Below are 144179 nucleotides of genomic sequence, written 5' to 3' on the forward strand. Positions count from 1 at the left end.
ACGTCGACAATCAGTGAGCAGACTGGTGAGACTTAGCGTCTTGGAGACGAAAAAAATATTGATAAGGAATTTCACAAATCAAAGGAGAACAAATCGTCATATTTTGTGAAATGTATAAAAACATAGAAGTATATTTTGCAAATTGTTACGTATTAATTGTCAACGAAGACATTTTTTTTTTTCATATGCCAGTCACCAATTGTAAAGAAATAGGGTTCAGGGTACACGGTGTGGTTTGCATATGCAAAATGTGATAAACTTTATGATGCTATTCTATAGATAAAGTTATCAAATTATAAAAGAATGATATAACCTATTTATACATATGTTTAGATATAGATAAAATGGACACTGAAAGATATACATATGAATAACAAGGTGCCTGAATAGTGTGCATGTATATTTGATTCTTCTTTTGAGTAGGTAACTTATTTTCAACAAGTTACTAACTGTTGATTGCAATATGTAATAATTGTAATCAAAATGAGGAAGCTAATGTTAGGAAATGGGGAATAAGCCGAATTTTCAAATTGTTGGATTTTTTAAATGCCAAAGTACAGAAAACTTTTTGAGTTTTGAAGAAGAATCTGCTGAAGAAAACTTTTAATAAGGCAATAAGTAATGCCCGGTCTACATGATTGCAGTTTATGGATCAAGAACCGAAGCAAAATGGGGTCAACAGGTGTTGCGAAGTTTGGAAGTAAAATTGGGAAAAAGTTGTATGTGGGACCCATATAATCCGACTTTTGTATTTCAGTTTATGAGTAAAAAATACACAGCTGATATTTTGCATAATAGCCTGATATTGAAACAAGCAATTTATAGCCAAATGCACGATTTTATATTATAATTATTATTGAGCGTTTTGAAAAGGAAATCTCAGCTTCTGAATACTCAAGTAAGTGAAATATTTCATTTATTTCACACAGTAATATAATAAGACCAACGGGACAATAAACTATATTACAAACAAGTTATCAATAGTTGAGTAAAATGTGCTAATAAGGAAATTCAGCTTTTATCTATATTTGGTACCTAAAATTTCTATAGACTAAATGTCCATCTAGTGCCAAAATTTGGAAAGTTTGTTTAGTAAATTACCTTGAATGTTACCACTAATACCCAGACTTTATTATTGGAAAAAAAATAAAATAATGGGCCTATATTGTAAGGTTCTAGATTTTTGCTGACTTCCTTATACAAATATAAATAAATGGCAATACTTACAGCTTCATCAATAACCGCATTGACGACGGGTTGATCTTGCAAAGCATAGGCAGCAGCTTTGGTGAAAATGGACATAAAACCAATTTTAATGCCATATTTCTTTTGGAAAGCTTCCAAATTTGCTTTACGGAATTCCATAGCACCACTAAAGAAAATAAAATGAGAGAAATATAAGAAATATATAAAAATCGATAGGTATTTTGAATGGAGTATTTTGAAACGGTGTCATCTTTGCCGATTCTACACATAAAAAAATATCACCAAAATATTTCCAACTAAAGAGTTAATTGAAGCTGATAACTTTTTCAATAAAAGAATTAATTGATACAATTAATTTTAATAAAAAAAATTATTGATAGAATCGAGTTTTTAATCAAAATAAAAACACAAAGTCAATCAAGAAATTGATTGAAAATAGTTACGTTTTAATTTAAAAAAAATAATCCATATTTTAATCAAACTAAGAACACAAAGTTAGTAAAGAAAATGTGAGATTTTTTTTAATTAATTGTTCCAATTAAGAATTTAATTAAAAAATAAATAGATGTCGATGACAAAATTCAACTTATTCAATTTTGATTTAATTAAAAAGTTTAACTAATTAATTAATTGATCTATTAAAAAAACTGATTGTGTTTTCCAATCGGCATCAATTAAAATTTTGATTGAATCAATTAAATGATTAATTTATATTACAATCAATTAAACAACAAACAATTTAATAGAATCAATAAAAAATTATTTGAATTTTTCAAATTAAATCAATTAATTTTTTAATCACATATATTTGTATGACCAATTAAAACTGTGATATTATCATTTCCGTGATTGAAGACATTTCACTGAAAGAATTAATTGAAAAACTCACCTCATGTCGATTTCATTGAATGTGGTCAACATGGCGTTAACATTTTGAGCCTCCTTCAAACGTGCAGCAATCTTTTGACGCATACGATTCATTTTGACACGTTGTTCTGTACGTGTACCAGTGATTTGACGCGAATAATCAGCTGGTGGTACTTTCACTTGGGGTGCTGGTGTGGGACGTATGCTAGCAACTGGAATTTGACCAGCTGGTGGTGGTCTGACTGGTGGTGGAGGAGTAGGACGTGGTGGTGGTGGAGCTGCAGCTGCGGCTGGTTTAGGTGCAGCTGGTTTTGGTTGTGATGGAGGTGGGGGTGGTGGTGGAGGAGCAGCAGCAGCTGGTTTAGGAGCTTCGGCAGCTGGAGCAGAGGCGGCAGCAGCACCACCTTCTGCCTTCTCCAATTCAAACAAGGGTTGACCGGCTTTAACGGTGTCACCATCGCTTACAAGAATTTTACGCACAATACCACCAAAAGGAGCTGGTACACCAACGGTAGTCTTGTCGGTTTCAATTTCCATGACGTTTTGATCGGCCTTAACATAGTCACCAACTTTTACTGTGAATCTGTAAAGATGTGGGGCGAAGAAAAAAAAAGAAATTCGAAATTAGAATGTTGCATTTTAATTAAAAGGCAGCGATTTTCCTATCAATAAACAACCAAAATTACAATATGTAAAGCGTGAAAAAAAGAAATTATATGAAGAAACGTTTTCTATTTTACTGTTTAATTTTCTATGGCGCGTTAACCAAACCCCTCTTTTGCTTAAATTCTTATCGATAGCCTTATCTAGTTTTTTTATTACTTTTGCCATACACCTACTACTGTGAACTATAAACAAAACTGCCACGAATTATTATAAATCATAATTAAAGATTAGAGGGTATTTTATGAATAATCTAAACTATGACATGGTTGCAGATTTTTTGCAAAAAAAAAGCATATCAAAAGCGTTCAAAGCGAATGAGTGTAAATGATAAAAAAAAACACTACAACAATGTATGTTTTAAGATCGTCAATGTGAGTATGTAGATACCATAGTGAAGATAACGATAAAATGTAAACTGGTAATAGTATCAAATACGCAATAAACAAAGGAGGTTAAAGATTGTAATTTAATAGTTGGTGGAAAGAGAATGTATGTAAGGTTATGGGTATAATTTGAAATTCCTCTAGCGACAACTTTGTTAACCATATGATTTGCATGGCTATATTTTCTACAATATTTCTTTTATCGGGATAAACGAAATTATATCCGATATAAGAATATGGGAAATAATTTTCTACCCTTAAGAAAAACAACAAAATCTGTCTTTGTATTAGGCGTTTATCTTTATGTAATGAAAAATTTAAAAATTTAATGAAAATTGTTAAATGTTTAATAGGTGATAACTATCAATTATAATTATATGACAAATTTTAAAAATTCGATCAAAATCTAGTCATGTCCGATTGAGAAAAATGGTTAATCCAATATCATCTTTGGCCCTTCAAATTATTTGACTTTGTCGTTTGCATCAAAACATATTTGTCAATAGTCCATCATTTTCATTTGAGTGAATTGAGTGGCATTTATTGATTGATATTCATTATAACATAAAGCTTATGACAATTTAGATAATATTAACAAATGAAAAAAGTTTTATTTATACACTTCAAATATTATAATCATATTCTACAATTGCTATTTACTTTTGTTCTATATTTACTTTTTATAATGGAGAGAATTTAGTTTTTTAATGTTTTTAAAATTCGAAGCGGTAAGGTTAAATATTATTATATAGTAGAACAAAAACGACGTGAAAAAGGAATCAAATGAAAAATTCATTGAAAAAAACATTGATTTTTAAAAATTAAATTATTTAAAATTAATTAATTAATTTTATAAATTAATAATATATAGTAATTGATTTTAATTTTTTTTCTGATTTTTCGGTCAGGGTTTTTGTTTACTTGAGGACTATAGTTTTTTCAGTTTTTTTAGGTTAGGTTTTCCTCCCTGTAGCCGAGTCCGAATGGCGTTTACCATTACGATTAAATTACTTAGAGAAACTTTGGAACACTCTAAAATGTCACCAGCATTACTGAGGTAAATCAACGCTGAAAAAAATTTTGGTGGTCGGTCGAAAAATGGACTGAACCCACGATCATTTTTATACTAGGTGGGCATGCTAATGATTCTACCACGGTAGCTCCCGTAGGTCATATATAATATTCACAATCTATATTTCGAGAAAATCGGATGCCTAAACAGTAACATTTAAAAGCTTTTGTTAGCATAGAGGGAATCACTTAGTTTTGAATGTTGAAGCAGAAACTATTAAGAAAACAAGAGAACGAAACTGTCAAGCGAAACTGCGTCAGTCAGTAGGTGGAATCATGAGGAAAATTTCTCTAATATCATGCAGTTTTTGTCGACGCTTCTCTCAAATATCATACAGTTCGCGTCGGCGTCACCCAGTTCAGTTCTATGCCGGCTTAATGAAACGTAAGAAAAATATGATTTAGAACCTACTTTGTAATAACAAATGTTCTTTTATATAAATCTTTTCATTCTATTAAATTTTTTGGCAGACAATTTAAAATTATAACTGCCGATGCCTTAATAAAGAATTTATCAAAACAGCGCTTCGACCACAACGTCGGTTATACCTAAGCTGCAGGCATTGTGCGACATCTATACGGTTGACATTTGTTGTTTTTGTAGAAGAGAAATTTTCGTCCCCTTGTTTTCTTAATACTCTCTGGTTGAAGGTGTCGAGTTCGATAAATAGCAAGGTTTCACTGGCAAACATTTAAAAGCTATATTAACATCAACAAAAGTTGTAAAATATATATCCGCTTCTCCTTTCACTAAGTAATAACAATAATTGGTATGATTCGAATACCATAAACTGGGATGATAACAGACTCCTACGATGTGAAGCAAATTCGTGCATAAACAGAAAATAATTCACGAAAATTTTTCCAATTAGCATTTTAAATGTGTTTTAAAAAAATATTCAATTAAAAATTTAATTGGTTCAACAAATTTTTTAATTGAAACAAAAATCAATCACAAAAATTAATAGTGTCAATTAATTTTTTAATTGACATTAAATTAATGTTTTAGTTGCATCAATTAATTGTTTAATTGATACTGATTGATACTACCATTTCTTTAAATGAAGACATTTCAATTTAAAAATTAATTGGATCAATTAATTTCGTGATTGAATCAGAAAAAATTTTTTTGTGTGTAATGAATATCATCTCATAAATATGACACAAAAATTCAAACAAAGACTTCGATTTATTTGAGAGTTAAATCAGACTATGGACCTAAATAGACTGTAAGCTAATAGTGAGCACATGGCTTAATATAAAAAGGGCTAACTCGATGTTTTATTACTATACAAGGAAAGGGAGAACTTGAATAAAATTCTTAAAATTTTAGAGACAATAAAAAGTAAATACAATTTTTTTGTAGAAAAAATTTTTATGGAGCTATCGATATGTAAATATTATAATAAAAATCTTTGAAATCGGATTATTTTTATTACAAGCTCTAAAGAATTGATATGCTGGAGTCGTTGAATATAGGGAGACCATACCTAATAATTAATTCGAGAAAAGTCGAATGAAAGTAGTTCATCATAGACGCTCATGAAGCAACATATATGCTTCCCTCAAATTTTTTTTGTTATTAGAAGCAAGGTATAACAATTTCTTGGAACTTTATAACTAAATACTGTCCGATGGACCTAAGATAAGAATATGTACAAAAATTGTAAGCCACCAAACTGTCTACATATGTTAATACAGCTATTTTCGAAGATTAGCCTAAGATTAATTAGTGGATGGATATACAAAGCTTGACTATCACAATGACTTAGGATTAGTTTGCCTTCCACAGAACCTGGGTTACATATAATATTTTAATTTTTTTCATATAAGGAAATATAAGAGTATATATCTGGCATTGAAAATTTAGTGATTGAAAAAATGTTGAAAAATGTTATTTTTAAAGTGAACCACTATTCACTTTCAAAATAAAAACTTCTAAATTGAAAAAATCTAATAAGTTATTGAAACGATTCAATTTTTCCTAAATTTCAATAATTTAAAGTCAAGGAGATTTGAAAGTTCAGTACAGAAGAGAAATTCTATAAGATCAATTTACATTTGTTTGTATATAGGCATTTTTTTATTTTAATGCTGGCATTTAAATTTTTGTTTAGAATTAAGCCAGATTTCGTTTTTCAAATATTTCTCTTTACGTACAACGACATTTCAATTGTATTTGCAAAACCCGCATTTGTTAAAAAAAAAAAAAAAAAAAAAAAAACAATAACAATACAAAACCTGGCAAAGCTTTTAACTTGTTAAAGTAATGACCTATTTAAAAAAAAAAAGACCTTGACAATCGTAAAAATATAGACAAGCCCAATACATCCACAAAAATATTGTGGAGACTCACAACTAAATTAAATTTTTTTTTAAAAAATAATTCACACTTACTTCACATCACCCTCAGAAACGGAATCAGCAAATGGTGGTACCTTTACAGTTTCCATTTGCCATAAGTTAACACTAGTATGGAAACATTGGCTGGCAACCAGGGGTCTGCAATGAAGAAAATAAACATAAATTGGCATTAAAACAACGGAAATGCAAGCAGCGCCGAGCTCACAAGTGACATCACACTAACCTGCAGGCACTGACAGTGGCTTGTGTTTCACTCATACCCATCTGGGACAAGAGTTGAGCTTGTCTGGAAGCTAACCTGGCATACTGACGCACTGCATTGGCAGTATTAACCTGTAAAATGAGATAAAGGCATCATGCCACATATAGAAGAAGAAGCTTAAATGCTTGCTATTATTTTGTAATGACGAAGATATGACAAAAGAACCAAGAAACTAACACACAAAAAATCTGTTGATTGCACAACACTTTTAGACCAATGGTTTTACATTGGGTCCAAAAATTCACACACCAATTTCTATTCCAGAGATGCGGAAGTAGTGCATGAAACATCTCACATCACGTGAATGATTCATAATTGCTTTCACAAGAGCACCACAGAAAACACTAAGAGTCGTGTATCCACTTCACATAAGATTTTCTTCAGTATTTTTTCGTTTTTCAAATTACATAATAATTTTGCCCGTGAAATGGTTTATGACAGTCACTTCTACTACACTATATTTTAAGGTGTGAACTTTAAAGTGTGTCAACCGGAATGTATATTCACGTTCCCCTTCTCCATGCGAATATTTTTTATTGCACTTTACGTACTCCATTAAGACTTACTTCTTGGCTGCGAGCCGCTTGCATGCCCAAATTGAGAACATTACGCGGAAGGCGCCGCGATGTTAACGATATAATACCGGACATTTTTAAGCGTTTTATTCGTTCGTTTTTCGCAAAATTGGAATTAAATTGCAATTAATCCGATCACTCTTGTCAAACTTAATTTTCTAATGAGTTAAATTTCGGGATCTAACACTCTATACTTGGTCTTCTCCACGGACCACTGACATGCGACCCATCAGCACCTGAATTCAGTTCTTCTAGTGAATGACAAGTTGACTACGATTATACTTTACTATCGATTAACATAGATTGCAATCGATTAGTAATCGATAACCATTGATATTTTTAAATCGAAACATCATTGCCGACATTTAACATAGGCTTCGTTCGAGTACCCAATAATTTTAGATAATTATCACAAATTTTTACTGGTTGTCGTTTATTCCAAAAAGAGAGCCAGAGAGAGAGAACAAATAGATATTTGGGAAATTAAGAAAGACATTTGAGAAAGAGTTAGCACATAATTTCCAGTTGTTTTTAGTCGAAAAGGCCGGTAGGCAACTGTAGCGTAAATTTCCACTACTCATAAGAAATGCTATATTTGCTAACGAAAATTCCATGACGCGTTATTATCGATCTTTACATTTTGCTCCCATAAGAAATACATTGCAAAACTGTGTTATTGGCATATAAACTAATGGCGATTTCTTTTCTTGTAAAAGATGCTCACTTTTTTGCATTTTGCCCGGAAAATGTACTGTTTAGGTTCTTTTCTAAAAAAGTGCGAAAAGGCTTCGAATTCTGTTGTGAAAATAGCGCCACGCATAGAGGCAAATTACGGGCATTTTCAGCACTGCCAACAAACGAGAGTGCTGCGATTGCCCTGTTTCCTTCTTTGAATTCTTTTCTGCCCGCTGAAATGATAGCATTTTTTTGGGTTGCTGGTAACATTTTAAAAATGCGCATTCTGTACAGACAAAATGAAGCCAAAGCACTTTTTTCAGAAAAGAAAACACCATAAATTTTCGCTAGAGGTGCATACCGTGCTTAAAGAAATAAAACGTGAAAGCGCAGTGGCAATTAGAAATGTAGTAAAAATATGAATATGTTCACTGTTTTAATTGATTTAAAAGCTGTACATTGCTTCATGATAAATTGATACTGGAGCAAAGAGAATAAACTCCATTTTTACTCTCTTGCAAGTTTTTGCTGAATTACGCAAACAAACTCATAAGCATGAAAATATCTAAATTTCTATTTTCATAAAGCCCTGTGTACCTCCACCCATAAAAAATACATTCACACTTTTTCTATCGAAAATTCGACCATTGATTTTTATTTTCCCTATCATGGTTGCATTATTGCATGCAATTTAAGAAATTCTTGTGCATTTGGTATAAATGGAATGGAAAGAAAAAATACTGAGCAAAACAAAAATAAGTAACACAAACCTCAAACGAGACAAATAGCAAGTTTTCGTCCGGGATTTGAATCTTTATCTTATGGACAGGATCTAACGTGGGCTAAGGCAAACCAAAAGACAAACGTGAGGACTTTTAAACAATTTTTAATCGCGCGATTATTTAAAAAAAAATATTCTGTCCAAGGGTCTTTATAAAGCTTGTTTTATCGAATTCGAAATTTTATAGGGTTTAATGCGCTTTACAGACTATCAGTTATTCCGGACGACAGTGCTCGTGTCGAACATATCCCATATATTGTGCACATTATAATTTATAAGCGCATTATGCGCTTTACAGACTATCAGTTATTCCGGACGGAATGTCGGTGTTTGTAAAGAATCTTACAATGTGTCGGATCGATGCGACTTGTCGGCGATGACTAAATAATCGGTAAATGTGTTATCGATCCAATAAACATGCAGCAGTATCGATTACGCCTTCGGACTTAACTTATAATGTGCACAAAATATGGGATATGTTCGACACGAGCACTGTCGTCCGGAATAACTGATAATCTGTAAAGCGCATAAGACCACAGTGGCCACAGTTGGTAGAATTCTACCAAAAATTGTAGTTTTTCCTGTTCGGTAGATTGGTAGAATTCTTGATGGTTTGGAATATATTCCTCTCCAACTGATGCGCTTTACAGACTATCAGTTATTCCGGACGGAATGTCGGTGTTTGTAAAGAATCTTACAGTGTGTCGGATCGATACGACTTGTCGGCGATGACTAAATAATCGGTAAATGTGTTATCGATCCCATAAACATGCAGCAGTATCGATTATGCCTTCGGACTTAACTTATAATGTGCACAATATATGGGATATGTTCGACACGAGCACTGTCGTCCGGAATAACTGATAGTCTGTAAATCGCATAAGAGGTACATGCATTTTCAATACAACAAAAAATTTGACAAGATTTTCTGCAGAAATAAAATTTTGACAAAATTTTCTATAGAAATAAAATTTTGACAAAATTTTCTACAGAAATAAAATTTTGACAAAATTTTCTACAGAAATAAAATTTGACAAAATTTGTTTAAATTCAATATCTTTAACATTTTTAATTTTCTTGTTAGGTCATACTACCAAAATCCCATAGTAAGTTCTCTTTTTTTCTTCGTATAAGTGCAATTTTTTCGTGTTGGCGCAAGCTTAAATCATTAAAACATTTAAAATTCCACACAATTACAATCCAAAAATTATTTATACAGAGTTTTTTACATTTGGTAGAATTTTCTTCAAATTTTGGTAAATAATATTTGGCGCTAGTGGCAACCGTGTTTAAGGTTGAATTACACACCATGCGTCAATCCGTGCGTTGATGGAAGGGTTCATTTTTTCCTGTTCGCGGCAGACTATTCGAGCTTTTGATTTCAAAGTGAACCCAATAAACACAGGATGAGCGTTTTTCAAATGCAACACCTTTTCAGTTTGAGGGTAAATATCATTTTCAACATAAATCCAACTTGACTTGAAACAGCTCATCTTCAATGCATCTTCAAATTGTTTGCGAATTACAACCAATTTGGCAAAATGTTGACGAAAACTTTGAAAATGTGTTGAAGATAATTGGAGAAAACTTTGACAAAACACTACCCTGTAATGCAACGAAAAAACCACATGGTTTTCAATACTACTTTGGACAACAAAGTTCGTGGAAGAAATAAAAAAATGTGGAAACTTTTTAATAATCAATTGAAATTGCTTATAATAATTTGGTAAGTAAAACTAAAACACGAAATGAAAACTTTAAGGAAGTCACTAAAATCAAATCTCTTTGCAGACAACTAAAATATTTGGATGCTGATTCTTGGACACATTAAGAGGCTGGCCGATGAAAAATGATAGTGGCTTATCGAGAAGAGAAAGTTTCCATAAATCAAAGTGCAACCAAAAAAACTTGGTATTTATGCTTTTCCATATCAACAACTACTGGATGATAATTCGCATCACATCGATAGTTTAATTTACATCGCATCATCGGTTTATTTTGTTATTTTGTGAATTGAAATTGCTGGAAATTTATTCCAATTATCTGGTCATCAAGTTCCTAAGATTGCCAGTATTTTAATAACAACAATTTTGTAACACCAACGTTCTTGAGGAAATCACGAAGTATGTGGTCAGTTGGAAGAAATACAAATTGGTAAGTCAAAATAAAAAGTGAAATGAAAACATAATGGAAATCACAAAACTCGATTGTTTTGCAGAAAACTAAAATCATTGGATGGTATATTCTTGGAAGATGTTGGCCGATGAAAAACCGATGAAGGGAACAACAAATAAAAGTTTTCAGAAAACTTACAAAGTGCAACCAATTAAAACAAAGTGCAACAATTCCTATATCAAGAACTTCTGGATGAAAATGTGCACTACATCAATTTACATCCCGTCATCAGTTTGATATTTTGTGATTTCCTCTTGCTGGAATCTATTCTAACACACAAGCCAGCAAGTTCCTCGATAGTAATTATTTCAAATTGCCAGCATATTAATTAGTAGTTATTTGACACCAACATTATGGAATTATACATGTAAAAATGTTTAAGATATTTAAAGTTGTATTCATAGTTTTATTTATTAATACGTTTAATAAGATAATTACATTTTGATTGGTTTTATATTATTATTTTTATATATTATTAATGTTATTTTTAAGATTATTATATTTGTTAATGAAAAAAATAATAAAATTTACAAAATCTCTAGAATTTAGTATTGACTTTCAGTTAGAACTAGGATTGAATTTCATACAAATTGTGGTTTGAAAGTATTAGCAACAATGCTAATTTTTTATTTTTATCACATTGAAAACGGTTTGAGAAATTATTGAGTAGCGATGCATTTCAATTTGAGGATTACAATTGAGAAATTATTGCTATTGTGTTGAATTTTACTGTTGAGGGTAATGTCTGTTTTTTGTTGAGAACGCGATTTTCTCAACAATTTCTCAACTTGAATATTACCCTAATCCTTTGAAAAAATGTTTGAAAAATTATTGAATTTTAGTATTTTTCAAACGTTTGTGTTTATTGGGAAATTTCATATATTTACCGACATTACCACTCATTTTTCATCAACTTTTATTTCAGTCTGAATCACCCTGTAGTTTGTTGTGAACCATGTTATCGGATAATGACAACGTTGTCAAATGCAATTGCTATCATCTGTTATTGGCATTACTTGCTAGTTATATTACGAAACGCGCTTTTTTAAGAAATTTCTTAAAAATGTTAAATAAGTTTATTTAAAGCAAAAATTGCATAAGCCACTGAAAAGTAATAGCCAAATACGAACGTAAATTATGTCGGCTCAATATCAACGATTTTTGAAAGTACTGGAAAAGTGGCCGGCAGACAAATCTAAAGTCGGCAGGTAAATAATAAACATGGAGAGAAGAGAATACCAGCCCACACGCACTATACACTAATCGTTGCATCCATGAAAACATACTACCACTAACATCATTCAATCGCAACCCATAATCAATTTCTTTAGTAATACTTACACATCTATTGATAGGAAGCAGGTTGGTCAAGATTTGAAGTTGTATCTAAACACAATATTCGTGGGGTATACTAATACTAGGCTTTGCACTAGACTGCCACAATCCTATAAGAATGCAGTGAGTGCGTTTACTCTGTTTAGTTTGCCTTGTGCGTTCATCGCTGTCCGTTTGTATTTTTGAAAGTGCATTTAATTTTCCGTTTTTGGAAACCATGTCTTCGAAATACGCTTATCAATTAATTGAGGAGGAGTACATCCTAGGTACAGAAGAAGTGTAAGTTTTATTCTTACTTCATTTTGCAACGAGAATGCTAAATAAGTTAAAATTAATACTTCGATACAATATTGCTCGAAAGATTTATGACATTTTCTCAACTATGTGCGTGGGTTAGCTTCTTGTGCAGGGTTCAAATTTCAATTGCATTCACGTGGAAGTAAAATGTATAGGATTACCAAAAATCTTATAGAAAACTTCATTGTATTTTTGCCAAATAATTTAAATATTACATTTGGAAAATATTTATAACGAATTTGAACAAGTTTTCGATTTTTTGTCCCATGTGATTTTATTGTTTATCCTTTGTACAGTTATGAAAAAACTATTGCATGCGGCAATATTCGTCTTCTACGGCATTTGGAGAACTAAGTCATCAGGTTTAGCTATAGGTATATTTAGGTTTTTATACCACATACCTGATTCCACATGCGAATTCTCCCTGTTGCAAGTGCTAGAAGCTAAAACGCCAATATTTTCATCATCTATATGAGCCTGAATTTCGGGCCGCCTCTATACATAACCTAACCTATATATAGTCCGTATATGCGTCATCTAAGAACCTTCCCAAATAGACTAATTACTTAGCTTTATATTTCGAGCACTTAAAAGACTCAATAAGCCTATATAACTTAAATACTATCATTTAAATTAGTGCTACCGTCTTAATAAGGGGTCTATTGGGAGCCACCATGGTGAAATTGTTGGTATGTCCGCCTTGTATAGGAAAAGTCTTGGGTTCAGTTTCGATTGAACACCATAAAGTTTTTCAGCGGTGTTTTTACCTTTTCAGGCATTTCTCATTGTGTTATAGCTTCTCAAAGTGGGTTTACCACCATATGAGTCCATCGAGCTCGTCTAAAGATAGGAGATCATTAAGCTAAACATGGATTAGGGAAACATTCAATAATAACAGAGAAGTTCACCCCTGTGGTATCACAATGGATACCTAACCCGACCTAAGGGACCTAGGTATAACCGATTGCTTGAAATCTGTTTTTAATATACACAGAAAAAAATCATGAAAATTTTTCCAATTAAAGTCTTAAAAAATATTCAGTTGAAAATATAATTGATTCAACAAATTTTTTAATTGAAACAAAAAGCAATCACAAAAATCAATAGTATCAATTAATTTTTTAATTGGATCAATTAAATTTTTAATTGACTTTCAATTAATTTTTTAATTGATACTATCATTTCTGTGATTGAAGACATTTCAATTAAAAAATAATTCGATAAATTAATTTCTTGATTGAAGACAAAAAATATTTTTTGCGTGTATGCAAATTTAGACCTCTGAACTTATTAACCAACACACATCCCCATCTCAATTCAAAGTCGTTTTTTTATTTTTCGTTTAAAAGTCGATTAATCGCATTTGGTTCGATGTTGGCCATTGTCAAAAATCAAATTTACTTGATTTTTACAACAAAAAAGTAAATAAAAAACAAATCGTTAAAAAATGGTATGAAAAAGAATTAGAATCTATTTTCTTATATCATATGGTCATGTCCACCCTACTTCAGCAATTTTGCACTTGCTTTAATAGCCTAAAGTCTTAAGGCTATTGTCCTGTTCTTGTATATCGAACGAAATCCCTGTCAAAAGAAAATCAGTCACTCGAATTTGAAACAATTTGGAGTTTTTCTCCGTTTGAAACTTTGTTTGACCTGAGAGTGGTGCAAATTTGGCGAAGGAGCAATGAATTTAACATGGGCTTTTCATAGGACGGATGTCCACCAATGCAACAGCTGTAGCACTGAATTTGCATGACATCTTAAGGTGTGATCCGAATTCAGTGTTTTGGATGTGAATTAAAACAATTGGTGATATTTTGCCAAATAAATAATTTTTATATCTGTTTTTATGATTTTAAAATTATTCCATTTTAATTATTCTCCCTCTGTTTTTAACCTACTTGAAATAAAAGCATTAAAATTACCAGAGAAAAATATGAAAAACTTGAGTTATAAACCAGTATATACGGGCGTAAGTTCGGCCAGGCCGAATCTTATGTACGCTCCACCATGGATTGCGTAGAAACTTCTACGAAAGACTGTCATCCACAATCGAATTATTTGGGTTGTGGTATCTTAAAACTTCTTAACATCGTTTTCTAAATTGTGAGTTAGTCCATAAATGGTATATATTAGACAAAAAAGGTATGTATTGGTAAGTCTACAAATAAAATTCGAATCGATATGGACTTTTGCACGGTACGTAGAGAGCCAGAATTGAAATATGGGGGTCGTTTATATGGGGGTTATATACAATTATGAACTTGATATGGACCAATTTCTGTGCGATTGGGTTATCTTGGGTTTATCTGAGGGCTATATATAACTATAGACCGATATGGACTCAGCTAGGCATGGTTGTTAGCGGCCATATACTAACACAATGTACCAAATTTCAATTGACTCGGATGAAATTTGCTCCTCCAAGAGCAAATCTCGGGATCGGTTCATATGGGGGCTATATATGATTATGGACTGATATGGACCACTTTTGGCATGGTTGTTAAATATCATATACTACCACCACGTACCAAATTTCAACCAGATCGGATGAATTTTGCTTCTCAAAAAGGCACCAGAGTTCAAATCTGGTGATCGGTTTATATGGGAGCTATATATAACTATGGACTGATATAAACCAATTCCGGCATGGTTGTTGGGTACCATATACTAACATCACGTAACAAATTTCTACCGAATCGGATGGATTTTGCTCTTCCAAGGGGCTCCGGAGGTCACATCTGGTGATCGGTTTATATGGGGGCTATATATAATTATGGACCGATGTGGATCAATTTTTGCATGGTCATTAGAGACCATATAATAACACCATGTACCAAATTTCAGCCGGATCGGATGAAATTTGCTTCTCTTAGGGGCTCCGCAAGCCAAATCGGGGGATCGGTTTATATGGGGGCTATATATAATTATTGACCGATGTGGACCAATTGTTGCATAGTTGTTTGAGACCATATACTAACACCATGTACCAAATTTCAGCCGGATCGGATGAAATTTGCTTCTCTTAGAGGATTCGTAAGCCAAATTTGGGGGTCCGTTTATATGGGGGCTATACGTAAAAGTGGACCGATATGACCCATTGGCAATACCATCCGACCTACATCAATAACAACTACTTGTGCCAAATTTCAATAGCTTGTTTCGTTCGGAAGTTAGCGTGATTCCAACAGACGGACGAACGGAATTTCACCACGACCCAGAATATATATATTTCGATGTGTTTGTAATGACAAAGTTAATATACCCCCATCCTATGGTGGAGGGTATAAAAATTGAATTAAAAAGTTTTTCTGTGTAGTTCAAAAAAGAACATCTTTGGGAGTACATTTTTGCAATCGCTTTTAAAGTTTTGCCTTTACTTACTATTTTTTTGCTGAGTACTTAACCTAGGAAAACTGACATTTCTGAAAGAGATCAATAGACGGACACTTCCAAAAAAATGTAGCTATAGATTATTAGCCATATTAAATTGCCCATTGAGGAAGACCACCTATCTTCGTCTCATAATTTATTCTTGAACAATGAAACTTGTGTTAGTGTTAAATCTAGAAAATATTCTCTATTAATACAAAGGATTTCAATTTCATTCTCCCAATCTGCTTTCGATTAAAACTTAAAAGCTAACATCCTGTCACATTAATTCAAATAACCAAATCACCCTTTATCCACACGATCCACCCTATCAACCTTTAACAAAGTGCTTGTGCATCTCCATAAAGTGAAGTTTTCTATATGCAAAAACCAAAAATTATTTATTTTATTTTCGCCAGGGATCTTGGTGAACAGATACGTAAACATATTGCTAATAGTCTAGCGAATCCAGCAGCTTTAACTACAGAGACAACCGCTAAAATCACAAAACAAATCGATTCTATTGAACGTTTGGCCAATAATACATACGGTCGAAAATACCAAAGAATCTACGATTCCACTGCAACGGGTCTATCAGCACAGCAGTGCAATCAAGTATTATCATCTGAATTTTTGCAATACTTGAACGAAGGTAGAGGAAAGTAAGAAGAGAAGTAAAGTAGAAAAATAAAAATAAAGCTAGCGAAAATGTGGAGAAGACAACAACAATGGATGAGAAACTTTTGTACGGTGACATCAGGAAGATCAATGAAACCAGCTCATATACCTGTACTATGCCAAGAAGCCATAAAATTCTTAAAACCTATGAAACAAGAAACCTTCATCGATATGACATTTGGAGCTGGAGGCCACACAAAAGAAATATTGGATTGCCATGAAGATATTAAAGTGTATGCTTTAGATCGTGATCCTGAAGCTCATGAACTTGCCAAAACTATGAGTTCTCAATATGGAGAACGTTTAGTGCCTTTGTTGGGAAAATTCTCTGATTTGCCTCGTCTACTTGCTGAGCATAATGTACAACAAAACTCTGTAGATGGTATTCTATTCGATTTTGGTTGTTCTTCGATGCAATTTGATGAAGCCGAAAGAGGTTTTTCCATATCCAAAAATGGTCCACTCGATATGCGTATGGATCGTGGAATGCAAAATTCGGAACAGATTACAGCAGCAGATGTCTTGCAGAGAGCAGAAGAAGCAGATTTGGTGAAAATTTTACGTGTATATGGTGAAGAGAAATCTGCCAAGAAAATTGCTCGAGCCATTGTTGAAGCCAGATCGGCATTGTATAAAATCGAAACAACCAAACAATTGGCAGATTTAGTAGCTTCTTGCCTAAGTGATACACCCCACCGTTTGGATAAAATGCAACGTCCTTCCCATGTCGCCACAAAAACATTTCAAGCTCTACGAATTTTTGTTAATAATGAATTAAATGAAATCAATTATGGTATGATTTTAGCTAATGCTTATTTAAAGCCAGAAGGGCGTTTAGTGGCCATTACTTTTCATTCACTCGAAGACACCATAGTAAAACGTCATTTAAATGGCAACGTTATAGAAGGTTTGGCAAATCCTGTTCCTCTTAAGTATTGTGGTTATGATGTTACTCATGACAAGGAGTTGGTTGAATCATTTGTATCATCCAATTGGAAGCAATTACATAAACATGTACTTGTACCAAGCGAACAAGAGGTGGCCCGTAACAGTCGTAGTCGATCGGCTAAATTAAGAGCTGCCATAAAATTGAAGTAGTTTATATGCTAGTTTTATTGAGATCCAACATCTGGATATGTTGTAATTTTACTAAGTGCGAAAAGCAAATTGTGTTAATAAACTATAAATGAAATTTAAAAAGAAAGAAATTTTGAGTTTTTATGTGTTTTCATTTTAGAAATAATTTTATATCCCACTAGCGTAACCCGGCCCGCTTCGCTGCGCCTTCCGAAGCATATTTGTAGGGGCATATCCTTCGAAAAAGCTGAAAACAAATTCGAAAAGATTTGAATTCTTTCATACAAATCGGAAAACTTGCCTTTTCGTTTATACATCGAAATACGGCGAATATGCAGATGTACGGTCCGTCTCAAAAAACGTCGTGGAGAGGGTTAGAGAGGGGAAAAGATGACACCCTTTTCACCATTTTTTTTAATTATGTTCTGTAATCAAGTAGTTGGACAATCTTCTACATTTCCTGTGAATATTAAGGGTGATTTGTCAAGGAAAGGTATCCTTCCCCTCAACATATAGGAAAATTAGGCATTATATTTCAACAACATACAAAGAATGACTGTTTTTCGTTCCTATAAATCGGAAAAAGCAAAAGTATTTAAAAAATTTACCACATTTGTTAAAATGTTTGACACGGAGAACATGCCTTTCCCGAACATATACCGCAAAATGATGCACCATCTACGTTACTTAACTTAAAAAAGTCTGGCAGAAACATGAGCAAAAATCATAAAATTATGTACCGAGTTCCCATTTACGGACAACCCTCTACTTTCATTTTTCAAAAAATCGGACAAAAAAATCTCCGCACCTTCGCTTCACCCGACCAGATCTCGGAAAATCACGTACCCTATATTAATTTCACAAATTACCCAACGGTCCCTATAAATTCGAAGTAAATTGACGAAATTTATTTCACTATTCCCCTTCCAAAAGCACATATCGAAAAATCATGTACCCTGTATTAACCCTCTAATGCCCAATCCCTCCTTTAGGCGGGCTTCGTAAAATCAGTAAGATTTTAGTAAAACCCACCTTAAGACAACAAAAATGGGTAAAATAAAAAGAAAACTTAGTAAAATCTGTTCAAGAGGCTTTGCAGCATATACTGAATTTTACCGCATAAATTTTTCTTCTTTCGTTTTCTTGCTTTTGTGTCGTTAACATTGAATATTTTATAAGCTGGCAAAAAATTGGGACATTAGAGGGTTAATTTAATCACCTCCTCCCTCGTTCCCTGTAAATTTGAAGTAGGATAGGTTATGTGGCAGCCCGATGTATCAGGCTCACTTAGACTATTCAGTCCATTGTGATACCACAGTGGTGAACTTCTCTCTTATCGCTGAGTGCTGCCCGATTCCATGTTAAGCTCAATGACAAGGAACCTCCTTTTTATAGCCGAGTCCGAACGGCGTTCCACATTCCAGTGAAACCACTTAGAGAAGCTTTGAAACAAATGTCACCAGCATTACTGAGGTGGGATAATCCACCGCTGAAAATTTTTTTTGGTGTTCGGCCGTAGCAGGAATCGAACCCACGACCTTGTGTATGCAAAGCGGGCATGCTAACCATTGCACCACGGTGGCTCCCAAAAAATTTCAAGTAGATCGGAGGTTTGCTCTACTTTTTATATAAACGTCACTTTCTCCGATAAAATATCGACAAACGCAGAAGTGGATAGTACCCTTAATATTCCCTGAAAATGCAAAACAAAAAAAAATCTAGAAACTTTCCTTCAAGTGTGGGGCAGTTTATAGATTCGTAAATTTCAAGAAAATTTGAGAATTTTAGTTTTTCTCAGTTTTAAAGGAGGTTCCCACTCCCCGACCCAATGTCGAAAAGTGATGTAGTGTATCTTGTGTAGACGTCCCAGAAAATGTAAAGCAAATTATAAGCAAAATTTTCAAAGAGTAGGACAAGGGGAGTCCTCCCTTCTCGTCCAAATATCACAAAATCAGGTATCCAATATTAATTTCATAGCCTCTACCCACGTCCTCTGTAAATTTCAAGTACAGTAATCCCTCGATTTACGTCGTCTCGGTTTACGTTGTTTCGATTTACGTCGTCAAATTTTTTGTTCCATCAAACTACGATTTACGCCGTCGATTTTTTTGCCCACTTTATCAGAAACGCCTTCCATACGTAAAATAAGTACCAAAGATGATGACATCAAAACATATTTTTTTCTGAAATTCTTACCGAAATTGCTGAATTACCTTTATTTTTAAGTTTTTTTTATTATGTACACGCACATACATACATAAATGGACTTACACTGAAAAAAAAGCATACTCGGTTCCAAAGATTTTGTCTTTACTTTAAAAAATTTGGTATTGATTCCGAGCCAAAGAAGCGAAGCATACAAGTAAGGACACTTTTAAGACGCAATTCTCTTTTAAATTTAGGTTTTGTGTACTTGCTTCTAGGAAGCAAATTTTAATTTTTCGCTTTCTCAGCTTTTTTTCTTCATATGCTATCAATGTCCTTTAAAAACGAGTTAACGGCAAATTAGGACTCGACTTCCAGTAGAAATTATGCTATGTTTGAAGTAAAAAACTTCTTTAAAATACAGTTTTGAAAAACATGTCCTGTATTTGAACGATTTTTTGCTTTGTAGTCAAGATGCAAAAAGACAACAAATTTAAAGACAATTTCAATAAATTTAAAGAATTTTTCTGAATTATTAAAGTCAAGTTGACCTTAGCCTATAAATTTTATCTTTCATGTTAAGATAACCATTTTTAAGTCAAATCACTTAATTATAAGGACAATACGACTTCATTGAAAAGTTTATCGACTTTTGGACAAGGAAAATAACTTTATTTTAGAGAAATGCGTCTTCTATGCTAAGCAAAATTTGTATTCGTATTTTAAAGACATGAAATCTTTGACCTCACGACAATATTTTTTTCAGTGTAGGAGTAAGTAAGCAGTTGTTAATTCGGTTTACGTCGTTTCAACTAACATAACGTCGTCAAATTCCGGAACCAATCATGACGTAAATCGAGGGATTACTGTAAATCGGAAAAGTGTAATTGTTTCTCTGTATGTACATAAGAAGAAACGGATGTCTCCCTACGACCTTTTATTTTTCCCCGACCAAATATTGAAAAATCAGGAACCTAAAGGGTGATACGGTCAAAATTTGGTCAATATAAACGTATAAACGTATTTCTTTCAATTTTGCATTTAAAAACCTGAACACTCCTCATTTTGAAGGTGTGTGTGTGTAGAATGTCGCTCCTATTTTGATTTTGGAATTCACACTTCAGTTGTCAAAATGCAAGCAAGAAGAGCAGCGTATCAAAATTTTGCTCGCGCATCGGGAAAATCCGAGCTAATCGCACGCAAAGCTGGCAAAATCGCTAAAAGTTGTCAAATCAACCGTTACAAATGTAATTAAAGTGTTTGGGGAGCGTTTGCCGACAGCCAGGAAGTCTGGATCGGGGGGACATCGAAAACCGGAAGCCGCTGAGACGACAAAGAGAGTTGCCGGTAGTTTCAAGCGAAACCCTAACCTCTCTCTCTGAGATGCCGCAAATAAGCTTGGCGTATCGTCTACAACCGTGCATCGAGCCAAAAAACGAGCCGGACTATCGACTTACAAGAAGGTAGTGACTCCAAATCGCGATGATAAACAAAATACGACGGCCAAAGCGTGATCACGGAGGCTGTACACGACGATGCTGACGAAGTTTGACTGCGTGGTAATGGACGACGAAACCTACGTCAAAGCCGACTACAAGCAGCTTCCGGGACAGGAATTTTATACGGCAAAAGGAAGGGGAAAGGTAGCAGATATTTTCAAGCACATAAAACTGCCAAAGTTCGCAAAGAAATATCTGGTTTGGCAAGCCATCTGTACCTGTGGCTTGAAAAGCAGCATTTTCATAGCTTCCGGGACTGTCAACCAAGAAATTTACGTGAAAGAGTGTTTGAATAAACGTCTGCTGCCTTTCCTGAAGAAACACGGTTGTTCCGTACTGTTTTGGCCGGATTTCGCATCTTGCCATTACGGTCAAAAGGCCATGGAGTGGTACGCCGCCAACAACGTGCAGGTGGTTCCCAAGGACAAGAACCCTCCCAACACGCCAGAGCTCCGCCCAATTGAGAAATACTGGGCTATTGTCAAGCGGAACCTAAAGAAGACCAAAAAAACTGCTAAGGACGAGCAGCAGTTCAAGGCAAACTGGCTTTCTGCGGCGAAGAAGGTGGCCAAGGTGGCTGTACAAAATCTGATGGCAGGTGTCAAGCGTGAGGCCCGGCAAATCGGATTTGGAAAAGCGAAAGCCTAACTGAATATTTTTCCTGAATTTTATACTAATTGAACTTGAAAAATAAATTTAATTTGATTTTTTAAATAAACGATTTCACCGATTTACACGCGTTTTCCCTTGACCAAATTTTGACCGTATCACCCTTTAATATAATTTTCATAACATCACCCAGTTTTTCCGTAAAATGTCAGTCGGAGAATTTTAGTTTTGTTTTCACTGTACTTTAAAAAAAAGTCGGGCAAAGGGGAGGTCCCCCTCCCCGACCAAATATCGAAGAATAAAGTAGCCGTTCTTTGTCTAGACCCCCTCTTCAATCTTCCCTGAAAATTTCAAGCAAATCGGATATCTGTTCCAATTTTCGAAAATTCTGAAAAAGGGGGGGGGGGTCCCCCTCCTAGGCAAAAATACGAACACATCAGTTAACCCATATTAATTTCATAACCTCACCGCATGTTCTCTGTAAATCTCAATCTTAGTTTATTCACTGTACTTAAAAAAAAAAGTCGGGCAAAGGGGAGGTCCCCGTCCCCGACCAAATATCGAAAAATAAAGTAGCCGTTCTTTGTCTAGACCCCCTCTTCAATCTTCCCTGAAAATTTCAAGCAAATCGGATATCTGTTCCAATCTTCAAAAATTCAGGCAAGGAGGGGGTTCCCCTCCCCTTCCAAATATGAACACATCAGTTAACCCATATTTTCATAAACTCACCGCATGTTCTCTGTAAATCTCAATCTTAGTTTATTCACTGTACTTAAAAAAAAGTCGGGCAAAGGGGAGGTCCCCCTCCCCGACCAAATATCGAAAAATAAAGTAGCCGTTCTTTGTCTAGACCCCCTCTTCAATCTTCCCTGAAAATTTCAAGTAAATCGGTCAACTTTAATCCTATTTTCAAAAAGTCGGACAAAGAGGAGGTGCTCCTTCCCCAATCAGATTTCAAAATATGAAATGTCGAAGCAGTTTTACAACAACCGTTTCTTCAGGTGTCGAAAAACGTTGACCACTCATCGAGAGCTTTATCTAACATCTTAACATCCCAGGTGTTACTAAAATTGTAAATGAATTCAACTCGTAAGCGTTTTATGTCCGTGGGCGGGAATTTTTTCGTGAGTGTATGTCTGCTGTAGTGTGTGGTATTTCAGCAAACAGTGACTGCTTTCCCTTTTTCAGCTGTTTTAGCAGACTTTTCGGCTGTCCCTACTAACAAATTTCTTTGGGTGTAGTTGTCGCCTATTCAGACAGTTTGCTTTTTATTTTACTATTCCAACTGATTTCTTTTAGTGTATTAGAAAAAAAGGAAATAACTACGGAATTTTGTAAAGTTTACTACCAAGTGAAAGAATGAAATGGTTAAGCTGACACAGTTTGTTATAATGAAGCTTTTGGTCGCTATTTCCTTAATAATTAAACAAACATTTTTGTATCGTATCAAATTTCTACAAAAAGCCAACGAAAACAAACAACTCCAGTATTTGATGATATACACTGTTAGAAAAGTTATATTTTCCAATTTTATACCAATACCGAAAAATATATATTCATCAAAAAAAAAGTGCTATAATCTTATTTAGGCACTCTGGAAGGGTTTATTGTCGGAAAAATTAAATTTGGAGAACATAAAGATCAAGAATTTATGATTTATTTATTAATATAACCACCAAGACTTCAAACATTATTTCATCTCTGGATTTTTGTTTTCCATAATCAGCAAACAAAATTGTATTGAAATATATGGTGTTAATGAAAGCATTTCTACACGCAAAAAAATAATTCTTTCCTCCCAAACGAAATTTTAGACAAACAAAGTTCGTTTCTCATTTGCTTTTCGCTGTAAGGAAGTGTATTTGGAAGAAAAGTATATACTTTTTGTGATAAACGTTTATTCTTTTCCAGGATGTAAAAACAATTTCATAAAGACAAACTCAAAAAAAAAAACATTGTTTTCTTGCTAATTGCATTTTCCCTCACATCTTTCTCATATCCACGAGGTTTTTTAGTTCTTAACACCTTTTCCTGTAATACCAACAATGTAGAAGAAATTATACGATTTTATAAATTTTTAAAATTTTTTTACCTTTCGCCTGGACGGAGAATCGAACCGCGGACCATGCACTTTGTAAGCCAACACACTACCCACTGAGCTATGTACCTGTTATGGTCATCAATAGATAAATATCCATATAAGTTATATTTATATTGCATAGCTTGCGGCGCCCACGAACCGAATAAACAAAGTTTATTTGACAGAAACAAACATTTAGTTTGGCACCATGGAGCAGTGGTTGCTACGTCCGACTTGCATGCCAAGGGTCGTGGGTTCGATCCCTGCTTCGACCAAAGTTTTTTTGGTTTTTTTTACATATATTCCAGATATGTTCGGAAGATTCCGAAAAAATGTTCAACATTACATTGTAGTATATTACATTTTGAACGGTAAAATGTGTTAAAGACGTAAAGTCAGAAAAGAACAGTGTTTGATATAAACGAAACGGAATGTGTTGTTGTTTCAAAAATAACTTTTTTTATTGAAAAAATAAAAATTTTGTAACAAACGATTTTTTTTGGTGATAAAAGTTTAAAATTTTAGAAGCAATTAAAAAAACTCTAACAAAAGAAAAACGTTTTCGGTACACGTTTTCCAAACGTTTTTTTTCTTTGCGTGTATTTGCATGGAACATCTCGTTTGAATATATTAGCCTATGCCAAATGTAATAATGCCTTTGAATGATACACTTTATGATATAAGATACGTCATTAGCTGTTTTCTTCTCAAGTCTTTTTTTATGTGTTGCAATAATTGAAAGCTATACAAATTTACCGCCAATTTTCAAAAAGCTCTCAATATTGACTTTCAATATTTGCATTGCTGTCATGCTGATATATTCTTCCATTTCATTTATAACACACATATTGAGTAGATAAAATATTTCATTTATTTCTATAAAATATATATTAAAAATGCGGTAAGTAAAACAATTGAATCAATGGATTTTGGGAGGTAATAAAATATATTTTAAAAGACTAAAAGTTTTTAATGCAAAATTTAAAAAGTCCGTCTGTTGAAATCACGCTAACTTCTGAACGAAACATACTATCGACTTGAAAGTAGGTATAAGTAGTTGTTATTAATGAGGTCCGATGATACTGCAAATGGACCATATTGGGCCATTTTTATACCCTCCACCATAGGATGGGGTTATATTAACTTTGTCATTCCGTTTGTAACACATCGAAATATTGCTCTAAGACCCCATAAAGTATATATATTCTGGGTCGTGGTGAAATTCTGAGTCGATCTGAGTATGTCCGTCCGTCCGTCTGTTGAAATCACGCTAACTTCCGAACTGAACAAGCTATCGACTTGAAACTTGGCACAAATAGTTGTTATTGATGTAGGTCGGATGGTATTGCAAATGGGCCATATCGGTCCACTTTTACGTATAGCCCCCATTTAAACGGACCCCCAAATTTGGCTTGCCGATCCTCTAAGAGAAGCAAATTTCATCCGATCCGTCTGAATTTTAGTACATGGTGTTGATATATGGTCTCTAAAAACCGTGCAAAAAGAGGTCCACATCGGTCCATAATCATATATAGCCCCCATATAAACCTATCCCCCGATTTGGCTTGCGAAGCCTCTAAGAAAAGCAAATTTCATCCGATCCGGCAGAAATTTTGTACATGGTGTTAGTATATGGTCTCTAACAACCATGCAGAAATTAGTCCACATCGGTTCATAATTATATATACACGGTTGAAAAAGACTGTTTTTCATATGTTTGGCTATAAACATTATATGTTTGGAACACAAATTTTTAAACACAATATTTTTGAGTGCAAGCATATAATGTTCATAAACTAGCATAACATGTTTGGGACATATATGTTAATATGTTAGAACATATTATGTTTGGGACATAAAATGTTTGTAAATATAATATGCTTGGATGCAAACATATATTAATTTAGAAATAGCCTATAAACATATATGTGTTTAGTAGCTTGGAGCGCTATTTAACAGGGAGCGATATTGAATTAAGTTGGTGGTTGTTGCTTGTTATTACAAAATTAACATTTTATTTTTCCTTTGGCAATTGATCAGCTACTTCTTTGATCTTTACAAACTGTGTGGTCCGCTGTTCGAATCCCCGTCCGGCAAAAGGTAAATTTAAAATAAAAAAAATCATAAAATTGAATAATTTCTTCTACAATGTTTGTATTGCAGAAAAGGTGCTAAGAACTAAAAAATCTCGTGGAAGTGAGAAAGATGTGGGGGAATATACAATTGGGCAGAAACAAAATTTTGAGCATTCAGGTCGAAAACCTATGTTGTTAGCACCTATATTACCTGTTTATTTTCATAATTCATTATGATTGTAAATATATAAATAAATAAATAAAATTTTGAGCACAATATTGTTTGGGAGAATTTTTTTAAGCATATAATATTTTTGGGTGCAAAATGCTTCCAAACATATTATATGTTCACATAATAACATATTGTTTTTTGGAAGACAACATTATTGAATTTGGATGCAAAAATACAAAATGTTTGGAACTTAGACTACCCAAACATATATTGTTTAGACCAATATGCTTTCAAACATATTATATATTGGAAGAGATCAAACATATAAATGTTTGGGCAATACCCAAAAATGTATATGCTTGAAGCAAAATATGTTTGGGAGTATATGTTACAGAAGCGATTTTTTGTGAGCGTGTAGCCCCCATATAAACCGACCCCCCGATGTGGTTTGCGGAGCCTCTAAGAGAATCAAATTTCATCCGATCCGGCTGAAATTTGGTACATGGTGTTGGTATATGGTCTCTAACAACCATGCAAAAATTGGTCCACATCGGTCCATAATTATATATAGCCCCCATATAAACCGATCACCAGATTTGACCTCCGGAGCCTCTTGGAAGACCAAAATTCATCTGATTCAGTTGAAATTTGGTACGTGGTGTCAATATATGGCCTCAAACACCAATGCAAAAATTGGTCGAAATCGGTCTATAATTATATATAGCCCCCATATAAACCGATCCCCAGATTAGACCTCCGGAGCCCCTTGGAAGAGCAAAATTTATCCGATTCGGTTGAAATTTGGTACGTGCACGCAAAGAAAAAAAAGGTTTGGAAAACGTGTACCGAAAACGTTTTTCTTTTGTTAGAGTTTTTTGAATTGCTTCGAAAATTCTAAACTTTTATCACCAAAAAAATTAGTTTGTTACAAAATTTTTATTTTTTCAATAAAAAAAGTTATTTTTGAAACAACAACACAGTCCATTTCGTTTATATCAAACACTGTTCTTTTCTGACTTTAGGTCTTTAATAAGACACATTTTACAGTTCAAAATGTAATATACTACAATGTAATGTTGAAAATTTTTTCGGAATCATAACTGGAATATATGTAAAAAAAACCAAAAAAAACTTTGGTCGAAGCAGGGATCGAACCCACGCCCTTTGACATGCAAGTCGGACGTAGCAACCACTGCTCCACGTTATCAAACAAAATGTTTGTTTCTGTTAAATAAACTATGTTTATTCGGTTCGTGGGCGCCGCAAGCTATGCTATATAAATATAACTTATATGGATATTTATCTATTGATGACCATAACAGGTACATAGCTCAGTGGTTAGTGTGTTGGCTTACAAAGTGCATGGTCCGCGATTCGATTCTCCGTCCAGGCGAAAGGTAACAAAAAAATTTAAAAATTTATAAAATCGTATAATTTCTTCTACATTGTTGGTATTACAGGAAAATGTGTTAAGAACTAAAAACCTCGTGTATGTGAGAAAGATGTGAGGGAGAATGCAATTAGCAAGAAAACATGGTTTTTTTGAGTTTATCTTTATGAAATTGTTTTTACATCCTGGAAAAGAATAAACGTTTATCGCAAAAAGTATATACTTTTCTTCCAAATACACTTCCTTACAGCGAAAATCAAATCAGAAACGAACTTTGTTTGTCTAAAATTTCGTTTGGGAGGAAAGAATTATTTTTTTGCGTGTGATGTTAGTATATGGTATTCAACAACCATGCAGGAATTGGTTCATATCAGTCCATAATTATATATACCCCCCATATAAACCGATCCCCAAATTTGCCTTTCGGAGAAGCAAAATTCATCCGATTTGGTCCGTGGTGGTAGTATTTGATATTTAACAACCATGCCAAAAGTGGTCCATATCAGTCCATAATCATATATAGCCCCATATATACCGATCCCGAGATTTGGTTTTGGAGCCACTTGGAGGAGCAAATTTCATCCGAGTCAGTTGAAATTTGGTACATTGTGCTAGTATATGGCCGTTAACAACCATGCCTAACAAGGTCCAAATCGGTCTATAGTTATATATAGCCCTCATATAAATCGATCCCCAATCACACAGAAATTGGTCCATATCAAGTTCATAATTGTATATAGCCCACATATAAGCGACCCCCATATTTCAATTCTGGCTCTCTACGTACCGTACAAAAGTCCATATCGATTCGTAATTATTTGTAGACTTACCTATACATACCTTTTTTGTCTAATATATACCATTTATGGACTAACTAACAATTTAGAAAACGATGTTAAGAAGTTGTAAGATACCACAACCCAATTGATTCGATTGTGGATGACAGTCTTCAGTTTCTACGCAATCCATGGTGGGGGGTACATAAGATTCGGCCTGGCCGAACTTACGGCCGTATATTGTTAATTATAGCCGATCCCCAGATTTGATTTTTGGAGCCTCCAGGAAAAATAAATTCCATTCGATGAGGTTGGAATTTGGTACGTGATGTTAATATACATATGTGTTCCATAATTCTTTATACACCCAGAAAAAAGTGAAAATTATATTAGAAAATTTTAACTAAAATATTTTAGTAATTGCAACATGACATCAAAGAAAGTAATAATTTGTGTCAAGTTCAAGAAAATTTATTACAAATATTTTTTTCTGTTGTTTAATAGAAATGCATATTTTGGAATTAAAAATTGTTAAAATATCTTTGCACTATATGGAGTTCTAGATAGACATAATTTAAGTAAAATTTACTCATTTAAAAAACTTATGAACTCAATTTAAGCAAACCTCAGTTATTTTAGGAAAATGTGAACTATTTTCATATTTAGTAAAATTGTGTACTTATTTTTGTATAATTTTTTTCTCATTTTTAGTTTTAATTAAAATAAGAATTTTGTCACATTTAACAAAATTGAAGTAAAATTAATAAATTTTCATGAACTAGTATAAAGTCAAATCGGCTATAAGAAAAGCGTGGTCTTTTTTCTGGGGATAGGTATGTAATGTCAGTGTATACCCTTTAACCATGCAAAAATCAGACCATATCGCTCCATAATTATATTAACCGACTTCCAGATTTGATTTCTTGAACCCTCTGAAGGAGGAGAATTTATCCGATTGAAAATTAGAAACTTGCTCCATATCGGTCTATAATAACCCCAGATTTGATTTCTTAAGCCTCATGGAGGAAAAAAAAATGTTTCACTCGAAGATCTCTTCAAATCAAATTTTTCTGCACAAAATAATATACAACCAAACACTTCCGTACCTATTTTAGAAACTCTTGTAAACTACAAGATCTAAAATGGGAAAGAAATTAATACCTCTTTCACATTGAAGGAGTAGTCTTTCTCTCTGCTCAATCATTCATTATTTGCATCATACAGTGGGCTATTTTAATTCATATTTGTAAAGAATTATGTACCTTATCTCATAAACTTACTGTTATCAAAATTATCAAAATTGGTAGCTAATACGCTATAATTCTTAATATATGTCCGTTTATTAGGCTATCTTACCATAGTTGGTAGGAGAATGTGCTGAAGCTTTTTGATTACCATGATTTAACAAAAATGGTAACTAATTTTCTTTTGGATATAAGAGTATATGAAGTATCTACTATGACACGAAATTTGTTGACACGATTCAGATAAGTCGTAAATGAAATTTAAACTAAATCTCGTGAATGAGGGTAAATGGGCCTAACAAAAATATAATTTTATCGAAGTTATATTCACGAAAAAAAACACGTTCACACACCCAGAGAAAGAATATGATCACCTCAAACATGTTTTAAGAGCAAAATGTTATTTTTGGGTAGTGACCATGTAACATGGTTTTCGCAACGATGTTATTTTCTGGGAAATAATGTATCTGATTTCGGCAAGCAGGTTATATTTGACGAGAAAATAACATTTTAGTGACAAACATGTTACATGGTCACCATACAAAAATAACATTTTGCTCTTGAAACATGTTTGAGGTGATCATATTCCTTCTCTACGTGCAAACCAATTCCCTCTCACGATAAAATGCATGTTTACGATAAAAATTCACTTTCACGATAAAAAAAAAATCACACTGACGAACAAATTCACGTTCACGATTAAATTCTTGGTTAGTTTTGGTATAGTGGGAGCCCGATATTTCAGGCTCACTTAGATTTTTCAGTCCTTTGTGATACCACAGTGGTGAACTTCTCTCCAACGTTGCCACAATGAATTTTTATTTTGGACCAACATTTCTCCAAAATTGGACCAAAATTCGTACCAGCGGACCATTTTTCCAAATTAAATTAATATCATTTAAAAGTTAAAATTTTTCCAAAATTTTACTTCGATAGAACACTTTGTAAAATTTTTATTTCTATTCATAGTTTTTATTTCTATTTATTTCTATAGAAAATTTTGTCAAAATTTCTTTTCTGTAGAACATTTTTTGAAATTTTTTTTTTATAGAAAATTTTATTAAAATTTTATTTCTATTGAAACATTTGTCAAAATTTTATTTCTATTGAAAATTTCGTCTCAATTCTACTTCTATACAAAATTTTGTCAAAATTTTATTTATATAGAAAATGTTGTAAAAATTTTGTTTTCTATAGAAAATTATGACAAAATTTTAGTTCTGTAGAAAATTTTGTTAAAATTTTTCTATAGAAAATTTTGTGAAAACTTTAACAGGTTGGCTGATAGGTCCCCAGTCTAACAAAGAAAAACACATTTTTTGTCAAAATTCGTTTTTATTATTCAACATAATTCCCTTCAAGAGCGATAGAACGATTATAACGCCCTTCCAATTTTTTGATACCATTTTGGTAGTACTCCTTCGGTTTTGCCTCAAACTAGGCCTCAGTTTCGGCGATCACCTCTTCATTGCAGCCAAATTTTTTCCCTGCGAGCATCCTTTTGAGGTCTGAGAACAAGAAAAAGTCGCTGGGGGCCGGATCTGGAGAATACGGTGGGTGGGGAAGCAATTCGAAGCCCAATTCATGAATTTTTGCCATCGTTCTCAATGACTTGTGGCACGGTGCGTTGTCTTGGTGGAACAACACTTTTTTCTTCTTCATATGGGGCCGTTTTGCCGCGATTCCGACCTTCAAACGCTCCAATAACGCCATATAATAGTCACTGTTGATTGTTTTTCCCTTCTCAAGATAATCGATAAAAATTATTCGGAGACGGTTCACCGGTCGCTGTCCACTCAGCCGACTGTCGATTGGACTCAGGAGTGTAGTGATGGAGCCATGTTTCATCCATTGTCACATATCGACGGATAAACTCGGGTGTATTACGAGTTAACAGCTGCAAACACCGCTCAGAATCATCAACACGTTATTGTTTTTGGTCAAATGTGAGCTCGCGCGGCACCGATTTTGCACAGAGCTTCCGCATATCCAAATATTGATGAATGATATGACCAACACGTTCCTTTGATATCTTTAAGGCATAGCAGAGGCCTCGATCAACTTCATTTTACGGTCATTCAAAATCATTTTGTGGATTTTTTTGATGTTTTCGTCGGTAACCACCTCTTTCGGGCGTCCACTGCGTTCACCGTCCTCCGTGCTCATTTCACCACGCTTGAATTTTGCATACCAATCAATTATTGTTGATTTCCCTGGGGCAGGGTCCGGAAACTCATTATCAAGCCAAGTTTTTGCTTCCACCGTATTTTTTCCCTTCAGAAAACAGTATTTTATCAAAACACGAAATTCCTTTTTTTCCATTTTTTCACAATAACAAAAGTTGCTTCACAAAAGACGCTCTATCTCACAAACTAATTGACGTACAGACGTCAAATTTTGACACGAATCATTTGAAGGTTGGTAAAAATACTATGCATTTAATACTAGCGATGCCATATATGTGTCAGACCGGGGACTTATCAGCCAACCTGTTAGTTCATTAGAAAATTTACTTCTATAGAAAATGTCGTCAAAATTTTATTTCTATAGGAAATTTGTCAAAATTTTATTTCTATAGAAAACTTTGTTAAAATTTTAGTTCATTAGAAAATTACGAAAAATTACCGATTGACGAAAATGGGCCAAAATCAATCAAATTCCATTTGGTCCGACCATCGAACCAAATTTAAAAATGAATAATTTTATGGACAAATTTTGGTCCGATAGGACCAAAATGGCAATCCTGCTTCTCTCTTGTAACAGAGGGACCTAGTTCCACATTGCGGCGAAATCACTTAGAAACACTCAGAAATATCACCAGCATTACTTAGCGGATAATCCGCGATATTCATTCGAACATTTTTGCGAATCACGAATATTGTCGTGAGTTAGGAAAATTTTCGTAAGTCACGAAAATTGTCATGTCCTGAAATATTTCGGGAATTGTGCCTGAGAGTTTAAACGTTGTTCGTACGTTAGGTTAGGTTAGGTTATGTTAGGTTAGGTTAGGTGGCAGCTCGATGTATCAGGCTCACTTAGACTATTCAGTCCATTGTGATACCACACATTGGTGAACTTCTCTCTTATCACTGAGCGCTGCCCGATTCCATGTTAAGTTCAATGACAAGGGACCTCCTTTTTATAGCCGATTCCGAACGGTGTTCCACATTGCAGTGACACCACTTAGAGAAGCTTTGAAACCCTCAGAAATGTCACCAGCATTACTGAGGTGGGATAATCCACCGCTGAAAAACTTGTTGGTGTTCGGTCGAAGCAGGAATCGAACCCACGACCTTGTGTAGGCAAGGCGGGCATGCTAACCATTGCACCACGGTTAGCATACCCTTTTCACACTCACGTACGGACGTGAATCTCTACCCACAGGCCGTGCGTGAATAAAAATATTTCTTCGTGAATGTGCGCGAATGAAATTCCAGTGACCAAACCCTTCCATCAGTTTGGTCACTGTAATTTGACTGCATGTATCCCCCCATACTAAAATACATCAATTCCCTATTTTTCTTCAAACTTATAATGAAAAAGCAGAATTTCGTGTTGTCTATGGCTCCAAAATTATCCATGTTTTGGCAAGCGAGATTATTCATATTCTTATTCCCGAGATTTATTATTGTTTGAGTTCCCATGCTATATATGCGGATATATTTTTAATTTGCCCACAAACAATTGTAGGCACTCCAATGTACATACCTCCCTAACTTTTTGACCCCAACAAATACAAAAATATATTGATAATCTTTTTGCATGAATTTTGTGATACCTCGAGCGATATCACAAATACAAGCAATCAAATCAAGAGCCGAATTAAATCTATGAGTATGTGATAGGCAAATTGCGAAGATTGGAAAATTCAAATCAATTTTCATTCGTATTAGCTACAGTGTAGACGTGAGTTGAATTCTCGTTGCAATAAGAATTTCTAAAAAAATTTACTTCCATTATAAAAATTTATTCCATTTTTATTAATTTTTTTTATTAAATATTAACAGTGATTTTGAGCCAAAACCTGCCGAAAATATGTCTGTGGCAAAATTAATATCCGGTACTCAAGTGGCTAAGTGAGTGTTTTCGAATTAAGAAAAAAGAAAAATAGCAAAATATAAATATATAATTTTTTTATTAATTAGCGAAATTCGTGAAACTCTTAAGCGTAAGGTATATGATCTACAAAAGGATTTACCAAACTTTGCTCCCGGTCTATGTATCGTTCAAGTTGGTGGACGTGAGGATTCCAATGTCTATATTCGTATGAAAATTAAAGCGGCCAAGGAAATTGGTATCGCTGCTCAACATGTCCAATTACCAAGAACTATAACGGAAATTGAACTCTTGGATAAGGTAAGTAAAGCATCTATTATGCAATAAATTTAAAAATAGAGATTTTCGTTTAACATCTTTATGGAATAAAAAGCATTTTTTCTTTTATTACAAGAATAAACATTTTGAAAAAAAAAATTTTTGTTGATAAGTTTGAGAAACTCAAACATCTGTAAGAAAAGAACAAAACGTTTTTCAAACTTTTTTCTTTGCGTGTAAATATTCTAAAATTCTAAAGACAACTTTATCAAAATTCAATAAAAAATTTGAACAAAAAAAGTTTAACCATCTAAAAATTTTCAAATGGCTGTCAAACATATTCGTGTGCTAATCATTTTCTGGAGGATGACTTAATCCCCTCACCCGATTTAAGTTACGCTAATGTGGTTCTCCGTATTTTCTATTCATCACAGCTAATTTATCTTGGTACCATTCACAAAAACCATCTCCTTATTTTCATATCATATTTTGTTATTATGGTTTTGACCTCATAATATAATCGAAATCTTACCAGTTGTCTTTAGAATTTTAGAATATTTACACGCAAAGAAAAAAGTTTGAAAAACGTTTTGTTCTTTTCTTACAGATGTTTGAGTTTCTCAAACTTATCAAAAAAAAAATTTTTTTTTTTTAAATGTTTATTCTTGTAATAAAAGAAAAAATGCTTTTTATTCCATAAAGATGTTAACGTTTATAACAAAAAGTCTATACTTTTTTTCTAAACTAACTTCCGTCTCAAGTTTAAATATTCTAAAAATTTAAATTCATTAATGCAAACATTTAAATAGTTATTTTTATTATACAATTATTGTTATTATCGTGTGGAATATTTTGTTTGGTATTGAATAAAAATAATGCAATTCGAAATATGAGATAATAGTTTAAGAGCAAGAAAGCTTGGAATATTTTTAGTTGCTACGATGTTTTTACTTAAGATGATCACCTGATTGGTATTGCATCTATAGCTTGAAAAACTGAAGACCTTTAATTTGATTAGAAATTTGTTTATGGTGATAAGAAATGACTGTAGGTCATAGCATATTTGGCTTTAGTATTAACAATAAAATTTTCTAAATACAGACGTCAATGAAATCGTGTATTATTTACGACCGGTAGATGACATAATATAGGTTAGGTTTTCCAAAGAAAAAAAAGTAAACAAAAATGTTCAATATAAGTCCATAATTAGATATTGCCTCAAATTTTTGGCGAGCGATTCTGGATTGCCCAGACATTTTTCTATGGCCACTAGGCCCTCGTCCATGCTAGCCATCTTAAGGTTGATTATTTTTATATTCTCCACCATACACTGGAATAAATATTGACTTAATACGGAAGATTGTGCAAACTAAATTTTAGGAATTGAATGATTTACAGAATATTAAAGAATTTTTATACCCTCCACCATAGGATGGGGGTATATTAACTTTGTCATTCCGTTTGTAACACACCGAAATATTGCTCTTAGACCCCATAAAGTATATATATATATATATATATATATATATATATATATATATATATATATATATATATATATATATATATATATATATATATATATATATATATATATATATATATATATATATATATATATATATATATATATATATATATATATATATATATATATATATATATATATATATATATATATATATATATATATATATATATATATATATATATATATATATATATATATATATATATATATATATATATATATATATATATATATATATATATATATATATATATATATATATATATATATATATATATATATATATATATATATATATATATATATTCTGGGTCGTGGTGAAATTCTGAGTCGATCTGAGCATGTCCGTCCGTCTGTTGAAATCACGCTAACTTCCGAACGAAACAAGCTATCGATTTGAAACTTGGCACAACTAGTTGTTATTGATGTAGGTCGGATGGTATTGCAAATGGGCCATATCGGTCCACTTTTACGTATAGCACCCATATAAACGGACCCCCAAATTTGGCTTGCGATTGCTCTAAGAGAAGCAAATTTCATCCGATCCGGCTGAAATTTGGTACATGGTGTTAGTATATGGTCTCTAACAACCGTGCAAAAATTGGTCCATATCGGTCCACTCTTACGTATAGCCCCTATATAAACGGACCCCCAAATTTGGCTTGCGATCGCTCTAAGAGAAGCAAATTTCATCCGATCCGGCTGAAATTTGGTACATGGTGTTAGTATATGGTATCTAACAACCATGCAAAAATTGGTCCACATCGGTCCATAATTATATATAGCCCCCATATAAACCGATCCCCCGATTTGGCTTGCGGAGCCTCTAAGTAACGAAAATTTCATCCGATCCGGCTGAAATTTGGAACATGGTGTTAATATAAGGCCGCTAATATCCATGCCAAAATTGGTCCATATCGGTCTATAGTTATATATAGCCGATCCCCAATCACGCAAAAATTGGTCCACATCGGTTCATATTCATGGTTGCCACTCGAGCCAAAAATAATCTACCAAAATTTTATTTCTATAGAAAATGTCAAAATTTTATTTCTATAGAAAATTTTGTAAAAGTTTTATTTCTATAGAAAATTATGTAAAAATTTTATTTCTATAGAAAATTTTGTCAAAATTTTATTTCTATAGAAATTTTTTCCAAATTTTATTTCTATAGAAATTTTTTTCCAAATTTTACTTCTATAGAAAATGTTGTCAAAATTTTCCGAACGGCGTTCCACATTGCAGTGAAACCACTTAAAGAAGCTTTGAAGCACTCAGAAATGTCACCAGCATTACTGAGGTGGGATAATCCACCACTGAAAAACTTTTTGGTGTTCGGTCGAAGCAGGAGTCGAACTTACGACCTTGTGTATGCAAGGCGGGTATGCTAACCATTGCACCACGGTGGCTCCCTTATAGTAAAGAAAAACATTTTTGATTTAAAGAAAATGTCTTTAAATAATCGATATATTTAATATTTCGCTTCATACTTATTTTGAGAATTTTACATTTTAATTTATTTGGAATGAAGAAATCATTGTTATAACTTTATTAATCTATCAAATAAATAAAAATTTGATAAATGATGAAAATTTGCGATTTCGAATATCCGAACATGTGTTCTGCACTGAAAAAAAAGCATACCCGGTTCCAAAGATTTTGTCTTTACTTTAAAAAATTTGGTATTGATTCCGAGCCAAAGAAGCGGAGAATACAAGTAAGGATACTTTTAAGACACAATTCTCTTTTAAAATCGGGTTTTGTGTACTTGCTTCTAGGAATTTTAATTTTTCGCTTTTTCAGCTTTTTTTCTTCATATGCTATCAAAGTCCTTTAAAAACAAGTTAACGACGACTTTATTTTCCAAATTAAGGCTCGACTTCTAGTAGAAATTATCCCAGCAAAAATTAGGTAACCACATCTCATTACAATTGACATTACCAGGAGTAAAGCTGTCATTACACGTTGCATTACATTGCGGCGAGTTATAATGACTAACTTGTAATGACGAAAATAAATACTTTTCGGTAATTTTCGAATTGTTATTCTCAAATTTTATGCAGTTGTAGTTAACGAATTAATAAAATAGAATAAATGATGGTACCATTAGGTATAATTATTCACATAATCGAGCACTTACATAAAAAATCAAAAAGAATATGTAATGTAACGGTAATTCTGAAAATTTTTCCATTAAGAAATTTTTATCACAAACATTTCATAATAATTGTGTTTAATGACATTATCATATTATGTTTTAAATAAATGCTTTCTTATACCTCATTTACATTACATTTCCAAAATGCGCTTAAACTAAATTTCAAATGCCATTTGCCTTATAAAAAAGAGACTTAAAATCCACTTTTAGTAGATTTTGAACCTTATGTGAATTGGCTATTGGATATATTATAACGTAATTCACGAATCCAACTCCCTTAAACAACCTACATTTATTTCTATTTTATGTGTGAAATTAATTTGCAACTTATTTAGATTATTTATTAATTTTTTTGTTTATTTATACAATATTCGTTTCTATTCAAGTAGTTCTCCTATTACAGCATCACTCGCCATATTTTGATCCATTGTAATCGGCGATAGAAATCAATATTTTCGAGATTTGGTTGCCTGAGACAATAAGTGGCTATTTTGCAAGCTTTGGTGTATCTACGAATAAGTCATTACATATTAGGTGATTATATGCTTTAAATGCACTACTTATTTTATGGCCGAAAGTATGCCTGGGGAGAAGTACTTTCCTTCTAGGACATATGTATGTAAATGTAATTCGAAGGGATGCCAATTAATAAGTGGTTATTAATTTTTAAATAGGCTTACCTACAAGATTACCGGGTAATGAGAGTTTTTGCTGGGATGCTGTGTTTCAAGTACAAAACGTCTTTAAAATAAAGTGTTGAAAAACATGTCCTATATTTGAACGATTTTTTGCTTTGTAGTCAAGATGCAAAAAGACAACAAATTTAAAGACAATTTCATTAAATTTAAAGATTTTTTTTAAATTATTAAAGTCAAGTTGACCTTAGCCCAAACATTTTTTCTTCCATGTTATGATATCCATTTTTAATCCATTTTTAAATCAAATCACTTAATTATAAGGACAATACGACTTCATTGAAAAGTTTATCGACCTTTGGTCAAGGAAAAAAAAAAGAAATGCGTCTTCTATGCTAAACAAAATTTGCATTCGTATTTTAAAGACATGAAATCTTTGACCTCACGACAATATTTTTTTCAGTGTGGATCGTGCTGAAAATCTGAGTCGATCCAGCAATGTCCGCCACGCTAACTTCCGAACGAAACAAGTTATCGATTTGAAACTTTATAGTTCTATTGATGTACGCCGGATGGTATTTATTTCCATCGAAATTTTGAAATAGGTTTTCCAATAATTATGCAAAAATTGGTCCATATAGGTTCATAATTATACAGTGAAATCTCTGAGAAGTGGACACCCACGACCGCTTATATTTTGTCTACATGGGAGGTGTCCAGACGTTAATTTTAATATGTTAATATAACAAACGTCCCAGACAACTGTTCACTTTTGGGAGGTTTCACTGTATATATGCAGGTCCCATAAAAACCGGTACCCAATATTTGACCTCCGGAGCCTCTTTAAAGAGAAAATTTTATCCGATCCGGTTGAAATTCAGTACGCGGTGCCCTTCAACAATTATGCAAAAATTAGTCCATATGGGTTCATAATTATATATTGTCTCCATATAAACCGATCCCTAGGCTTCCGGAACCTCTTGGAGTATTAAATTTCATCCGATCCAATTGAAATTTAGTATATGCCCTCTAACAACCATGCGAAAATCGATACCGATCGGTCCATTATATATAGCCCCCATATAAAGCAATAATCAGATTTGGCTTGTGGAGCAAATTACATCCGATCCGGTTGAAATTTGGTACATGATGTTAGTATATGCTAGAGGTGTGCAAGTTAGTAATATTTTACTCACGTTCATGCACACTCACGACGGAAAAATCTTACTCACGCACGATATTGTTTGGTAGGTCTCACACTCACGAAAAGAAAACTTGTACTCACGCACGAAAATGTCGTGACTCACGAAAAATATCGTGACTGCCGTTACCTTGCTATCGGTATCTTATACTATGACCCAAGTATTTCGATTGGGGTCTTTAGTAGAACTTTGTACGCAATCCAAGATTGAGGGTACATAAAATTCGGCATAGCCGAATTTTCCGTCGTATTTACTTGTTGTTTTTGTCAGAGTTGAAGTATTGTTCAATGTACTCACCGGTGGACTATTTTATTTTTTTCTCCTTTTCAGATCAACAACCTGAACAATGATCCCAGTGTACATGGTATTATTGTCCAAATGCCATTGGATTCAGATACCAAAATTGATTCACACAAGGTAACCGATGCTGTTCATCCTGACAAAGATGTTGATGGTTTGCACACAATGAATGAGGGTCGCGTATCAATTGGTGATTTGGGCGGTTTTATGCCATGTACACCATGGGGTTGCATTGAACTGATCAAAAGATCTGGTATTCAAATGGCTGGAGCACGTGCCGTTGTATTGGGACGTAGTAAAATTGTTGGTACACCAGCTTCAGAACTTTTAAAATGGCATAATGCCACAGTGACAGTGTGCCATTCGAAGACCAAAAATGTCGATGAAGTAGTAAGTATTGCAAAATTTTGTTTTTGGGAGTAAATAAATATAATTCTATCCAATTGTTTTTTTGTATCATTAACAGTGTCGTACTGCTGATATTTTAGTAGTGGGTATTGGTGTTCCCGAAATGGTTAAGGGATCTTGGGTAAAACCCGGTGCTGTTGTCATTGATTGTGGCATCAATGTAAAGCAAGGTAAGTGGGAAAATAGTGCAAGTCCATTAGAATATATATTTTAAAAGTAATAGCATATTCTCTTGTTAAAAATCGGAAATTCTGGAAATAAGAAACAGTTTTTTGTAAAACGAAACGAAAGGGAAGGGAAGGGAAGAAATAATACTGACCTTGTAAGCTATCGTTGTAACGAATTTTTTAAGTGAATTAAAAATTAGAAAAATTGACCTCCTGAGTCAGGAGGGTGATAAAACCCGGTGAACCGGTTTATATTCTTACACGGATTGTCGGTTTTCGTGAAAATCCTTTTTTTGGTCGACCGATAGAATCTGTGTTTTCAAGACCGACTTTCGGTTTTTATATTTCCATTGTTAACTTGCTAATTTATGAAAATACTTCCAAAAAGGTACGACCTACATATGAATTCAAAATAAATTGTGTTCAACTTTTTCAAGACCTCAACAACTGACTTTCGGTTTTTATATTTACATTGTTAAAAATAATTCCAAAATGGTACGACCTACATTTAAATTTAAAAAAAATGTGTTCACCTTTTAATAAATTATCGAATTATTTTTTCCGTTGATTTTTGTGACAAAACCACTTATGCCTGACAAACCGATTTTGGAAAAAAAGTCGGGTTTTTCAAAACCGAGAAAACCCCGGGTTTTTTATTACTCTACTCCTCAACATAAATAAAGCTAACTGGAATGCAGGGTAACTGATAGGCAATGCAACCGGTATAACCGGTTTCTTCTAAAACCGCTTATGCCTGTTATTTATTTCAAAAAACACCGTCCATTGATTTTGGAAAAAACGTGCGGTTTTTCAAACCAGAGAAAACCCCGGTTTTTTGATAACTCTACTCCTCAACATAAATAAAGCTAACTGGGATACAGGATGGCTAATAGGCAATGCAACACAATAAAGTGCGATATATTTTTTTATTCTAATGTTCAAAAGCAAAAAAATGTTAGCTACCTTGGTACGAATAATGGCCTAAAAATGGACGAAAAAGCCATCAAACGCTGCACGAAAATGGCTCTGCGGTATTTTGGGCCATTCCCGGCGACGTATTGAGATACGATAATATTCACCATTTATTTTAACCCCAAGGTTGATGGATACGAGTGGAGATAGTCCATTCTCTTGGCGGTCCACACTTTTACTATCGGTGGCGCTTGTGTTCTGGTGGCCAATCGCAGGTGTAAATTTTCAACTGCTTAATTTGGAATGAATTCGAGGAGCTAACTGGCTGAATCGGAGGAGCTAACTGGATACTCTCGTGCAAACGAAGCAACTTCTTGGCTTCTTTCCAGTCTAACTTTTTTGTGCGGTGAGCTCTTGTATATTTTTGAACTTCAACGGCTTTAGTTCAAGTTCATTTTTCAAAGTATGTTGCATCGGTTTTCGCGATATGTTCAGGCCACGAGCATGTTTTCTATTTCTAATACTGTGGCGTGGATTTCGATCAAATGGGGGCAGCAGTTTTCAGATAATATCTGGTGTTTTTCATCCACTTTTTGGAAGCGATACAATACTACCAATACACGGTAACGAGTAATGGCTCGAAAAATAAGAGATTTGTTCACATATAAATACTGGAGGGCTCTAACTATAGCAACTTGGTGCCAAATTAATCACACTATGACCCTTTATTTACCTTGACCAAAACACACAAAAAGATTTTTTTCTGATTCAATCACGAAATTAATTGATCCAATTAATTTTTTAATTGAAATGTCTTCAATCACAGAAATGATAGTATAAATTAAAAAATTAATTGATAATATTAATTTTTGTGATTGATTTTTGTTTTAGTTAAAAAATTTGTTGAATCAATTAAATTTATAATTGAATATTTTTTAAAACTCAATTAAGACTTTAATTGGAAACATTTTCGTAAAATTTTTTTCTGTGAATAGAGGAACCAATACCACACTGCCTTTGCTAAAGCCATCAAGGTGAAGAAAAGAGTTAAGATCCGAAAAGAAAAAACAAACACTTCGTATCCCAATTCTCGTCAAGCAGATCAAGAGGCTTCAAGCTTCCCGAAGAGTCTGGTCTCGGATCAGAATACCTGTTATTGACGAGACAGTAAACTCCAAAAGGCGATACCAGTGCAGGACTGCCTACTGCAATCATTTGTTCAAGCACCAAAAACTACAAATTCCCCAAGCTGATGACAAAGGGGATCTATCTTTGTTCGCAGATCAGAAAATTTTAATTCAATTCAATTAATTTTTTCCCAAAAGTGAAAGCAACCCTATTCACGTTTTGCACTAATTGGGCGAATCAGGCTTCGATATTCACATGCTAGAACATTCCCTATCAGCGTTCCTACAATGAATTTTTATTTTGGACCAACATTTTTCCAAAGTTGGACCTTTAAAAGTTAAAATTTTTCCAAAATTATACTTCGATAGAAAATTTTATTTCTATAGAAAATTTTGTCAAAATTTTATTTCTATAGAAATTTTTTTTCAAAGTTTTATTATTAAGAAAAATTTGTCAACATTTTATTTCTATAGAAAAAGTTGTCAAAATTTTATTTCTATAGAAAAAATTGTCAAAATTTTATTTCTATAGAAAACTTTGTCAAAATTTTATTTCTATAGAAAATTTTGTCAACATTTTATTTCTATAGAAAATTTTGTCAAAATTTTATTCCTGTAGAAAATTTTGTCAATATTTTATTTCTATCGAAAATTTTGTCAAAATTTTATTTCTATAGAAAATTTTGTCAAAATTATATTTCTATCGAAAATTTTGTCAAAATTTTATTATTATAGAAAATTTCGTCAAAATTTTATTTCTATAGAAATTTTTGTCAAAATTATATTTCTATAGAAAATGTTGTCAAAATTTTATTTCTATAGAAATTTTTTTCTATAGAAAATTGTGTCAAAATTTTATTTCTATAGAAAATTTTGTCAAAGAAATTTTTCTTCTATACAAAATTTTGTCAAAAATTTATTTCTATAGAAAATTTTGTCAAAAATTTATTTCTATAGAAAATTTTATTTCTATAGAAAATTTTGGCACAATTTGATTTCTATAGAAAGTTTTGGCAAAATTTTATTTCTACAGAAGGTTTTGTTAAAATTGTATGTCTATTGAAAATTTTGAAAAATTACCGATTTGACGAAACTGGGCCAAAATCAACCAAATTCCATTTGGTCCGACCATCGGACCAAATTTAAAAAAAAAAAATTGGATCAATTTTGGTCCGATCGGACCAAAGTGGCAACCTTGTTCCCTATCCTAAAGGCATTTAGTTAAAGCCTTAACTGGGAAAGATGAATAGAATTTCCATGAATTTCATATAAGGTTTCAGGTCGTTCCAAATCGGCTATAAATAGGAGTTCCCTTATCAATGAATCGAATAGCTCGTATTAAAACGTTCGCTCTCCGTGGCACCACAATTAAATATGAAGTGAGCTTGGACCTAAGCCGATCAGCTCGATATATCAAGGAGCTTAAGATCCCAGGCTCTTAAGTGGGCATTTACCATATTCACTTGGACTAAATAGGTAAAAAGGATATCAATCCAGAGTTTTTCGAAATCCTAGAATCCCACAACATTGAGAGCAGAAATATAGGCATCAGCAGATAGCACTTCGGGGAAAGATAAGAATACGACAACGAACACTTTACGAGTCCTTGACGTAATGATTATGCTACCCCCTGCATCTAACTGTTTGGTAAAGAATGTATGAAAAAATAGTTTTTTGATGACCTTGCCCGAAGAAATTATCACATATTCACATTGATGCAACTTAGAGTTTACATGTTTACATTGAGATTAGGCTTAGATTAGACTTAAAACGAATCTATACAACCCAGAGAGTATAGAGGTTACACTGCACATTACACTATCTGTAATCTATGTTTTGAGTGAGCTAAGATCAATGCTATTACTTTCTTCCCATTTTTTTCTAACAAACATATTGATATGCCCCTTCTTATCAGCAACGCAAGTCCATAGCTATTGCCTACGCCAAAGATTTTGCTGATAACAGAGGTCGTTTACGAAAACACACACCTATCTATTCGTTAGTTGTTTTGAATGTCAATATTAAAATATTTTTTCTGTTTTCTAGATCCAACCAAAAAAAGTGGTACACGTTTAGTCGGTGATGTTGACTTCGAAGAAGCTAAATTAGTTGCTTCTGCTATTACTCCTGTACCTGGTAAGAACATTTTTTTTATTTATTTTATTTTTAAATTATTATATTATTTTAAATTTATTTGTTTTGTTATATTATTTTTTGAAAGATAAGATTAAATATTTTAAATTAATTTTTTTTATTAATTTTTAAAAAGATTAAAAAAATATAAAATTTAATTTTATTAGTCTTCGAAAAGTAATATAAATATTTAGCTGCTTCTGCTATTACTCCTGTACCTGGTAACATTAAATATTTTAAATTATTCGGATATTTTAAATTTAAATTTTTATTAATTTTAAAAGATAAGATGAAATATTTTAAAATAATTTTTTTATTAATTTTTAAAATGATCAAAAAATATAAAAAATAATTTTATTAATTTTTCCATTAGTCTTCGAAAAGTAATATAATTATCTCCTTCCCATTAGGTGGTGTTGGTCCTATGACCGTTGCTATGCTCATGGAGAACACTGTACGTTCGGCTTCAAGGGCTGCGGCCAATCTATTGAAAAAAGTATGGGATTTTGCCCCATTAGTGTTGAGGCCTGCTAGGCCAGTACCAAGGTAATATATTTTATGCATGTGGAATTGCCATAATTTTAAATGAATTTCCTTTCCAGTGATATTGCTATTGCTCGTTCCCAAATACCCAAAGATATTTCGATGTTGGCTAGTGAAATTGGTTTACTGGGTAATGAAGTTTCTCTGTATGGAAATAAGAAGGCAAAGATTTCATTAAATGCTATTGAACGTCTTAAACCCAGAGGTGATGGCGCTTATGTAGTTGTTGCTGGGTAAGTAGAACCAAAGTAACTTTGACACAGGTTCCAAAAAAATTTTGAAGGAAAATAGTTCCTCTTCCTAAATGATTTTTTTTATAAACAAATTTCCTTTATTTTCTTTGAGTATTTGTAAGCTCAAATAAAATTATTTTTAGAGTTTGTAGGGCTTGATCTTATGTTGTAATGAAACAAATAAAATCTCGATTTTTATATTGTTTTATTAAGAAGTTATTTCAATATTTCTAAAACCATTGTTGTCCGTCGTCAGGGAAATTCAAATTTGTTGCTCTAAAATCTTGGAAATTTTGTTTGTTTCAATTTTCTTTCGGAGAAAAGAAAAATTCTTTTGTTTTTGGGATAGTGATCTAGGAAAAATATTAAATCCCATTTGCTATCTCTTTTCAGTATTACTCCTACACCCCTTGGTGAGGGAAAAAGTACCACTCTAATTGGTCTGGTTCAAGCATTAACTGCCCACCGTAAACGTAATGCTGTGGCCACTTTGCGTCAGCCATCTCAAGGACCCACATTTGGTATCAAAGGTGGTGCTGCTGGCGGTGGTTATGCTCAAGTTATTCCCATGGAAGAATTTAATTTACATTTAACTGGAGATATTCATGCTGTAACGGCTGCAAACAATTTATTGGCTGCTCAATTGGACACACGTATTTTCCATGAAAAGACACAAAGCGATAAAGCCCTATACGATCGTCTTGTGCCTCGCGTTAAGGGCGAAAGAAAATTCTCGAAAATCCAATTGAGACGTTTACAAAAGTTGGGAATTACAAAAACCGATCCCGATGCTTTAACTCCAGAGGAATTTGGTAAATTTGCCCGTTTGGATATTGACCCCGACACCATTATGTGGGAACGAGTAGTTGATATTAACGATAGATATTTGAGACAAATTACCATTGGTCAATCGGCCACAGAGAAAGGATTTACCAGAACTGCTTCGTATTCAATTTCCGTGGCTAGTGAAATTATGGCTGTTTTGGCTTTGGCACAAAATTTGGATGACATGAAAAATAGATTAGCAAATATGGTTGTAGCTTTCGATCGCCAAGGTAATCCTGTAACTGCTGATGATTTGGGTGCTACGGGAGCTCTAACTGTTCTCCTCAAGGATGCTTTGGAACCTAATTTAATGCAAACTTTGGAGGGAACCCCGGTTCTAGTACATGCTGGTCCTTTTGCTAATATTGCCCATGGTTGTTCATCAATTGTAGCCGATGAAATTGCCTTGAAATTGGTTGGTGATGAAGGTTTTGTTTGTACTGAGGCTGGTTTCGGCTCTGACATTGGCATGGAAAAGTTCTGTAATATCAAATGTCGTTCGTCGGGACGTAAACCTAATGCTATGGTGTTGGTGGCCACTATTCGTGCTTTGAAAATGCATGGTGGTGGTGCTCCCGTGACTCCAGGCGCTCCTTTGAATAAACAATACACAGAGGAGAATTTGGAACTATTGGAGAAAGGTTTGCCCAACTTGTTGCAACATATTTCGAATGGTGCCTCATTTGGTTTGCCCGTAGTTGTGGCCATTAATGCTCATAGGTATGTATGGCTGCTATGGCTCACTAGAGTTTATTGTTAATTACTGAAAAATGTATGTATATTTAGTGCTGATACACCAGCAGAACATCAATTAGTTAAGTCCGCTTCCCTTAAAGCTGGTGCCTTTGCCGCTGTTGTCTGCTCGCATTGGAGTGATGGTGGTGCTGGTGCTACTGAATTAGCTGATGCTGTTATTAAGGCTTGTGCAAATTCCAAAAACTTCAAATTCCTCTATGGCAATGAAATGCCTCTGTTGGACAAAATGAATAAGATTGCCCAAACTATGTATGGTGCTGCAAAGGTCGAGTTGACACCAACTGCCCAACAAGCTTTGAACAAATTGACAAAAGCTGTAAGTGTGAAAAAAAATTTTGTTACTTAATAAATCGACTTTTCGATTTTTATCAATATTCAAGCTGTAATGTTCAAGTTCGACTAATCGATTTTTGATATTTTTGAAAATCCACATAAATCGACTTTTGATGTTGATCAAAATTTAATATTCGACTTTGGACCGATTTCAAAAGAAGTTGATTTTATAAATTTTGATTAGAAAGTCTACATTTTTAAATTTTAAGCCTGAAAAGTCGACTTTTCTAATTTTTTGAAAATCTACTTCAACTGTGGAGCCAACGGGGTGCAATGTTTAGCATGCCCGCCTTGCAAAAAGTTTTTCAGCGGTGGATTGTAATGCTGGTGACATTTCTGAGGGTTTCAAAGCTTCTCTAAGTGGTTTCACTGCAATGTGGAACGCCGTTCGGACTCGACTATAAAAAGGAGGTCCCTTGTCAGTGATAAGAGAGAAGTTCACCAATGTGGTATCACAATGGACTGAATAGTCTAAGTTAGCCTGATACATCGGGCTGCCACCTAACCTAACCTAATTGCGATTAAAATCCCTATTTTAGAGTTTTCAGCATTTCGAATTTTTCGATTAGTCGATTTTGGTCAACATCAAAAGTCGATTTGTGCGAAAATTTAAAATTTGATTAAAAAGCCTATTTTCAATCTATAACCATGAACTGCCCTAAATCCGACCAGACCGCATCTACTCGATATTAAATTATGACTATGGGCTTTCTGATTACTGAGATAAGATATGCCACCGCTAAAAATTTTTTGAAATTTGGCTGAAACTCGGATAGAATACATAGACACGGTTGTCACTCGTGCCAAAAATAATCTAACAAAATTTGAAGAAAATTTTACTATAAATCTACCAAGTTAAAAAAATCTTTTTTTTGAAGATTTTGATGAAATTTTTGTCAAAATGTTATTTCTATAGAAAATTTTGTCAAAATTTTATTTCTATAGAAAACTTTGTTAAAATTTTATTTCTACAGAAAATTTTGTCAAAATGTTATTTCTATAGAAAATTTTGTCAAAATGTTATTTCTATAGAAAATTTTGTCAAAACTTTATATCTATAGAAAATTTTATCAACATTTTATTTCTATAGAAAATTTTTTCAAAATTTTATATCTATAGAAAATTTTTTCAAAATTTTATATCTATAGAACATTTTGTCAAAATTTTATATCTATAGAACATTTTGTCAAAATTTTATATATATAGAAAATGTTGTCAAAATGTTATTTCTATAGAAAATTTTGTCAAAATGTTATTTCTATAGAAAATTTTGTCAAAATTTTATATCTATAGAAAATTTTATCAACATTTTATTTCTATAGAAAATTTTTTCAAAATTTTATATCTATAGAAAATTTTTTCAAAATTTTATATCTATAGAACATTTTGTCAAAATTTTATATCTATAGAACATTTGGTCAAAATTTTATATATATAGAAAATGTTGTCAAAATTTTATTTCTATAGAAAATTTTGTAAAAATTTTATTTCTATAGAAAATTTTGTCAAAATTTTATTTCCATAGAAAATTTTGTCAAAATTATATTTCTACGTAAAATTTTGTCAACATTATATTTCTATAGAAAATTTTGTCACAATTATATTTCTATAGAAAATTTTGTCAAACTGTTATTTCTATAGAAAATTTTGTCATAATTTTATTTCTATAGAAAATTTTGTCAAAATTTTATTTCTATAGAAAATTTTGTCAAATTTTATTTCTATAGAAAATTTTGTCAAAATTTTATTTCTATAGAAAATTGTGTCAAAATTTTATTTCTATAGAAAATTTTGTCAAAAATTTATTTCTATGGAAAATTTTGTAAAAATTGTATATCTATAGAAAATTTTATTTCTATAGAAAATATTGTCAAAATTTTATTTCTATAGAAAATTTTGTCAAGATTTTATTCCTATTTTGTCAAAATGATATTTCTATAGAAATTTTTGTCATAATTTTATTTCTATAGAAAATGTTGTCAAAATTTTATTTCTATAGAAAATTTTGTCAAAATTTTATTTCTATAGAAAATTGTGTCAAAATTTTATTTCTATAGAAAATTTTGGCAAAATTTCATTTCTATAAAGAATTTTGTCAAAATTTTATTTCTATAAAGAATTTCGTCAAAATTTTATTTCTATAAAGAATTTCGTCAAAATTTTATTTCTATAGAAAGTTTTCTCAACATTTTATTTCTATAAAGAATTTTGTCAAAATTTTATTTCCATAGATAATTTTGTCAAAATTTTATTTCTATAGAAAATTTTGTCAAAATTTTATTTCTATAGAAAAGTTTGTCAAAATTTTTTTTCTATAGAAAATTTTGTCAAAATTTTATTTCTATAGAAAATTTTGTCATAATTTTATTTCTATAGAAAATTTTGTCAAAATTTTATTTCTATAAAAAATTTTGTCAAAATTTTATTTTTATAGAAAATTTTATCAAAATTTTAATTCTATAGAAAATTTTGTCAAAATTTTATTTCTATAGAAAATTTTGTCAAAATTTTATTTCTATAGAAAATTTTGTCAAAATTTTATTTCTATAGAAAGTGTTGTCAAATTTGTATTTATATTTGTCGATATAAAATCGACTTTATATAACCAGATACGTAATTTTTTCGGTTTCTTACTCTCAATTTATATGTATATTTTTTCTGTTTTATTTATTCTCATTTCTTTATTCATTTGTAGGGTTTTGGAAACTTGCCAGTTTGCATGTCTAAGACATCAGCTTCATTCACCGGAGATGCCGCAATTAAGGGAGCTCCCAAAGGTTTCACCTTGACCGTTAACAATATGTATGTATCAGCTGGTGCTGGTTTTGTTGTAGCCATGTGTGGAGAAATTTCAAAGATGCCTGGTTTACCAACGCGTCCATCCATCTATGATATTGATCTAAATACCCAAACTGGAGAAATTGAAGGTCTCTTTTAGTTTGACATCAATTTCTTTTATAACCTAATGATTTTCTTAATGTATATGTAATGTTAGATATTTTTATTGTATGTAATTTTTTAAAGTTAATAATTGTATGTATATAAATTAAAAATATATATTTTTGACAATTGTTTTTATATAGCTAAAATCTTTCGACATTTTCTTTATTACAAACTTTGTCTTTGGTAAAGAAATCATTGTTAAGAATTTTATGATCAAAATTAGCTGATGGTTTTTCTTCTATATTTTTCATATTATTCATTTCGAATAAGGGATCATCATGAAGGCCATCGAATTCATCGTCATCATCAGAATCAGAGCTATGAAAACAAAAATTAGAAAAATTTCGATTCAGACTCAATTCCATTTACCTCGATTCCGTATCATAGACTCCTCCCCGCTGAACACCTAAAGTGTCATTTATTGGTTTTTTAAATATAGGATTAGAACCTTCAACAGAGAATATATTGGAGGCTGGACCAGCTATTCTATTTAGATTTGAAGCAATTGATCCAAATTCTGCAGGTTCAAAGGCTTTCAGTTGTCTTCTCAATGATCTTACTTTTATGATGTACAGCACTATCATTGTTAGCAAGGCTAAGGCCAGAACTGAACATAATCCCACAAGACTTGTCATTAACCAATTTCCAACTAATGGTGATTCTTTAATTGGATCCATATGGGGCAAATCGTTAAGTATGAGATTGTTAGATTGAAGAACATTCTGTATGCGTGAAATAAAAGCTAAATCATTTGATCTTCTTTTTATTTCAGATGAATCCACAGCCTCATTATTATGAATGAAATGAGCTCGAACTTCTGTAATAAAACCAGATATTGTATTAACAGCAGTTTGGCGGCGCACTGTTCCTTTGGATGCTTGAGTGTTGGTGACATCATCTATGGCATCTATATTGCAAATATCGTAGCCATATAATTCTTGAAATGTTTCACGTAGCTGAAAATATTGGAGAAAATGTTTTAGTAAAACCAGAAAGAACTGGAAAATATGGAGGTAAGTTTGGCTTTGCCGAAACTCACATACCCCAAACCAGAAATTTGAGGTGCTTATATATATATACCTAGACGAGAAATTGCAGACCATCTTATCCGATAATTTTTCTCATAGTATTGAAAGTCGAGTTTTTGCCAAGAGCAAAAGTAGATCCTTCAATTTTGACTAGCCTCAAAAGTGATTACAAGGTTAATGAAAATTCGAAAATCGCGAAATGTTCACTTTAGCTTTTGGATGTTTTGACAAAGAATTTATTGAATGAAATGTGATACAAAATGCTCGAGAAGTTCTATTGGGAGATTGACCTAGGGGCTAGAAAAATGTGAGTAATCGTAAAAGGAATTAAAAAAATCTCTTCTTCGACTTCATACAAATCCAATTCAAAATGCTGATCAGAAGTCTTTACTATCTGTATAGTAATATGAAGTTTGACTAATATGGACCCTGGATGGTGCACTTTTGAAGGGTCTTACAGTATATTTAATACTATACCTACGTCGCTGGGTACTATCTGTACGGAGTGTTACGATAGTTGGTTATAGCCTCATCAAATTTTAAAATTTGATGCTTAGTTCTTGAGCCATTGGAATTAGCCATTTTCATAGAATTCGTCTTAAAATTTGCCGCCATGATATCATTACTTAGTCTCAAGAGTATTGGAAATTCAATCAATGCAGAACATTGTCGTAAACGGCTGCCTCCGTAATTTCAGGCATATCGGTCTTTTATTTCTGTGTGCGGGAGTATCCGCAATTTCTAAAAAAAAAATTAAAAATTGCAATATTGACTCCATCCTTGTTTATGGAAGGCAGGTATAGTGGCAGCCCGATATTACAGGCTCACTTGGACTATTCAGTCCATTGTGATACCACAGTGGTGAACTTCTTTCTTATCACTGAGTGCTGCCCGATTCCATGTTAAGCTCAATGACAAGGGACCTCCTTTTTATAGCCGAGTCCAAACGGCGTTCCACATTGCAGTGAAACCACTTAGAGAAGCTTTGAAACCATCAGAAATGTCACCAGCATTACTGAGGTGGGATAATCCACCGCTGAAAAACTTTTTGGTGTTCGGTCGAAGCAGGAATCGAACCCACGACCTTGTGTATGTAAGGTGGGCATGCTAACCATTGCACCATGGTGGCTCCCATGGAAGGTAAATCACTCAGCGAAACTCAAGAGCGGTTGGATGCTGGGTACCTTTTATATAGGGAGGATATAGGGATGCAGAAGTCGTACATCGACTTTTTGTCTAAACGACTTTTTATCAAAAAAAACGAGGTCGAGTTTTTGTGATCTCTAAAATCGAGAGTTTATAGATTTTTGAGAATGGACTTTTAATGTTGGTCAAAATCGACTTTTTATAGTGAAGAAAATCGATTAATCGACTGACCTAATAAAATTTAATATAAAATCGAAAAATCGACTTTTGCAATTTTTGAAAAAGTCCCAAGCAGTATAGTGATCCAAATTTTTGACTGACCTCCCATAAAAGGTACGTCAGATAGCGTGGATCACATCCTGCACAAAGTTTTGCACGGAGGGACCAGTATTTACCTCCGTGTGAATTATTTTAATTTTCAATTGGTCTAATCGACTTAGACGATTTTCCAAATCGACTCATGCTGCTGATCGATTTCTTACCATCTTTCAAATCGTCGATAAAATCGACTTTTCTAAATTCGTAAAAAGTCGAAAAGTCGACATTTTAAAACTTGAATAATCGTGAAGGTAAGTGAGATACCCTGAAACACATTCTGCATAACATTTTGGAAATGAGAAAGCTATCAACACGATGGCAGGCGTGGTGGCCCTCTCCAAACGTATTATTTTTTTTTTTTCAAACTTAAATGAGGAGGTTATTGCTGATATAGAGGCCTATTTTGTAAGTCTACAGACATTGTAATTGCCACTTTTTCAAGTCCCTAGGAGGGTAGTGAGCAAAATCCACGAATGACCGCCCATTGAAGGCACATGAGATATCTTGAGATAATAGTAAAAGTTTAAAGTCGAAATTATTACAATTTAGCAAATGTCGAAATCAAGTTTTGAATAGGAATTATCAAATAGCCGATTGCACTGACCAATCCACCATACTCACATATTGTTCATTTTTACGTATAACTTCCATGTCACTGAGAAATACGAATTTTACACGATTGCTTTCGGAAACCAAGAAAATCTTAATAGCCGACACATCCTTGTGGCCAATTAAGTCGATTGCTTGCACATTGAACATCATAAAACCTTGCATATTGTTTGCGATATATGTATTTAAGGTTAAGACACCTGTTTCTTGATCCAATAAGAAAACATCAGAGAATTTTTGGAATAAATGGGAGCCATGAGATTCAAATGAATCCACATCAATATCGAAGATAATTTGATCTTCTAAATCGGGATCATAGGCCTGCAATTAAAAATACACAAAAATCTATTACAGATGGGAGCATTTATTATTCACTTGAATACTCACATGTACTGTTAATATAGATTTACCCACATTATCTTTGGATGTCAAACCAGCGGCATAGAGATTTTGTGAAAATTTTGGAGCATTATCATTGACATCGTTAACATGTATATGGACTTCTAGGATGTAATTAATACTATTGGGATTTGAAATTAAACCATTCTCATTATTGGATACTTTGATCAGTATTACAAGGTGATCTATGATCTCACGATCCAAAGGTGTCTTTAATTTGAGTTGACGCGTGCGGGAGTTTAATTCAAATAGACTTAAATTTTCCTTATGTGTAGCATCTAGAAAATGAGTTTATGTTGTAATTATTAAAATATTATTTTTGTTTTTATATACTTACTATCAATAAAGTAATATAACTCATATTGCTCATCAGATTCATCTAAACCTTCATTCTTCGGGTCATGAGCTTCCGGAATGAATCGTTCCTCTAATAATCCTTCTTCATTTTCTACAAATAGAAATATATTATCTGTTGGACATATTGTGGTGCCATCAAATTATCAGACTTACCCGTGAAATTTGTATTGAATATGGGTTCTTGGAATATTGGATTACCCAACATATCAACGAAAACTATTTTGAGATTTTTCAATATCACAGATGTGCTGCCACCTCCATCTATGGCTCTTAAATTAATCTGTGAAATGAGAAGAAAATGTGAATAAATAAGAAGTATATACAGCCGTAAGTTCGGCCTCCACCCTGGATTGCGTAGAAGGTTTTACTAAAGAATGTCATCCACAATCGGATTACTTGGATTGTGGTAACTGCTGTTGATGGCTAGGTATCTTCAAACTTCTTAACATTGTCTTCTAAATTATGATAGACAAAAAAGGCTGATTCAATACCTATATATTGAGTCTATCAATAATTATGAACCGATATGATCCAATTTTCGCATAGTAATTAGAAAGCTAAATTTCAACTGGATTTGATGAAATTTGTTCTTCATGAAGTTTCAAAGCATTTTTTTCCAGTATTTTTCTGGCTCTTATCCCCAAATTGGAACGCTATTGTCCAAATAAAACATAAAATTCTGTCAACAAAATTTACTTCTAAATAGTCAAGAAAAAAAATTGGGCGATCGATCAATATAAAAGCGTTATTGGGCCAATATGAACCCTATTTTAATATCTATGGGATTTATTGTCCAAATCAGTGAATACGCCGTAGAGAGGGCAACATTTGGACCCGAGTCCTCACGAAAAAAATGTCTTAGCCAAGCAGAGTAAATTGTAAATTTGTACTTGGACCCCCAAATAAATGCCGTTTAATAAAGAGGAGGAACTTTTTTTATATTCTGAGAAAGTAGAAAAAAGAATTTCATCCCCACAAAAATCCCAACATTTCTGGAAATTCCCCACCACATCCCCAAGGACATATTCGAAATGGGGAATATAAAACTAATTTGGGGAACGATTTATATTGGGCTATGTATGATTATGAACCGATGTGGACAAGTTTTTGATTGATTAGTAGAAAGCATGAAATTTGCAACTCAAGGAAGCTTCAGAAAACAAATCTGGCATCACGTAGTAAATTTTATCCTGATTGGATGAAATTTACTCTTCCAGAAAGCTCCACAAATGAAATCTGGGAATCGTTCTATATGGGGGCTATATATAATTATGGACCGATATGGGCCAATTTTTGTATGGTAACACCACGTGTCAAATTACAACCAGATTAAATCAAATTTGCCCCTTTTAGATACTTCGGAAGTCAAATCTGGGCATCGGTTTATATGGGGGCTACACCTAAAAGTGATAAGATATAACCCTTTTGCAATATCATCCGACATATGATACATCAATAACAACTTGTTGTGCCAAGTTACAAGCCGACAGCTTGTTTCGTTCGGAAGTTAACTTGATTTCAATTGATGGATGGAAGGACGCTAGATCGAATCCGAATTTCACTGACCTACCTACATATATATTCTGAATCATGGTGAAATTTATACTTTATGGGGTCGGAGGCCAATATTTCGTTGTGTTCACAGAAAAAAATTTCACGAACATTTTTCCAACTAAAGTCTTAATTTTGTTTTAAACAAGTATATACGGCCGTAAGTTCGGCCAGGCCGAAGCTTATGTACCCTCCACCATGGATTGCGTATAAACTTCTACTGAAGACTGTCATCCACAATCGAATTACTTGGGTTGCGGTAACACTTGCCGATGGCAAGGTATCTTAAAACATCCTAACACCGTCTTCTAAATTACAAGGTAGTCCATACGTAGTATATATTAAACTAAAAAAGGCCGATTAAATACGTATATAATTAAGTTTAAAGTTTCTATAGAAATAATATTTTGACAAAATAAAATTTTGACAACGTTTTCTATAGAAGTAAAATTTGGAAAAAATTTTCTATAGAAATAAAATTTCGAAAAAAATTTCTATAGAAATAAAATTTTTACAACATTTTCTATAGAAATAAAATTTTTACAAAATATTCTATAGAAATAAAATTTTTACAAAATTTTCTATAGAAATAAAATTTTGACAAAATTTTCTATAGAAAAAAATTTTGACAAAATTTTCTATAAAAATAAAATTTTGACAAAATTTTCTATAGAAATAAAATTTTGACAATGTTTTCCATAAAAATAAAATTTTGGTAGATTATTTTTGGCTCGAGTGGCAATCATGAATATGAACCGATATGGACCAATTTTTGTGTGATAGGGGATCGGCTATATATAACTATAGACCGATATGGACCAATTTTGGCATGGATATTAGCGGCCTTATACTAACACCACGTTGCAAATTTCAACCGGATCGGATGAATTTTGCTCCTCCAAGAGGCTCCGAAGATCAAATCTGGTGAACGGTTTATATGGGGGCTATGTATAATTATGGACCGATATGGACCAATTCTTGCGTGTTTGTTAGAGACCACATTCTAACACCATGTTCCAAATTTCAACCGGATCGGATGAATTTTGCTCCTCCAAGAGGCTCCGGAGGACAAATCTGGGAATCGATTTATATGGGGGCTATATATAATTAGTGACCGATATGGACCAATTTTTGCATGGTCATTAGAGAATATGTACCAAATTTCAGCCGGATCGGATGAAATTTTTGTTTCTTAGAGGCTCCGCAAGCCAAATCGGGGGATCGGTTTATATGGGGGCTATATATAATTATAGACCGATGTGGGCCAATTTTTGCATGGTTGTTAGAGACCATATACCAACACCATGTACCAAATTTCAGCCGGATCGGATGAAATTTGATTCTCTTAGAGGCTCCGCAAGCCAAATCGGGGGATCGGTTTATATGGGGGCTATATGTAATTATGGACCGATATGGACCAATTTTTGCATGGTTGTTAGAGACCATATACTAGGTTAGGTTAGGTTAGGTTAGGTGGCAGCCCGATGTATCGGGCTCACTTAGACTATTCAGTCCATTGTGATACCACATTAGTGAACTCTTAGAGCGGTCGCAACCAAATTTGGGGGTCCGTTTATATGGAGGCTATACGTAAAAGTGGACCGATTTGGACGAATTTTTGCACGGTTGTTAGAGACCATATACTAACACCATGTACCAAATTTCAGCCGGATCGGATGAAATTTGCTTCTCTTAGAGCAATCGCAAGCCAAATTTGAGGGTCCGTTTATATGGGGGCTATATGTAATTATGGACCGATATGGCCCATTTGCAATACCATCCGACCTACATCAATAACAACTACTTGTGCCAAGTTTCAAGTCGATAGCTTGTTTCGTTCGGAAGTTAGCGTGATTTCAACAGGCGGACGGACGGACGGACGAACATGCTCAGATCCCCATCCTATGGTGGAGGGTATAAAAATATTAAATTAAAAATTTTATTGATTCAACAAATTTTTTAATTGAAACAAAAATTAATAGTATTAATTAATTTTTAATTGGATCAATTAAGTTTTTGACTTTCAATTAATTTTTAAATTGATACTATCACTTCTCTGATTGAAGACATTTCAATTAAAAATTAATTGGATCAATTAATTTCGTGATTGAAGACAAAAATATTATTTTGTGTGTTACAGACAGTTAATATACCCTCTGTCTTATGGTGGAGGGTATAAAAAAAGAATACACCCAAAGAAATTTGTTAGTAGTTACAGCAGAAAAGTTTGCTAAAACAACTAAAACCGAAAAGCATGTTATTTATTATTTTATTTATCATTTTATTATTTATTGTTTTTTAAACTCGATTACTCTTAAACATGGTGTTAAGAAAGCTAATTTAGCTTTCTTAACACCAAAAAAACGTTATATTAAGAATATGTCTTGAATTTGATCAAAAATCTGTATATTTCTCAAGTTAAAGTAGAACAGAACGAAATGTTTGCTAATCACACTTAAGATATTATAGAGCCGGAATATAAAAATGTTTTTGGTTCTTGGAAATATTTTGAGTAAGATTTTAGAATCTTATATAACAGCAAACGCCGATTGCTGTTTTTTAACAGACATTTTTCTTTGATTGTAGACTTTTATTTTTCTTTCACTTGAATGCAATTTCTTTAACGTATTACCAAAACAAGCTATATAATTACCAAGTATATCCCGGATGCCATAACATTTTTAACATATAAATTTGTGGAATTACGCGAATCCTTTGCCAAATGGAAATATTGATCATGGCCTACTAAAAATAAAAGATGTATACGTATATACTGGATTCTTCGAATCTTAAAAATATCTCACCATACCATCACTACTCATTTCAAAATGTACATCTCCATATTCACCACCATCGGGATCATATACCTGAAATTGCCTTAAACGGGTATTACAATCAGCTTCATACAATGGACGTAGAGGTTCCTGCAAAGAATAACTGATAAAAAAGATCACTATTTGAAACTATTTTCAAATAATAGCAATTTACCAAATTCTTATGGATTTATTTATAACAGGATATCGAATTTCGGGAGCGTGAAAATTATAAGGTTTTATGTAAAGTTCATAACTAGAAATATTCTTCAAACTTGGAGAACCCATGTCGGCCGCTTCAATTTCGATAAGCCAAAATCCATAAAATCCTCTGAGTGACTCACGTGTTTTTAATTTACCAAATCGATTATTGACAGTAATTATGGTAAAGAGACCATCATAAGCTGGTAAAACTGGATTATTTTCCCATACTTGAGAGGAAAAAAATAATAATATTTTGAAAAACAATCAAAAAATAAAAATCAAAATACCCACCTGGTTTCAAAGATAAAATTCTATAAGAAATTTGAGAATTTTGGGTATCCTCTTCATCGTGATCCACAGCTTCCAAATCAATTTTAGCATATGTATTCTATTAATGAGTTATTTAGTACTCGCATATAATTATAACTCCCAATTTTGATAACTATTGAGAAAATTATATACCTTCTTATCAGCTTCAGAAAATTCAAAACTTATAATCTTTGAATCCGGAAGAATTGGTGCATTGTCATTAACATCCAATAGAGTAACATTGAGGTATGTGGATTTCTGATTCACAGCTAAGGAAGAAGAAGAAGAAGAAATATTAGGAATTAAATGGGAAATAAAATCGGCAAATTCCATAATGAAAAAATATTAACGAATGAAATTATTATAATTTGTAATTATAATAAAGATTTTAGTAAAACAAATAAATATCAATGGGTTTTTTCTTAAGAGGACTCATTCACGATTCAATGACTCCGCAAAAAATTTGGGGTAAGATCTAAGCAAAGCTATACATTTGTTTACACTCAAGGAAATTTGTTAGTAGCAGAAATTTGTTAGCATAATTTTCTGATGTGCCCAACTTTTTCTTATTTTTAAACTGGATCACCTTAAAACGTTTCAAATAGGCTGTAATAAACAATGAATGTAATGTAGAGGTTATTGCAACACAGTACACTAAGAATATAACTTGTATTTGCTCAAAATCTGAATCTCTTAAAAAACGGTCAAGTTTGGGGACATATTTTCTATAGCATAGGCATACACTGTAGAACTTATGTCATATCGATCAACTCTCTATCCCAGAAATATATCACCGAATTCGTCTTATAATATCGACTTGAATATAACCAAAGCATTCCTTATTCAAACATTTCTACGTTGAGTGCTTATTTCTCTTAAAAAGGGGAGCCAGTTTGGGGACATGCTTCATATAGCATGTCCCCAAAATAAATCCTCATTTCAAAAATATTGTAACGAATTCGTCTTGATAATATCACACTCAACAATTCGTAACATTTTTAGCGTTTAAAATGCTGCCCAAAGTATTTTTGTGAAATATTCAGAGTATTCTCTTCTGAATATTTCCTTTCTTTGTTTCCGCCAAAATAAACTGTTTCTAATTTAATCGATTTAAAAAATTGCAGAAACATTTTGTTTGTTATTTCAGCAAGCGTAAACTGCTTTTCCTTTTTCAGCAGCATTTGTGCTATTTTAGCTCTGTATACTAACTAATTTCATTGAGTGAAACATTCCTAATTCAAACGATTCTACTTTGTTTACCCAAAAAAAAAAACGAATTTGTTTGGGGACATGTTTTATCATAGAATGTGAATGTAGCTAGGATAAAAAAACCTCATGCCAAAAATATAGTAAGAAATTCTTTCTGTGTCTTGTAAAAATGTAAACATGGTAACGCCATTATTTTTTTTTTTAATAAATGGAAGTCATTTCCAGTTTATGGATTTGCTAGAAAAATTTTGGGACAAGTGGAAAAAGTGTTAAGTAATGGCGTTACCCTTGGAGTGTTATTTTATGGTTATAACATGTTCAGACAATATTCCAATCAAAATATATAGCGATGGAGTATTGTTAATTTAAAAATATTTCTCAAACTTGCCTTATGCAACCGAACCGTATTGACGCTAACAACACGACATTATGCTGAAAGTGACATCTAGCGCCCCAGTTTTACAATGACAACACAGAGCCTTGCTTTCAATGGTCTTTGCAGTAATTTGAGCTACTTCGGGGACATTATTCTCTTCGTAATATTTCGATTGGAGTAATTGTCAGTACAAGAATACTTATAAATTTCTTATAACCGATTCATCAAAACTCTCAAATGTCATGTAGTTTGCAACCTCATTGAAACGAAGTAAACTTAATACACGCAGAGAAGGAATATGATCACCTCAAACATGTTTCAAGAGCAAAATGTTATTTTTGTATGGTGACCATGTAACATGTTTGTCACTAAAATGTTATTTTCTCGTCAAATATAACCTGCTTGCCGAAATCAGATGCATAATTTCCGAGAAAATAACATGGTTGCGAAAACCATGTTACATGGTCACCACCCAAAAATAACGTTTTGCTCTTAAAACATGTTTGAGGTTATCATATTCCTTCTTTGGCTGTGAAATTATGCTAGAATTGACATTTAGTTCTCCAGTTTTGCAATGCCAACACAGAGTCTTGATCTGAATGATCTTTGTAATAATTAGAACTACTTCGGGGACATTCTCATTTGGGGAATATTAAGAACAAAAATTAATATATTTTTCTTAAACTGCTTCAACAACACTCTCAAATGTTATGCTGTTTGCAACCGAGATGAAACGACGCAAACGTCATGACATTATGTTCGAAGTGACATCTAGAGTTGGAAGTGACATCTAGTCTTTGTAATAATTAACTTCGGGGACATTCTTCACTTCGTAATATTTCGATTTGTGGTATAGTTAGGACAGAAATAAAAATTATAAAATTATTTTATGATAATTGGAAAAGGTTACTTACGTCCATAACCTGCATTTATAAAATTAAAGTTATCCCTTATATCAATGGGTATATAGTGATATGTTATGCCCATATCTCGATCCAAAGTAAAACCATTACGCAATCTTACTTTAACCTCTCCAGAGGTAGTATTGATTTGAAAGAGATTATGTAGATCGGTAAAGGCACTGTTAATTACAAATTCCAAATTGTTATGTGGATCTGGGGAAAATAAAATTTGGTATTTATTGTGATCATTACATCTTCACAAAATATTTCGGAAACTTACTATCTCTGTCACTATCATAAGCTTTTACTTGACCTACTAATTGTCCCGATGTAGCATTTTCATAAATAAAAACTTCATGTTCGAAATCATCAATTTGTGGTACTTGATTGTTGATATCAATTATAGAAATATTAAACTGAAATACATTGGTGAATTAATAAGGTAGCAATTTAGAAACAGCGGAATAGACATGTGTGGGATATTTTGGGGAATAAGGGTGGCACTGAAAAATATCAAAGTATCGATCATCTCAAGACCGTGCTTCGCTGTGAATGCTTCAAAATACTATAAAGCCACTTCATACCGTTTTCGTCGGTTTTTTAAAGGCCATAATTCTTGCCAAAGGTAGCGAATTCGAACAAATATAAACTGATTTTAAAATTTGATGTTATTTCCGACATTTTTGTTTTTGAACAAACAAAAAGAAAAAATTAATAAATTTGTTGCATTATATATCAACCACCCTATACATCATTTTATTTAATTTTCTATAATGCAACTTTTGTTGTAACGTTTTTTTATGATCATACTTTTCCTGTTGTTTTATGTATTCCATCATCTATTGTGACCTCATATTCTAGGAAATATATTTTTGGTATGTCACATTGTATTAGACCTGCTACTTTTAATAGCCCAGTGCTTTGATTAATATGTATCAATCCGGGAGATGTTAGATTTCCTAGGGGTCTGAAAGATATAAGCCAATTAAATCATATTTTATCTTTAATTGGAAAATTTATTGTTTGATACTTTATAGAAAATGTTACTTCATTATTGCCGGGACCATCAATATCGAAAGCCTCAATAGTTCCTGTAAAGTAAAATTTTTTAATCTTTCAACAACAATATATTTATATTTTCATACCAATTGTGCTCATAATTTCTGCCATTTCGGTAATATATCTAGGCTCTTGTAAGTTGCCCACTACGAATTCAGGTTCATTATCATTAATATCATCTACGCGTATGGTCAGTATAGCTGAAAATTTTAAGGAGATAAACTTATGTAAATATTGGATAGGTAATCACCCTTATTCCCGAAGACGCCCTCGCTCTCGCCGTCGCTTTTTGTCGTCTGTCGCTTTTAAGTCGTCTCGTCATTCATTTGGTATTCCTGTAGAGTGGCGACGACGACGATTACTTTTTGTACCAATTACAATAATCTCCGATATCACTAGAAAACAATCAGCTGATGTGCAACATCTGAATTTTATTTTTTTCGGTTTAAAATATTTTTCGTTCTGACTCAATTCTATGTCGGAAAATCAAGAAAAAATATTTAATTTGACGCGGGAAAAAATGTGGATATATATTCAAGGACAATAAAAGCTTCCAAAACTATAAAAATGGCGACGACGCTGAGATCAATGGCACAAGGATCAAAGTGAAAGAAAACAATCAGCTGATATACAAAACTGAATTTTAATTATTTGCGTTTAAAATGCTGTTTGTTTATAATCCAATTTTGATTTGAAAAGTCAAAATAAATGATCAATTTGACTCGGGAAATGATTTAGATATCTAGATTAGGACAATAACAACGTCCGGTTTTTTTTTAATAATACCCAGCAAAAAAATTTGGAAGTTCTTCCAAAGGCACAACTTTAAAAGCGCTTCCAGAAGATGCACTCCCAGTGATGTTCTTTATTTTTACTAACCAGGAAGTTCTTTTAATTCAATTTTTTATAACTTGGTTTGTTCATACTTTTAATGGGCATTTTTCTTTTTTTTTGTTTCAACTAGGTTAAAAACAGAGTAAGAATTCATAAAATGGTACAAATCATTTAAATTTTGTCGAAAAAAAAGCTAAATCCAATCTGAAAAATTTGTGATTTTTTGAAAATATTTGAGGTCAAACGTTTCCGACAAGTGTTAAAATCCATTAAAAATTATAAAAATTATTTATTTGCCAAAATATCACAAAATTATTTAATTTACATCCAAAACATTGAATTCGGATCACACCTAAAGAAGTGATGCAAATTCAGTGCAACGGCTGTTGAAATGGAGAACTTCCGTCCTATGACAAGCCCATGTTAAATTCATCTCTTCTGCGTAAATTTTGCACCACTTCCGGATCCAAAAAGAACATTTGCATTACTTTTTTGGCGACGCTTTTTTTGCTGAGTAGTTACAGCTTTTCTACCATTTGTTACAATTTGTCTCTAAAGGTCATGTAATTTTTGAAGATTAGTCACTTTACTTCTTACCAATTTCCATTTTTTAAATTTATTTTTCATTTGTTCGATTAATAAAGTCTAAAAAACATCTTCAAAAATTAATCACTAAACTCGTCGCTGGTAAATTTAACGGCGACAAAAAGCGACGATATTGGCGACAAAAAACGACACCAGGAATACCGATTTTCGTCGATAGCATAATATATCGATGAACGGAATACCAATTAGAGGCGACAGACGAAAAGCGACGGCGAGGTCGACTTCAGGAATAAGGGTGAATATCTATCGTACGGATCCAATATACTGGTAGAAAAAGCTTCTTAATTTTAACGAAATTGGTAATTAAAATTTATCTAATGGAAAAGTTTCATAAATACAATGAAAGTGTTCGTTGTTGTTGTTTTTTTCTATAAAAAAAACGAAACATTTCATACTATTAATGAACATTTTCATTGTTTCAATGAAAAGTTTTCATTATGTCCACTAAAGACTTGGTTGGCTCAATTTTAATTGAATTTTCTTTCTGTATAGTTGAATTTTAGATTTTTTGTACACAAAAAATGGTATACGTGCCTTTCGTGATCTTCAAACTGAATTATTTAGGTTTTTATGATTTTCAAATTTACTTTAATCGATAATAATCCCAATCTTACCTATTGATGAATTATCATCTATTTCCTGATTGACATCTATTACTTGTATCGCCAAAAATATTGTATCATATTTTTCATAGTCAACTTGATGCTGGAATTGTTCGTTGATTTTCAAGTGACCAAATACCCAATTATTAGTCACACGTTCCATATGAATAACAAAACAATCGGCAAAAAGTTCACTATCAATCTCCTGGCCACTTTTCGTAGCATAAGACATAGACCAAAGAATATTAAATTGCAAGTTTGCCGTAGTGTCAGGATCTCTAGCTTCAATTTTTTCGGTGATTAGGGTTAAGGGTTTAGCATTTTCTGTAACATTTACCACCAAACGGGGCTTGAAGTAAAAAAAAAAACAAATAATGTTGGTATAGTAATTAAGAATACGGATATTACATGGTGGCAGATATGTATTGCAACCAACTACAGAATGCTATAACTTTCATTTCATTTCATTTCTATAGAAAATTTTGTCAACATTTCATTTCTTTAGAAAATTTTGTCATAATTTTATTTCTATAGAAAATTTTGTCAACATTTTATTTCTATAGAAAATTTTGTCAAAATTTTATTTCTATAGAAAATTTTGTCAAAATTTTATTTCTATAGAAAATTTTGTCAAAATTTTATTTCTATAGAAAATTTTGTCAAAATTTTATTTCTATAGAAAATTTTGTCCAAATTTTATTTCTATAGAAAATTTTGTCCAAATTTTATTTCTATAGAAAATTTTGTCCAAATTTTATTTCTATAGAAAATTTTGTCAAAATTTTATTTCTATAGAAAATTTTGTCCAAATTTTATTTCTATAGACAATTTTGTCAAAATTTTATTTCTATAGATAATTTTGTTCAAATTTTATTTCTATAGAAAATTTTGTCAAAATTGTATTTCTATAGAAATTTTTGCCCAAATTTTATTTCTATAGAAAATTTTGTCAAAATTTTATTTCTATAGAAATTTTTGTCAAAATTTTATTTCTATAGAAAATGTTGTCAACATTTTATTTCTATAGACAATTTTGTCAAAATTTTATTTCTATAGAAAATCTTGTCAAAATTTTATTTCTATAGAAACTTTGTGATGTACCTCTTAGGTGAAGAGGAATATTTAGTAAAATCTACCAAACATCAGGAATTCTACCAATCTACCAAACAGTAAAAAATCTACCATTTTTGGTAGAATTCTGCCAACTGTGGCAACCGTGTTTGAAACACTCAGAAATGTGGCCATTAAAGTTCCAAAGACTGCAAGATCCCACCGATTCACAAAAAAAACAAAAACTTTGAATGGAAAGAAGAGCCAACGAGTTGCTTTGCTTGCACAAAATTGGCGAAATTGTTTTTCTCAGATGAGAACTCATTTCAAATTGAACAGTTGATACAACCAGAGAAGGAATATGATCACCGCAAACATGTTTCAAGAGCAAAATTATATTTTTGGACGGTGACCATGGAACATGTTTGTTCGCAACCATGTTATTTTCTCGAAAACTATGTATATGATTTCGGCAACCATGTATATGTTCCCCGAGAAGACAACATTTTTGTGACAAAAATGTTCCAAAACATGTTTGGGGTGATCATATAAACAAGCAAAATGATCGGTTTCACTTGCAAAGAGGTCAGTTGAAAATGTATACCTTCGATGGGCCACCAGAACTCAAGCGCCGTCGATGGTAATGGTGTCGAGTGTTGTTACGGCCGATGATCGCTCCCTTCTCGTAGTCATCGATCGTGGGGTTAAAATAAATGCCGATTATTATCGGGATGTCCTAAAGACAATATTGAATAAAAAAAAATTTCACCCACAGACCATGGACATTCCAGGAGGTTCATTTCTACCTCACAATAGCTACAAAAATCTCCGGATGCCATTTGGCTTTTGGGCATTGGAGAGGTTGGCACTAAAAAATACCAAAGTGTCGATCATCTCAAGAAGACAACATTTTTGTGACAAAAATGTTCCAAAACATGTTTGGGGTGATCATATTCCTTCTCTGCGTGTAAACAAGCAAAATGATAGGTTTCACTTGCCAAAGAGGTCAGCTGAAAATGTATACCTTCGATGGGCCACCAGAACTCAAGCGCCGTCGATGGTAATGGTGTCGAGTGTTGTTACGGCCGATGATCGCTCTCCTCTCGTAGTCATCGATCGTGGGTTCAAAATAAATGCCGATTATTATCGGGATAATGTCCTAAAGACAATATTGAAACAAACAAAAATTTCGGCCACAGACCATGGACATTCTAACAGGTTCATTTCTACCTCACAATAGCTACTAAAATCTCCGGATGCTATTTGGCTTTTAGGCATTGGAGAGGTTGGCACTAAAAAATACCAAAGTGTCGATCATCTCAAGATGGCGCTTTACCGGGAATAGCCCAAAATACGGCAAAGCCACTTTCGTAAAGCGTGTGATAGCCGTTTAAAGGCCAATGGTAGCCAATTCTAAATTAAAATATATTACGTTCTTTCCGACATTGTTTGCTTTTGAGCAATAAAATTAAGAAAAGAAGTATAGCGCTTTATTTTGTAGCATTACATATTAGCCACCCTGCATAGTATCAATCACAAACCAATCAATTAACAAGTGGATCAATTAGATCCATTAAAAAATTATTTGATACATTTATTTGTCGTGATGGAGTTTTGCTTTGATTAAACAATTTTTTAAATCAATAAATTTTTTTATTGTTTTTATTTTTTTATCTTAATTTCTAAAAAAAAATTTATTGCAAAATATTAGTGATATATTTTTTGCAGTGTTTTTTTTTTGTATTGTACTGCATAAAATAATAGCATCGATAAAAATGTTATATTTACCATTCTTATTTCCGGTGTCTCATCGTTGATATCTTTAATTTTTATTAACAATTGGGAATAGGAAGTGTGAAGATCCTTACTGTGGTCGGTAATTAGTGAATCCTTAGCTTGGATTTGCAGCATAATCAAAGATTGTCGTTCATAATCGAAAACATTATTTTGATTAATGGTTACTAAACCACTCAAGGGATCAATTGCAAGACCTTCAATATTTCCAACAATAGAGTGTCTGTGAAATAGATTTTTTTGTTTTTGGAAAATTACTTAAAAACTCTAAAAGAGTCCATTCTAATTACATTAACATACATAACCTGATCATTGATATCTCTATCGATGGCTTGTATTTTTATTAATTCCATATCTTTTGTGGCATTTTCATATAATTCCACCTCATATGTATCATATTCAAATTTGGGCCATTCATCATTCCAATTTAATAGTTCTATAAGTAGAGTTACCTCATTCCTATGTTCGGGATTCTCCACCTCTTCAGCTATAATCTGTAGTGTTATTAGGAAAGGTTTGGAGAATATTCAATAAATTGAATTGAAATAAATTGAGTTTTAGTATTCTTACTTTCAATTGAAATGATCTCCATTCTTCATTTTCGTAATCCAATTTTTCAGCTTGAGTTATTGTTAAAGAAAATTCGGTTTTTTGATATCCACTATTGGGTACCATAGCAAAAGCTTCTGCAAAGTTTTCAGTAAGATTTGTGTAGGAGAAGAAAACGTTGTAGGTTGCATTAGAGCCCTTTAGTTGAAGAAAAATAAAAAAAAAAAAATAAATGATATTTCAGTGGCATGATGAGTAAAGTAATAGTAAAGCTTGGAATGGAATGATGAGTAAAGGTGAATATTAAGTTCGAGTTTAGCCGCTAAAATCGCTAAAGTGAAAACTATATCAGTAAGAAAAAGGAATAAAATTATACATATTTGTTGCAAATTTTATTATAACTTGATGGGGAATAGCCCAAAGCAAATTTTTAAAAAGTTGGTATACCTTAAAATGGATTATTAAAGAAAAGTAATCGTGAAAAAATGACGATTTTAGCTGCTAAACTCGAACTTAATACCCACCTTAAAGTAATAGTAAAACTTGGAATCCTACTTTTTCTCCATGTTTTAATAAATAATTTATATTTTTTCACAAAATATACACCGCTGAAAAATTAGTTTAAATGAAAACATTAGTTTGCTTAAAATATATTATCTTTAAAAAATTCCTAAATGCGATCAGCAACAAATTTATTTTCTATTTCAATAAAAAGTGAAAGATGAGAAGATGAAATTAGCCAGGGAATTAAAAAACTAGCGATTGCTTATTAAATTGTTTGTAGATCCTGCAAAAAATGTTCATCACAAAATTAATGCATTAAAGAAATTTTCAAACGATTTCTTTGGGAGAAAAATATTTTTTTTTATACCCTGCGCCACACTGTGGAACAGGGTATTATAAGTTAGTGCATATGTTAGCAACACCCAGAAGGAGACGAGATAGACACATGGTGTCTTTGGCAAAAATGCTTAGGGTGGGCTTCTGAGTCGATGTCCGTCTGTCCGTGAACACATTTTTGTAAGCAAAGTCTAGGTCGCACAAGTATGTGTTTTGGCTCAGAATATAACCCTATTGATTTTGGAAAAAATCGGTTCAGATTTAACAGGTTGGGTGATAAGTCCCCGGTCTAACAAAGAAAAACACATTTTTTTTTGTCAAAATTCGTTTTTATTATTCAACATTGTGCCCTTCATGAGCGATACAATGATTATAACGACCTTCCAATTTTTTGATACCATTTTGGTAGCACTCCTTCGGTTTTGCCTCAAAATAGGCCTCAGTTTCGGCGATCACTTCTTCATTGCAGCCAAATTTTTTCCCTGCGAGCATCCTTTTGAGGTCTGAGAACACGAAAAAGTCGCTGGGGCCAGATCTGGAGAATACGGTGGGTGGGGAAGCAATTCGAAGCCCAATTCATGAATTTTTGCCATCGTTCTCCATGACTTGTGGCACGGTGCTTTTTTCTTCTTCATATCGGACCGTTTTGCCGCGATTTCGACCTTCAAACGCTCCAATAACGCCATATAATAGTCACTGTTGATGGTTTTTACCTTCTCAAGATAATCGATAAAAATTATTCCATGCGCATCCCAAAAAACAGAGGTCATTACTTTGCCAGCGGACTTTTGAGTCTTTCCACGCTTCGGAGACGGTTCACCGGTCGCTGTCCACTCAGCCGACTGTCGATTGGACTCAGGAGTTTAGTGATGGAGCCATGTTTCATCCATTGTCACATATCGACGGAAAAACTCGGGTGTATTGCGAGTTAACAGCTGCAAACACCGCTCAGAATCATCAACACGTTGTTGTTTTTGGTCAAATGTGAGCTCGCGCGGCACCCATTTTTCACAGAGCTTCCGCATATCCAAATATTGATGAATGATATGACCAACACGTTCCTTTGATATCCTTAAGGTCTCTGCTATCTCGATCAACTTCATTTTACGGTCATTCAAAATCATTTTGTGGATTTTTTTGATGTTTTCGTCTGTAACCACCTCTTTCGGGCGTCCACTGCGTTCACCGTCCTCCGTGCTCATTTCACCACGCTTGAATTTTGCATACCAATCAATTATTGTTGATTTCCCTGGGGCAGAGTACGGAAACTCATTATCAAGCCAAGGTTTTGCTTCCACCGTATTTTTTCGCTTCAGAAAACATTATTTTATCAAAACACGAAATACCTTTTTTTCCATTTTTTTTCACAATAACTAAAGTTGCTTCACAAAAGACGCTCTATCTCACAAACTAATTGACTTACAGACGTCAAATTTTGACACGAATCATTTGAAGGTTGGTACTATATAAAAATAATATTTAATACTAGCGACGTCATGTATGTGTCAGACCGGGGACTTATCAGCCAACCTGTTAGATATAGCTCCCATATATATATATATATATATATATATATATATATATATATATATATATATATATATATATATATATATATATATATATATATATATATATATATATATATATATATATATATATATATATATATATATATATATATATATATATATATATATATATATATATATATATATATATATATATATATATATATATATATATATATATATATATATATATATATATATATATATATATATATATATATATATATATATATATATATATGGGAGCTATATCTAACAGGTTGGCTGATAAGTCCCCGGTCTGACACATACATGACGTCGCTAGTATTAAATATTATTTTTATATAGTATAGTATTATTTTTATATATATATATATTTCGCCCGATATGGACTTATATGGCCCCAGAAGCCAGAGTTTTACCCTAATTTGCTTAAAATTTTGCACAAGGAGAACAATTAGTACTATAGTAAAGTGTGCCGAATTTGATTGAAATCGGTTCAGATTTAGATATAGCTCCCACATATATATTTCGTCCAATATGGACTTATATGGCCCCAGAAGCCAGAGTTTTACCCTAATTTGCTTAAAATTTTGCACAAGGAGAACAATTAGTACTATAGTCAAGTGTGCCAAATTTTATTGAAATCGATTCCGAGTTAGATATAGCTCCCATATATATCTTTCGCCCGATATGGACTAATACGGTGCCAGAAGCCAGATTTTTACCCCAATTTGGTTGAAATTTTGCACTAAGAGTACAATTAGTAGTGTAGTCAAGTGTGCCAAATTTTATTGACATCGGTTCAGATTTAGATATAGCTCCCATATATATCGTTCGCCCGATTTACACTCATATGACTACTGTGGCCAATCTTTTACTCCGATTTAATTGAAATTTTGCACAGAGGCCAATTTTTTGCTCCGATTTAGTTGAAATTTTGCACAGGGAGTAGAATTAGCATTGTAGTTATGCGTTTAAAATTTAGTTGAAATCGGTACAGATTTAGATATATCTCCCATATATAGTGTTCGCCCGATTTACACTCATATGACCACAGGGAGTAGAATTAGCATTTTAGCTATGCGTGCCAAATTTGGTTGAAATCGGTTCAGATTTAGATATAGCTCCCATATATATGTTTTTCTGATTTCGACAAAAATGGTCAAAATACCAAAATGTTCCTTATAAAATCGCCACTGCTTAGTCGAAAAGTTGTAAAAATGACTCCAATTTTCCTAAACTTCTAATACATATATATCGAGCGATAAATCATAAATAAACTTTTGCGAAGTTTCCTTAAAATTGCTTCAGATTTAAATATTTCCCATATTTTTGTTTTAATAACATTGTGTTCCACCCTAGTGCATTAGCCGACTTAAATTTTGAGTCTATAGATTTTGTAGAAGTCTATCAATTTCTGTCCAGATCGAGTGATATTTAAATGTATGTATTTGGGACAAACCGTTATATATAGCCCCCAACACATTTGACGGATGTGATATGTTATCGAAAATTTAAATCTACAAAGTGGTGCAGGGTATAATACAGTCGGCCCCGCCCGACTTTAGGTTGTAGAAACTTACCAAATCCATATCATCCACATAAAATTGATCCAATGGCAAAGTTAGATATTTTCCTTCTAAAATGTCCACAATTTGTGGCTTTAGTGTTATCTCTGGCATATGATCATTAATATCCTGAATGATTAGTATGGTGGAATTTCGTATATACCAAGATGAATTATCACATTTATAGGCACAAGTCTATATGAAATAAAAAATTAACATTTTAAAATAATTCTCAAAAACCTAAGCATTATTTTTTTACATTAAAACTAAATATTTGTTGATTGAGCCTATCACGATCAATGGGCTTCACATGTAAAACTCCTGTGGTTCTGTTAATAGATATCATATGGGAATCTGAAATCGATTTATTGTTAATAATAATAAGATAATTTCAATAAAATGTATGAAACTTACAATCCTCTTCAAATTCTAAACGATAACATATCGGTTTATTTATACCCGTGTCTCCATCAATAGCCTTCAGGAAAAAAGTCTGTAATGAGAAATAATGGGTTTAATTTAATTTTTAGTTTAATTTAAAATTATTATATGGAGTATGGTAATAAATTTACTTGTTCAGTTTTTTCATTGAATGTTGCTGTTGTTAGCGGCTTAACCCATATGGGATCACGATTTGGTAAATCTATAACTTCTAATATTGCAAATATATTTCCGGTATTATTGTTTGCATCATAGACTTTGACATCCAAGTTATAAAGAGCCTTTTCATTATAATGGAGTTCTTTTAAAATTCTAAAATAAGGAATAAAAAAATATTGTTAATGGAATTCGGGAACTTAAAAGCGAATTTAAAACTCGATAAAAGTTCTACATATGATCCCAGATAATTTCAAATTCGTAGTAAAATGTGTTGGCCAACCAACGAGTAAATTTACTTATTATTATAACAATTTTAATATGAGCTTATTGGAAATGACGATTAAGGAATTGATTGATTATGAAGCTATTGAAAAGAAATCGCCAGATACCAATCTCACAAGCCTACACACAAAAAATTTTTTCTCTGATTCAATCACCAAATTAATTGATCCAATTAATTTTTTAATTGAAATGTCTTCAATCACGAAAATGATAGTATCAATCACAGTTTTAATTGGGCATAGAAAAAATTCTTGATTAAAAAATTAATTGATTTTTTCAGCAAAATTCAATTAATTTTTTAATTGATTCAATTAAAAATTTAATTGATGTTGATTGCAAAACGCAATTAATTTATTAAGGTAACTATTTTTAAACAGGTAACTATTTTTAATTACTTAGTTAGATTGGCTTAGAGTTTTTATTTGGATTAACAAATGATTGTTTGAAATACATTTTTAATTAAAAAAGTAAAAAAAAATCAGCACTTTTTTAACTGAATTAGTCTTCCGAATTTGATTAAAAAGTTAATTGTATCAATTAATTTTTTAATTAAACATTTTAAAAATGTCAATCATTGACTTAATTAACTTAATGTTTCTATCATGATTAAAAAGTTAATTGTATCAATTAATTTATTAATTGAAAAAATTTTCAACTTCAATTAACTTTTTAATTGGAAATATTTTGGTGATATTTTTTTCTGTGTAGGTTAACAGTTTGGCTGATAAGTCCCCGGTCTGACACAATGTCGTTGCTAGTATTAAATGCATAGCGTCGCTAGTATTAAATGCATATTTTTTTTTATATAGTACCAACCTTCAAATGATTCGTGTCAAAATTTGACGTTCGTAAGTCAATTAGTTTGTGAGATAGAGCGTCTTTTGTGAAGCAACTTTTGTTATTGTGAAAAAAATGGGAAAAAAGGAATTTCGTGTTTTGATAAAATACTGTTTTCTGAAGGGAAAAAATTACGGTGGAAGCAAAAACTTGGCTTGATAATCAGTTTCCGGACTCTGCCCCAGGGAAATCAACAATAATTGATTGGTATGGAAAATTCAAGCGTGGTGAAATGAGCACGGAGGACGGTGAACGGTGAACGCACTGGACGCCCGAAAGAGGTGGTTACCGACGAAAACATCACAACAAATCCACAAAATGATTTTGAATGACCGTAAAATGAAGTTGATCGAGATAGCAGAGACCTGAAAGGTATCAAAGGAACGTATTGGTCATATCATTCATCAATATTTGGATATGTGGAAGCTCTGTGCAAAATGGGTGCCGCGCGAGCTCACATTTGACCAAAAACAACAACGTGTTGATGATTCTGAGCGGTATTGCAGCTGTTAACTCGTAATACACCCGAGTTTTTCCGTCGATATGTGACAATGGATGAAACATGGCTCCATCACTACACTCCTGAGTCCAATCGACAGTCGGCTGAGTGGACAGCGATCGGTGAACCGTCTCCGAAGCGTGGAAAGGCTCAAAAGTCCGCTGGCAAAGTGATGGCCTCTGTTTTTTGGGATGCGCATGGAATAATTTTTATCGATTATCTCGAGAAGGGAAAAACCATCAACAGTGACTATTATATGGCATTATTGGAGAGTTTGAAGGTCGAAATCGCGGCAAAACGGCCCCATATGAAGAAGAAAAAAGTGTTGTTCCACCAAGACAATGCACCGTGCCACAAGTCATTGAGAACGATGGCAAAAATTCATGAATTGGGCTTCGAATTGCTTCCCCACCCACCGTATTCTCCAGATCTGGCCCCAGCGACTTTTTCTTGTTCTCAGACCTCAAAAGGATGCTCGCAGGGAAAAAATTTGGCTGCAATGAAGAGTTGATCGCCGAAACTAAGGAGTACTACCAAAATGGTATCAAAAAATTGGAAGGTCGTTATAATTGTTGTATCGCTCTTGAAGGGAACTATGTTGAATAATAAAAACGAATTTTGACAAAAAAATGTGTTTTTCTTTGTTAGACCGGGGACTTATCAGCCAACCTGTTCGGTTAAAGTGGCAGCCCGATTAAGTTTCAGGCTTACTCAGACTATTCAGTCCATTTAACTAAAAGTACCTATTATGTTTCATAATATAAACTTGACGTATTTCTTTCAATTTTGCATTTAAAAAACCTGAACACCCCTCATTTTGAAGGTGTGTGTGTAGAATGTTGCTCCTATTTTGATTTTGGAATTCACTCTTCAGTTGTCAAAATGCCGTCCAAGCAAGAAGAGCAGCGTATCAAAATTTTGCTCGCGCATCGCGAAAATCCGAGCTACCCGCACGCAAAGCTGGCAAAATCGCTAAAAGCTGCCAAATCAACCGTTACAAATGTAATTAAAGTGTTTGGGAAACGTTTGTCGACAGCCGGGAAGTCTGGATCGGGGGGAAATCGAAAACCGGAAGCCGCTGAGACGACAAAGAGAGTTGCCGGTAGTTTCAAGCGAAACCCTAACCTCTCTCTCCGAGATGCCGCAAATAAGCTGGGTGTATCGTCTACAACCGTGCATCGAGCCGAAAAACGAGCCGGACTATCGACTTACAAGAAGGTAGTGACTCCAAATCGCGATTATAAACAAAATACGACGGACAAAGCGCGATCCCGGAGGCTGTACACGACGATGCTGACGAAGTTTGACTGCGTGGTAATGGACGACGAAACCTACGTCAAAGCCGACTACAAGCAGCTTCCGGGACAGGAGTTTTATACGTCAAAAGGAAGGGGAAAGGTAGCAGATATTTTCAAGCACATAAAACTGTCAAAGTTCGCTAAGAAATATCTGGTTTGGCAAGTCATCTGTACCTGTGGCATGAAAAGCAGCATTTTCATAGCTTCCGGGACTGTCAACCAAGAAATTTACGTGAAAGAGTGTTTGAATAAACGTCTGCTGCCTTTCCTGAAGAAACATGGTTGTTCCGCACTGTTTTGGCCGGATTTGGCATCTTGCCATTACGGTAAAAAGGCCATGGAGTGATACGCCGCCAACAACGTGCAGGTGGTTCCCAAGGACAAGAACCCTCCCAACACGCCAGAGCTCCGCCCACTTGAGAAATACTGGGCTATTGTCAAGCGGAACCTAAAGAAGACCACAAAAACTACTAAGGACGAACAGCAGTTCAAGGCAAACTGGCTTTCTGCGGCGAAGAAGGTGGACAAGGTGGCTGTATAAAATCTGATGGCTGGTGCCAAGCGTGAGGCCCGGCAATTCGGATTTGGAAAAGCGAAAGCCTAACTGAATATTTTTCCTGAATTTTATACTAATTGAACTTGAAAAAGAAATTTAATTTGATTTTTTAAATAAATGAATTCACCGATTTACACGCGTTTTCCCTTGACCTTTTCTTTTTCTAGGGAAACCAGAAACCATGACTAGTTCTGTCTTTGCAGGATTTACTCCAAGACCATTCTCTTTCGCCCATTTCTCAGTCATCCGGAGGGCTCTCTGTATAACATCTCTGATTTTGGAAGGGAATTTTCCCCTGACTGCGTCTGCGTATGCCACCACTTTTATCCTTTTTTATCTAGAGAAACCAGAAGGTTGTTTATAGCAACATTCCAAAGAAGAGGTAATAGAACTCCTCCTTGGGGAGTGCCTCTGTTCACATACCTTTGTATGTTTGCTTATCCTAGTGTGGCTGAAATACGTCTCCTCATTAGCAGTTCGTCTAGCAGCCTAAGTATACCTGGATCAACATTCAGAGTTGCCAGTCGATTTAATATCGAGCTCGGATGGACGTTATTGAATGCCCCCTCGATGTCTAGAAACGCCACGATTGTGTATTCACTGACAGATAGTGAGCTTTCAATAAAGCTGACTAGTTCATGCAAAGCGGTCTTGAGTATGCATGCTGTCGTTTCGAGAGCAAACTTGAATCGACGCTAGTTCTAGATACATGTCTATCATCCTCTCCAGAGTCTTAAGTAGGAATGAGGATAAGCTGATTGGTCGGAAATCCTTCGCACTCTCACAAGCCTAACATGACATATGTTTCTTTGCTGTCTAATGCAAGTTTCTGTAGTCTCTAGTGTATATTTGGCGCTTTAAGATGATTTAATTTGGGTCTTATATGTAAATTTCCTTAGGAAATTACACACAAGAATTATTCCTCCCAAATTGAACCATTTTTCACCACGATTGTGCATCATATCACATAGCTATAATTCCTTAATCTTATTGCTGAATTCACCTGATTGGTGTACGATCACACAATGTCTTGTATAAATTTGATTTTAAGCATCCTCAAAATAAGTCGATTAGTTAGTTAGTCGATTAGTCTAATAATATATTTTAGGTTGCCAGGTGTTTTTTATTATAAAATATTCTTAACTTGCCTGAGTTTATATTGCTTTTCATAAGTTGTAATTTCGCCATATTCTTCAAATATGAATGTGGATGGTTCTTGAACTTCAATACGAATATCATTCCGATCCATACCATCTGGATCATATATAGAAAATATACAATCTGTAAGATAGTTGGAACGAAGTTCCTGAAATATATTTCATTAATGTATTGCAAATTTTTTTTTTACTAGCAGTCGCAAAACATTTTTAATACCTGTACTCTGCAAGGTGATGGTCGGTATGTTACAGTTGGACTATTATCAAATATATTTTCCAAAGTTATAAAAATACTTTGTTCCATAGTTTTGCCATTCTGGAAATCTTTCAGATAGATTTGAAAGAAATATATGCGTTGTAGGGGATTTTCATAATCTTGCCGTTTTTCGATGATAATATACCTGAAAATTTTGACAAATCATAAAAATTTTATTTAAAATAACCACGAACAAGAATCCGACAATCGTTTGAATAAAGTCTGCAAAAAAGGGCAGTAAGTGTCTAACGGTGCCCTCAGAAAAAAGACAACGAATTTTTTATAGCCGATTTAACTTAATTTTAGTTCATAAAAATTAGTTCTTTTCAGGTCATTTTTTCCAAATGCGAAAAAATATTTTATACAAATTAAGTACATAAAAATAGTTCATATTTTCCAAAAATGGGCGAAGTTTGCTGAAACTGAGTTCATAAGTTTCTCAAATGATTAAATGTTACTTAAATTCTGTCTGTCTAGAAATTCATATATCGCAACAGACATTTTAACAATTTTTAATTCCAATATTTTTTCCAAAATATGAAATTTTATTAAACAACAGAAGAAAAAATATTTTTAATAAATTTTCTTCAATTTGAAAAAAAAAATATTTACTAATTTGTATCATGTTGTAATTACTAATATATTTTAGTTACATTTTTTTAAAATAAACCTACAGTTTCTTTCATGATGGGTTCACTTTTATCTGGGTATGACTAATTTCCCATTTTCAGCAGACATTTTACTTTTTTAGCAAGATTTTTCTAATGTCTCTAATTAACAAATTTCTTTGAGTGTAGATAAATACCGATTTACGGGTCTAAAATAAAATAAAACCGCAATAAGTGTCTAACAGTAACAGCTGTCCCTTTTTCAGCAGACATTTTGCTGTTGTAGCAAGATTTTTCTAATGTCTCTAATTAATAAATTTCTTTGAGTGTATTTAAGAATACCGATTTACGAGCACGGTTGCTACTCAAGTCCAAAATAATCTACGAAAATTTGGAGAAAACTTTACCCAGAAAGTACCAAAAAAAACTTATTTTGTCAAAATTTTATTTCTATAGAAAATTTTGTCAATTTTGTTTATTTTATTTCTATAGAAAATTTTGTCAAAATTTTATTTTTATAGACAGTTTATATAGAAGATTTTGTCAAAATTTTATGTCTATAGAAAATTTTGTCAACATTTTATTTCTATAGAAAATTCTAAAAACATTTTGTCAATTCTATTTCTATAGAAAATTTTGCCAAAATCCTATTTATTTTTTTCTAGGTCGAAAACCTATGTTGTTAGCACCTATATTACTTGTTTATTTTCATAATTCATTATGATTGTAAACATATAAATAAATAAATAAATAATTTTTTTCTATACAAAATTTTGTCAAAATTTTATTTTCATAGAAAATTTTGTCAAAATTTTATTTTTTTAGAAAATTTTGTCTAAATTTTATTTCTATAGAAAATTTTGTCAAAATTTTATTTCTATAGAAAATTTTGTCAAAATTTTATTTCTATAGAAAATGTTGCCATAATTTTATTTTTATAGAAAATTTTGTCAAAATTTTATTTCTATAGAAAATTTTGTCAAAATGTTATTTCTATAGAAAATTTTGTCAACATTTTATTTCTATAGAAAATTTTGTCAAAATTTTATTTCTATAGAAAATTTTGTCAAAATTTTATTTCTATAGAATATTTTGTCAAAATTTTACTTCTATAGAAAATATTGTCAAAATTTTATTTCTGTAGAAAATTTTGTCAACATTTTATTTCTATAGAAATTTTTGTCAAAATTTTATTTTTATAGAAAGTTTTGTCAAAATTTTATTTCTATAGAAAATTTTGTCAAAATTGTATTTCTATAGAAAATTTTGTCAAAATTTTATTTCTATAGAACATTTTTTCAAAATTTTATTTCTATAGAAATTTTTGTCAAAATTTTATTTTTATAGAAAGTTTTGTCAAAATTTTATTTCTATAGAAAATTTTGTCAACATTTTATTTCTATAGAAAATTTTGTCAAAATTTTGTCAAAATAGAAAATCTTGTTAAAAAATTTTTCTATAGAAAAATTTGTTAAAATTGTATTTCTATAGAAAATTCCCTTAGATGGAGAGGTATAATTTGCCAAATCTTCCAAAACATAAAGCATTCTACCAATCTACAAGGTTAGGTTAAGACAGTAAAAAAATCTACAAGTTTTTGGTAGAATTCTACCAACTGTGGCAACCGTGTCTAAAATAAAATCGGATTCTAATACAGCCAATGTGACTTTCAGAATTTATTCAGATTTTATTCTCATATATTTCCCTGAGTGTACTTACCATGCATTTTCAGTAAAATTAAGACGAGCTCCCAGCAAGCTATTATCGCCAATATCAAAGGCGCCCAATGTAGGTGTTCCCAGGGTACCTGTCAATGTAAAAATTGTATTTAAGTTTGGAAAAATAAATTTACAATCTAGATTTTTAAATGAGATGGTCTGTAAAGGCCTATATGTAGTAACTCGTTTCCACCATTTGCCCCTTCATAGATTAATCGATTTTGAAAATACGCTGAGTTGTTTTTTTTTTTTTTAAGTTTCAACTAACAATTTTGTTTGAGTGTACAAAATTATTTGAGTCTATCTTACCATTATAATTGAGTTGTGCCATTCTATATGGAATAGAAAGCTCTTCTCTCACATTTATTTTTTGCACATTTGCTGTGGAGTTACTGGGTGTAGTCCAATAGATACCTTTAACATTTGGATTAATAAAATATGGTTCTTCCCATAAGTTGTCCAATGAGAAAACTTGAAATCATAGAAAAAATTTAAAATGACCTGTTCTTCAATTCACGTGATTATGTTTCTAACTTTCATACATACCATCGTAAAGAGATATAATTATCAAAATAGTGATGCATGATATTTGGGACATTTTCTTAGAAATAAATATTGACTTTTTATTATCCAAATATGCAATATCTGTTTTTACTCCATTTTATTCATGTATGAACGTTTCAGACTATTACTTTCTTTGAATGAATGTTTGCAAATTAAAATTTAAAAAACTGCGTTCCTAACAACGAAAAACTTCATACTGAAACCTGATGGCATTTTATCAATTTGGATTTCATGTATTTTCTGTTACAAAAAGAACATCTTGATAACAAATCAATTGATAGTATCACTGGAAAGCAGTATCTATTCCAATACACACAGATAAAAAAGATGGGCATCCATTATTTCTTTAATTTGGTATAGAACAAATATAAATATAATTGAAATTTGGTATGGACGGCTCTACGACCGAATTTCCCCCATATTGCTTACAGAATTCAAGAGTTGTTCTTTTTCGAACAAATAGAAATACAAGATTATTGGTTTTTTTTTGTATAAAAACATTAACACATTCTATAATTTATTTGCTTTTTTTAAATAATATTCCTCCTCATTTGTAAAATGGTATTTCAACACGTCCCGCTTTTGAATTCACCGCTTCCCAACAGGTACAATGGAACGTTTGCCGATCCATATGGTCTATATATAGTTTGCCATCTAAATGATCCATTTCATGCTGTGCAATACGAGCATTCCATCCATTCAATTGCAATTCTGATGGGGTATCTCGTCTGCCAATGCCTGTAAGTGTAACCGCTTCATAACGTTCGACTTCTGCGGAATAACCTCGCACGCTCATACAACCTTCCGGATGTTTATGCTTCGTATAATTTGTAATTTTCAATGTAGGATTGATCATTACCTGTGAAAAAATGTTGGAAAATGAACAAAAGATAAAAACAATAATTAATTGTACTGGGGTTATAAGTAAAATTTTGGGCTCTGGGGTCATAAGCAGTGCTGTGAAGCACGGTTACAACAGTTGATATTTAGAATTCTACAAAAAAATAGGAGATTTTTTACTGTTGTTGATTTTGCATTCTTCTTCAATTAAGAGGCACTTCAATTTTCAATAGAAATAAACGTTTTATATAAATTTTTATAGAAATAAAATTTTGACATAATTTTGTATAGAATAAAATTTTGACATAATTTTCTCTACAACTAAAATTTTGAGAAAATTTTCTATAGAACTAAAATTTTTAAACAATTTTTTATAGAAATAAAATTTTGAGAAAATTTTCTATAGAACTAAAATTTTGAGAAAATTTTCTATAGAAATAACACTTTAAAAAAATTTTCTATAGAAATAAAATTTTGACATAATTTTCTATAGAAATAAAATTTTGACATAATTTTCTGTAGAATAAAATTTTGACATAATCTTCTATACAACTAAAATTTTGAGAAAATTTTCTATAGAACTAAAATTTTTAAACAATTTTTTATAGAAATAAAATTTTCTCAAAATTTTAGTTGTATAGAAGATTATGTCAAAATTTTATTCTACAGAAAATTTCAATAGAAATAAAAGTTTTACAAATTTTTTTTTATAGAAATAAAATTTTGACATAATTTTCTATAGAAATAAAATTTTGAGAAAATTTTCTATAGAAATAAAATGTTGACATAATTTTCTATAGAAATAAAATTTTAAGAAAATTTTCTATAGAAATAAAATTTTGACAAAATTTTCAATAGAAATAAAATGTTGACAAAATTTTCTATAGAAATAAAAGTTTTACAAAAAAAATTTTATAGAAATAAAATTTTGACACAATTTTCTATAGAAATAAAATTTTGAGAAAATTTTCTATAGAAATAGAATTTTGAGAAAATTTTCTATAGAACTAAAATTTTTAAACAATTTTTTATAGAAATAAAATTTTGAGAAAATTTTCTATAGAACTAAAATTTTGAGAAAATTTTCTATAGAAATAACACTTTAAAAAAATTTTCTATAGAAATAAAATTTTGACATAATTTTCTATAGAAATAAAATTTTGACATAATTTTCTGTAGAATAAAATTTTGACATAATCTTCTATACAACTAAAATTTTGAGAAAATTTTCTATAGAACTAAAATTTTTAAACAATTTTTTATAGAAATAAAATTTTCTCAAAATTTTAGTTGTATAGAAGATTATGTCAAAATTTTATTCTACAGAAAATTTCAATAGAAATAAAAGTTTTACAAATTTTTTTTTATAGAAATAAAATTTTGACATAATTTTCTATAGAAATAAAATTTTGAGAAAATTTTCTATAGAAATAAAATGTTGACATAATTTTCTATAGAAATAAAATTTTAAGAAAATTTTCTATAGAAATAAAATTTTTGAGAAAATTTTCAATAGAAGTAATATTTTGACAAAATTTTCTATAGAAATAATTTTGGGAAGATATTCTAAAAAAATAAAAGTTTGAGAAATTTTACTTTTTAATTTGGTAGATTTGTGGTAAAATTGTCTTCAAATTTGGTAGAATATTTTTGACACGTGTGGCAACCGTGCTGTGCTCCACCATTTTTCATCATCCACGATTCTGACTTCGGATTCGACTATGGATAATGTAATTCAATCGCATTTTAATAGCACTCCATTAGCCTTTTTGCGGTGGACGGTACCAAAAATGGACCCATACACCCAAAGAAATTTGTTAGTAGGGACAGCAGAAAAGTCTGCTAAAACAGCAGAAAGTCTGCTGAAAAAGGGACAGCAGTCACTGTTTGCTGAAATAGCAAACATTTCCTGCTATTTTTGAAGCTCGATTACACTAAAACATGTTTTATTTGGGCTAAAACAAATAAAAATGTCAACTTAGGAGCTATCCTAACATAATTAAAACAATATTTATGAATATCTATAGTATTTGACAAAAAATCTGAATATTTAGTGAATTGAGGCATAACAGCAAACAAAATGTTTGCTGATCGTATTTATGAGCTTGTGAGTATATTTCAGTGCAAAAATATTCCAAAAACTACTTTTGGTTCTTAAATATGCTTTGGGGAAAAATTTATAACCTAAAAATTTTATAAATTGTTGTTCATTTGGCCCTGAAGTACAAAAATATAACAGCATACATCGACTGCTGTTTTTAGCAGACTTTTTTCTATGAGTGTATAAATGATTTTATTTGCCACATCTATTTATTTGTTCAAAAGAGCACTAAATTGTAGGGGTCTGAAAGAAGTCTATATATCACATTTCACATTTTAGGACATAAGTCTCTATAGTGGTCCCTTCAGAATATAGACAGATATCCATCTTCACCATATGTATTTATAAAATAGCAAAATATAGAACAAAAAAATCGGCTTCCAGAAATTTTAGAAATAAGATCCTGGTATCAGACTATATGGGTTTTATATAAAAAATTTGGCGATATCAACAATAAAATACACAAAAATCAAAATTCCAAGCTATTCGGATCAGGGCTGTGGAGTCGAGCCAATTTTGCTCGACTCCGACTCCGACTCCGACTCCAGCATTTTTCATCAGCTCGACTCCGACTCCGACTCCGGAGTCGACTCCGGGTAATATAACTAAATCTCATTTTAATACCACTAATTTGTAGTTCTATTGTGGGGGTACTGTAAGTAGATCGATATAAAGTATCATATTTATTTATGTGTGCAAAAAAAGGTCTTAATTTCACATTAGATGCCAATTGAACTCTATATTTCAAATTTAGGGCAATGTTTAATAAATAAAATAATGATATAAATACCCATCATAATATGAGAAGATACCAACAGTATATGTATTTGTGGACCAAAATTATTGATACTATCTCAAATCCTTTAAATTTGTTGCGAGCTATATAAAGGTTTATATTCCCATATGCATGAATTTGAATCTGAATCGATTTAGACAAAATTGTATATACTTTTACAAAATCTATGTACTTAAAATTTAAATCTAACATTATGGGACGTAACACAATTTTAACAAAAACTAAAAATGTAAGGAAAGTCTAAAGTCGGGCGGGCCAACTATAATATACTCTGCACAACTTTGTATTTAGATCTACATTTTGATAAAATCTCAAATCAGACTTCTACAAAACTCGGGCAATATTTGGGAAATATTTATAATTGTTTAGACAATTTCGCAAAAATGCATTTATGATTCATTCATTGAAAAATTTTAAAATTTGAGTCATTTCTACAAGTTTTCGACTTAGCAATGAGTATCAGTGAGCATACAATTTTGGAAAAATTTTTGTCTAGTAAATAAAATTTTGACTAAATTTTCTACAGAAACAAAATTTTGACTAAATTTTCCATAGAAATAAAATTTTGGCAAAATTTTCTATAGAAATCAAATTTTGACCAAATATATAGAAATAAAATTTTGAATAACATTTTTATAGAAATAAAATTTGTCAACATTTTTTATAGAAATAAAAGTTTGAAAAAATTATCAATAGAAATACAATTTAAAAAAAATTGTGTAGCGAACAAAATTTTGCAAAATTTTCTATAGAAATAAAATTTTGCAAAATATTCTATAGAAACAAAATTTTGACAAAATTTTCTATAGAAATAAAATTTTGACTAAATTTTATATAGAAACAAGTGAGGAAAGTCTAAAGTCGGGCGGGGCCGACTATCTTATACCCTGCACCACTTTGTAGATCTAAATTTTCGATACCATATCACATCCGTCAAATGTGTTGGGGGCTATATATAAAGGTTTGTCCCAAATACATACATTTAAATATCACTCGATCTGGACAGAATTTGATAGACTTCTAAAAAATCTGTAGACTCAAAATGTAAGTCGACAAATGCACTAGGGTGGAACACAATGTTAGTAAAAAATAATATGGGAAACATTTAAATCTGAAGCAATTTTAAGGAAACTTCGCAAAAGTTTATTTATGATATATCACTCGATATATATGTATTAGAAGTTTAGGAAAATTAGAGTCATTTTTACAACTTTTCGACTAAGCAGTGGCGATTTTACAAGGAAAATGTTGGTATTTTGACCATTTTTGTCGAAATCAGAAAAACATATATATGGGAGCTATATCTAAATCTGAACCGACTTCAATCAAATTTGGTACACATGACTATATTACTAATTGTACTCCTAGTGCAAAATTTCAACCAAATTGGGCCAAAACTCTGGCTTCTAGGACCATATTAGTCCATATCGGGCGAAAGATATATATGGGAGCTATATCTAAATCTGAACCGATTTCAATCAAATTTTGCACACTTAGATATACGACTAAGTGTTATGTTTGTAAAATTTCAAACAAATCGGTATAAAACTCTGGCTGCTGGGTCCATATTAGTGCATATCGGGCGAAAGATATATATGGGAGCTATATCAAAATATGAACCGATTTCTTCCAAAATCAATAGGGTTCTATTCTGACCAAATTAGAAACATGTGCCAAATTTGAAGGCGATTGGACTTAAATTGCGACCTAGACTTTGATCACAAAAATGTGTTCACAGACAGACTGACGGACGGACAGACGGACATGGTTATATCGACTCAGGGACCCACCCTGAGCATTATTGCCAAAGACACCATGTGTCTATCTCGTCTCCTTCTGGGTGTTACAAACATATGCACTAACTTATAATACCCTGTTCCACAGTGTGGCGCAGGGTATAACAAATATTTCTATAGTAATACAATTCTGAATACATTTTTTATAGCAGTGAGCATCAGTAAGAAAAAAATTGAGAAAATTTGCTATAGAAATAAAAATTTTTCTTATAGAAATAAAATTTTGAAAAAAGTATCAATAAAAGTAAAATTTTAGAAAAATTTTTGTGTAGTAAATAAAATTCTGCAAAATATTCTACAGAAACAAAATTTTGACTAAATTTTCTATAGTAATACAATTTTGACCAAATTTTCTAATAAAAAAATCTATTACTATAAAATTTTGGCAAAATTTTCTATAGAAATAAAATTTTGCAAAATATTCTATAGAAACAAAATTTTGATTCAATTTTCTATAGAAATACAATTTTGACAAAATTTTCTATAGAAAAAAATATTTCTATAGTAATAAAATTTTGAATAAATTTGTTATAGAAATAAAATGTTGACAAAATGTGCTATAGAAATAAAATTTTGACAGCATTTTCTATAAAAAACAAGTTTGAAAAAATCTTCTGTCAATATTCCACATACGTATATGGCCTTAAAATAAAATTAAAAAAAAAATAATTTCGATTGTTCGAAATATTTCAAATAAATTGATATGAGCATTAAAATGGATCGATCCAGCCCATCTGCTAGTCTAACATTCTAGGAAACATAAAAAGATAGCCGTAATTGAAGTTGATTTTCATTTACAATCATGCTGTACATTGATCGAATGAATAGAGCAATGGAAACTAATTTGCGTAAAAACTTGCTTAGTTAAAAAAATGTGAAGTGTTTTAAAAAATTTGATTTAGCCGGAGTCGGAGTCGAGCAAAATTTTTACGACTCCGACTCCGACTCCGACTCCAGCAAAATCTTCAGACTCCGACTCCAAGACTCCGACTCCGACTCCGACTCCACAGCCCTGATTCGGATTGTCTAAACACGCTTGTTTAGACTTATTTTTTTTTCTAAGAAATTAATTTTAATCGAATTTAAAAAGAATTGAATTTATTTGTAACTGAAATACAGTTTGAAAGCTATTGAAATTGTACCAAATAGAACTAATGTTGTATTAACAGGAATGTCATTTATGTTTCGAAACTTCAGATTGTTCTAAAAGTAAAATTAATAGAAACTCGATAGGTCTCTGAGGCTGCAAAAAAGATACATACTGACACTTTTCTACAAACCGCAACCCAGACCATTAGGTGAGGATTAATTATCGCGAAATAAAATAACAACTGGAAATCTGACCCACTTGTGTATTTCCTTTATTTCTAATTGGGTTTACTTGTTGCGTTGGGTTACGATATCTCCTTGCTCGAGATGCCTTCCAAACTCAATTAAGCTCGTCTACTTGGCAGTTGCATCCACTTGTTATTTCTGTAAACGTTGTGGGAGCTACTCTTCTCTAGAATACCTTAATACAGTCCACAACAACAACGATCGTCTTTGGAGTCTGGTGTCCAGCTCTCCCACTATCCTCAGTTGATGGTCACGAGAAGCTCTCCTTCCCCGATTTTATTCACGGACAGAAATTGAGTCTATATCGTTATGGGGGTTATATTATATGGACCGTATATCGGCATATCTATTGTGGTCCAATATACTCTCAAATATACAATATACATTCTCAAATTTAGGCTAGAAATTACCCCTCGCAGAGGACCAAAAAGATCCGGAGATCCGACCATGTAGAGCCTTTATTAAAATAAATATGAAACACTTGGTAAATCTCTTTGTGGCTTGATCCAAATCTTTAGCTCGCAAATCATGGTAAAGTTCTGGCTTCTGGAGCCATATAAGTGCATAACGGGGGAATGATATACATATATGGAAGATAGAAGTTCACCAGTGTGGTATCACAATGGACTGAATAGTCTAAGTGAGCCTGAAATATCGGGCTGCCTAACCTAACAATATATGGAAGCTACATCTAAATCAAAAGCGATTTCATCCGATTTCAACCAAATTGCACACTTTGTTGAAAATTTGAAGCAATTCAGAGTAAAAATCTGGTTTCGGAGGCCATAAAAGTTCATATAGGGCGATCAATATATATAGAAGCTATAACTAAATCTGAACCGATTTAAAATTTTACTCCTTGTGCAAGATTTGAAGCATGTCAGTGTAAAACTCTGGGCCAAATTAGTACATATCGGGCGAAAGATATATACGGAAGCTATATCTAAATTTGAACCGCAAATCTAAATCAAATTCACAATTTTCCAAATTTGAAGCCAAAAGGACTGAAACCAAGACTTTGATTACAAAAATTTGTTCACAGACAGAATGTCAGACGTACATCGATTCAAGAGGGCCAAAGTCACCCTGTGTCTATGTCGCCTCCTTCTGGGTTTGCAAACATATTCTCTAACTTATAATACCCTGTTCCACCGAGTGGTATAGCGTACAGTTATATATTGTGAATCAAACTTACTGTTAATGGCAGTGTAGACATTTTTCTTGCCGCATATACTTCTTTCGAAAATTTGTCTTTTAATCCCTCTCGGAACTCCATAACGATAATACGCAACGCTATACCAATTTGGGGAGCTGCTATACCCACACAATCATATTTTCGTAGAACTTTAATCATTTGATCAATTATCAAATCGATTTCTTTGCTCTCTATAACATCTGATGGCACCTCAACAGCTTTGGAACGTAACACAGGATCTTTGGGAAGAGGCAAAAAGAAATAGAACGATAAAATATTATGGAGCTGTTCTGTGCCTCCTGTAAGAAGGCACAATTTCAAATAATTACCTCCCACCTGGGTGAAATGACCGTATGGTGGCTGATTGCCACCCTTTGGTGACCAAAATTCTCTATATTTTTGTGCAAACGTTTTACATTTTACTGACGTCGTTGATATAAAGCGTCTAGAATATTGTATTAGAGTAAAGGGAAATAAATTTAATTTTTGTAAAGCCATTTTCTGTTTCAATGACCGGCTATTGCTTAGTTTACGCAATATTTTGATTATAAACAATGAACATATGGTTTTGGAATAATACCACACAGCTGGCATATGATGACAGCTGACCATTGCCTTATTACCTCAGGCAAAGCAAATGTAAGGTTGGAAAATATACTGATTGAAAAGTATTTGAGTTCAACACTATTTCAAACATAGTGTTGGAAAGCTATTTGATTCAAACGATTTTCACTATATATCAGCGTTGCCAAAAATTTTTATTTCTACCGAAAATTTTGTCAAAATTTTATTCTTATAGAAAATTTTGTCAATATTTTATTTCTATAGAAAATTTTGTCAAAATTTTATTTCTATAGAAAATTTTGTCAAAAATTTTATTTTTATAGAAAATTTTGTCAAAATTTTATTCTTAAAGAAATTTGGACCACTCTCGTAACTATATAATAATTCAATTGAGGACTTACTTGATGTCTATCATTTTCATTAAACCAAATTTACTATCAATTCTCCATATACATAGCGAAGGTACTCCAAATGCTATGGGTCTTTTACCTCAGAATTCCCTTTACTTTGAAGCTGTCGTTAAAAATATGAAAAAATATATCAAAATTTTTAATAATATTACACTGTCTTACTGTTTCTTTTATTCCCAGAAGTTTCTCTTAGAAATGCATATGCACTGCATGCAGTCTCCTTTGGATTCTTGCATAGCTTTCTGGGACATTCCAAATCATATTTAGGATAACATATTCGTAGACCATCCTTGCGACTTGGAATATTGTGTCTTGTTGAAGGCAATTTTATATTTAAAGATTTACATTTCATACGCTCTCCTAAATCCATTTTCTTGTTAGAGTCTTTAGTTGTTGTACTTTTGTAGCGATGACTGAAACCAAAGCAACTAAAATTATTGTTTAATGACTGTTTGGAACGTTTAATCCAAGAGTTTTCACTGGCTACAGCCGATGTGGAAAAGTGCTTCTTGGATGACGAATTTCCTCCTTTTGGTTGACATTTGGGCTTCGTGTCCTTAGGCTTTTGTCCACATGGTGATTGTTGCTTTTTACTACATGGGTCTGACTTTTTATTGGATTTCTTGTCACAGGGATTGGAAGAGCTTTTCTTTTTAGAGCAGGGATCTTTGCCACAAGAATTTGATTTCGTTGTATTTTTCTTGGAGCAAGGATCATTATTGCATGGATTTGTTGCCTTCTTTCCCTTTGATTCGGAAGAGTTCTTTTTTTCTGTGCATGGGCATTTGCCACAAGGCGATGATGATTTGTCTATGACTTTTGATTTCTTGGCATCTCCACATAATGACTTTTTAGTTGGCACCTTTGTCCTGGCGACAGTGGTATTTGTTTTTTTGGAAGTATCTAAAATTTTGTTTTCTTTTTTCAAACATGCTGTTGACTTTTTAGGGGGTTCTTTCTTTTGGCCAATAGGATTAGATTTGCTCTTGCCTTTGACGCCAGACTCACACTTTTTGGGGATCTTTTTAGAAACACTTTCGGTTGATTTCTTGGTGCAAGGATCTGATTTTTTCTTAGCACAAGGATCGGTCTTTTTCTTAGAATCAGATGATTTCTTAGCACAAGGATCAGGTTTTTTCTTAGCGCAAGGATCGGACGATTTCTTAGCACAAGGATCAGTTTTTTTCTTAGCGCAAGGATCGGATGATTTCTTAGCGCAAAGATCGGATGATTTCTTAGCACAAGGATCGGATGATTTCTTAGCACAAGGATCCGATGATTTCTTAGCGCAAGGATCGGATGATTTCTTAGCACAAGGATCCGATGACTTCTTAGCACAAGAATCGGGCTTTTTCTTAGCACCTTCAACGGTATTATTCTTACCACAAGGATCGCTTTGTTTATTCTCCTTTGTGGCACCAGGATTTTTGCCACCGGATTCTGATTTTTTAGCTCCTTGTTGTTTCGAACAAGGATTCTGCGATTTTTTCTTAGATTTTCCACATGGATCTGCATTACATTTTGGCTTATATTCATGGGGAATATTAGCACATGGTCCGGATTTGGCTGGTTTAGCTTCACTTTTTTTGCATGGATTTGAGGATTTGCCTTTAACATTACCCCCTTTACTCATATCTTTTTGGACATCACCAGTGTCAGATTTTCTCATCAGTATAGGCTTTAATGTTTGTGGATCTATTTTTGCATTGCCAGGAATTTTAGTTGAATCTTTCGTTTCCATAGGATTTTTGGGACATTTCGCTATTAAATGACTATGAGGTATACAATCTTTAAGGCGTTTAACGGGTCCAGTTTTCTTAAGGGCAGCTCTACGCTTCGCAGCCTCAACCAAAGCTTTGCTATACGCATCACAACTCAAAGGAAATTCATGGCCACCTAATAATTCCATAACAAAAGGTGATGTGTAATGTTTGACGGGTGATTTATCACCGCAGATATGACGTTTTATTATAACCGCGTTCCTCTTATGCGTTGTTGAATATAGACGAGATGCAATTAACTGCGATAGAGGATGAGATCTAAGCAAGATCTGCGTTTTACAGGTTATTGCTTTATTGGGTGATATTTTATCCTCGAATTTTAATGGAAACAGAGAACATGGGTTTCGTTTCCTAACAAACTGCTCAGCTTTTTGATCAAAATATGGAATTAAAGTTAGATCAGTTGTAGATTCAGACCCATGGGATTTTGAAATTTGTAGCTCTCTTGAATTTCGACCAATATATGGCACCAGTGCTAGACAGGTTGTAGATTGTGAACTATTAGGTCTATCAATTTTTAATTCATGGGCTTTTTGAATAATATTTGGATCTGGAGCTAGATACTTTGGTGGCTTGTTTGGATTAGAGCTTTCAATTTTTATCTCATGGACCTTTCGACCAAAGCAAGAGGGTTGAGTTTTGCATATATCTGTCTTATTTTTAGAAAAGCAGGTTTTGTCTATATTATTTATAGATATTATATTTGCCGAGTCTTCAAGATTTCGGGTCAATATTGTAGTGTCTAGTTTTTCTTTAGCAGATACCTTTGATTCCAGCTTATGCGAACTCTTCTTAAACATAGTTATTAATTTTTCATGGTTGTTTAACTGGCCGCCTTTGACGAATATGTCCCATATGGTACCATGTTGGGATTCCATAATACCATTTTTGTATGTCTGCTTCAATAGGATAAATTTTGCCACAGATTGATCATGACTATTGTAATTTTTTGAAGGTATATATAAAATGGAAGTCACATTGAGCTCATCTTTTCCTCTCACTCCAAAACCTTCTCTCTTCAACAAATCTTTACGCTTCGCCTCATTTGACCAACTTGATTTATAAAAGTGTCGTAAAGTAACATCACTTGACCCTGGATTTCCATAATTATATGGACGATTGTTTTGTACAATTTCAACTAGTGAACTATATTGACGGGTATGACCATTGTTAGTGAGATGTTTAGTGAACTGAGAAAAAAATAAAATTTTTTTATATGGCATTTTTCTTATATTGAAATCGATATTAATTAGCAGATTTGAAATCTGTATGGAAATTTCAATTGAGATATTTTTTTCATTTTAAAAGGAAAAACCAATAGTCTACTTACAGAAAGCGTTGGTGCAAAAATGTTTAACATTCGCATTGTGTTGGAGCAGATAAATCTATTCACGAGGAATTTTGAAAATTTAGGAAAATGGGAAAAAATATGAAATACAGAAAATTTAACTAGTAAGATTTTTTTTCAATTTTTTGTTTTTGATAGATGGAAGAAAAAATTTACGTTTGATATGAAAACCAAAGCTAATGTAAATACTCCCATATTTAGAAAGTGGTTTTTATGACAGTACACAGAAAAAAATTTCACGAAATTTTTTCCATTTAAAGTCTTACGGCCATTTTCATGTAGCTCCGTTAGGCTTTAACTGCCAGTTAACAGAAAGAAAAATGGAAATATATTTTCTCCGGTTAACTTTAATTGAAAAATTTTCAGTAGTTAAGTTTCTAACTGGCATATGGAATATATACGCAAGATGACACATATGTAGATATCACGGTTTAAAAGTTCGTTAGCTAACGTAGCACTAACGGAGCTTCATGAAAATGGGGGTTAATTGAGTTTTAAACAAGTATATACGGCCGTAAGTTCGGCCAGGCCGAATCTTATGTACCCTCCACCATGGATTGCGTAGAAACTTCTACGAAAGAATGTCATCCACAATCGAATTACTTGGGTTGTGGTATCTTAAAACTTCTTAACATCGTTTTCTAAATTGTGAGTTAGTCCATACGTGGTAGAGAGCCAGAATTGAAATATGGGGGTCGCTTATGTGGAGGCTATATACAATGAACTTGATATGGACCAATTTTTTGTGATTGGGGATAGATTTATCTGAGGGCTATATATAACTATAGACCAATATGGGCCTGACATAGTTAGGCATGGTTGTTAACGGTCATATACTAGCGCAATGTACCAAAATTCAACTGACTCGGATGAAATTTGCTCCTCCAAGAGGCTCCAAAACCAAATCTCGGGATCGGTTTATATGGGGGCTATATATGATTATGGACTGATATGGACCACTTTTGGCATGGCTGTTAAATATCATATACTACCACCACGTATCAAATTTCAACCAGATCGGATGAATTTTGCTTCTCCAAAAGGCACCGGATGTCAAACCTGGGGATCGGTTTATATGAGGCTATATATAATTATGGACTGATATGAACCAATTCCTGCATGGTTGTTGGATAACATATACTAACATCATAAACCAAAATTCAACCGAATCGGATGAATTTTGATCTTCCAAAGGGCTCCGGAAGTCAAATCTGGGGATCGGTTTATATGGGGGCTATATATAATTATGAACCGATTTCGACCAATTTTAGCATGGGTGTTTGAGGCCATATATTAACACCACGTACCAAATTTTAACTGAATCAGATGAATTTTGGTCTTCCATCGGTTTATCGGTTTATATGGGGGCTATATATAATTATGGACCTATATGGACCATTTTTTGCATGGTCATTAGAGACCATATACTAACGCCATGTATCAAATTGCAGCCGGATCGGATGAAATTTGCTTCTCTTAGAGGCTCCGCAAGCCAAATCGGGAGATCGGTATATATGGGGGCTATATATAATTATTGACCGATGTGGACCAATTTTTGCATAGCTGTTAGATACCATATACTTACACCATGTACCAAATTTCAGCCGGATCGGATGAAATTTGCTTCTCTTAGAGGCTCCGCAAGCCAAATCGGGAGGTCGATTTATATGTGGGCTATATATAATTACGGACCGATGTGGACCAATTTTTGCATGGTTGTTAGAGACCATATACTAACACTATGTAGCAAATTTCAGCCGGATCGGATGAAATTTGCTTCTCTTAGAAGATCTGAAAGCCAAATTTGGGGGTCCGTTTATATGGGGGCTATACGTAAAAGTGGACCGATATGGCCCATTTGCAATACCATCCGACCTACATCAATAACAACTACTTGTGCCAAATTTCAAGTCGATAGCTTGTTTCGTTCGGAAGTTAGCGTGATTTCAACAGACGGACGGACGGACGGGCATGCTCAGATCGACTCAGAATTTCACCACGACCCAGAATATATATACTTTATGGGGTCTTAGAGCAATATTTCGATGTGTTACAAACGGAATGACAAAGTTAATATACCCCCATCCTATGGTGGAGGGTATAAAAATATTAAAATTAAAAATCTAATTGATTCAACAATTTTTTAATTGAAACAAAAATCAATCACAAGAATTAATAGTATCAATTAAATTTTTAATTGGATCAATTAATTTCGTGATTGAATCAGAAATTTTTTTGTTTGTGGGTATGAAATATGACAATCTCAAAGAAAATTCAGCTATAAAGACAGGTATTAAGATCACATTATCGGGCTAAAGCCGTCACTTTTTCACGGTTTCTTTTCCTTTATAATTAATTTCTATGGGCTAAAAGGGGGGAGACTGTTCTCCCTGCTAGATCCATGCGTTGATGGAAGGGTTGATTTTTTTCTATTTGCGGCAGACTTTTGATTTCAAAGAGAAATTTCAACTTTTGATTTCAAAGAGAAATTTCAACTCTTCAATCATCCGACGCATTGAACGCATGGTATATAATTCCACCTTTACAACTTGAAACCTAAAATATTCATCTCGCCAAAAAAATAGGATTAAATTGTGAGCATTTTCGAGCGATTATTTTTTACAACTTTCAACGTGGTTTAATTAAACAAGAGTACATTGATTAACTTAATTCAATTTTTGGCGATGAAGTTCCTCATGGACCAGTGTTCATTGATGATATGATCAATTAAACCCTAATCGTAGTTCACTCCAAGGCATTTCGTGAAGGTAGTCAAAAATCGGCTGTTGTTCCGGAAACCATTGATGCCGTGAGCCAACTGATATTACAAGATCGTCAGCAGGCAGTTGAATATTAGTGTCGATGGCGAAATAATTCCGACCACAAATTACCCCAAGATTCTTGGGGTCACATTCGACAGCCTTTTCATGTCGTCTGCCCATGCCACTGAAATTTGTAATAAGCTCCGTGGTAGAAACAAGGTCCTCAGTTCATTTGCCAGCAGTACTTGGGGTGCGACAAAGAAACCTTGTTAACTACCTATAAGGCAATTGGCCGGTCAGTGGTAAACTATGCAGCGCCAGTATGGACACCGCAGACTAGTGATACGCAGTGGAATAACATTCAAACCTGTCAGAACGCTGCCCTTAGAACTGCGACTGGGGATTTCCGCAGCACACCCCTGGATCACCTTTATGTGGAGACAAAGATCATCATGCCTGTGCGAAGACACAACTACATGTTGTCAAAGCAGTATCTCCTGGGTTGTTATCGCAGTAATCATCCAAACCACCATCTCATGGATGCACAACCACCACCCAGGAACGTAAGGGTTGATATACATAATCTAGAGCGCGAGATCCAGCGCTACAAAAGAGAACCTCTAGATCAAGCAGCGTACCAGGCAGGTTTGAACAGGATTCATGGGGATACTGTAGCTGAAGCGGTGAGAAGCTACAAGGTTAATCCTGTTCTCGGAGTCCGTCCACCGCCCATAGCCCCGGAGGAAAGAGACCTCCCACGGCAGACTAGGGTAGTTTTAGCCCAGTTAAGATCAGGCAAGTGCAGCCGCCTCAAATCGTATTTATCTGTGATTGATAGCAGCGTAGCTGACATATGTCCAATTTGCAACCAAGGGCCACACGAAACGCGTCATCTTTTCTCTTGCCCAGCTAAACCAACCCGACTTAAAGGGTGATACGGTCAAAATTTGGTCAAGGGAAAACGCGTGTAAATCGGTGAAATCGTTTATTTAAAAAATCTAATTAAATTTATTTTTCAAATTCAATTAGTATAAAATTCAGGAAAAATATTCAGTTAGGCTTTCGCTTTTCCAAATCCAAATTGCCGGGCCTCACGCTTGACACCTCCCATCAGATTTTGTACAGCCACCTTCTTCGCCGCAGAAAGCCAGTTTGTCTTGAACTTCTGCTCGTCCTTAGCAGTTTTTTTGGTCTTCTTTAGGTTCCGCTTGACAATAGCCCAGTATTTCTCAATTGGGCGGAGCTCTGGCGTGTTGGGAGGGTTCTTGTCCTTGGAAACCACCTGCACGTTGTTGACGGCGTACCACTCCATGGCCTTTTTACCGTAATGGCAAGATGCCAAATCCGGCCAAAACAGTACGGAACAACCGTGTTTCTTCAGGAAAGGCAGCAGACGTTTATTCAAACACTCTTTCACGTAAATTTCTTGGATGACAGTCCCGGAAGCTATGAAAATGCTGCTTTTCAAGCCACAGGTACAGAAGGCTTGCCAAACCAGATATTTCTTTGCGAACTTTGACAGTTTTATGTGCTTGAAAATATCTACTACTTTTCCCCTTCTTTTTGCCGTATAAAACTCCTGTCCCGGAAGCTGCTTGTAGTCGGCTTTGACGTAGGTTTCTTCGTCCATTACCACGCAGTCAAACTTCGTCAGCATCGTCGTGTACAGCCTCCGGGATCGCGCTTTGGCCGTCGTATTTTGTTTATCAACGCGATTTGGAGTCACTACCTTCTTGTAAGTCGATAGTCCGGCTCGTTTTTTGGCTCGATGCACGGTTGTAGACGATACACCCAGCTTATTTGCGGCATCTCGGAGAGAGAGGTTAGGGTTTCGCTTGAAACTACCGGCAACTCTCTTTGTCGTCTCAGCGGCTTCCGGTTTTCGATTTCCCCCCGATCCAGACTTCCTGGCTGTCAACAAACGTTTCCTAAACACTTTAATTACATTTGTAACGGTTGATTTGGCAACTTTTAGCGATTTTGCCAGCTTTGCGTGCGAGTAGTTCGGATTTTCGCGATGCGCGAGCAAAATTTTGATACGCTGCTCTTCTTGCTTGGACGGCATTTTTACAACTGAAGAGTGAATTCCAAAATCAAAATAGGAGCAACATTCTACACACACACACCTTCAAAATGAGGGGTGTTCAGGTTTTTTAAATGCAAAATTGAAAGAAATACGTCAAGTTTATATTGACCAAATTTTGACCGTATCACCCTTTACCGCCAGGTCAATCTGGACCCCACCTTAGTCGCAGAGTTCATCGATCTGGCCACAAGCTGAAGTATCAAAGCGTATAACATAAAAATGGATGAAATCACAATAAACTGTTACAACAACAACAACAACAAGATCGTCATGTGACCTATCGTGAAATTGGGACAACCTTAGGCCTTAATGGGACCAGTATACACACAAAAAAGTGACGCTAATGCCAACTTAACATTTTTTTAGTTCATGAAAAATTTTTGATTTTGGTTACATTTTTCCCAATTTGAATAAATGTTCCTTATTTGAATACTTTTTAGCTTACTTTAATGGTGTGGACTAACAATAAGAAAAGAAGTTGTATACAAATATAGTACACAATTTTACAAAAAAAAATAAAAATTTAATATTTTCCTAAAATGAGAGAAGTTTGTTTAAATTTAGTTCATAAGTCTCACTAATGAGTAAATTTTACTGTCTTGAGCTTCCTATGGCGATAAAAACATTTTAACAATTCTATTTTTTCCTTCAACATATGAAATTTTCTTAAACAACTAAAAAAATTATTTTTAATTTAACAAAAAGTATAAACTTATTTGTAACATGTTACAATTAAAAAACTATTTTAGTTAAATTTTCTAAATTAAACCTACATTTTCTTTCATGGTGGATTCACTTTTTTTTTTTTTTTTTGGTGTACATTCAAATTTATAAAATCTGGGCTCATAGGAGCCCAGCAGTCGGTGCCACCAGTTTGTAATTTTTTTAAGTTTTAGAATTTTACACAAATGATGTTCAAGAATCAAACATTTTGCTGTTTCGGTAAACAGTGACTGTTTTCCCAGGAGAGTTTTCGCTCCTTTAGTAGATTTTTCTGCTATTTCTACCAGGGATGGAAAATACAATTTTTGAGAAAGTACAAAAAAGGTATTTTTTTGAGTGAAAAAGTACTTTTCACAAAATTTCATCAAAAATTCCATTGGAAGATTATTGTCAGAGCACCTTTAGAGTGAATTTTTAATAAAATAAAATTTTGTTTGTCGAATCCACAATTTTAATTTTTTTAGTTATATATCAGCTTATAAAGACTACAGTATTGTAATCACGGTACATTTGTAGAATTCATGGTATTTCATAAATTTTCTGTAGATAACTTGAAATAAATTTTTAACAAAATTTTCTATAGAAATAAAATTTTGACAAAATTTTCTATAGAAATCAAAATTTTGACAATATTTTCTATAAAAATCAAATTTTCGACTACATTTTCTATAGAAATAAAATTTTGACAAAATTTTCTATAAAAGAAAAAAAATGACAAAATTATTTTGTAAAAATAAAATTTTGACAAAATTTTCTATAGAAATATAATTTTGACAAAATTTTCAATAGAAGCAAAATTTTGACAAAATTTTCTATAGAAACAAAATTTTAACAAAATTTTCTATAGACATCAAAATTGTGACAAAATTTTCTAAAGAAATCAAAATTTTGACTAAATTTTCTGTAGAAATAAAATTTTGACATTTTTGCAAAATAACATTTTTTTGATAGTTTTTGGTAATATTTTCTCCAAATGTCGGTAGATTTCAAGTTTCGATCTTGAATGGTTCGCATTTTTTTAGTACGCGATCAATAACTTCTTATCTATAAAGTATTCGTGTGGAAGCGTAATATAGAATCACATGCTTTTTTCGACTAAAACATTATTGAAATTCCATAAAATCGTGTTTTTGACTATGGCTTTTACAAAATCGTGATTTTCTTCCCGCATGAACTTGTCTGTTTTGCCAAAATTGTAAAAGACTACTAGCAAATAAGTTTGTTAAAAACTTTCTCAAAATATTAACATATTTTGTCAAAACTAGTGCACCATAAATCTAATATCGGCTCAAAAATGTCTACACAAAAGGTACTAAATCATTCACGGGGGTACTACGGTACTGACCAGGTTGAAAAGGTATTGAAAAAAGGACTATAGTACTGCATTTTCCATCCCTGATTTCTACTAATAAATTTCTTTGGATGTGTAAAAGAGTACGCTTTCATTTAATATAAAATTATAGCAAATAGCGCATATCAATTTTATATTAGGTTAGGTTAGGTGGCAGCCCGATGTATCAGGCTCACTTAGACTATTCAGTCCGAAGTTCACCAATGTGGTATCACAATGGACTGAACAGTCTAAGTGAGCCTGATACATCGGGCTGCCACCTAACCAAACCTAACCTAATATAAAATTGATATGCTCTATTTGCTATTATTTTTTCTATGAGTGTAACAAAAGACACTGACTGCAAACTTTCCATGCGGTTGTTATTGTTCAAAAAATTTTCTTCACAGTATATTTTCCCCTACCCCAAAAAGGAATTCTTTACACTGCCATTGAATTACTTCTCGAGACATTTCGTTGGCAATTCATTCAACAAAATCTAAAGAATTTTATGCATTTTTTAATTGCAAAAAATAAAATTTTGTTTTCATTTTCAATAAGTAATATTGGAAAAATAATAATAATGAAATAAGCCAAAAGCACATACAAATCGATTTAAACATGAAAAATGGATGCATTATGAATATTAATCATTAAAAATAACACTTTTTCGAATGGCAGTAGCCTAGAATTCTTTGCCTATCATTCATTCGTCTTTTGTTGGGGGTGGTGACGATCAGTATTGTTTTGGTATTTGATGTGTACGGTTCGAGTTCGGTTTGGATTATTTTAATTGAATATAACTCTAAGTCATTATTATTGTTGTTGTTGTTGTTGGTGGTCTCTTCTTTACGGTTACGAATATTTTGTCTTTGGAATAAATGTTCATTGAACGACCTCTAAAATGTTGGGAATAATATGGCAATTGTTTATTGTGTTGAGTGTAAGCGAATTATTTATTTTTTTTTATAACAATAATCATGGTATTTGAAAAATAAATGTTTTGGTTGCCCCTCATATTATGAATTAAAGAAGATTTATTGAAAGCTAATCTAACGAGATCAAAAGCATTAAAATCTTGCATATTTTTAGCAGAAATAATATTGTAATTGATCGGAAACTATATTCGAATGTTTGGATAGAATCAATCTTATTTAACTTCCATTATAGATCACGTACACATTTCTTCCTAAGGGCAATAGGTGACGATATACAGGGTGGCTGATATGAAATGCATTGGAAATCGGAAATAACATACAATTTTATTAATCGTTTTGGATTTGCTTCGAATTGGCTACCTTTGGCACGAATTATGGCCTTAAAACGACCGAAAAATCCATCACATGCTGCACGAATGTGGTTCTACAGAATTTTGGCCCATTCCCGGCGAAGCGCCGTCTTGAGATGATCGATATTTAGGTATTTTTTGCCTAAATGCCCCATACGCAAAAGTCCAATGGATTGAGAGCACGGTTGCCACAGTTGCTAGAATTCTACCAAAAATGGTAGAGTTTTTACTGTTCGGTAGATTGGTAGAACTCTTGATGTTTTGGTAGATTTTGCAAAATTTTCTATAGAAAAAAATTTCGACAAAATTTTCTATGACAAAAATTATGACAAAATTTTTTATAGAAATAAAATGTTGACAAAATTTCTATAGAAATAAACTTTTGACAAAATTTTCTATAGAAACAAAATTTCAACAAAATTTTTTATAGAAATAAAATTTTGACAAAATTTTCTATAGAAATAAAATTTTGACAAAATTTTCTATAGAAATAAAATATTGTCAACATTTTCTACAGTAATAAAATTTTGAAAAAATTTTCTATAGAAAAAAAATTTCGACAAAATTTTCTATAGAAATAAAATTTTGACAAAATTTTCTATAGAAATAACATTTTGACAAAATTTCTATAGAAATAAAGTTTTGACAAAATTTTCTATAGAAATAAAATTTCGACATTTTTTGTTGGGTAGAATTTTCTCCAAATTTTTATACCCTCCACCATAGGATGGGGGTATATTAACTTTGTCATTCCTTTTGTAACACATTGAAATATTGCTCTAAGACCACATAAAGTACAGTAGAATTCGGTTATAGCGACCGCCAAGGGACCGAAATTATACGTCGTTATAACCGAACGTCGTTGTATCCAAATAAGTGTACACAATATTTTCAAGTTTTTTTTAATCATGTATATTCATATTTATTGAGATTGGAAATAGTTTAGAATTGTGATTTGTTTTCTATTTACAAGAATTTCTTTTAATAATTTACTTTCAATAATTTCAACGGGACTATATAAACTCTCTGATATATCAGAACCCCCTCTCTGATATATCAGTATTTATCCAAGTAAAAGTGCAGCACGCAACCTTACCTGCGTTTGGTTGAGCTGGATTACAGATTCTTATGTAAATAAAAAATTTCTATAACACCGTCGGTAAATAAAAAGTGAATGTTTATGCGTCCCTGATGGACTTTTACGACTCAAACTGGTTTGAATATTTCTTCTTTGTCATTTGCACATTTGTTTGGGATAGTCGAAAACAAATTCAGTGATTCCCCGCAGTATATGTTTCTTTATTTAGTATTGGCTGACGACAAAAAATTGAATGAAAAAATAAAAATTAGAACTTACATCGTCGTTATAACCGAATGTCCATTCCAAAACAGACGTGCAAATTGGTCGTTAAAAGCAGATGGTCGCTAAAACCGGAGTCGTTCTAAGAGAATGCTTGCGCATGTACAAACTATTGAGAACCAAACTTGCTTTGAAAATCCGTCGTTATAAACGGATGGTCGTTATAACCGAGGTCGCTATAAATGAATTCTACTGTATATATGTATATCCTGGGTCGTGGTGAAATTCTAAGTCGATCTAAGCATGTCCGTCCGTCCGTCTGTTGAAATCACGGTAACTTCCGCACGAAACAAGCAATCGACTTGAAACTTGGCACAAGTAGTTATTATTGATGTAGGTCGGATGTATGGGGCTATATCGGTCTCCTTTTACGTATAGCCCCCATATAAACGGACCCCTAGATTTGGCTTGCGGAGCCTATAAGAGTAGCATATTTTATCCGAATCCGGATGAATTTTGGTACGTGGTGTAAGTATATGGTTTCTAACAACCATGCAAGAACTGGTTCATTATCGGTCCATAATTATATGTAGCCCCCATATAAACCGATCCCCAGATTTGACCTCCAGTGCCTCTTAGAGGAGCATAATTCATCCTATCCGGTTGAAATTTGGTACGTGGTGTAAGAATATGGTCTCTAACAACCATGCAAAATTTGGTCCATATCGGTCCATAATTATATACAGCCCCCATATAAACCGATCCCCAGATTTGGTTTGCGGATCCTCTAAGGGAAGCAAATTTCATCCGATCCGGCTGAAATTTGGTAAATGGTATTAGTATATGGTCTCTAACAACCATGCAAAAATTGGTCCATATCGGACCATAATTATATACAGCCCCCATATAAACCGATCCCCAGATTTGACCTCCAGAGCCTCTTTTTGATCTCCGGAGCCTCTTAGAGAAGCAAAATTCAACCGATGCGTTTGAAATATTTGCAACGTGGTGTTAGTATATGGCCGCTAATAACCATGCCAAAATTGGTCCATATCAGTCTATAGTTATATATAGTCGATCCCCAACCGCACAAAAATTGGTCCATATCGGTTCATAATCATGGTTGCCACTCGAGCCAAGAAAAATCTACCAAAATTTTATTTCTATAGAAAATTTTGTCAAAATTTTTTTCCTATAGAAAATTTTGTCAAAATGTTATTCCTATAGAAAATTTTGTCAAATTTTATTTCTATAGAAAATTTTGGCAAAATTTTATTTCTGTAGAAAATGTTGTCAACATTTTAATTCTATAGAAAATTTTGTCAAATTTTTATTTCTATAGAAAATTTTGTCAAAATTTTATTTGTATAGAAAATTTTGTCTAAAATTTTATTTCTATAGAAAATTTGGATAAAATTTTATTTCTATAGAAAATATTGTTAAAATTTTATTTCTATAGAAAATGTTGTCCAAATTTTACTTCTATAGAAAATGTTGTCAAAATTTTATTTTGTGAAAATTTTATTTCTATAGAAACATTTGTCAAAATTTTATTTCTACAGAAAATTTTGTTAAACTTAATTATATACGTATTTAATCGGCCTTTTTTAGTTTAATATATACCACGTATGGACTACTTTGCAATTTAGAAGACGATGTTAGGAAGTTTTAAGATACCTTGCCATCAGTAAGTGTTACCGCAACCCAAGTAATTCGATTGTGGATGACAGTCTTCAGTAGAAGTTTCTACGCAATCCATGGTGGAGGGTACATAAGATTCGGCCTGGCCAAACTTACGGACGTATATATTTGTTGTAGATTATTTTTGGCTCGTGTGTTAACCGTGATTGAGACCCGGAGTTTTTGGTGGCCTTTGTGTTGTAGAGTGCGATGTTGCTGAGTTCTGCTATAATGTCTATGATCTGCATCCGAAATGCTGCCGAACCAAGGATTCAATATTGTCTTTAGGAAATTTTCCCGATAGTATTCGGCATTTATTTTGAACCCAAGGTCGATGAATACGAGCGGGGAGTGATCATCGGCTGTAACGGCGGCCGAAATCATTACTATCGTTACAAAAATTTGCTAAAAATAGTAAACCAATATTATTATTTTACGGCAGACAAATATCTGAATATCACAATTTATCCAGGCCCCGTGAGGGCGATGACCTCCTCATCCTAGTGGGTGATGTCTTTCAAGTTTGAAAATAAAGCCACATGCAGCTAAATAAGGAGAATGGGATGGATGAGACAGCAGTAAGTAGCCTAAGTTGACTTTGGCAACGACAGTTTATTTTGGTTGTTCGCCATGTGGCCTCCAAACCAGCGTCAAAGCGACCCAAGAATATGGTGCAATACTCTTCTGCATTTTAGCCCTTTACAAGATGTCTATGTACCTCAGAAACCGGGCCATCACGTTTACGACACAGTTTTTGTATTCTTCGAACAGGTCCGATGGGCGCTTTTTCTGCATTTTCTTGGTATCCGATGACAAATTTCGCTAACACAGTGTCAAACACTACTCTGAACTAGGCAATTGTGGCACCATTGGTGTGAGCAAATGCGGCACCCTTATCCATAAAAAATCCTGCATCTCCCACGAGATCGTTTCTAAAGCCCCAAAGCCTCATCTATTTCGCGTTCCTTCAACCGGCAGTGTTTCAATACAAAATCTTGGATTTTGTCACTTTATCTTCCGTGGTAGTCGCTTTCTGGGCTTTCAAAAGTGACTTACAAAAATCTGACGAGCGACAATGTTGAAATTCGTCAAACTAATTTTTAAGAAAATTCTCTCTGTATAGCATCCCAATACTATTTTATCTTCCAAACAAATCGAATGAAATAGCACAGATACGATTATCTCTTTTGTTTTAATTTTCAGACAAATTAAAACATTTGGGTTTGAGGCGAACGAGTTTAAAATTATTTCTTTTCTTCTGTTAGAATAATATACCAAGTTTGCTTTAATTTAGCTGTTTGAGCTAAATTTTCCACTATATCTTCTAAAGAACCTAAAATAAGGTCCGGTAGAAATTGCGCCCTACTTACTTATTGCTGATAACATTATCTAACATCTATATGCAATTATCGTTTTGAATAATTGACAAGACAGGATGACTCAATAATGCAATCAGATAATAGTTTTGCCATAGAATTTAAATGGGGCATTAAAATGCAAACGCAAATGAATGGGAGGTGTCAATTGAATAATACCGAAAAATTTATAGTTGCAAAAAACAATGTACTATGATAAATAATCGTATATGAATAATTGTCCATAACTATTATTTATTTTTATTTCCAGCTATTAACAATCTTAAAAATTGAAGCTTTACCAGCTACTACCACCACCCCAGCTACCACCCACATTGTCAGTTATGTGCATCAGCGTAAATCGACAAAAGCACAAAAACCTGGACAACATGATGAATTCGAAGATTTCGATTTTGAAAATTTCAGTCCAAACCTGACCACAAAAAATCCTGAGATGAGAGGAGCTCTACAACAACTGTTTGGAAGATTTGTAGAAAATATGGAAACTAACATGGAAAATGTGGATAATTTCCACCCTACAACTAATCCGAAAAATGCTAAATTACAAGAAATGGTGGAAAATAATGAGATCCCACATAAACTGGAAACAGATGATTTGATGGACAATCAAACGAATACTTTGGATACAGCTGGTTTTGGTAATAATGAACAACATGAATCACAAGTAAATGAGACCAATTGGCAACGTTCGAAACAAAGTATACCCGTATTGGAATCTGTTCGTCATTTGGTACATAGTGTCCGTGATGGAGCCCTCAATAATACTGAGCATGTTAAACCCGAACGGCATCATCAGTTATTAAATGAAAGTATGCATAGACCCACACCAGCAAATGAAACCTCTTCGGCCATTGAGACAGAGGAAGAACGTGAGATGATAATTGAAAGTTCTGATTTGAGACTTTTAGAAGTTTTAGGTTCTATAGGTAGTCGAGTATGGGGTTTCTTCTCTAGTTTGAAACAAGTATTTGCTGCAAGTACTGGTAGTGCTAGTGCTGCTCTCTCAGCGCAAACTTCTTCAAGTAGTTCTTAAGGATAACAACGAAAAACCAAAATAGCGAAATATAAATATTTTATTATTATAATTGTTCATATTTAGATCAATTAAAAATTGTAAAGAGCCTAAATCTGTGATTAACCTGGTTAATGAAAATAAATTAAAATTTAAAATCGATTGATTCTTCTTGCTGTAAATTTTTTCCGTGAGAGAAGTTCAAGAAAACGAAAGATTGCAGCTGGTAAGACTTACCAGCTGTGAAATAACTATCTTTATAACTCAAAAGGAAAAAACGAATTGTGCTATCAATATTGGTTGTGTTTTTTCTGCTCTTTTTTAATTTCCACGACTGAATAAAGCAAATCCATCTACAGCTGCGCTCAAAATAATGGTAGTAGCAAATAAATTAAAGCATCATCGTGATTTACAGTTTTTGTCGTAAAATTGTTACTGTACTCAGTGTTTTTAGGTTGCCGAACATATAGACGGGATCCTCTTCAATCATAAAGCACCATTTTTGACTCATCCATCCAATGTTCTTCCATTTCTGTACTGGGGAATGTTCCTCCATTTCTGTACTGACCAATGGAAATCCTCTTGGGCATACTTTATTCTTTTCGATACATGTTTTTTTTTTGAAAGGAGAGTGACTTTTCTTGGACTATGGACAGCTAAATTATTTTCGTCTTTTAATTGTTTGTAAGCTAGCTTATAACCCTTTTATTTGTTTTGGAGCTTGCAAAGGGATTCTTCTTATGTCGATTTTTTTACAACAACAATAGCATCAGAAGTTAAACCAACGGTATTTTTTTATTATGCACACTCCAAACAATGATATAGTAAAAAACAAAGATAAAATAAACCTTTAGTGGAAGGAATAGAAGAAGCAGAAAAAAAATTCAGCACAGCACTACTATTATTTTGAGCACAACTGTATACCCCAACGACAAATGATTCTATGAATCAAAAGACTTAGGAAAGAAACTTGAATTCTCTCAACCTAGCGGAGAGAATGAGAGCTGTGAAACTGACTAACATAGACATAAACCCCTGACACAAATGATGTAGTTATAGCATACACCTAATAGGTGGCAGTAGTACGTATGGGTGAACTGCAGGTGGCGTTAGTGAGTCACGCTAAATTACTTTTCAATATTCAGAGTTGCCGTGTTTCCTTACATAAAATAACGAAATAACGTCAATAGATAACAGTCAATTGAACCAAGAAATGTAGTGGGGTTCTTCAGAATAATCGCTATTGTTTGCTAATTAGAAGAAATGCACATAAAGGGAAGAGATAAATGGGCGATATACTTCATCTATATGAAATTCCCTTTAATTTACCCCTGGACAGTCATCCATCATCTGCTAATCCTTTGATCCTTTGTATAGTTTCGGAACAAAAATATGGTCCGTGTTTGATTTATAAACCCGCACAAAGAGTTTTTAATAAATAAATTATTTCTTAATTCACATTGCAAATGGCGCCGTGCTATAAACGTCAGTTTTTCAACACGAAAAAAACAAAGTATCACAAATGGAAAAAATTTCGCAAATTTTTCGCAATTTTTGGTTTTGTATGGAACAGAGTACCGGCCTTTAAAGTGAAAACTAAATCAATAAAAAAAGGCATAAAATTATATATATTTGTTGCATATTTAATTATAACTTGATGGGGAATAGCCCAAAGCAAGTTCTCACAAAGTTTGTATTCCTTAAAAAGTATTATTAAAGAAAAGTGAAAAAATGGCGATTTTAGCGGCTAAACTCGAACTTAATACCCACCTTAATGCACCAAAATATGTTAAATGTGATGTGATAGTCGTATAAATGTTATATTTATGAAAATTTATAAATGTTTAATAAAATTAATAAACACCTAAACAATCGTGTTTTACTTGACCACAATGTTTCTATTACAAATATCTTAAAATGCACTTTCTCTGAGTGTTTGAAGGGGCTCTTATTGGCGTCCTTCTAAATATATCCCGAAGGGCACCTAATAATTGCACTCATGTAATAATAATTTTTTGTAGTAATTTGGCGTGGTACAACTTCTCCATAGTGACGGCGCTTTTCCGAGGAGTTTTGGATATCATATACGACTGTTTTCGACGTAGTTGGGATTCTCAGAAGCGAAGAAGAAAATGGCTCTTGTAACAATAGCGATGGCAAAATACGTTCATGTATATTTCATACTTTTCCTATTCTTCCCCCATCACAGTTGGCAATTGTTCTAGTGTCACTTCCCTGCCAACATTTTTTGAATTTGGGGACTCTTTTGAGAATCCCCACTACGTCGAAAACAATCATATACGACATCAAAAACACGTCGGAAAAGCGCAGTCACTATTGAGAAGTTGTACCACGCCAAGTTACTACAAAAATGTTTCGCATGAGTGCAATTATTCGGTGCCTTTATAGATCAATTTAGAACGACGCCAATAAGGGACCCTCCAAACAATCAGAAAAAGTGCATTTTAAGATAGTTGTAAAAGAATCATTGTGGTCGAGTAAAACACGTTTGTTTAGATATCTATTAATTTGATTAAACATTTACAAATTCTTAAAAATATAACATTTATACCACTATCACATTACATTTAACATAATTTTTGGCATTAATGATGATGTTGAGTTACAAGTAGCGAGTTACATGTTGCTGCGTCTATCAACCAGTGTTTTTATTCCATGGAGGCAGCGTGTCTGTAAAATATCTGAAAAACAATCACTTTATTCCATTTGGAAAATCACCAAATTGTTCACCAATATACCTTTCACAATTTGAAGCGTATAATCTATGTTTTCAGAACTTTATTTTCGTTTTTATTTAATTAAAATATAACAAGCTGGTTGCGCTTGGCGTTTCACAAAAAAAATGGCTTTTTTTACAGTAGGGATGGCAAATTACTTGCATGTACTTTTTGATGTACCTTTTCATGATGGTTGAAGTGACATTTACGAGTCTGTGGTAACGATGAGGTTGAAATGGAACTTTGAAATGCTGGCAGGGTTACGAGTCTGTAGTAGCGATGAGAATGAAATGGAACTTTGAAATGCTGGCAGAGTCTCGATATAAACTTGACTGGCCTTGTAAATTGCTTGAGTAGAGTATTAAGCTCGGTTTCCGTGTGGAATATACCCCAGTGTATTGCGAGTATACTCGCACAAAATGTTTTGAATTGCGAAGAACAGATATAGTAAAAAAATCCAATAAGCATTACCTGTCTATTTCACCATGACTACAAAAAGAAATGGCAACCCTAGAATCAGCTGTTGAACTTTGCGTGCGCAAGAAAAAGTAAACAAACAAATCCAAAATGTCAAATTTGCTATCAAAGGCATTTCCAGCAGTTTGGAGGACATCAAGATTTGTAAAGGTAACGCTAAAATTTGGTAAACTCAAAGAAAATTATTTTAAAAATACATATAGATATTGTCGAAAGTCATGAGTTCATCGGAGCCAACAAGCCCAACCAGTAAAAGTGGTCAGGCATTAGATAAATTGAAAGATTTAGGATATGCCTTTAATCCTGGTAAGTAGTCTTTTTTTCTAAAGTTATTGAATAATGTCGGTTCCCTTTTTCAATTCCTAACAGCTGGACAATTGCGTAAAATCGACAAGACCACTGGTGAAATAAGCGATGAACCTTTTGAATTTGAAGTTTACAAGGACCATGCCAAAAATCAAGCCCACTATGAAAAATTAGCTGATGTGAGTCCTTGTGCTTCTTCTTGTTTAATAGCTCAGAAGTTTGCACACACAAACTCAACAATGCATATGCTTATTTTTTATTTTTGTTTTCTTTGTTTTTTTTCGAACCTTTATAGCAAATTCCAGAAATTGTTTATGATTTGTTGGAGCAGAATGGTCTGACACGAACATACATTCCCGAACAGGTGCCAGCTGATGAGGCATCATTTTTCTTTACAAAACCAGAACAATTGGAAAAACCGAAAAAATTGATTGTCATAATACATGGCAGTGGATATGTTCGGGCTGGTCAGTGGGCAAGAAGGTGAGAGTGCATGAGTGATATGTTGGTACTTCCCAGCAACCCAAACTATATTATTTTTCTTATGGAATCATAGTGAAATTGAGTTGTAAATCATAACTGTTTTGAGAAGTTATTGGAAAATATTGTTGATCCTGAATCGTGGAATCTACTTTAGTGGCCTTATAATTCAATTTTTTGTTGATTCCAAGATTTCTTAGACAACATAATATGTTGGGTTTGATGGGTTATAATATTCATAGTGTACTTTGTGTATATGACTGCTATTTCAATTTCCTTTTTAAATCTGTGCCAAATTTCTAACACTCACCCATTTTCACCGTGTATGTTCGTGCATATCTTTTTTTTACAACCAACAAAGTAGTAAGTAGGTAGTAACACTACATTGGTAGTCTCCTAAAAATAAACACACAAGAGTATAAATCAATATGTTGGCATAAACAAAGTCATTAGATTTTAGATTTGTAACAAAGTTTTGTGTGGATTCCAATTTTAAAGTTTTGTGAAACATAGATGGTTTATGACTTCAGTTAGACATTAAGACGCATTGGCAATCCTTTACCATAGAGTGCTTAAATAATAGATTTGGCATTCCATTTGTAACGCATTTAAATTTTAAGAACGTCTAACGGTGTCCATGTATATCTAGACGGTGTCCGTGTATAACCAGCTTTTCATGCCTAATCAAACGATGTCCATCTGCCTGTCTGCTGTACCAAATAAACAGCAATCACGTTCTTGTTTTTAGGTATATCAATAGTGATTTGTCCGCATATGGATCATCAGAATGCTTCAAAAGATTATTCATTTCCCTCTATCACTTCCAAGAATATTTAATTGAAATCGGCGGGGTCTCGAGCACGGTTACCATAGTTGGTAGAATTCTACTAAAAATTGTAGATTTTTTATTGTTTGGTAGATTGGTAGAATTCTTGATGTTTTCGTAGATTTTGCAAAATATTCCTCTCTAAAAACTTTCTATAGAAATACATTTTTGGCAAAATTTTCTATAAAAATCAAATTTTGACAAAAATTTCTATAGAAATCAAATTTTGACAAAAATTTTCTATAGAAATAAAATGTTGACAAATATTTTGTATAGAAATACAATTTTGACAAAATTTTCTATAGAAATAAAATTTTGACAAAATTTTCTATAGAAGTAAAATTTTGACAAAATTTTCTATAGAAATAAAATTTTGACAAAATTTTCTATAGAAATAAAATTTTGACAAAATTTTCTATAGAAATAAAATTTTGACAAAATTTTCTATAGAAATAAAACTTTGACGAAATTTTCTATAGAAACAAAATTTTGACAAAATTTTCTATAGAAATAAAATTTTGACAAAATTTTCTATAGAAATAAAATTTTGACAAAATTTTCTATAGAAACAAAATTTTGACAAAATTTTCTATAGAAATAAAATTTTGACAAAATTTTCTATAGAAATAAAATTTTGACAAAATTTTCTATAGAAACAAAATTTTGACAAAATTTTCTATAGAAATAAAATTTTGACAAAATTTTCTATACAAATAAAATTTTGACAAAATTTTCTATACAAATAAAATTTTGACAAAATTTTCTATACAAATAAAATTTTGACAAAATTTTCTATAGACATAAAATTTTGACAAAATTTTCGATAGAAATAAAATGTTGACAAAATTTTCTATAGCAATAAAATTTTGACAAATTTTTCTATAGAAATACAATTTTGACAAAATTTTCTATAGAAATAAAATTTTGACAGAATTTTCTATAAAAATAACATTTTTTACAAAATTTTCTATAGAAATAAAATTTTGACAAAATTTTCTATAGAAATAAAATTTTTGTTGTTTTTTTGATTTCAGCTTAAAACCATGCATTGACTAAACTACAAGTGTAGCTTAACCAACAGAGGAAAAGTATGCTTGTCAAATTTATTTATTCGGAATTACCACATTCCTCATAAGCATCTTCTACTTTCAGCAAAACTATCAACCAATTATCAGAATAAATTCAGGCAGTTCATTAAACCCAACAATGAACCACACTTGAACCTTTCGAAAAAAGGTTTTAAATGATAGCCGGCTTATGCCGAAATAAATTCGTACAAACATATCTCTTTTCCGTTGCCACCGTCAAATCATCGATTTGGGTGCACTTGGCTGGGTTTATTTTGAGCGTGCTTCCTCTATCTTCATTCGTTTTGTTTGTTATTGTTGGTTTCTCTTCAATCATTATTGTTGTTTTTGATCTCAGCTTAAAACCATGCATTGGCTAAACTACAAGTGTAGCTTAATCAACGGAGGAAAAGTATGCTTGTCAAATTTATTTCGGCAAGCCCTATAGACTGCAAGATGGTTGGATGTACAGCTGTTTCGGAATTACCACATTCCTCATCAGCATCCTCTACTTGCAGCAAAACTATCAACCAATTATCAGAATAAATTCGGGTAATTCACTCAACCCAAAGTGAACTACAGTTGAACCCTCAGAAAAAAGGTTTGATAGTCGGTTACTGCCTAAACAAATTTGCATGCATATCTCTTATCCGTTTTGTTTGTAAATAAAAAAACATTTTCTGTAGAAATAAAATTTAGGCATTTCTTTCTATAGAAATAAAATTTTGGCAAAATTTTCTATAGAAATAAAATTTTGGCAAAATTTTCTATAGAAATAAAATGTTGGCAAAATTTTCTATAGAAATAAAATTTTGGCAAAATTTTTTATAGAAATAACATTTTGGCAAAATTTTCTATAGAAATAAAATTTTGGCAAAATTTTCTATAGAAATAAAATTTTGGAAAAATTTTCCATAGAAATAAAATTTTGGCAAAATTTTCTATCGAAATAAAATTTTGGAAAATTTTTCTATAGAAATAAATTTTGACAATATTTTCTATAAAAGTTTTTTTGTTTGCTAGTTTTTTGGTAGAATTTTCTCCAGATTGTGGTAAATTTTTTTTGGCTCAAGTGGCAACCGTGGTCTCGAGACTGTTTGCCGAAAGTTAATTTAACTCTCAATGGGGGAATTCGACAGGAAAGAAGTAACTTACTAGAGTGGCAATTGGTCTTTCATTTCGATATAATAAAATCGCAAAGTCGACCAAGGATGCTAGTGCAATTTAAGTCGCCTAACAGTGCCCATTTACGAAAGTAGAGCTGGTATTTAAAATTTTAGACTATTTCAGCGATTCTCTGTTTTGTTAAAAAAAACTTTCGTTGGACTGGTAGACCGGTGTTTTTAAAACCTCAACCCGCCAATTTCGGTTTTTTGGTTTTCTATGTAAAAGTGCTAATTAAAGCATTTAGAAATAAACTGCCATAAAAATGTTTGGGAAACCCCAAATTTTGAAGTCAAGAAGGTTAATTTTTTTTTGTTAATTAACGTCCACCCGTTTAGGAAAACAGTATAGTTTTTTGAACCAAAAATACCGACTCAAAACCCCTTTTTTAACACTCTATACTCTACTGATCCCTGCTGAGCATGATTTAGTCTGGCATATGTCTGGTATTTCATACTCATCACAAATCTTTAGGCTGTACGTGTTACCCAAAGTTGACTCTCAGACCGTTGCGAGTCCCATTATATTTCGACCAAAATTAAAAAAAAAAATCTGCGACGGTTGATGTCTTCCGAATAATGTTGGTGCAATTTCTAAGTGTTTCAAGCCTTCTCTAGGTGGCGTCTTTGGACTCGTTAATAATAGGTGTAGATGTATGATCGAAAACTTTACACTGAGATTTTCATTGGGTCAATTAGCTGTAAAAATAGACGTACCTGTATAGTCGGCTTTTCAAGAAATTCAAATGCTGGCAATTGTGATTTTCCAAAATTTCAATATGGCAAAAAATCGAGTTTTCCAACATTTAAAAAATGTCTAATATTTTAATGTATAAATAGTAGGGATAAAAATGAGATTCCTCTTAATAAACGAGACCCTATTTCCTCAACCGATTTATAGCTCGCAATCTAGTAACTCATTGCATTTAATTTGGAAAATCTGTGGTATTACTCTGACGATAATTTGTGGTATTACCCTAACGTTATGCTGTTGTTGGAAAGTACAACGGATATGCAGATTCCTATATTAAATTTATTTGCGTTCTTCTCTTCTTAAAGCCTTATAATAAATAACTCTTTGGATCATGGAACCCAAATACCATATATCAAACGTGCTCAAGAATTGGGTTATGACATCCTGGTAACAAATACCAACGATAATTTTCGGATTGTAGATGGTAAACGTAAACCCATACAAGGTCTCAGTTCAGCTACATCACATGCCGCTCATGTATGGGAAAAATATGTTATGGCTTGTGAACCAGAAGCTGTGGCCATTGTGGCCCATAGTGCTGGTGGTGGAGTTACATTGGATTTGGTAAGAAAAAAATCTGGTCATTTATTGTTTTAAATATTTTATGATATTTCAAAACTATTTCAAACAGGCTAGACGTTTTCCGGAATTCTTTCAAAATAAAGTATTTGCCATTGCTTTAACCGATTCCGCTCATTATGGTGTAAGTGGAGATATACGAAAGATTATAGCTGGAAAAGTTTGTAATTGGGTTTCAAGCAGCGAACCTTTGGATACTGAAATAAAAACCTCCAAAGATGATATAAAAATGGTTTCAGCAGGTATTTAATTAATTAAATTCAATGTTAATTTATCAATATTACTTTTTTAATATATTTTTATGTAATAATTTTCTATTTTGTTTGTTTTCTAGGTCACACTAAACACGAATGGACATCATATTCAGCTTTTGAATCTGTTTTCAAATTTCTCGAAGAGAAATATGCTGAATTTGGTGGTGAACAAAAGAGCAAGAAACAAAAATTGGATAATTAAATTAAATAAGTTCATCATGTTTTAAACATCTAAAAATTACAGGATTTTTATTGAAATTTTAATGTTGAAGTTTATATATATATAAAAACAAAAAACAAAAAACATTTTATGCTGCTACACCTACATACATACATACATATATACACATGACAAGGAATCGAATATAAGCAACTGCCGTATTCATAATAGTTTGGAGTATTCAAGATAAGTTCCATGTAGTAGGTGTAATTTAATCTGCGGTAAGGTGAGCTAATTTTACAATTTAATTTTAAAATCATGTATTGTAGTGATTGTAGTGACATACACTCTAAGAAATTTGAAATTTAAATTTGAAGAATTATAATAAAAGTTAAAAGGAAGGAAGCCGGAACTCCCAAGGGGTTTCAAAATTGGTAAAAGTCCTTTCCCTACATTTTTAAATTAAATTTAGGTCTTGGAAAAAAGTTGTTTGAAAGGAAACGGTTTTCCAATGTTTTATTATTATTTTCTTCTCACGCTAATAGAAGTCAATTAAGGCCAATACAAAACACCAATTATTCGATTTTTGCGCAATATTAAGAACCAATTAGTCCATTTCCAAAATTATGAAAAGTTCATTCAGTCGAAATGTTGACTGAGACTTTCCGAAAACGATTTTCGAATTTTGTATCCCTAATCAGATATTGAGAAGCTTAGGCGCTTGTATCCAGTTCAGTTAGTCGATATGTTGACTGAGACTTTCCGAAAAACGATTTTCGAATTTTGTATTCCTAATCAAATATTGTGAGCCATATTTCGTAGGCGTCCACTAATAAGACTATTGCTGCAAATACATCATCAATAAAAATAATTTTTATACTCACCACCAAGGTACGTATGCTAATGGGGGTATAATAAGTTTGTCCTTCCGTTTGTAACACATCGAAATATCGATTTCCGTCTGTGTAAAGTATATAAATTCTTGATCTGGGGGGAAATTCTAAGACGATCCAACCATGTTCATCTGTCTGTCTGTTGCAATCTGCTGAAATTTTATACAAATTCGTATTTCGTCTACAGACAGTTTAACTTCGAAAATGGGCTATATCGATTCATATTTCGATATAGCTCCCACATAGACCGATCCCCCGATTTGACTTCTTGAAGGCATGGAAGCCGTAATTTTTCATCCGAAATTTGAAATCTAGTGATATTTTTGGCTCGTCAGGAGCTTTACCAAATTTGGTGTTATCGGTCCAGACTTTGATATAGATCTCATATAGATCGATTCCCGGATTTGACTTCATAGGGCCATGAAAGTCTCAATTTTTATCCGATTTTCATGAAATTGGAAGTCGATGGGTAATTTAGGTTCATAGAAACCTGAGTCAAGGATTCGATATAGCCCCTATAAAGACCGATCTCATGATTTCCTTAAAGACATGGAAGTCGCAAATTTTATCCGATTTGCTTTAAAATTGAAACCAAAAGGTACATATCGGTCCATGTTTTGATATAGCCCCATGTAGATCGATTTTCCGATTTGAATTCTTATGAACATGGCAGCCACAACTTTTATTTTTATGTAGATGTAGTTTAACTTCATTAAAAGATATACTAAATCTGGACTTCTCGATTTGACTTCTTGAAGGCATGCACGTCGCAATTTTTATGCGATCTACATAAAAGTTAAAATCTGAAGGTATTTTAGATCCAAAACGGGCTATGTCACATATAGTTTATATCGATCAATGTTCGGTATTATTGGCCCATTAGAAACAGCAACTTATTCCTGACAAGTCCGCTATTTATTTTTTGCACGGAAAGGATGATAAATTTCGTTAATATTTTGATTTTCATTTTAATAAAGGACTCATTCCGTCTGATTGTTTTTAAAAATCTACACTGCGAAAAATATAAACAACACTCTTCCATTTCAAATGTAAATGAATTGAATCAATGAATTTTTAATTTTTTTTAATAAGAATTTAAAAAATATTTAAAAAATAAATGGCGCCTGTGATTGGTATCAGCATTTCAGTGAGTGAAGCAGTTTCAATTAAAAATCAATTGTGATTGAGCTAAAATACATATATTTTTTCTTTCACTTTATGGATTACACCTACTGTATGTAAACGGAATGTCCAATCAGTCCTAATCTAAATGATTACGAAAACAGCAAAAAAACTCACATATAAAAAAAAGAAAAACTAAAAAAAATTTAATGTTAAATTTTTAATGTTAAGATTTAGGTTGTCAAAAAATGAAAAGAAATAAAAATAAAACGCACTGATGTTTGTCACATTATTACAGAGATAAAAATTACTTGCTATTTATTTCTCTAGCCTAGATATACACACATGACATTTATCCTTAGTCTCTAAGGATGACCACAATTCACTATTATCGCATATCTCCTCTTGAGTCTAGTTGAGTGTTTTATCCCATATTTCATAGACATTTGAGACGTCAATACAATCAGTGATATGTCACTATCATTTACATCAATACATTTAAGTTGATTTCTTTTCGCCACTAGGTTTTATTTTTTTTTTACTTTGTGATAAATTTGAGTAGCAAAATGTCTTGTGTCCAGAACTATTACCATGTGCCTCATCCCCGATATGAATATGACGTCCATTACAAATCTCATCATATGAAATGTTTATTTTCTAGTTTTTTTTTATGCTTTTCCAGATAAGGGGTGGTGTTTTATCTGGCCTTAAGTCTAATGGTCAATATTTTGTTTTCCCAATTTTGTGTGACACCCACTCTGTTTATGTGCAATTTCTTAGCATGGAAGCTAGAGTTTATTGTAATCAACCACCCATCCCATCACTTTGTTTTACCACACTTATCATTGATATAAACGTCATAAAAAATAATACAACAGCATATCGGCCTATGTCTGTTTGTAAAAAATGAGCAAGCCATTAAGACAAGTGTTCCTTCTGGTTTGGCATTTCATTCCCAGGAGGAATTTAGTTTTATCATGTGACTGCCACTATCTCCCCCCGTTGCAAGTGTTGATGATATGATGTCATTAAGGAGTCATAAAACCAAACCACTACGTAAACTACAGGGAAGTCTTTAAGTTTATGAGAGAAAATTCAGAAAATCATTATAATCGATAAAAATCGTTATGGAACATATGTCTTTTTAGGCAAGGTACTTTATTGAGGAAATATTGATAAAAGGCAAAGTATTCATATCTATAGAGAGTAGTTGAAGATATTAAAATTATAGAATAGTTTTTGATAGGGAGTTGTAGTGGTGATAAACCACTATTGGTTATCCTAAATTCAAAGCCTCAAAAATCAAGAATTAGAGAGTGCCTAAATAATTCGATTTTCATACTAAATTTCAGAAAATTCCAGTTTTTACAGGAAATTTGATGACATTTTTAGAAACAAAAAATTTGATGAAAATCGATTTTTTATAGAGAATTTTATAAAAATCTTATTTTTATAGAAAATTGAATGAAAATCAAATTCTCATAGAAAACTTTTATGAAAATCGCTTTTTTTAAGAAAATTTTATAAAAATAGATATTTTATATAGAAAATTCAAGAAAATTTGATGAAAATCGAAGTTGCATAGAAAATTTGATATAAGTCGAATTTTCATAGAAAATTTGATGAAAGGAGAATTTTTATAGAAAATTTGATGAAAAACTAATTTTTATAGAAAATTTTATGAAGATCGATTTTTTAAGGTTCGAGTTTAGCCGCTAAAATCGTCATTTTTTCATTATTACTTTTCTTTAATAATCCATTTTAAGGCATACAAACTTTGTGAAAATTTGCTTTGGGCTTTTCCCCATCAAGTTATACAAAAATTTGCAACAAATATGTATTATTTTATGCCTTTTTCTTATTGATTTAGTTTTCACTTTAGCGATTTTAGCGGCTAATCTCGAACTTAGTACCCACTTTTAGAGAAAACTTGGTGAAACCCGAATTTTTAAAGAAAATTTGGTGAAAATCTAATTTTCATAGAAAATTTGATGAAAATCGAATTTTTATAAAAAAAAATTATGAAAATCGATTTTTATAGAACATTTGATGAAAATCGATTTTTTATAAAGAATTTTATAAAAATCTTATTTTTATAGAAAATTTGATGAAAATTGAATTTTCATAGCAAACTTTGATGAAAATTGATTTTTTATAGAAAATTTTACAAAAAAATAGATTTTTTATATAGAAAATTTGATAAAAATTGATTTTTCAAGAAAATTTGATGAAAATCGAAGTTGCAAAGAAAATTTGATAAAAGTTGAATTTTCATTTTTTATTGGAAAATTTGATGAAAACCTAATTTTTATAGAAAATTTTATGAATATCGATTTTTTAGAGAAAACTTGGTGAAAATCGAATTTTTAGAGAAAAATTGATTAAAATCGAATTTTGATAGAAAATTTTGATGGAAATAGAATTTTTATAAAAAAATTGATGAAAATCGATTTTTATAGAAAATTTGATGAAAATTGATTTTTTTATAAAGAATTTGATAAAATTTTATAAAGAATTTGATAAAAATGTTATTTTTATAGAAAATTTGATGAAAATCGAATTTTCATAGCAAACTTTGATGAAAATCGATTTTCTCTAGAAAATTTTATAAAAATAGATTTTTTATATAGACTTTTGATAAAAATTGATTTTTCAAGAAAATTTGATGAAAATCGAAGTTGCATAGAAAATTTGATAAATGTCGAATTTTCATTTTTCATTGGAAAGTTTGATGAAAAACTAATTTTTATAGAAAATTTTATGAATATCGATTTTGTAGAGAAAACTTGGAGAAAATCGAATTTTTATAAAAAATTGATAAAAATCGATTTTTATAGAAAATTTTATAAAAATAGATTTTTTATATAGAAAATTTGATAAAAATTGATTTTTCAAGAAAATTTGATGAAAATCGAAGTTGCATAGAAAATGTGATAAAAGTCGAATTTTCATAGAAAATTTGACGAAAAACTAATTTTTATAGAAAATTTTATAATATCGATTTTTTAGAGAAAACTTGGTGAACATCGAATTTTTAGATAAAAATTGATAAAAATCGAATTTTGATAGACAATTTGATGAAAATCGAAATTTGATGAAAAATTTCATATAAAATTTTATGGAAGCCGATTTTTTTTAAATTGATGAAAATCGAATTTTCATAGAAAATTTGATGGAAATCGGATTTTCATAGAAAATTTAATAATAATTGAATTTTCATAGAAAATTTGATGACAATCGAAAATTTGATGAAAATCGAATTGTCATAGAAAATTAGATGAAAATCGAAAATTTGATGAAAATCGAATTTTCATAGAAAATTTGTTGAAAATCGAAATTTGATGAAAATTTTCATATAAAATTTTATGGAAGCTGATTTTTTTTAATTGATGAAAATCGAATTTTCATAGAAAATTTGATGGAAATCGAATTTTCATAGCAAATTTGATGGAAATCGGATTTTCATAGAAAATTTAATAATAATTGAATTTTCATAGAAAATATGATGACAATCGAAAATTTTATGAAAATCGAATTGTCATAGAAAATTAGATGAAAATCGAATTTTTATAGAAATTTAGATGAAAATCGAATTTTCATAGAAAATTTGATGAAAATCGAATTTTCATAGAAAATTAGATGACAATCGAATTTTCATAGAAAATATTATGAGAATTGAATTTTTATAGAAAATTTTCAAAGAGAATCGAATTTTCATAAAAAATTTGGTGAAAATCGAATTTTCATAGAAAATTTGATGAAAATGGAATTTTCATAGAAAATATTATGAGAATTGAATTTTCATAAAAAATTTGGCGAAAATCGAATTTTCATTGAAAATTTGATGAAAATCGAATTTTCATAGGAAATTTGATAAAATCGAATTCTTGTAGACAAATTTTATAAAAAAAAATATTTTCATAGAAATTTGATGAAAATCGACTTTTCAGAGAAAATTTGATAAAAATCAAATTTAGTGAAAATTAGTGAAAATTAAATTATAGAAAATTTGATGAAAATCGACTTTCATAGAAAATTTTATAAAATCGAATTTTCAAAATTTGACGAAAATCGAATTTTCATAGAAAAATTTGATAAAAATCGAATTTTCATAGAAATTTTGATGAAAATTAAATCATGGAAAATTTGATGAGAACCGACTTTCATAGAAAATTTGATGAAAATTGAATTTTTATAGAAAATTTTATGAGAATTGAATTTTTATAGAAAATTTTATGAGAATAGAATTTTCATAAAAAATTTGATGAAAATCGAATTTTCATAGAAAATTTGATGAAAACCTAGTTTTCATAGGAAATTTGATAAAAATTGATTTTTCATAGAAAATATGATGAAAATCGAATCATGAGAATTGAATTTTTATAGAAAATTTATTGAGAATAGAATTTTCATAAAAAATTTGATGAAAATCGAATTCTCATAGAAAATTTGATGAAAACCTAGTTTTCATAGGAAATTTGATAAAATCGAATTTTCATAGAAAATTTGATGAAAATCGAATTATCATAGAAAAGTTGATGAAAATCGAATTTTTATAGAAAATTTGATAAAAACCGAATTTTTATAGAAAATTTGATAAAAACCGAATTTTTATAGAAAATTTAAAGAAAATCGAATTTTCACATAAAATTTGATGAAAATCGAATTTTTGTAGAAAATTTGATGAAAATTGAAGAAATCGTTTTTTTAAGATATTTAAATGAAAAACGATTTTTTCAATTTTCAATTGTGACGAAAGTGATAAAATCGAATTTTCATAGAAAAGTTGATGAAAATAGAATTTTCATAGAAAATTTGATGAAAATCGAATTTTCATAGAAAATTTGATAAAAACCGAATTTTTATAGAAAATTTGATAAAAACCGAATTTTTATAGAAAATTTGAAGAAAATCGAATTTTCACATAAAATTGGATGAAAATCGAATTTTCGTAGAAAATTTGATGAAAATTGAAGAAATCGTTTTTTTAAGATATTTAAATGAAAAACGATTTTTTCAATTTTCAATTGTGACGAAAGTTTAAACAAATAAATATTTTATGAAAGTTCACCTCTTCTGTGGCAATCATTATTTAAAATGTCATAAATTTTTGACAAAGATATTGTCTATGTATGTTCAATAGAACATCTCCTTTTCAATGTTAAAAAGATATGTTCTCCCTAAATAAGATGACATTTCTTTCTTTATTTAACTTAACTTTCTTTATTGTAACCTAAATGGTGAGCCAACAGCCATGACTTCTGCCCCAAACCAACTCCTTGTCCCAAGTTTTGTGGGCGGAAGTGTTTGATAGTATCCTTTCGAGTATTCTTTGTTCTTTACTTTCTTTCCTTGTTAGACTAACATCGTAGTATTGTAAGGGAGGTGGAAATATTTTTCGTAGGGGTAGGTGTTAATGCTTGTCTATGGCTGCCTCTATGTGCCTTAGTATTTGTGGAAAAGGTTCAGGTGATGTAGTAGAGGTGTAGATGGAATCTTTGAATGTACAGGTGTCTGCGTGCAAAGTTTATGCTGGAGAGTTCATGAGTGGGTCATGCGCTTGGCATTTTCTATATATTCTATATACCAATACATATACTAGTTATATAAGCGTACATATGTATATTCATGTATGTATACTCACGTTTATATACTTCGAAAATTTTATTGTGTCTTTAATTATATGAATTTGTTAGGGATGTATTTGAAATCTACATAAATAGTATGTTTAATGTGGAAATATGTTTACAAGTAATCAAATACATTAAGTTTTATGTTCTATATTAAATTTTTTCTGAAAATTGACACTAATTTCGAACCTCTAGAATTGCTAATTTCAATGTAAATAGAGTTAGTTCTCTATTGGAGAAAACCAATTGACTCCCTAATTCGCTACCAGTGAACAACTAACGTACTAATTTTTACTTATATAGACATCCCCATTTCTAGTCACGGTTGCCAGAGTAGGTAGATTTTTACCAAAAATGGAAGATTTTTTGATGTTTGGTACATGGGTAGAATTCTTGATGTTTTGGTAGATTTTGTAAAACATTCCTCTCCAACTAAGAGGTACTTCAATTTCTATGTTATTAAAATTTTGAGAAAATTTTCTATAGAAATAACATTTTGAGAAAATTTCCTATAGAAATAAATTTTTAGAAATTTTTTTTTTGAAATAAAATTTTGAGTGGTTTCTATAGAAATAAAATTTTGAGAAAATTTTCTATATATAAATAAAATTTTTAACCAAATTTTCTATAGAAATACAATTTTGAGAACATTTTCTATAGAAAAAATTTTTATTGTTGTTTTTAATTTCAGCTTAAAACCATGCATTGACTAAACTACAAGTGTAGCTTAACCAACAGAGGAAAAGTATGCTTGTCAAATTTATTTGGGCAAAGCCCTATAGACTGCAAGATGGGTGGATGTACAGCAGTTTCGGAATTTCCACATTCCGAAAAAAAAATTTGACAAAATTTTCTATAGAAAAAATTTTTTGACAAAATTTTTTATAGAAATAAAATTTTGATCAAATTTTCTATAGAAATAAAATTTTGATCAAATTTTCTATAGAAATAAAATTTTGATCAAATTTGCTATAGAAATAAAATTTTGACCAAATTTTCTAAATAAAATAAAATGTTGAGAAAATTTTCTATAGAAATAAATTTTTGATAAAATTTTCTATGGAAATACATTTTTGCGAAAATTTTTTTATAGAAATAAAATTTTGAACAAATTTTCCACAGAAATAACATTTTGACCAAATTTTCTATAGAAATACAATTTTGACCAAATTTTCTATAGAAATACAATTTGGTAGACTTTGTAAAACATTCCTCTCCAACAAAGGGGCACTTCAACTTCTATAAAAATGTGACAAAATTTTCGAATGAAATAAAATTGTGAAAAAAAATTCTTAGAAATAAATTTTTAGAAAATTTTCTATTGAAATAAATTTTTAGAAAATTTTCTATAGAAATAAAATTTTGAGAAAAATTTCTATAGAAATAAAATGTTGGGAAAATTTTCTATATATAAATAAAATTTTGGCCAAATTTTCTACAGAAATAAAATTTTGGCCAAATTTTCTACAGAAATAAAATTTTGAGAAAATTTTCTATAGAAAAAAATTTTTTGACAAAATTTTCTGTAGAAAAAAATATATTTCGGCATAAGCCGGCTATCATACAAAACTTTTTTTTGGAAGGTTCAAGTGTGGTTCATTGTTGGGTTTAATGAACTGCCTGAATTTATTCTGATAATTGGTTGATAGTTTTGCTGCAAGTAGAGGATGCTGATGAGGAATGTGGTAATTCCGAAACGTGCGTCCATCCAACCATCTTGCAGTCTATAGGGCTTTGCCCAAATAAATTTGACAAACATTCTTTTCCTCTGTTGGTTAAGCTACACTTGTAGTTTAGTCAATGTATGGTTTTAAGCTGAGATAAAAAACAACAACAATGCGAAAAAAAAATTTTGATAAAATTTTCTATAGAAAAAAATTTTGAGAAAATTTTCTATAGAAATAAAATTTTGATCAAATTTTCTATAGAAATAAAATTTTGATCAAATTTGCTATAGAAATAAAATTTTGACCAAATTTTCTAAATAAAATAAAATGTTGAGAAAATTTTCTATAGAAATAAATTTTTGATAAAATTTTCTATAGAAATACATTTTTGAGAAAATTTTTTATAGAAATAAAATTTTGAGAACATTTTTTATAGAAATAAAATTTGAGTAAAATTTTGTATACATTCAAATAAAAAATCGAATTATTCAATTTTCTATAAAAATAAAATTTTCTATAGAAATACAATTTTGATAACAATTTTCTATAACTTCATAATCATTAAAAAAATGTTATTATTATTAAAATGTGTTATTATTTCATACCATCAAAGTCCATTGTGAGTCCATTGTAGAAGTAGTAGCTTTCCCTTGTTGGTATAGGCTAAAATCGTTAAAACATTTAAAGTTCGACACATTTATAATTGAATAGGAGGGATCATTCATTCGAAGAAAATGAATGATACCTCCTATTCAAAATAAGATTTTTTAAATTTGGTAGATTAGTGGAAAATTTTCTTCAAATTTTGGTAGATTATTTTTGGCATGAGGAGCAACTGTGTTCCTAGTTCCACGGAACCGATTACCACTCCACACAGAAAAAAGTCGTTTGTTAAACTGATGACGATATTATCTACACCCTCACAAAAAATCGCTTCTGTAACATATACTCCCAAACATATTTTGCTTCAAGCATATACATTTTTGGGTATTGCCTAAACATTTATATGTTTGATCTCTTCTAATATATAATACGTTTGAAAGCATATTGGTCTAAACAATATATGTTTGGGTAGTCTAAGTTCCAAACATTTTGTATTTTTGCATCCAAATTCAATAATGTTGTCTTCCAAAAAACAATATGTTATTATGTGAACATATAATATGTTTGGAAGCATTTTGCACCCAAAAATATTATATGCTTAAAAAAATTCTCCCAAACAATATTGTGCTCAAAATTTTATTTATTTATTTATATATTTACAATCATAATGAATTATGAACAGCGGACCACACAGTTTGTAAGGATCAAAGAAGTAGCTGATCAATTGCCCAAGGAAAAATAAAATGTTAATTTTGTAATAACAAGCAACAACCACCAACTTAATTCAATATCGCTCCCTGTTAAATAGCGCTCCAAGCTACTAAACACATATATGTTTATAGGCTATTTCTAAATTAATATATGTTTGCATTCAAGCATATTATATTTACAAACATTTTATGTCCCAAACATAATATGTTCTAACATATTAACATATATGTCCCAAACATGTTATGCTATTTTATGAACATCATATGCTTGCACTCAAAAATATTGTGTTTAAAAATTTGTGTTCCAAACATATAATGTTTATAGCCAAACATATGAAAAACAGTCTTTTTCAACCGTGTAGATAGCGTTTATTGCAATTTTTTTTTTTTGGGTTTATTTTTAAGATTTTTTAACAAAATTTCCCCAGCCCAATGAAATTTTCTCTATTCCAAGTATGTCTCAAATTTTTTTTTCAACTAAACGTGAGGAATATGATCACCTCAAACATGTTTCAAAGGCATCCTGTTATTTGTGAACGGAGATAATGGAAAATTTTTGCCGTTTTTTTTTTTGATCCGATTTTTTCCGAATTCGATAACGTTCGGTCATATGTTAAAAAAAAGCACCCTGTGCCAAATTTCGGTAAATAATTGCGAACTATAAATACATGGAAAGACGAACGGACGGACACCAAGTGCTACATCGTGAAAATTCGATTTTCACATTCGATCCTGCAAATTTTTTCTGTGAAAAAGGCGCAAATATTAGACGTTTAGGAATACGTATTCATGTATCCAAAATTGCCATTTACGTAGTTTTTATATATTCTTTCTTTAACAATTTAAATTTCTCATTAGAATAAAATTTGCAAAACCGCCTCAATTTTTTTTTTGAAAAAAAGTATTAAATGACTATGCAGTAAATCCTCCAACATATGCACCCAACTATAAAAATCTTAAATCATTTCCTTTAAACGAGATTCCTTTGAGGATTTTAACAAGATAAATATGTATCCATAAGAAGCAATCCTTAAACACATGTCGTTTTCTTCCTATTCACAGCATACGTCTAATGTAAGACATACTTATCTCTTTGAAATAGAGATGACATTAATTGAAATTATTTTTAGGTTTATAACAATTTGTAAATGAATGGAAAATTTCACAGAAATCTTAATGAACAGCCAATATGTCTAAAAAAAAATTTTTATATAAGCCAAGTTTCAAAGAAAACTTAATTAAATCCGAATTTTCATAGAAAAATTGATCATAACCATATTTTTGTATATAAAATCAAAAAATTTGATTAAAATCGAAATTTAATAAAAAGAAACTCATTAACAATCGAAATTTAATAAATAATTTCAATAGTAATCGAAATTTCATAGTAGTTATTTCCATCGAAAATAGAATTTTCTTAGAAAATATAATATAATGAGAATCGAATTTTCATAGAACATTTTATGAAAATCGATTTTATTAGAAAATTTGATGACCATTTTTATAAAACCAAACAATGATCTAATCGAATTCTAATAGAAATCGAATTTTTGTAAAATATTTTTTTGAGAATCGAATTTTCATAGAAAATGTTGATAATTATTATTCAATTTTGTCATATAAAATTTTATGAAATTCGAATTCTTATAATTTTATTAAAACTCGATTTTTTATAGAAATTTTCAATGAGAATCGAATTTATTTAAAAAACAATAATCTAATCGAATTCTAATAGAAACCGAATTTTTGTAAATTTTTTTTTTGAGAATCGAATTTTCATAGAAATTGTTGATGATTATTATTCAATTTTGTCATATACAGTTTTATGAAATTCGAATTCTTATAATTTTATTTCGATTTTTTTTTATGGAAATTTTCAATAAGAATCGAATTTATTTAAAAAAACAATGATCTAATCGAATTCTAATAGAAATCGAATTTTTGTAAAATATTTTTTTGAGAAACGAATTTTCATAGAAAATGTTTATTATTCAATTTTATCATATAAAATTTTATGAAATTCGAATTCTTATAATTTTTATTAAAAATTGATTTTTTTATACAAATTTTCAATGAGAATCGAATATATTTAAAAATATCAATGATTATCGAATTTTCACAGAATATTTCGATGATATTCGAAATTTTATAAAAAAATATCGTTGATAATCGATTTTTTTGAGAAATTTTAAAGAGAAACGAATTTTCATACAAAATTTCGATGAGAATTAAATTTTTATAGACATTTTTATGAAAATAGAAATTTTATAGAAATTTTCAATGAGAATCGACTTTATTTAAAAAATATCAGTAATTATCGAATTTTCACAGAAAATTTCCATGATATTCGAAGTTTAATAGAAAATATCGTTCACAATCGTTTTTTTTATAGAAAATGTCGATGATAAGCGAATTTTCATAGAAAATGTTAATAAAAATCGAAATTTTTAAGAAAGTTTAAACGAGAGTCGAATTTTCATAGAAAATGTTGATAAAAATCGAATTTTTATAGAAAATTTCGATGAGAGTTCAATTCTCATAGTAAATTTCTATGATTATAATTTTATAGAAAATGTCGTCGATAATCGATTTTTTTTGGAAAATGTCGATGATAACCAAATTTTTATAAAAAAAATTGGTGAAAATCGCATTTTTAAAGAAAATGTTAATGAAAATCGAATTTCTATAGAAAACATCGATAAGAATTAAATTTTTTGGAAAATTTGATGAAAATTTTCCAAAAAAAAATTATCAATATTTTTTTTTTAATTTGATGAAAATTGGTTTATTTTCTTAGAAATTTCCTGAAATGTCGATTCATTAATATTTTAGTAAAAATTTGATACTTAAATTTTTTAACAAGTATATACGGCCGTAAGTTCGGCAAGGCCGAATCTTATGTTCCCTCCATCATGGATTGCGTGGAAACTTCGGCAAAAGACTGTCATCCACAATCGAATAACTTGCCGATGGCAAGGTGTCATAGAACTTCTTAACATCGTCTTCGGTTTATCTGGGGGCTATATATAACTAAATATAGACCGATATGAACCTAGTTAGGTATGGTTGTTACTCCTCCAAGAGGCTCCAAAACCAAATTTGGGGATCGGTTTATATGGGGGCTATATATGATTATGGACCGATATGAACCAATTTTGGCATGGTTGTTAGGGACCATACACTATCATCACGTACCAAGTTTCAACCGGATCGGATGATTTTTACTCCTCCAGGAGGCTCCGGAGTTCAAATCGGGGGCTCGGTTTATATGGGGCTATATATAATTATAGACCGATATGGACCAATTTTGGCGTGGTTGTTAGGGACCATACACTATCATCATGTACCAAGTTTCAACCGGATCGGATGATTTTTACTCCTCCAGGAGGCTCCGGAGTTCAAATCGGGGGATCGGTTTATATGGGGGCTATATATATATAGACCGATATGGACCAATTTTTGCATGGTTGTTAGGGATCATATACTAACACCACGTTCCAAGTTTCAACCGGATCCGATGATTTTCGCTTCTCCAAAAGGCACCGGAGGCCAAATCTGGCCATCGGTTTATATGGGGGCTATATATAATTATAGGCCGATATGGACCAATTTGTGCATGGTTGTTAGGGACCACATACTAACATCAGGTACCAAGTTTCAAACGGATCGGATGAATTTTACTCCTCCAGGAGGTTCTGGAGTTCAAATCTGGGGATGGGTTTATATGGGGGCTATATATAATTATAGACCGATGTGGACCAATTTGTGCATGGTTGTTAGAGACCACATACTAACACCCTGTACTAAATTTCAGCCGGATCGGATGAAATTTGCTTCTTAGAGGCTCCGCAAGCCAAATCTGGGGATCGGTTTATATAGGGTCTACATACACACAAAAAAAAATTTTCTGATTCAATCACCAAATTAATTGATCCAATTAATTTTTTAATTGAAATGTCTTCAATCACGAAAATGATAATATCAATCACAGTTTTAATTGGACATAGAAAAAATTCTTGATTAAAAAATTAATTGATTTTTTCAGCAAATTTCAATTAATTTTTTAATTGATTCAATTAAAAATTTAATTGATGTTGATTGCAAAACCCAATTAATTTATTAATTAAAAAAGGTAACTATTTTTAATTACTTTCTGAATTGGCTTAGAGTTTTTATTTGAATTAACAAATGATTGTTTGAAATACATTTTTAATTAAAAATTTAAAAAAAAATCAGCACTTTTTTAACCCTTTCACTACCGATGTCCGCTTTGAAGGATATTCGATTTATTTCTCGATGTTATTTTAAAGTAGAGGCTTTAATCTAAATAACCTATAAATATTTTCTATATTGGTGAGGTCCAAAATACATTTTTGTAAACTTCTTTAGAAATAAACGAAAAATACGAAAATTTGAGACAATTTTTCTACTGTATGTTTCTAGTAAATGGACATTCATACGAAAACTATAGCTGACACTTTTTCGGGTTCTTTTTTGTATTTTTGCTCACACTTTGAAGGACATTATATGCCAAATAGCGCTTATTTTCGTAAGGCCACTTGGTCACAATTCAAGAATCAAATTTTCAAAACAAGCTCATATAGCTCTTGAAGTAGGTTTTCAAAATGGCAATTTTTGTTCTACATACTGGTAGTACAAGTAAAAACAGAAGAAAAATTAAAGTTTTTAACATTAGGTTTATTTCGGTAGTGAAAGGGTTAACAGAATTAGTCTTCCGAATTTGATTAAAAAGTTAATTGTATCAATTAATTTTTTAATTAAAAATTTAAAAATTTTCAATCATTGACTTAATTAACTTAATGTTTCTATCATGATTAAAAAGTTAATTGTATCAATTAATTTATTAATTGAAAAAATTTTCAACTTCAATTAACTTTTTAATTGGAAATATTTTGGTGATATTTTTTTCTGTGTACATTTATAGACCGATGTGGACCAATTTTTGCGTAATTGTTATTTACATCATCATGTTATTTACATCATGTACAAAATTTCAGCCGGATCGGATGAAATTTGCTTTTCTTAAAGGATCCGCAAGCCAAATCTGGGGATCGGTTTATATGGGGGCTATATATAATTATAGACCGATGTGGACCATTTTTTCATGGTTATTAGAGACCATGTACTAACACCACGTACTAAATTTCAGGCAGATCGGATGAAATATGCTTCTCTTAGAGGCTCCGCAAGACAAATCCGGGGGTCCGTTTATATGGGGGCTATACGTAAAAGTGGACCGATATGGCCCATTTGCAATACCATCCGAATTTAATTTTCAGAGAAAAATTCTACGAGAACTCAATTTAATGAGAATCGAATTTCCATAGACATTTTTATGAAAATCGAATTTTCAAGAAATTTTGATAAAAACAAAATTTCAAAAATATTTGAAATATTGAAATATTTGAAAATATTTGAAAATTTTATTGAAATTTGTTTCTTAATTTTTTGAAAATTTTATATCTTAATTTTATTTTTTAAAATACTTTTTTTTATTGAATAATTTATAAAAACTCTAATTTCCTATCTCTTATTCTCTATTACAAAGTTTACCTAAATTAGTAAATATTTGTTTTTAAGATGCGTCTGGTAAGATGGGTAAAACAATGGTTAGCAATTACTTAAAATAATCCTTTCATTTCTTACAACAACAAGATATTTTAGAACGCAAAAGGGTTCTTCCTTGAGAAGGAAATCTGGGGAGTATGTTTAGTTAGTGATGCTTGGGGGGGTTGAGTGATGAAGTGGCATTGCTCGCTGATACTATCAACTGCATAATAAATATTGTAAGAACGAACGTCGTTCTACACGTTCTTGTATAAGAAGAATCTCTTAGATTAAACCCTTTTTTGTGTGGTTTTACAAGGATGAGATTTTTGATGTTTAAATTTAACATCAAATGAAGCAGGAAAGATATACGAAATGTAATGATGGCCGAATATACTGAGAAAAAAGAGTGGGTAGTTGAAAAACTGATGAAGAGATGAAATGGAGGGTTCAAGTGACGAGATATCAGGCCTTTATATATTAAATAGTTTTAGAATTTTCGGAGTATATTCGGTGCTCCATAGTTCTATTATAAGAACCAATTTAAGAGAATTTTTTTTTAGAAATTGGAAATGCAGAACTGTCGAAAGAATGTATCGAAAACTTAAAGGAAAATCTCCCCTTTTAGCTGTGAACTTCTATAAATTGTCAGGTGGTATTTTTCCTGTTAATTATTTAGGACAGGAACATTGTTTATCAAATTGAAGATATTGTTTCTGCGAAGGCATAGGATGAAAACGACGACAACATTTAAAAGTTATTGAAAGATATCACATATCTATGCCTGCTGAGAAAGTTAAAACGAGCATATTCTTCAAAACGAAGACCTTCTATCGACATTCTTGCTGGAATGTAGCAAGAAGGAGTGAGACGAGATGAATCTCGAAGATGAATTTGGAACAAAGGTGAGGTTTAGATTTAAACTAAATGATAAGATGGAAAATTGAGATATTTTTGAAAGCGAGGACCTTCTAAAGACTTTCATGGTGTAATGATCAAGAAGAGTGGGTGAGACCAAAGCAATAAGGCCTAAAAATCGAAGACCTTCTTAAGACATTCCTACTGGAATGTATCATGAAGGGGTGTGACAAAGACGACTTCTCAACTACATTTAGAATTTGTTCATGCGAAATTTATCACATTCTTGATATTGCTGTAGTAGTGAAACCAAAATACAAATGTTTGCTGATTTCACAACTTTGATAAGATTCCACAACAAATTTCGACACTTTCTTTTTTCATTGCTGTTGGCCAAAAAGGGATGTTTGCTTACTAGTAGCTATTCCTATTGTCCTTTAACAATGGAGTTGTTGATGGTTGGCCATTTCCCACTCCACCTTCCCTCAATTGGTAGAGGAAAATTTAAAGTTTACCATTTCAACAAAGTGTGAATATTTTGTGGGCAACTTTTTGGCCAACAATAACAATTGTTGTTGGTTATAAATTTCCCACTGATAAGAAAAACTTGCAAAAAAAAAAACGAGAAATAAAATGCCAAGAAGAAAAGTAAAAGTAATTTTATGTATGACTTTGGATAATTTAACACTATTTGTTATGTCTTACAAATCGGAATGTATAAATTAAAGTGTAGAGCTTCGAATGGCAGGGGTAGATTTCGAAAAAGAAAAATTTACCCTCCCATACAAATTAACCCTAATTTAATGTAAAGAGTTGAAAGATTAAATGGCATAATGTGGGGGAGAATGTGAAAAATGATTTTGGATATTTGTTATCAGATTCGATGATGTTCATCAGTTAAAGGTTATTTTTCTGTGCGCAATTTTGCGGCGATATAGGAAAAATGGAAATTGGTATTGAATTGTTGTTGTCTATTTAAAATATGCGATCCTTTTTCTTCTTGGAGAAATTGAGAATTTCTAAAAAGTGGCAGAAAAGGTGTCACTCGTCATAAAAGGTGGCACAAAAAATGTAACACTCATTTAATGCTCATAAGAATAACTCGGTTTTTCTAAAATAGGAACATTTTTGTTTGCATACTTTTAGGTGCTATGCGAGTCCACAGAAATATTGTGGTAAAAAAGGCGAAATGTAATATTCGACATCGATAATTATCTGTAATCTTAATGGGATTTGAAATCAAAATATACAAAAAATATTACAGTATAAATGAATGTAAATATAAAGTGGCGCAGTTTGACAAAAAAGTGGCTTGAAGAAAAGTGGCACAACGATAACACGGCCCCCTTTCTACGGCGGAGGGTATTAAAACTCAGGTAATTTTTGGGTGGTTCAAAGTTCATATTCCCAGCAACTGAAGTAAGACATGTTCATCTGAAAGTATAAATAATAGTCATGGTTTAGGATAGAAGTAGTCATCGTTTAGTGGAAGTAGGATAGAAAGGAGTCTTAGAAAAGAAGATTTGAAACTAGCACAATCAATTTATTTCCATTTCAGTTCATCGAAGTAAACCTGATTTCATATTATATACAGAAATTTCTTTTGCATACTTGCAGGCGGTTATGTGCCCCCTTGATAACAATAATGAAACGGGAAGGAGAAATTGCTTAAAAATATTGTATTGGACACACACACATACACTAGATTATATCAATATTTACGATATTTGGGACCAAAAATTAACGAAATATATTTCAATATGAAAGGAATTAATAAGAACATTGGGTTAGGTTAAGTGGTAAGTCCGTTATTTTAGACTCAGATAGACTAACATACTCCGTCCATTGTTTTAGATCTTTAGAAATTAGATTTAAAATAAGCATAATCAATTTGTCTCCATTTCATAGGAAAACGATGAATTGACTTGATAAATTGACAAACCTTGAATTGACAGATCATCAAAGTAATCCGTTTCACAAACTATACATATATTTCTTTGCATAATTTTAGGCGGCTCAAGTGTGCGCTTGAAAACTTTATGACACGAGAAATGTTTTATACTGAATTTATAGAAAATTGAGTCAAAATTTTATTTCTATTGAAAATTTTGTCAAAATTTTATTTCTATAGATAATTTTGTCAAAATTTTGTTTCTATAGAAAATTTTGTCAAAATTTTGTTCTGTATAAAATTTTGTCAAAATTTTATTTCTATAGAAGATTTTGTCAAAAAATAATTTCTATAGAAAATTTTGTCAAAATTTTATTTCTACATTTTATTTCTATAGAAAATCTTGTCAAAATTTTATTCTATAGAAAATTTTGTCAACATTTTATTTCTATAGAAAATTTTTTCAAAATTTTATTCTATAGAAAATTTTGTCAAAATTTTATTTCTATAGAAAATTTTGTCAAAATTTTATTTCTATAGAAAATTTTGTCAAAATTTTATTTCTATAGAATATTTTGCCAAAATTTTATTTCTATAGAGAATTTTGTCCAAATTTTATTTCTATAGAATATTTTTTCAAAATTTTATTTCTATCGAGAATTTTGTCAAAATTTTATTTCTATAGAAAATTTTGTCAAAATTTTATTTGTATAGAAAATTTTGTCATAATTTTATTTCTATAGAACATTTTGTCATAATTGTATTTCTATTAAAATTTTGTCAAAAAATTTTTTTCTATAACAAATTTTGTCAAAAGTTTATTTCTATAGAAAATTTTGTCAAATTTTTTTTCTTTAACAAATTTTGTCAACATTTTATTTCTATAGAGAATTTTGTCAAAATTTTGTTTCTATAGAACATTTTGTTAAAATTTTATTTCTATAGAAAATTTTGTCAACATTTTATTTCTATTAAAAATTTTGTTAATTTTTTTTCCATAACAAATTTTGTCAAAATGTTATTTCTACAGAAAATTTTGTCAAAAATTTATTTCTATTTTGCCAAAATTTTATTTCTATAAAAATTTTGTCAAAATTTTATTTCTATTAAAAATTTTGTCAAAATTTGTTTTCTATAACAAATTTTGTCAAAATTTTATTTCTATAGAAAATTTTGTCACCATTTTTTTTCTATAACAAATTTTGTCAACATTTTATTTATATAGAGAATTTTGTCAAAATTTTATTTCTATAGAGAATTTGTCAAAATTTTATTTCTATAGAAAATTTTGTTAAAATTTTATTTTTATAGAAATTTTTGTGAAAATTTTATTTCTATAGAAAATTTTGCCAAAATTTTATTATAGAAAATTTTGCCAAAATTTTATTATAGAAAATTTTGTCAAAATATTATTTCCATACAAAATTTTGTCAAAATTTTATTTCTATTAAAAATTTTGTCAGAATTTGTTTTCTATAACAAATTTTGTCAAAATTTTATTTCTATAGAGAATTTTGTCAAAATTTTATTTCTATAGAAAATTTTGTTAAAATTTTATTTCTATAGGAAATTTTGTCAAAATTTTATTATAAAAAATTTTTTTTCTATAACAAATTTTGTCAACATTTTATTTCTATAGAGAATTTTGTCAAAATTTTATTTCTATAGAGAATTTGTCAAAATTTTATTTCTATAGAAAATTTTGTTAAAATTTTATTTCTATAGGAAATTTTGTCAAAATTTTATTATAAAAAATTTTTTTTCTATAACAAATTTTGTCAACATTTTATTTCTATAGAGAATTTGTCAAAAATTTATTTTTATAGAGAATTTTGTCAACATTTTATTTCTATAGAGAATTTTATCAAAATTTTATTTCTATAGAAAATTTTGTCAAAATTTTATTTCTATAGAAAATTGTGTCAAAATTTTATTTCTATGGAGAATTTTGTCAAAATTTTGTTTTTATAGAAAAAAATTTAATTTAAAATTTTATTTCTATAGAGAATTTTGTGAAAAATTTATTTCTATAGAAAATTTTGTCAAAATGTTATTTCTAAAGAAAATTTCGTCAAAATTTTATTTCCATAGAAAATTTTGTCAAACTTTTATTTCTAGAGAAAATTTTATTTCTATAGAGAATTTTGTCAAACTTTTATTTCTAGAGAAAATTTTATTTCTATAGAGAATTTTGTCAAAATTTTATTTTTATAGAGAATTTTGTCAACATTTTATTTCTATAAAGAATTTTGTCATAATTTTATTTTATAGAAAATTTTGTCAAAATTTTATATCTATAGAAAATTTTGTCAAAATTTTATTTCTATAGAAAATTTTATCAAATTTTTGTTTCTATAGAAAATTTTGTGAAGATTTTATTTCTATAGAAAATTTTGCCAAAATTTTATTATAGAAAATTTTGTCAAAATATTATTTCCACAGAAATGTTTGTCAATATTTTATTTCTATAGAGAATTTTGTCAAATTTTATTTTTATAGAATATTTTGTCAAAATGGTATTTCTATAGAGAATTTTGTCAAAATTTTATTTTATAGAAAATTTTGTCAAAATTGTATTTCTATAGAAAATTGTATCAAATTTTTGTTTCTATAGAAAATTTTGTGAAGATTTTATTTCTATAGAAAATTTTGCCAAAATTTTATTATAGAAAATTTTGTCAAAATATTATTTCCACAGAAATGTTTGTCAAAATTTTATTTCTATAGAGGATTTTGTCAAATTTTATTTCTATAGAATATTTTGTCAAAATGTTATTTCTATAGAGAATTTTGTCAAAATTTTATTTCTATAGAAAATTTTGTCAAAATTTGTTTTCTATAACAAATTTTGTCAAAATTTTATTTCTATAGACAATTTTGTCAAAAATTTTTTTTTCTATAACAAATTTTGTCAACATTTTATTTATATAGAGAATTTTGTCAAAATTTTATTTCTATAGAGAATTTGTCAAAATTTTATTTCTATAGAAAATTTTGTTAAAATTGTATGTCTATAGAAAATTTTGTCCAAATTTTATTTCTATTAAAAATTTTGTCAATTTTTTTTCTATAACAAATTTTGTCAAAATTTTATTTCTATAGAAAATTTTGTCAAAATTTTATTTCTATAGAAAATTTTGTCAAAATTTTATTTTTATAGAAAATTTTGTCAAAATTTTATTTCTATAGAAAATTTTGTCAAAATTTTATTTCTATAGAAAATTTTTTCACAATTTTATTTCTACACTAACAGAAAAAGTTTCATTATATTAACGAAATGTGTCATTAATTAATTGAACCAGTGAAACAAATCCGTTAATATAACGAAGGTTTTCGTTATTATGACGAATTTTCTGTTAATCAGCGTAACATTTCGTGCTATTAAGAATATTTTCATTGTATTAATGAAAATGTTTCGTTCGATCAATGGAAATTTTTCGTTGGTTCAATTTTAATGAAATTTTCTTTGTATGTATAGAAAATTTTGCCAAAATTTTATTTCTATAGAAAATTTTGTTAAAATTTTATTTCTATAGTTTTTTTATTTCTATAGAAATTGTTCATTTTTCCCATAATGTGGTTTACTTTTTTGTGTGTTTTTGTTGCTGTTTTTGAACGTCCACTACGTGGTTCATATTCAATGCTTGTACGACCACGTTTAAATTCAGTAACCCAATTTTTTACTGTTGTATATGAAGGAGCACTTTCACCTAACACATTCACCATATCATTATGAATTTCTTGTCCCGATAAACCTTTTTTATGTAAATATTTAATGATAGCACGTAAAAAAATTGCGGATGTGTCGTTTTTGAACACATGTTTCTATATGAAGGAGTTACCAGATTGAAACAAAATTTAACATGTGTTCATAACAGCGATGGAAGTTTCCAAAAGACTTAACTTTTTTATGTTTATACCGCGCAAAAACTAGGCACAAAAACTAGGCTAAGAAGTTTCCGAACTGCCCTCGTAGTGCCGCTTCAAAAGATTATGACACAAGAAGGAAAAAGTGCTTAAAAATATTGTATTCGATCATACATATGTTAATGCATCGATCATATCAGCAACTTTAACGACGTTTGGAAACAAACATGAAAGAAAAATATTTCCAAATGCTTTTATCATCTGTGATGCGCGCATTTTTGGTGTTCGGTCTGAATTGGGATTGTGCCCATGACCCTTTATATGCTATGCTGGATAGGTATTCTAATGGAAGAAGAAGTCCTTATTTTAATATTAATATTCTAAGGTGGACAGAAATAGAAACTAATAAAATACTCCTCACGAAAAATTATTTATTTTTGCTCAGGTATAAACAAAAATATGAGTAGAACTTAAAAAAATATAAATTAGACCAAGTATACTGTTCCCGCAAATTGGAAAATCGTTCATAAATCATTTTATTTCGAGCATTTTTTCCACGACACAATTTTTATTACATTTTAAAATGTTCATTTTTTATTGCCACAATGAAAAGTTCAAGTGTGTCGCCAAATTTTTTTTTTTTCGTCCTCGCATGTTTTCAACAAAGTCATAAATTATAATATTTTGCCAATAAATGTTCACATATGAGTGGTTGAAGAGGCACTTCTATATGACTTTCCAGTCCATCGAACACCAAGCTACATGACCCTAGGACATGGGTTGAGGAAAATGTACAGAATCTGCTATGGGGTTCATGCCTCCCGCACCGGCCTTTATGTATCGTTGTCAATGATTGTTTTTTTTTTTTGTGATTGAACCTTGTATGAACCCATACCATGGATCCAAAACTCATGATGATGCTGAAGGCCTATGAAAAAATCATTAATTTTCGGGTTTCGGTTCAGATCCTGCTATTCTCATTTTTTTTTGTTTTGGTTTAGGGGGATGGATGGTCAAGCAACAAGGTCATTTAGGAAAAAAACCATTAAGAATATTTTGTGGCCTACAATTTAAAATGTATTTTATGATTGATATTGTTTTTTTTTTCGTTTATAACTTCCCCCTCATTTTCAAGGGGATTTGTAATGGGCAAGTGTAACGAATTTTTTTTATGGTTGACAAATGATTGATGATAATGTTTCCCCCTCATAACTATGGAATGAAAACTATTGAGAGATATTCACAAAATTGTGTAATACTAGAAGGAACTAAATTCTTAAAGTCGTATTAAATTATTTGTGATTTTTGGTATGGCTAACTTATTATGCGGGACCAGTGAGCTATCCTGTACAGCTTTTAGGAGTGATAACAGACGTTTTGTGAACTCTACTCCGCTATCTCATTGAGATATTTGCTATATTATATGGCATTTTTCGAGTTGAGGAACACAGATTCCACAGATTTTAATTTTTGTTGACTTTCTGATTCTGTTTTTTTGCTAACATTTCGGAAATCAGAGCGAAACCAAAATCCACCTTAGAAATATAGGTATAGAAAATTGTGTAACATTTATTCTTGCACAACTCTTCTTTATTGGTATTAAGAGTTTTAAACTTCTTGTGGGAAAGGGGATTATACACTCACGTTGGATAGCACATCTGATATTATTGTGTGAAGCGTATAGTGCTCCCTTCGACCGTATCTAACGTGTCTGATATTATTTTGTGAAGCGTATAGTGCTCCCTTCGACCGTATCTAACGTATCTAATATCATACTTCCGTTGTTAAAGCTGACTGAAAATAGATGCAATATGGCATTAAGGCAATCTGTAGCTGTTTTGGTAAATGTGCCTGAGATACACATAGATGCCACAAGCTGAACTTTTTGTAAAATCAGCAAGGTAATCGACTGCTATATTTCTGGCACCCGTACAGCCATTATGTAACCACAATAGGTCTAAGCAACGCCGTGTACGTGATAGATAGTGAGCGTTCAAGAAATTCGACGATGGTATGAAAATGGACCCCTGGATATGAGCCACAAAACCTAAATAAAAGAGGGCCCCAAGTGTGGGACGATGGTTCATAAAAAATAGGCTCCCCTTAGAAAATGAGGCCCAACATATTAACTCCAGGGGGGGAAACTTTTATCTCTTTGATAATGCCTAAGTCTACTGTGGACTCTGTGAATAAAAAAGTCTCAATTCTCGGCTGAAGGCTGGCCGTTAGCCCATCTTGTTAAAGCTGACTGAAAATAGATGCAATATGGCATTAAGGCAATCTGTAGCTGTTTTGGTAAATGTGCCTGAGATACAGCAAGGTAATCGACTGCTATAGTCCCATCTTGGACTCTGTTCGCAGGTGAAAGTCTCAAACCTGAAGGCCGGCTACTTTTATATCTTTGACATCGCGTTAGGCACTTTTGGGCTCTGTGTGTAAAAGAAAATCTCAACTTTAGTCTATGTTCATATGAGAAAATCTCAAACCCATTTGATTTTCTTTGGAATCGATTTGGGCTCCTGTGGACTCTGTCTATAGGAGAATATTTTAAACTCCGACTAAAGGGCTTCTACTAATTATTTATAATTGCGTTAGCCCACTTTCGATTCTATCCACAGGAGAAAGTCTCAAATCCCGGCCGAAGGTCAGCTGTTAGACCTCTTTGGACTCTGTTCATAGCAGTAAGTCTCAAACCCGACTGTTTGAAATCGCGCCTCAATTGGACTCTGTTCGGCAAATGGCCTACTTTGGACGCTGTTTATACACACAAAAAAAAATTTTCTGATTCAATCACGAAATTAATTGATCCAATTAATTTTTTAATTGAAATGTCTTCAATCACAGAATTGATAGTATCAATTAAAAAATTAATTGACAGTCAATTAAAAAATTAATTGATCCAATTAAATATTTAATTGATACTATTAATTTGTGTGATTGATTTTTATTTCAATTAAAAAATTTGTTGAATCAATTAAATTTTTAACTGAATATTTTTTAAAACTCAATTAAGATTTTAATTGGAAAAATTTTCGTGAAATTTTTTTCTGTGTAGGCAACAGTTGCAAAAACCCCGGCTGAAGGCCGGTCCCATATATCTCATCACCCACTTTAAAGGCGTCTAACCCGGCTAATGGCCGGTTATTTATATCTCTTTATGGAATAGCGGTAGCCTCATTTGGACTCTGTCCGGCAGAGGGCCGGCCGTTAGCCAATTTTGGACTCAGTTTATGAGAGAAAGTCTCAAACCCCGACAGAAGGCTGTTCACTTATATCTCAACACCCACTATAAAATCCTCAAACCCCGACTAAAGGCTGGCCACTTATATTTCTTTGGAATTGCGGTAGCTTCATGTGGATTCTGTCCGGCAGAAGGCCGGGCGTTAGCCTGTTATAAGAGAAAGTCTCACACCCCGGCTAAAGGACGGTCATATACATATATCCCAACACCCACTTTAAGTCTTAAACCCCGACTGAAGGCTGGTCACCTATATCTCAATACCAACTTTAAAGCTCTCAAACTCCGGCTGAAGACCCGCCACTTATATTTCGTTCGAATTGCGCTATCTACATTTGGATTTTGTCCGGCAGAAGGCCGACCCTTAGTCCACTTTGGACTCAGTTCATAGTAGAATATCACAAACTCGGGCTGATAACTGGTCACTTGTATCTTTTTGGAATCTCTTTGCCCTCATTTCGACTCTGTCCGGCAGAAGGCCGGCCGTTAACCCATTTTGAAATAAGGGCATGTTTTGTTTATAAGGGAAAGTTTCAAACCCCTGCTGATGGCCGGTCCCACTTTAAATCCCTTAAAACCCGGTTGAAGTCCGGCATCTTATATCTCTTTGAAATCGGGGTACCTTCATTTGGACTCTGAACAGCAGAAGGCCGACCGTTTGTCCACTTTGGACTCAGTTTATAGGAGAAAGTCTCAAATCACCGGTTTAAGATCTACAACTTATTTTAAAACACCCAATTTAAACCCCTCAAACCCCGGCAGAAGGCCGGCAATTTCATCTCTTTGACATTGCGTTAGCCTACTTTGGACTCTTTCCAGCAGATGGTCGACAGTTACCCCACTTTGAATTATGTTTATAGGAGAATGTCTCAAGTCCAGGCTGAAGGCCTGCCACTTTTTTTTTGAGACCCACTTTAAAACCATCAAACCCCTGCTCAGGACCGCCTGAGAAAGGGCAGCCACCCAAAAACAAAGCAGATGCCATAAAATGCTCGTAACAATAAAAGTGTGTACAGTAGATACACGCAAAAAAATAATTCTTTCCTCCCAAACGAAATTTTAGACAAACAAAGTTCGTTTCTCATTTGCTTTTCGCTGTAAGGAAGTGTATTTGGAAGAAAAGTATATACTTTTTGTGATAAACGTTTATTCTTTTCCAGGATGTAAAAACAATTTCATAAATACTAACTCAAAAAAAAACATTATTTTCTTGCTAATTGCATTGTCCCTCACATCTTTCTCACATCCACGAGGATTTTTAGTTCTTAACACCTTTTCCTGTAATACCAACAATGTAGAAGAAATTATACGATTTTATAAATTTTTAAAATTTTTTTTACCTTTCGCCTGGACGGAGAATCGAACCGCGGACCATGCACATTGTAAGCCAACACACTAACCACTGAGCTATGTACCTGTTATGGTCATCAATAGATAAATATCCATATAAGTTATATTTATATAGCATAGCTTGCGGCGCCCACGAACCGAATAAACAAAGTTTATTTAACAGAAACAAACATTTAGTTTGGCACCGTGGAGCAGTGGTAGCTACCTCCGACTCTCATGCCAAGGGTCGTGGGTTCGATCCCTGCTTCGGCCAAAGTTTTTTTTTTTTGCTTTTGTTTTTTTACATATATTACAGATATATTCGGAAGATTCCGAAAAAATGTTCAACATTACATTGTACTATATTAAATTTTGAACTGTAAAATGCGTCTTATTAAAGACCTAAAGTCAGAAAAGAACAGTGTTTGATATAAACGAAATGGACTGTGTTGTTATTTCAAAAATAACTTTTTTTATTGAAAAAATAAAAATTTTATAACAAACGAATTTTTTTGGTGATAAAAGTTTAAAATTTTCGAAGCAATGCAAAAAACTCTAACAAAAGAAAAACGTTTTCGGTACACGTTTTCCAAACGTTTTTTTTCTTTGCGTGTAGGGTCACGGCCTAAAGGAAAAAAAAGTTGATGCGGTCACCCCCCAGTTTTGTAGCATATTCCAAGACAATTTCAGAACACCAAAACTTTTTTCCGTGCACCCTACGACCCCCCGAAATACAATTTATTGTGTTGTGTCGTCATTTGAAGTCCGATCGAAAAGAAACGCATATCGTTGTTCGTGTTTGATCAGGGGCTATATTTCGAAGCGAAATAAAAAAAAATCAAATTTGACGTCGGAGTCAAAAATGACCAATGCACGAAATATAGCCCCTGATCAACCACGAACAACGATATGCGTTTCTTTTCGATCGGACTTTAAAAGACGACACAGCACAATAAATTGTATTTCGGGGGGTCGTAGGGTGCACGGAAAAAAAGTTTTGGTGTTCTGAAATTGTCTTCGAATATGCTACAAATCTGGGGGGTGACCGCATCAAATTTTTTTCGTGACCCTATCTAGTGTACAGTTGACCATGGGAGCCACCGTGGTGCAATGGTTAGCATGCCCGCCTTGCATACTCAAGGTCGTGGGTTCAATTCCTGCTTCGACCGAACACCAAAAAGGTTTTTCAGCGGTGGATTATCCCATCTCAGTAATGCCGGTGACATTGCTGACTGTTTCAAAACTTCTCTAAGTGGTTTCACTGCAATGTGGAACGCCGTTCGGACACGGCTATAAAAAGGAGTTCCCTTGTCATTCAGCTTAACATGGAGTCGGGCAGCACTCAGTGATAAGAGAGAAGTTCATCACTGTGGTATCACAATGGACTGAATAGTCTAAGTGAGCCTGATACATCGGGCTGCCACTACACCTAACCTGACCACCACTGCAAATCCCAGAAAACGAAAATAAACCTCATTTGAAAACAAAACACAATCTCAAACAAGAAATTGGGGTTCATTTTCATTTGAAATAATGGGGTTTATTTTCAAAATGCAAACGAACCCAAAAACTAAAGTGAAGATATAAAAATTTGGTGTTGTTTGGTATATAATTTTTAAGGGCCTGATTTATTTGGGGCTCATTTTCATGAGGCCCATATTCATAGCGCTCCTGCTTGATTTGGGTTTTGGGCCTCATTTTTAATGGGACTCATATTCACAAAGCCAAAGACGATTAGTTGCTGCAATGTGGTTTCTGTATACCTGCCGCATCCACGGGACAATTATGTCAGCCAATGCTTGCATTACCTCTGGAGTATTTTTATTATGTCCATTTCATCTAAAATGGTTCATAACTAGGGTTTTGACTATTCATAACGTGAAGAATAATTGATACACATTATGGCCCACTCGAAAAAATCTCTTCTAG

At 31.9% G+C, this 144179-nt stretch overlaps 8 protein-coding genes and 2 long non-coding RNA genes across 12 annotated transcripts in view; 6 read left to right on the forward strand and 4 right to left on the reverse strand.

The window, feature by feature from the left end:
- The window catches only part of LOC142220501 (dihydrolipoyllysine-residue succinyltransferase component of 2-oxoglutarate dehydrogenase complex, mitochondrial), an 11580-nt gene extending 3926 nt beyond the window's left edge, over positions 1–7654 (reverse strand). The window contains exons 1-5 of the mRNA XM_075289680.1: positions 7386–7654; positions 6781–6890; positions 6591–6695; positions 2096–2656; positions 1228–1372 (exon numbers count right to left, since the gene is read on the reverse strand). Coding sequence (XP_075145795.1) covers positions 1228–1372; positions 2096–2656; positions 6591–6695; positions 6781–6890; positions 7386–7469 — 1005 coding nt within the window. The 5' untranslated portion in view covers positions 7470–7654. The remainder of the gene's footprint in view (positions 1–1227; positions 1373–2095; positions 2657–6590; positions 6696–6780; positions 6891–7385) is intronic.
- A 2591-nt stretch (positions 7655–10245) lies between these two features.
- Positions 10246–11425, forward strand: LOC142238021 (uncharacterized). Its single transcript, XR_012722613.1, has 3 exons — positions 10246–10576; positions 10642–11004; positions 11069–11425. It is a non-coding gene; the product is annotated as an uncharacterized LOC142238021 (long non-coding RNA).
- Positions 11426–12023: 598 nt separating this feature from the next.
- On the forward strand, positions 12024–50442 carry pug (pug C-1-tetrahydrofolate synthase, cytoplasmic). Of its 3 annotated transcripts, none has more exons than XM_075289681.1 (11): positions 12036–12233; positions 33784–33852; positions 33922–34132; positions 39947–40306; positions 40383–40494; positions 44577–44666; positions 45074–45209; positions 45266–45439; positions 45833–46984; positions 47051–47336; positions 50049–50442. In XM_075289681.1, exons 1-11 carry the CDS (start codon positions 12163–12165, stop codon positions 50289–50291), a joined length of 2904 nt encoding a protein of 967 aa, XP_075145796.1. In that variant the 5' UTR covers positions 12036–12162; the 3' UTR covers positions 50292–50442. The 3 variants fall into 3 exon arrangements, with proteins under 3 accessions (XP_075145799.1, XP_075145796.1, XP_075145797.1); XM_075289682.1 differs by lacking the exon at positions 12036–12233 and adding an exon at positions 33636–33682; XM_075289684.1 differs by lacking the exons at positions 33784–33852; positions 33922–34132; positions 39947–40306; ... (5 more) ...; positions 47051–47336; positions 50049–50442 and adding an exon at positions 16451–16710 and having other exon boundaries at positions 12024–12233.
- On the forward strand, positions 16740–17917 carry LOC142220504 (putative methyltransferase-like protein 15 homolog). Its single transcript, XM_075289686.1, has one exon. The coding sequence runs from the start codon at positions 16740–16742 to the stop codon at positions 17805–17807; it is 1068 nt and encodes a 355-aa protein (XP_075145801.1). The 3' UTR covers positions 17808–17917.
- LOC142238027 (uncharacterized) lies at positions 24948–26471 on the forward strand. Its single transcript, XR_012722614.1, has 3 exons — positions 24948–25020; positions 26160–26219; positions 26283–26471. It is a non-coding gene; the product is annotated as an uncharacterized LOC142238027 (long non-coding RNA).
- Positions 50340–80381, reverse strand: LOC142222544 (cadherin-AgCad1-like). Its single transcript, XM_075292740.1, has 29 exons — positions 80330–80381; positions 80093–80254; positions 79785–79872; positions 77419–77602; positions 77193–77350; positions 72545–72725; positions 72387–72465; positions 72232–72326; positions 71988–72167; positions 68033–68209; positions 67763–67956; positions 67457–67685; positions 64631–64967; positions 62663–62776; positions 62548–62608; positions 62328–62484; positions 61798–61933; positions 61530–61730; positions 59184–59299; positions 59013–59109; positions 58693–58948; positions 58514–58641; positions 58358–58449; positions 54307–54433; positions 54134–54244; positions 53785–54074; positions 53410–53718; positions 50666–51252; positions 50340–50614 (listed from the first exon to the last, which is right to left on the reverse strand). The coding sequence occupies exons 1-29, from the start codon at positions 80379–80381 to the stop codon at positions 50437–50439; spliced, it is 5076 nt and encodes a 1691-aa protein (XP_075148855.1). The 3' UTR covers positions 50340–50436.
- Positions 80382–80820: 439 nt separating this feature from the next.
- LOC142220505 (peptide deformylase, mitochondrial-like) lies at positions 80821–88958 on the reverse strand. The gene is made up of 3 exons (XM_075289687.1): positions 88740–88958; positions 88411–88649; positions 80821–81206 (listed from the first exon to the last, which is right to left on the reverse strand). Exons 1-3 carry the CDS (start codon positions 88906–88908, stop codon positions 80895–80897), a joined length of 720 nt encoding a protein of 239 aa, XP_075145802.1. The 5' UTR covers positions 88909–88958; the 3' UTR covers positions 80821–80894.
- A 417-nt stretch (positions 88959–89375) lies between these two features.
- On the reverse strand, positions 89376–92676 carry LOC142220503 (uncharacterized). The gene is made up of 3 exons (XM_075289685.1): positions 92496–92676; positions 89547–92355; positions 89376–89487 (listed from the first exon to the last, which is right to left on the reverse strand). The coding sequence occupies exons 1-3, from the start codon at positions 92529–92531 to the stop codon at positions 89477–89479; spliced, it is 2856 nt and encodes a 951-aa protein (XP_075145800.1). The 5' UTR covers positions 92532–92676; the 3' UTR covers positions 89376–89476.
- A 7470-nt stretch (positions 92677–100146) lies between these two features.
- LOC142220506 (uncharacterized) lies at positions 100147–106232 on the forward strand. Its single transcript, XM_075289688.1, has 2 exons — positions 100147–100357; positions 105309–106232. Exons 1-2 carry the CDS (start codon positions 100319–100321, stop codon positions 106089–106091), a joined length of 822 nt encoding a protein of 273 aa, XP_075145803.1. The 5' UTR covers positions 100147–100318; the 3' UTR covers positions 106092–106232.
- Positions 106233–109311: 3079 nt separating this feature from the next.
- Positions 109312–115102, forward strand: LOC142220507 (FAM172 family protein homolog CG10038). The gene is made up of 7 exons (XM_075289689.1): positions 109312–109435; positions 109489–109591; positions 109655–109770; positions 109887–110074; positions 114187–114445; positions 114513–114702; positions 114795–115102. Exons 1-7 carry the CDS (start codon positions 109376–109378, stop codon positions 114914–114916), a joined length of 1038 nt encoding a protein of 345 aa, XP_075145804.1. The 5' UTR covers positions 109312–109375; the 3' UTR covers positions 114917–115102.
- The last annotated feature ends 29077 nt before the right edge of the window (positions 115103–144179 follow it).

Source organism: Haematobia irritans, chromosome 1 (genome assembly GCF_050003625.1).
Source record: "Haematobia irritans isolate KBUSLIRL chromosome 1, ASM5000362v1, whole genome shotgun sequence".
Classification (NCBI taxonomy): domain Eukaryota; kingdom Metazoa; phylum Arthropoda; class Insecta; order Diptera; family Muscidae; genus Haematobia; species Haematobia irritans.

Bases quoted from the DNA above. Each gene is read 5' to 3' on its own strand.
- pug (XM_075289681.1), top strand. From the start codon at position 12,163: ATGTCGGCTCAATATCAACGATTTTTGAAAGTACTGGAAAAGTGGCCG. The intron at 12,234-33,783 runs GTAAATAATAAA...AAATATTAACAG, and splicing joins GACAAATCTAAAGTCGGCAG to TGATTTTGAGCCAAAACCTG. The intron at 40,307-40,382 runs GTAAGTATTGCA...TATCATTAACAG, and splicing joins CCAAAAATGTCGATGAAGTA to TGTCGTACTGCTGATATTTT.
- LOC142220504 (XM_075289686.1), top strand. From the start codon at position 16,740: ATGTGGAGAAGACAACAACAATGGATGAGAAACTTTTGTACGGTGACA.
- LOC142222544 (XM_075292740.1), bottom strand. From the start codon at position 80,381: ATGTCCCAAATATCATGCATCACTATTTTGATAATTATATCTCTTTAC. The intron at 80,255-80,329 runs GTATGTATGAAA...TATGATTTCAAG, and splicing joins AATTATATCTCTTTACGATG to TTTTCTCATTGGACAACTTA. The intron at 58,642-58,692 runs GTAAATTGCTAT...CTTTTTTATCAG, and splicing joins AATAAATCCATAAGAATTTG to TTATTCTTTGCAGGAACCTC.
- LOC142220505 (XM_075289687.1), bottom strand. From the start codon at position 88,908: ATGGCTTTACAAAAATTAAATTTATTTCCCTTTACTCTAATACAATAT. The intron at 88,650-88,739 runs GTAATTATTTGA...CTCTTCCCAAAG, and splicing joins TCATTTCACCCAGGTGGGAG to ATCCTGTGTTACGTTCCAAA. The intron at 81,207-88,410 runs GTAAGTTTGATT...ATTTTTTCACAG, and splicing joins TGTCTACACTGCCATTAACA to GTAATGATCAATCCTACATT.
- LOC142220503 (XM_075289685.1), bottom strand. From the start codon at position 92,531: ATGCGAATGTTAAACATTTTTGCACCAACGCTTTCT. The intron at 92,356-92,495 runs GTAAGTAGACTA...TTTTTTTCTCAG, and splicing joins TTTTTGCACCAACGCTTTCT to TTCACTAAACATCTCACTAA.
- LOC142220506 (XM_075289688.1), top strand. From the start codon at position 100,319: ATGTTGGGAATAATATGGCAATTGTTTATTGTGTTGAGT. The intron at 100,358-105,308 runs GTAAGCGAATTA...TTTTATTTCCAG, and splicing joins AATTGTTTATTGTGTTGAGT to CTATTAACAATCTTAAAAAT.
- LOC142220507 (XM_075289689.1), top strand. From the start codon at position 109,376: ATGTCAAATTTGCTATCAAAGGCATTTCCAGCAGTTTGGAGGACATCA. The intron at 109,436-109,488 runs GTAACGCTAAAA...AAATACATATAG, and splicing joins GGACATCAAGATTTGTAAAG to ATATTGTCGAAAGTCATGAG. The intron at 110,075-114,186 runs GTGAGAGTGCAT...CTCTTCTTAAAG, and splicing joins GCTGGTCAGTGGGCAAGAAG to CCTTATAATAAATAACTCTT.